Below are 142,088 nucleotides of genomic sequence, written 5' to 3' on the forward strand. Positions count from 1 at the left end.
GTGATTGGTCAGAGCCTGTGCTTCAGGACTGGAAGGCGTGGTCATTCAGAGCAGGTCCCCACATGGCCCCTTTCTTCCCAGCCCATCCCCGAGAAGCTGCCTTGGCAGACCCTCCCTGGGGACCCCCAGAAGTGCTGAGGCTGCTCAGTGGCAGAGGTCCCGGTGACCAGGAGTGGGAGGCTGAGCAGGTTCTGAAGACGTCTCCGCGGCCTCTGGAGCAAGGTCTGTGTAGAGCTGAGGGCTTGTCGGGCCTCCAGCTGTGGCCTCCACCGAGGAGCCCAGCCGTCAGCCAGGGCCAAGGCCAAGGACCTGCCCAAGACGCCCGTAGATGCCCCTGCTCCTGCTTGCTGTGAGGGCACTCCTGGCTGGAGAAAGGAGATGGGGTCCAGGGGCCCACGGGCTAGCTCCCAGGCCTTGTCCTTCCAGCTCTCCCCTGCCCACTCAGGGCCAGCACGGCTGTCCTCATCCCCTCCCCACAACACGGGAGCCATTGTCTTGGGAGGCCAGTGGTCCCACTGTGGAAGTTTCCGGGCCCAGGCCTCTTCCAGCCCTAGCTGCTCTCTGCTCTTACCTGGGAGCCCCTGACTGCCTCTCCCTGGCCAGTGCCCAGGGGGTCCAGCTGATTCCTACAGGTTGGATCCCTGGGGCCCACTGCCATGAAGAGCCACTGCCAAACCTCCAGGTGGCGCGGGAAGCCAGCTGACCCTGGAAGGAGAGAGGTCTTCTGGGCCTGGTCCTGCCTTCCTTCAGCACGTCCTTTCAAATAAACACGCAGACATCAGTCGCCCACATTTTTAGCCAGCCCCCTTCTGGATAGGCTGGCCCAGGCCTGGTGCTCCCTGTCCTTGCAGCTAAGTGCAACTGTACACCCTGGAAAGGGGGCAAGGGCAGCCGGAGAAGGCAGACCGGTCAGGGGGCCGAGACGGGACCAGGAACAATCAACAGCAGGACATCTAGATCACCCCTCCACCCAAAGCAGGCACCCAATCCAGGCGCTCCCAACCCCCAGGCCTGCAGCCCTGAGGCACAGAACCTCCTCGCTGGCTGGAAACTCCACCTGCCCAGCCAAAGACACTGCACCCTAGGAAGAGGGAGACGTGGATAAGGGAGTCCCGCACCCAGGAAGTGCCCTCTGACCCAGTGGGCCAGGCACGCGCTCCCCGCGCCTAGGGGCAACACAGGCCCAGCCTAGGGAGACTCTAGGAGAAGTCCCCACAGCAGCTCCTGAACCAGCAAACCTAAAGGTCCCCCGCAAAGGCTCTGAGAATCAGGTTGTCCCACAAGAGCAGGCCAGGCCCTGCATGCTGAACTGGCCAGGACAACTGCTGCTAACAGGAAACATCAGAGGAGCCTCTGGACACAACAGCTGAACGTGCAGGTGCATCATCCAGGACCATCATCCAGGACCCAGGAGACTCACAACATGAAAGGGAAGGTTCGAGACCCGCACCAGCATCCAGACGAACCGGGTGTCAGAGACACGTGACCAGGATATTAAAGAAGGGTACAAATTGTTCAATGCTATTTTGTTTAGGGAATAATGACAAGAAGACGGGTCTGTGCTTGGTTAGTGGACGGGCAATGTGCTTTCCAATGTCTTTCTCTGTCTGGTTGAAACTGGATGCAGCCCGTGAACCGGGCTTGACCCCGAGGCCATCAGAAGGCACTGAGGAGGAGGAAGACAGGACACAGGGCCTGTTGGGGACACCTCTCTGACTGCTGGAGGAGTGCGCTAGGTGCGGGTTCCCAGGATGGGGAACCCCGTGACTCATTTGGGAGAGAGGGGAGGCTGGACCAGGGCGCGGCAGAGGGGAGAGAAGAGGGGCTCCATTGCTGGGGGCGGGAGGCAGGAAACGGAGCTTAGAGATGGAGGGGGGTCGGGAGGGGAGAGGGTGTTCAAGTTGGGCCTGGACAAGTGGTGACTAAGGGGTCCCTCCCCGAGTGGGAGACTGCGGTGCGGTGTTCAGTGGAGGCGGAGCAAACCTCCAGTGTGAAGAGAACTTCTTCCTGGTGGCTGCAGGGTTCGGGGGCCTGTGGTTTCAGGGGGAGAGTCTGAGCTGGAGCTTAGGAGCCCCATCGGAGCTGGGTTACGAATGAGGTGCAGGTGGCTGAGGCGGGGAGGGGGGGATGCAGACACTTTGCTGACCTGGTGCAAAGTGGAGGGGAAGGTGGAGCCTCAGGCCTGGGCCTGAGGGGAGGCAGGAGGGAGCGGGAGGGGGCGGAGGCACTGCTCCAGGAGACCAGGGGCAAGAGCATGAAGTGGGCCGAGTGTCCAGGGCCAGGAGGACCTCGAGGACCACCTCAAGGAGGCCAGGACCGGAGGAGAGGGCGGCCCGAGCAGGGCTGTGAGGGAGGAGGGAGCTGGGGGGCCGTGGTCTTGAGACCTGAGAGCCTTGAGCATGTGCCCGGAGGGTGTCGCGGCTGGAGCAGGGAGGCCCCTGCCTGGACTTAAGCCGGGAGAGGACAGCTTGGCAAGAGGGAAGGACGGCGTGCTGGGCGAGGGGCCACTGTGGCCGCTGCAGCCTCTGGATCAGCCCAGAGGGAGGGGATGTCACTGTCAAAAGCCGGGTGTTTCCCTGAAAGTCCTGGAGGCCAGCGTGGCCGGTCCTTCCTTTCTGGTCTTCTAAGACCTCACCCTGGGGTTGGGGTCCCTGCGGAGCTGGCTGTGGAGCCTGGTGCACAGACACGCGGACCCCGGCAGGTGGCGCTGTCGCCTCTGGAACGGGCCTGACCCTCCCTGGGCGGCGGGTGGAGCAGGGCAAGCCTGGGACAGCGGGTCATCTCCGGGCTCTCCCTCGGCCATTGCCACCCTGGGCACCACACTGTTTTCCAAGCGCCCGTGCCCCAGATTTACCAATGCTGCCGCTGTCCTCCCTCCCAAGTCCCCGCCACAGGCCTGTGTCAACTGGAGTCAGGCACCCACCTCATTCTGGGCGCCGGAGTCACCCTTCATGCCAAGCCGACCCAGCATTCCCTTCTCATCGCCCGGTCCCTGACTGAGGCCAGTGGTTCCCTGGGGAGGGGGGCGGGGGGGCCATCAGGATATTTGGGCAGGACACAGGGACCCTTGGGATCCCGCAGCTGCTGTGTGTGGGAGAGCCAGTCCTCACATCCGGCCTGGGTTCCAGTCCCGACCACACACCTGGGCCCCCTGGACAGTTCCTCCACTTGTGTCCCCTTAGGTGGCAACATCGCTGGCGGAGCTGGCCGAGGGGTGTCATGGATGTCCCTGGAACCTAGGGGGCTCAGATGGCTGCAGTTACCTGGAGAGACTGTACCAAGCCCTGAAGCCATTGTGCTGGCTGATTTGGGGGTGAGTTGGGCCAGCTGTGTCCCAAACTGAAGAGGAGAGAGTGACCAAGTGTCATCACCACTGCAGAGAAGAGGGAGGAGGGACACAGGGCCCAGCCAGGGAGGTCCCTTATGGCCCCGTGTCCCCAGAGACCCCTGCTGCCACATGCATGCACGTGTGCGTACAGACACAGATGGGCACACGGAGCCCGGCACACAGCCCTCTCCCTCCTTCCCTGGCGGCTGCAGTCTCCACCTCTACTGACAGGGGGCAGCAGCGCGCCTTAGCTCCAAACAGGCCACTGGCCAGCTGCTGCCTGCTGACCCAGCACTCTTGGCTCAGGTGCCGTCATTCCTCGCCCCTGAAGACCGCGGGGCAGAGCCAGGGGAGATGTCCAGGCTACCCTGCCACGCAGGGGCCCTGGCCCTCTGCTCTGTGCCCCACGTCCACCTCAGGACCCAGCCCCTTTGTGATGCTCCCTGGGCAGGTGGGGGCTGCTCCAGGCCGGCCTGTGGCTGCCTGCTGTCCCCTGCCTGGCACAGAGCCTGGCTCGTGCTCTGCACTGTGAAGCCAGTGTCCGTGGGACAGCCATGGGGAGGCGTGTGTCATTTGCCAAAGTGACCAGAGTCCCTCCTCACACAGCTGGACCTGTGCCGTTTCTGGGCTCCTTGGGTCAATGTTAGCCCCACGGCACATGAGGTTCCTGCTCTCCTGGGCTTGAATTTGGTGGGGGAGAGAGGAGTTCCAGAGTGCTTGGGTGGACAGCATCCTTTAGACGAGGTGTCAGAGAAGGGGCCTCCATGCCAAGAGCTGGGAAAGAATGCTGCAGGCAGAGATGACAAGTGCAAAGGCCCTGGGGCAGGATCAGATGACTTGCTCTGCAGGAAGGGAGCCAGGGGAAGGGGTGTGAGGAGGCTGCCAGCTGCGACACCCAGCTCTTGCAGAAGAGCAGGCGGCCACTTGGTCCTCCACCCCATGCCAGGGAGCGAGCACTGTTCCTTTGTTTTGCAGGTGAGAGGCACCACTTCTAAGAAATTGCTTCCCCAAGGCGTCACCTAGCAGAGCCAGACCTGGGGTGGCCGGACCTGAAGCCTCCGCCCCTCCCCCTGGGCCATGGTTCTCATGCTGCCTCCTCCATTCACCCCAAACTCTGCAGGGACCAAACTGGTGCCCACGCCCCAGACAGGCTCCTCTCCACTCTCCCTCTGTCCTTTCTCCTGATGACCACGTCCTCCCTGACCCTTGGTTGTCCCCTCCTCCCAGACTCGCGGGCTCCCCTGCTGCCCAGTCACCCTCACGCCTCACTGTCCAGCAGAGCAAAACCAAGCAGGTCTCCAGGGCCAGCAGTGTCCACGTTTACAGAAGCCATGCCCAGCTGGGCCTGGGGTCTGGAGGGAAGACCCCAGGGCATGGGGACATCCCTCCAAGAAGAGAACGCCCTGTGCCAGGAGGTGGGCTTGTGCCCAGAGCCCAGGTGGGTCAGACCCCAGCCCCACGAGTGCAGGGAGGGTGGCGAAGCCCCCACGTGGTGGCTGGGGCTGAGGGGGTCTCGGGAGGGAGTCGCGTAGGCCTGGGAGGGCCAGGACGATGGAGTGAGGGAGGGAGAGTGACGGCTGCAGGACGGTGCCCACGGCATGGGGACACGCCCGCGTCCAGGGTAGCGTGTGAAGCTCGGCACAGCTGAGAGGCCCCTCGGGCAGGTGAGCAGCTGGTGTCCAGGCGTGGGGCTCTCCCGTCTCCTTGGACACACAGAACCAGTGAGGTCTGACCCAGCGAGGTTGGGGGGCCAGCCGTGTGGCCTTCCAGGCTCCCTGTGTTTGGATCCTGTGACACGTGGCCGTGAAGGTGTGGCGCTCTTTTGCATCTGGGGCTAGGGTGGCCTGTCCCTTACCTGTCACAAACACACACAAACGGGCTTTCTGCCCAGACAGCAGGAGTATGGGTGGGGGCTGGGCAAGGAGGGGCTGGCTGTGCGGGTGAGGCCCGGCCCAAGGGCTCCTGGCACCTGCTGGGCGAGGCCTGGGGAAGCCTTGCCCTCAGGGGGGACGAGTCACAGGGCGGGTCCCAGCCCAGCTGTGCTGCTGACAGGGTCACCTGGAGTCCAGCACCAGGTGGTGTGACCCCACTGCTCCGCTCTGCTAACGCTGGCCTTGCCCAAGGCAGGGGCCGGCCCAGCCGCGTCTCCCCAGGACCCCAGCCAGCTCCCCAGGCTGGAGCAGAGGCTGACCATGTGGGGCCCTGCCTGACCTGGGATTTAATTTTTTAAACTTTAGAGAGAGAGAGAGAGAATTTTTTAATATTTATTTTTTAGTTTTCGGCGGACACAACATCTTTGTCTGTATGTGGTGCTGAGGATCGAACCCGGGCCGCACGCATGCCAGGCGAGCGCTACTGCTTGAGCCACATCCCCAGCCCCTGACTCGGGATTTAAGAAGGAGGGGAACCTGGGGGCACGAGCACCCAGCTCAGACTGTGGCCTCTACACCCATCCTCGACCGCAGGGACCAAGGCTCCGGAAACTGCCGGATCCAGCTACAAGGGAGGTCACAAAGGAGCCCGTGGCGCCTTCTTGCACCAGGAAGCCAGGACGCGTCAGGACCAAGAGGGCCAGTGAGGGGCACATGGGAACCCGCTAGAAGGGGTGTCCTGGGCCAAAGTTGAGCGTCCAAAGGAAGAACTACTGGATACACTGGAGGCCTAAGAAGTCCTGAGCCCGCGGCGGTCATCAAAAACGAAAACGCTGCAGACGAGACTCATGAAGGCAGGCCTGCCCTCATGGAGACCGTTGCTCTAGCTTCTCCATCTAAAACAGGAGCGAGGGAAGGAAGGACGCGCCCCCTCCACCGCTGGAATAGATCGTGCAGAGGACGACATGCCCAGCCCTCCCCTCAGCGTGCCAGACACGGGCACAGAGGCAACACTGGGCTAGAAAAGCGCCGTGTGCAACCCCAAATTTAAGTGATCTGTTCAGTCGGTGGGCAGACTGTGGGGAACTGGCGTTTAGCCTGTGCAAAAGGGACCCCAACAGGGGAGGCGTGACCTTAGCTATGCAGAGGACCCGTTCTTACCCCAAACCCAGGGACTGACCCTGGAATCTGCAAGAATCGCGACCATGAGATGCTACCAGGGATTGAACCCAGGGGCCCTTAACCACTGAGCCACACCCTCAGCCCTTTTTTGTGTGTTACCGAGAGACAGGGTCTCCCTGAATTGCTTAGGGTCTTGGGTCTTGCAAATGCTGAGGCTGGCTTTGAACTCGTGACCCTCCTGCCTCTGTCTCCCAAACCACTGGTTTTGCAGCCGTGCACCACAGTGCCCGGCTGGAGGTGGGTAACTTATAAAGAAGCTCATGATTCTGGTGGCCCAACGGTCCCAGGAGCATGGTGCCAGAGCCCCTAGCTTTGTCCCAACACTGCAGAGAAATGGAAAAGGAACCGGCTGGGCACAGACGGGGCCGAGCACATGGGTGTCCTCTTTAGAACCAACCCCTCCACAAGACCAGCCTTAATCCCTCCCAGGGACGGAGCCCCACGGCCTGTGACCTTCCACTAGGTGCCTCTCGAAGGTCCGCCACCTCAAGTCCACCACACTGGGGTGTGGCCTCGTCCAGCACAGGAACCCTTGGGGGACACTCCAGCCACATCTAAACCACAGAATAATCTAGATTAAAGGTGGCAGAGGAGACAGAGCAAACACTGCCACGCACAGGCCGTAGCCAGATCCTGGCCTGGGGGAACCAGAGTATGAGACATTTAGGGGATAACTAGGCAGAGTGGACATGGAGGGACGTTAAAGTGACATAAAGGGTCTTGTTCACTTTGTTGGCTGTGATGATGTACTGTGGTTAAGTGGGAAATCGTCATTTTTAAAAGAAAATGTCTATAAAATATTTAGAGGGAAGTGCCACAAAGCTGGCAATTCATTTTTAAATAATCTAAGAAAAGTCTCAGGAAGTGACTGTGACGAGATGTTGGCCACTGTTAACTAGAGTGACGGTCCCCGGCGCCCTCCGTGTGTCGCGCTCCTCATGATGAAGGTCGGGACTCTAACAGGCTCCCGCATATGTCCCAGGGCAGGCTCCCGGAGAGGTCACTGCACAGCAGTGGGCGGTCGCCACAGGAGGCCCTGCTACGTGAGGGGCGTGAAACCCACCTGATGGTGCCGGGCAGTGCCCACTGGTGACGGGTCCCACTGTAGTGCTGTGGGGGGGAGGGTGACCCCAAATGGCACACAGAGGGGTTGAGACCTCCAAGCAGCCCGGACACTCTGGAACTTCCGGAAGTTCCTGGAGGGGCTCACGGGCTCTCCCCAAGACCCCCGTCCTATCACCCCTGCTGCCCTGCTGTGGCTGAGCACCGTCCACCGGCCGGGCACCTGGCCAGGCTCAAGCCATCCTCCCACCACACGCCCTTGCAGACCAGTCCCTGCACCTGCCCAGGGCTCTGCTGACCCCTCCTAGTCTCCTGGGGAGGGTTCTCTGTCCCCGGAGGAAGCCGTCCCTGAGGCTGGCGGTTTGCTGGGCAGCAGCAGAGCCCTACCTCTCCTGAGGCTCTGCCGGAGGTGCATCTCCCTTGGCCAGTCCCCGGGGGAGGTGCTGGAGTTGTCTCAGGAAACTGTGGACCACCTGAGGGAGCCCTGGCTGGGGCCCTCCTGGGGGGCCCCTGTCCCCCCAGCCAGTCCTGAAGCTTGATGCAGGACAGTATCGGGGCAGCGCCTGCCCGCAGCGCTGGCTGGACAGGGACTCGTGTGTCAACACACTGGGTTCACAGCGAGCCGCTCGGGGTCGGCCCTTTGGAAGTGCCCGAGTGTGATCCGATCCCCGATCAGGGCAGCGTCTCAGGAGGGAGGCCCTATCCCCAGGGCTGGGCTCCGACGTTAATGACCCGAGCATCCCAGCAGCAGGCCACGGAGGAGGCTGACTTCAGGCTGCTCCTGTGTTCACCACCTGCTGTTGAGTGTCGCAGGGGCTTCTGGCAACGGTGAAGTTCACTGCACATGCTTGCATGGGATGACCTCTCCATGGCCCCCAGCTTTGACACTGGAGAATCCTGGGCCTCTTAGCAGATGGAATGCAGTGAGCTGAGACACCCCACCCAGGCCTGCTTGGCTGCCCCCAGGTGTGGATGCTGCTGTGGGGGTTGGCAGGACCACAAAAGTGACCAGAGCCAGGCACGATGGTAACTGAGTGCAGTGGTGCACACCTGTAATCCCAGTCAGTAGGGAGGCCGGGGCAGGAGGATCACAAATTTGAGGCTAGCCTCAGCAACTTAGACACCCAAGAATTGATGGAGATTCTGGCTCAAAATAAAAATAAATAAATAAAAAGAGGCTGGAGATGTGGCTCAGTGGTGAAGCACCCTGGGTTCAATCCTTGGTACCAAAAAAAAATAGAGGATCTAGGAACAATCCGGGAGGGGAAGAGCAAACAGGTGAGAGGAGCAGCACAGGGTCGGGAGGCTCACTGGAGGGAAAGGCCATGACCCTGAAGCTCCCCCCACCCCACCCTGCCGTCTCCCCACAAAGCTTCAACATAAATTCTCATTGACACATAATGGGGGGCTGGGGCAAGTGGGGGGACTTGGATATGGGAAGGGGGGCAGGGGGCAAAGGGTCAGCATGGACGGTGGAATGAGCGGTCACCATTACCCTGGGTACAGTGACCGCACCAACGGTGTGACTCTACTTCATGCACAACCAGAAAAACGGAAACTTCTGCTCCCTTGGCGCACCCTGAGCCGAAGAGCCTTCTGCTGTCATGTCAGCTGACTGGGACTCATACACCAAAAAGCACTCGGTGGGACTGCTTCTCTCTGGGCCTCAGGTGGTCAGGGCGAGACCCAGGCAGGGCTCAGGGCAAGACCCGGGGCTCCAGACAGCCAGCTGTCCAGGACAGGACAGTGCCGGCTAGGGCAGCGCAAGCCCTAGGCGCGTCCCCACCCAAGCCCAAGTCTGCCCCAGCTCGGCACAGAAGCCCAAAGGGGCTGATACTTCCCCAGGCGGAAGGAAACAGAGATTCTCACCCAACCCGTGCTCCAGGTCCTGCTCCCTCACCACGGCGGAGGCTTTGACTGTGCAGACGTAGGTCTACCCCACAGATTCCCGGGTCTCCCACTGCACCCTTCTATGGGCCCAGGAAGAGTCAGCTCCCAGCCACGTCCCCAGCCACCAGGGAACCAGCATGAAAGGAGGAGTGTGTGGAGAACTGGCTTTTGGCCAACTGCTCCCTGATCTCAGTGTTGGGGGACAGACAGGTGCGAGTGGTGGGAACACGAGGTTAAGGGAATGATTCTACAAAACGGCCCACCTTGCCGACTCCCACTCGCCTTCTTTTCCAAGAAGCCATTTACCTGCAGCCCTGCCTGGCCTACATGGACAGCCTATGTCGCATTCCTCAGCAAACTGCCTGTTACTGCAAGGAAATGTGTAATAATAACCTGGGTAAGAGGGACCCAAGTTCCTGGGAAGGGAGTGACTTTTGTGACTTCCCAGAACAGATTCCAGAAGTTAAGGGAAATTCCTCCTAATCATAAAACCTGTAAGAATGAGTGATTAAGAATCCAGTTAGAACTGGTCAGCATGGGCCAAGGTGACCTAGGGCGGCCAGGGCAGTAAGGACTTGAAAGTGTGATGTCACTCTGCTGTCAATCAAAAGTCAAGATGTAGATCTTGGCGAGACTCTCTGGAAACTTCTCTGGGACCCTCAATGAAGCTGGTGTAGGAGAGGCACATTGTCCCTCTCCTCTCTGAGGGGACCAACTCTCTCCCTTGAGAGTGTCCCCTTTCCTTTTCCCTGTCTCTTCTAAGGAACTCATGCCTGTTACTCTGAGCGACATGTCTGAACTCTTCCTGGCTTGATTGTAGGAGTCGGGGTGGAGGGCTGTCCTAGCGAAGCAGGAGGCCTGGGCAGCCACGCTCATCCGTTCACACCCGCGGGCCTCACCTGACTGGACCCGGGGTGAACACCCAAGCCAATCAGATTCCCCGGTCCAGGAATTTGGAATTGGATGGAGAAGGAGCTGGGGTCCCTGCAAGTGGCTCTTCATGGTGCTGAGCTCTAATGCTCAGAGCAGAGCCTGCAGTGGACGGAGCCCCGGAAGCCAGACGGGTGGCCAAGGGAGAGAAGAGCAGGGCGGAGAGGAGCAGGTGTTGGAAGAGCCCCCCTGTTCTCCACTCTAGGTCCTTCTGGAGACCTGTTGATTTCTGTCCCCGTCCCAGGCGTCCACCTGTCAGCATGTAATAACGCCCAGGCCCGCCTGGCTCTTCCCTTTGGAGTTCCTGGGCTCATTTTCTCTTGTACAAATCACCATCAATGTAGTCGCTCAAAACAACAGACTCATCCTCTCCTATTTCTTGAGCTGAGAAGTCCAAAACCAGCCTCCCAGGGCTGAGGGCAAGGTGTGGGCAGGGCTGGCCCCCTCTGGAGGCTCTTGGGGCCTCCCTCCCCTGCCTCTTCCCGTCTCCGGTGGCCTCCTGCAACCACCACCCCCTGCACTGGGACATGGAGCCCCCCAGGACCCACGGTGCCTGTTGGGAAGCAAATAAGAGCAGCTGCTTGTCGTGGGACCTGTGGACTGTGCAGCAGCATCCCGGCCTGTGCCTGCTGGGCAGCATGAGGGTCTGCACCCGGCCCCACCCCCGACCACACCCCCGCAGCGTGGCAACGAGAAGCTGGTCCAGGATTAAGAACTAGAGGCCAGAGCGGAGGCCACTGCACAGCATGTGCAGAGGAGGATGTGGGAGGTGCTGGGCAGAGGGGGGGTCCTGGGAGCACAGAGGTGGCAGAGAAGCCACTGGACCTCTCTGTGGACTGGGTGCTCAGCACCACCTGGGCTAGTGTGGGCTCCTGCATGAGGGCAGGAGGCAGGGAGGGCAACTGCCCACCTGTGGGGGAATGTCTAGGCCCAGGGGCTCCTCCTGGGAACCATGTGAAATTGGCCTCTGGTCATCCTCAAGGTGACCAACCAGCCCAGAGGAAATCCCTCTGCTGGGCCTCCAAGGTCCACGTGATTGCAGGCAGTGGGCTTTGGGCTGCTTTTCCATCCCACAGCCTGTCCAGGACACAAAGCCACCTGTGCCGGGCCACGGGACCAGGAGGCTGAACACCTCCTCGTTTTCCGCTCCCCGCCCCTACTCTCCCTCTAAGACAGAGCAGCCTCCCACGGCTGTGAGCAGCTGGAGGAGCAGCAGCCTGCGAGGACACCCATCAGGGCTGGAGTTGGCGTGGGAGCGCCTGGGGTCCCTGCATGGGCCGGCAGGGGCTCAGCCCAGCTCAGCACAGCACCCCCAGCACACTCCAGGCTCCACGCTGAGCCCTCTGTGCGTAAGCAGCTTCAGCCAGAGAATAGCCTCTTGGGGATTCCAAGGTGTGAGAGGTCCCCAAGGTCATGCCACTGGTCACTGGCAGAGCTGAGGACAGCAGCCTCACTGTCCTCCAGTGGCTCCCAGCAGGGAAAGTGTCCACACAAGGGCGGCCCACATGGTGGTCTGCAGGCGTCAGCGAGGCTGGCAGTTATCAGCAGCCGGGGGCAGGACTGGACCCTGACCTGAGGGCCCTGGGAGAGCTGGGGGGAGATAAGTGCCCCATCTGCTCTGTCAGATGCGCCCTCCAGGGAGGCAGGGGAAGGGGCTGGAAATAGAACAAATGGGCTGCTCATTTGCATGCAATTTCCCTCTGATTTGCATATTTTTGCCAGAGCTGCTCACTGTGGAATTATAAAATCAAATGCGTAAGTGAATTCATGTACCCTTCCCGGTACACACGATCCTTAGGGTTATTCACGACCCCAGCGCCCACACATGCGCACAGGCACAAGCCCTTTCTCTCCAGAACTCCCAAATAAGTGTGTTCATGCTTTAGGAAAATTCCCCACCACGTCACCGCATTTATTAAGTGAAAATCAGGAAGCAATCACAAGAGAAATCTGGCATTGCGAAAGGGCTCTTACTGGGGACTCTTTTCAACACATTTTAAAACGCAGGAACGTGTTAGGCAGCAGCGGGGGTTGGTGATGTGAAGACACCACAGGAAGCTCAGCCGCAGCTAGTCTGATCCCTGGCGTTATCTGGATGCCAGCCCCTGGCGCTGCCTCCCACGTCCGGCTCCCAGCTCCCAGCTCTGAAGGCTGTGTTCTCTGTCCGCCTGGGCACAGGCCATCCGTTTTAGGAGAAGCCACCCAGATCCTGCCAATTAAATGCAGAGTTGGGTGGGAAAGAGTCTATGCCAAACAAGCCCCTGGGAAAAACTTCTGCCAGGGGCCTGGCACTTAAATGTGTGTGGCCAAGGAGATTAATGTCCGTCCTGTCTGAGCATTTGCCACTGCAGGGACTTCTATAGGAGAATCTGACTTTAAATGGAGTTGAGCTTTGTCTTTCATTAAAATCATGCACATGGGGGCTGGGGTTGTAGCTCAGTGGTTGAGCGCTTGCCCAGCACTCGTGAGGCCCTGGGTTCGATCCTCAGCAGCACATAAAACTGAAATAAAGATATTGTGTCCACCTACAACTAGAAAATAAATATTTAAAAAGAGTCATGCACATGGTATTTCTGCTGCATCTGCAAAGGGAGCCCAGAGCAGAAGCCAAGCCCCAGGCCCCCCATGCCCTGGACTCGCTTGTTACTCTGGGAAAATGTCCTGACCTTCTTGGGCCTCAGTTTCTTCTTCTCAGTTATAAGGCCTGGATCAGATCAGTGATTCTGAACCGGGTGATTCTGTCCCCCAGGGGACATCAAGCACTGTGTGGAGGTAAAGTTGATTGTCACAAGGGTGCTAAGGGTATGCAGTGGGTAGAGGCCGGAGACGCTGCTGAACCTCCTACAGTGCACAGGATGCCTCCACCCAGAGGGGGATCCTGCCAGCCAGCCAGCTATGGCAAGGCTGAGGCACCCTGGAGGCGGCAAACCCTGCCCACTCCAAGCCTATGGCACGGTAGCTGGAAGACCACACCCAACCCTCAATATACAGGACTTGGAGATGGCTCACTGCCAAGTACATTGCTGTCCCTCCCAGGGAAATCCAGGGGCATTCCAATGGGACACCTTCAGAAACCTCCTCCTGCTCTGGACGCTGGAGGAGAGGGAGGAGCTGCTGGCCCGAGCACATGGCAGCGAACACAGGAACCCTGCGGGGCAGAACGTGGCAGCCTGAGCTCCCCAGAGCACCCCGGCCTTCCTCTCTCCTGCTTCCTCTTTAATTCCGTGTCAGCCCCAGCCAGCTGGGTTCCTAGGGGACAGGTCGGTGCCCCGGAAAATACTTTGATGCCCTTTCAGCTGAGGGACGTCCACTGTGTGTTTTAAGACAGAGAAACCCATATTCCTTATTTTCCTCTTAATAAAAGCCCGATTGCCTCTTTCAGCTCTGAAATCAGGACCCAGCCCTGCCCAGGAAATGCCCACAACTCCAGGCCCAGAAACAGCCAGAAACGTGCTCCAGGAGCTGAGCTGCTGCTCTGGAAGGAAATATTGGCCAAATGTTCCCCATTTTTCTCTGGTTTGCATTTCTCTTCAGCTTTCTCTTGTGATTTTCCAAACCACACGGTTCTTGGGAGGCACGCTGAAGTGTTTAAAAATGAAGCAATAAAAATAAATCACTTGTCCTTGGAGGACCGCCGGCTGGCTGCTTGGCGACGTGTCTCAGCTGACTGAAGGCTGACACGGATGCTGACGGCAGGGGACAGGATGCTGACGGCAGGGCCTGGGGGCACATGGAGCCCTGGCCTACGGACACAGCCTCAGAAAAGGCCCTGGTCGCATCCACACAGGCCGCTGGGTGGGGGGGTCAAACCCCACCCTCCCTGGGTTACCTGAGGGCTGGCAGCGAACACCTGGCATCCTTAGCGTCGGCGCTGAGACCTGTCCCTGCGGTATCCAACACTGAGGGTCATCTAATTGTGACAGGAGGTGCCCAGCTGGCCCCAGCCTTTCCAGCTCTTTTTCCGCACCCCTCCCACCCAGACCCAGCATCAGGCCCTAAGCAGTTTCTCAAGGGGGTTCTAAGAGCTGGAAACAGGAGTTGCCGCGCAGTCGCCGAATCTGGGGAACCATTTAGACTAACTAAGAGCTCCACCTCACTCCTCAAGCAAAACCCAACATCAGGCGCACCAGATGTTTACATGTAGAAACGTAAATCCATGAGCCAGGTACAGTGGCTCGGGAGGCTGAAGCAGGAGGATCCTGAGTTCAAGGCCAGCCTCAGCCACAGCAAGATGCTAAGCAACTCATCGAGACCTGCCTCTAAGTAAGACACAAAACAGGGCTGGGATGTGGCTCAGTGGTCGAGGGCCCCTGAGTTCAATCCCTGAGAGCCACCACCCGCCCAAAAAAAAAAGGAAAGAAAGAAAAAAAGAAATTCCGTGGACTTCCAAGACAATGAAGGAGAATTTAACATGGAGACATTTTCCTAACAGATATAAAATCCAGAGGCAGTTAAGGAAAAGATAATCAAGTTGACCTAGTAAAGATTGATTGTCTGCTTGTGGCAGGGGTGAGGCCAAGGCCAAATGGCCAGCGATAGAGAGCTGCTTCCCCTGTCATCCAGAACTCAAGCCAAAATGCCAGTGTCCTCGTGGGGACCCAAGGCCCGGCAGGACCTGGCCACCCTCCCCCTGCACCCCTGCCCCTCTCTGCACTTGTCAGGATGAGCTCGTTTTTGTGGTGGTAACAAATAAGCCCTGAGGTCCCCAGGCCTGGGGAGCACAGAGTCACTCCTCCCCAGGCTGAACCCAGGACAGTCAGGACTTGGCCAGGGAAACAGCCACGTCATGCAGCCACTCACCCACCCAGGCCGCCCCACTTCCTGCCCGATGACCAGCTTGGCTCTACCCTGCCAGGAGGGGAGGCTGAGCATCACACACCAGCCCTTAAGTGCTGCAGCCCCGGAATGGCGCAAATCCCTGTTCCTCAGCTCTCTGGCTGGAGCTGACCACAGTGCTGCCTGAGGGCAGTGGGCTGGGGGCATGGGGTGGGCATGAAGGGGGACTGGCACATTTCTCTGCCGCAGTCCCCTTCAACTTGCTAACTTGCCCTGCTAGGCTGATTTTGCTGCTGTACCTTGAACACTCAGCACGCCTGTCTCATGGCCTTCACATTAGCTCCTCTCTTTCCAGAATGTTCTTCCTAGGAGATCTGCTAGCTGGCTCCTCCTCATGAGGCCCTTCTGGTCATCCTACTGGAGATGCAATCTCTCCTACATCCTCTGCTTCCTCGTTTTCCTCCCAGATCTCTTCCCACGTGGCACCTCTGATGGACAGTACTGCTCAGACCAGGCCGGGGGACCAGATCGGTGCTAGGGATTGAAGCAACGGATCGAGTCGCAGACACTAGCTGTGCAGGTTAAGGCAGAAGGTGCTCAGGGTCAGCACCTGCAGGAGGCAGCTGTGGCATGGGGCTGAGAAGGAGGACCTTGCCAGAAGCTAAGGACTTGTGGGGACACTTGGAACAGCTCTGGGCCTCTGACGAGAGGCAGTCTGGGGTGCTCGATCCCCAGAGGTAACAGGTGGGTAGGTGTGCAGCAGGCTCCAAGTATGGCCTGGAGGAGGAGCTTCTAGGGGCACTGGCTGCTGCAGACACTGTGTGACAAGGCTGGTGCCCATGAAGTTGGCGGCTGAAGCCTAGCCGGCTGCTCCTGCTGGGACCATGCCACCAAGAACAGGAAGCAGCAAGGAAGTCCATTTTATCCTCCTCCCTTCAATCTCCTGCCAGGGCCGACCCTGCAGGGCTATGCTGTGTGCCAGTCGCGTCCCAGGTTCAGCCAAGGGCAGAGGCTGTGCCCAGGGATGGGAGTGTGGTACCCTGGGTTGTCACGGCCTGTCCTTCAGGCCTAGCAGGTGAGCTCCTAGCAGGCAGGGCCTCCTTCCCAACTCAGTGCAGTAACCACTCCTGGACCTGCCAGGCCCAGAGTGGATACTCAGGGAACACTCACACCAACAAGGGAGGTACTGGGTGGCTCCAGAAAGTATCTGCTACCCAGGAAGACCAAGAGGAGGGGCTCAGGTGGAGGGGAGGAGACGGAGAGTGGACTGAGAGCTAGGCCTGGGGGTGCTGCCCAAGGACCTCATGAGCCCGTCCGAGCCACCCTGGAAACCTCTGAGACTCCCCAGGGGAACGAAGCCAGGGCAGGCCAGAGCGCCACCCACAGAGACAGCATGGTGCACAGAGACTGCTCTCCCGGGACCAGAAAAGTAACCGAGGGATCTCCAGGACTGTCCTCGGCCGTTGCCTCTGGGGAGCGGGGCGGGCACTGGTGGCAGATGGGTGGGAGGAGATGGTGATTTCTACTTCATCTCCTCGGTGCCATCTGCAGCTGTCACCAGTGGGTGTGTGTCCCTCAGAGAAGACCAGTTAAAACAGGGTGGGGGGCAGGGGGACTGGAGGAAAAGTGGCTCAAGTTCCTACAGGAGAGGGAGGGACCATCCCCACTAGAGTCTGTGCCCACTCTTGAAGTGGACGGGCACCACCGTGATCTACCCCTGGGCCTGCCTCCCAGCACAGGGCCTCCTGAGACCCTGGAGGCCTAGGAGACTGGACAGCCGCCCTCCACAGCCGCAGAGCCAGCCAACTGCCGACAGAGAAGACTTTAAAACACTGTGTCTGCACGTGCACAGACTTTTCCTTACCATGATTCCTTGAATAATAGAGAACAGCTGTCTACACAGCATTTGCCTTGTATTAGGCATTGTACGTAACCTGCAGGTGATTTAAAGCACGTGAGAGGATATGGGTATGTTTTGTGCAAAGTGACGTTTTATATAAGGGACTTGAGCATGTGTAGATTTTAGTGTCTGCAGGGGGCCCTGGACCAGCCCCCTCAGGATACCAAGGAATGACTCCACCGCCATCATCCGAGGAGCTTGGCACTTTGTTGTAAAGCTAAACGTGCAGCTAACGGCCACGAGGCCTGGCCATTGCCCTCGCCTGCATTCATCCATGAGAAGCGGAGGCTGGTGTTCACCCAGAAACCAGTGCACAAAGGTTCGCAGCAGCTCCTCACGGGAAGCAGCTCCTCACGGGAAGCAGCTCCTCACGGGAAGCAGCTCCTCACGGGAAGCAGCTCCTCACGGGAAGCAGCTCCTCACGGGAAGCAGCTCCTCACGGGAAGCAGCTCCTCACGGGAAGCAGCTCCTCACGGGAAGCAGCTCCTCACGGGAAGCAGCTCCTCACGGGAAGCAGCTCCTCACGGGAAGCAGCTCCTCACGGGAAGCAGCTCCTCACGGGAAGCAGCTCCTCACGGGAAGCAGCTCCTCACGGGAAGCAGCTCCTCACGGGAAGCAGCTCCTCACGGGAAGCAGCTCCTCACGGGAAGCAGCTCCTCACGGGAAGCAGCTCCTCACGGGAAGCAGCTCCTCACGGGAAGCAGCTCCTCACGGGAAGCAGCTCCTCACGGGAAGCAGCTCCTCACGGGAAGCAGCTCCTCACGGGAAGCAGCTCCTCACGGGAAGCAGCTCCTCACGGGAAGCAGCTCCTCACGGGAAGCAGCTCCTCACGGGAAGCAGCTCCTCACGGGAAGCAGCTCCTCACGGGAAGCAGCTCCTCACGGGAAGCAGCTCCTCACGGGAAGCAGCTCCTCACGGGAAGCAGCTCCTCACGGGAAGCAGCTCCTCACGGGAAGCAGCTCCTCACGGGAAGCAGCTCCTCACGGGAAGCAGCTCCTCACGGGAAGCAGCTCCTCACGGGAAGCAGCTCCTCACGGGAAGCAGCTCCTCACGGGAAGCAGCTCCTCACGGGAAGCAGCTCCTCACAGGATGTGAGGATGTGCCCAGCCACCCGACAGGTTTCCAGGGACCATGCAGGGTGAAGACAACCAGCTCCAGGTGGCTGCAGGCTGCATTCCTGGGGTCCTCCAGGCCCAGGGGATCCAGAGGCTGGCTTAGGAAGAGACTCCATAGGCAGGATTAGCCCACACCATCGTGGAGGCCGAGAAGTCCCAAGACCTGCCACCTGTGAGCTGGAGGCCTGGGAGAGCCAGAGGCGGTTCCAATCCCAGCCCAAAGGCCTGAGAACCAGGGGAACAGACGGCGTGAATCCTGGCGAGCCCAAAGGCCCAAGGACCATGAGACCCAATCTCAGAGGACAGAAGCTGGACAGTCTAGTCAGGGAGCTAGAGGACTTGCCCTTCTTCCGCCGTCTGTCCTGTTGGCCCTGGATGGCTGGAGGAGCCTGCCCTCACTGTGGACAGAGCTTCCTGACTCAGCCTACAGATTCAGAAGCCAATCTCTTCAGGGAGCGCCCTCACAGGCATGCCCACAGTACTGCTTCTCCCTCCCTGGGCCCCTCCGTCCAGCCACGCGGGTGTGTACGAGTGAGCAGCGCACACCCTGTGACTCCTTCTATGCAGCGGTTCTGGGTGGCAAATGTTCTGAAAAGGAGAAGAGCGGTCCCAGGGGCTAGGGATGGGGGCAGGGTGGGTGTGGCCATGTGGCACACAGCAAGGCGGGTGGAGGCAATGTTCTGTTGTTGTTGTTGTTGTTGTGACTTATAAACAATAGACATTTATTTCTAACAGTTCTGAAGCCTGGCAAGTCCAAGAGCAAGAGCAAGCGCAAGTAGATCTGAAGTGGGCCACTTTCTGGTTCACAGATGCGGATCTGCTTTCCCAGGGCAGAAGGGGTAAGAAGTTTCTCTCTAGCCTCTTTTGTGAGAGTGCGAATCCCACTCATGACACCTCTGCCCTCTTTTTTAAAGTAAGAATTTTTAAAATTTGTTCTTTATATTATACATGACAGTAGAATAATTTTGACATATTATATATATAAAGTGTCCTGTATTCTGGCCATGGTGGTGGATACTGGACCTGGGCAGGGGACACAGTTCTATGGTCCTGCATGCATGCCCACTGAATGGTTACGAGTAAACTGGCGAATCAGAGCAAGGTTGGCAGAGCACGTTGATGCCAGGCCTGGCAGAGAGAGCTGTAATCTCGTAGAATGTTACCATAGGGGACACTGAGTCAAGGGTACCAGGGATTTCTCTGTATTATTTCTCATGCTGCATATGGATCTACAGTTATCCAATAAAATTTTCAATTAAGCTGGATGTGGTGGTACATGCTACTAGAGAGGCTGAGGCAGGAGGATGGAAAGTTCCAGGCCAGCCTTGGCAACTTAGTGAGATCCTTGCCTAGCACGTGTGATGCCCCGGGTTCAATCCCCAGTACTGCAAAAAAACTAAAATTAAAAAACTTTTAAATTCAACTCAAAATAGGTCCAACAATTCTTTATTCTGCAACCTGATTTCAGTTACTTCATTTTGGTTTTGCTGTTCCAAAAAAAAAAAAAAAAGATGAATAGACCAGCATGACATCATTGGTAAATAAACACACTGGTACTCGCTCCCCACTTTGGCTGGAAACCCTCTGTGGGAAGACTCTGGAGCCCTGGTCTTGGTTGGATCTGGGCCTTGCTGCTCGTCACCACCCCCACGGGAGCACATTGCCATGAAGGTCATCTCTCCAGCCAGCACTACATTGGCTAAGTCCTGTGTTTGCAAAATTGAATTCTGCCACGATGGAGGGACTATCAGCAGGTGTCGCACCCAGATTACAACAGGTCCTGTCCTTGATCATTTTTGCAAAATTCAGGCTTGCTCTATTTTGCTTCCCCAGCCCAAGAGCCTTCTACTCTCTGCACCCTCTGGGGGGTCAGTGGAGAGTGGTGCTCTTACACCAGGCCCGCTGCAAACCCCTCAGACTGCAGCTCCTAGGCCCTCTGCTCCCCACATCCTGGAAGGTTTCTTGAAAAGGTCACAAGCAGGAAGCCAACAGCCTATCTGCTGCTGCCTTGGCGAGTCTCAGCAGAGCCCTGAAGTTGGGCACAGGACCCTAGGGGCCAAGCACCCCCATGCATAGCAGGCATCTGGGCTGCCCCTACAGAAACCCCTGAGGATCAGCAAACCCATTCACCAGCTCGGACCATAACCCATCCGTCCACAGATGGTGACACGGCTCTGCAGCCGGTCAGCTGGTGATGCTCCTGACCATTCTTGCTCCCTGCTCCTGGGTTGCCTGCTTTGCCCTGGCCTTGGGCCTGGATGGCCCGATTTCTTCTGTACACAGGCATTCACCATGTCTATGGCTCTCAGCAGCTCCCTGCCCCCCACCCCTCACTAAGCCCCACCAGGCTGGGCCCCAGGGCTGTCCACCAGTGGCCACGTCTGCACGGCCTTTTGGGTTCCCGGGCTGGTCCTCACGAGGCCCCCACCCTGCTTGCAATGCACCCTGCAGTCCAGGCCTTTCCTCACCCCGAGAGCTCACAGCTTTATCCACTCTTCCCTCTACAGCCACCTCCTCCACAGGTCCCTCGACTGGGGCTCCCACCCTGCTCTCCCACCCTGCTCTCCCTCTGATCTGCAGCCCACCAAGGAAGGGATTCGATCCACTGAAGCCCCACCTGCAGGGCTGAGCTGCCGTGGAGACCTGTCTCATCTTTCACCGTCCTGGCTAGCACCTGCAGCCCCTACACCCTCCCCAGCTCAGGAAAGGCAGGGCGCCATCTCCCAGGGCCAGTGCAGGTGGACCCTTGGTTCCTGCTTAGGTCAGCAGGCAAAGGATTGCTCACTGAATACCAGGAAGGAGAGGGAGCTCCTCTCCCAGGAAGGAGCTCTGGGAGAGGCGGGGGGCGGGGGGCCTGCAGGGGAGAGGGCCCTCCACAGCAGCCTCCCCCCTCCCTGGTGTGCCTCCCCACTCCCTGGTGTGCCTCTCCCTGGGCCAGGAAGTTCTGTCAGATGCACATTCCGCTCCTCCATTCCGCTCCAGGGTAGGGATTGGGCTGTTCTTTCACGATCGATCGATCATATTCCTGGTGCTCAGAGTAGTAGCTCAATAAATACCAACAGAATGAAAAGCAAGGTTTTTGTCTAGAGCCTGAGGGAAGATGAACTCAGAACACGAGGCCCCAGTGTGGGTTGGGATGGGGCTCCAGGGAGGTGGCCCCAGGCCTTCCAGCTGAGGATGCCTTCCCCACCTGGCCTGTCCCCCTGCCAGCTCTGCGGCAGCCCTTCAGGAGTGTCTGGTCTGCTGGGCCCACAGTGGGAAATACTGGTGGTCAGCGGTCCTGGGGCCTCAGTTTGCCCAGCTCTGTAACGGGGCTGGGCTGGGTGAGAGCAGGACGCAGCCAGAGGAGGGCTCTGAGGAGCTTGTGGCTGGCAGTGCTCAGTCAACCTTGCCGCAGCCGGGCCCCGGAGTGCCAGGCTGCATGGAGTGGGAAGGAGCTTTCAGAGCAGAACTGACACTTGGATGAGCCAGTCTCACAATCATCCCGTCTGCACAAAAGCCTGTCTGGGGCACCAAGGCAGAGTCGGGGCCACCACACCACCGAGTCATGTGCAAGAGCCTCAGGGCACAGCAGAGGCAAGGCTGGCAGCCTGATGGGGGCTGGGCAGGCTGAAAAGATGGCAGCAAGGCCCGGGGCCTGACCTCGAGCCGCTGCCCTGCAGCAGACCTTTGCACAAACAAGGCACCTCCAGGAAACAGGCGAGCCCAGGGCCACTGGGACCCTTAGACCCTCACTCCTTAGAGAACACCACCACCTGGCCTGGCTCATCTTGAGGCTGCATATAAAATGGGGCAGCTGAGCATCTAGTGTGCACCTAGGACAGCCCAGGGGAGGTTGTGGGTGCATCCAGCCCAGGGGGAGGCCTGACAGCCTGCCCTTGGCACCCTCTTGCCCTGGCCTTCAGGGCGGCCTGCAAGGGCAGACCCTGCCCATCCATTTTAACCCCGGCAGTCTGGCCTTCCAGGCAGGTTTCTCCCCCAAGCCCGCCTCAGGAAGGGGTCACCAAGGAGAGGCACAAGGGGCTGGGGAGAGCCACGGGGCAACAGGTGGCTAGGACCTGTGTGGCCTGAGCCCATTCCCAGGCACCTCAGAGTGTAGTGACCCCTTTGCCAGCCCCAACTCCAGGACAGAGAATATGGGTGTTCAGGATGGGACTGTGGCCTGATGCCCTGCAGCCACCAGCCCCTTCCAAACACACCATGGTGCCATGTCAAGGGCAAGGCCAACTCGTACAGGTCTTCAGAGGCTCCTCCCATTCAGCCGAGAGCCTTCTAGAAGCAGTCAGTCCTGGTGTCCCTCAATGCTTTGGTTGGGCTGGGGGCTGCATGTCCCAAGAGGGAGCAAGCAGCATGCGGGCTTTGGGATGAGGACTCAGCAGAAGGTAGGAGTCCCCAGGAACCTGAGCTGCTGGCTAGCTGCCCACCCTGATGTCAGGAACCCCCTCCTCTCCTACAGCCTTCCCTGTATACCCACAGTTTCCAAAGGCAGTTTGGGTGCAGACCCTCTATAGGACCACGCAGGCCCTGAGCTCCACGCCCGTCCTGGTGGGCAGAATGGGCACAAATCCAGTGCCACACACCAATGCTCACGCAGGAGAGGCCCGAGGGGCAGGGCCTTCCCTCATGGAGAGGCCCTTCGCCTTGTCTTTCCCCAAGACTGGAGTCTGGGGTGGGTGCGGGGAGGCCTGGTTCGTCTCACACCAGGGGCTCTACAGGCTCCAGGACCACCTGCCACTACAAAGCCAGCCAGCCCCTCCCTCCCCTCTGGGGACAGTTGTGGGGTGCTGGGTCTCCCTTTCCAGCCTTCAGGAGCAGTGCTGCCTCCCCCATTGGGGCTCGGATTCTGTTAAAACCCTTGTTTTAATTTCCTGTAAAATCAGGGGAGGCGAGTCCTGCTGGTGTGAGCGTCTTGTGGGTTGAGGGTACACTGCGTGTGTCCGTTGCACAGTCGTGTAATGCGTTTTCCAAGGAGCTTTGTCGGAAGAAGGGGTCTGGCAAGGCCAAGAGCCCCAGAAAGCACGAGGTCAGATCCTGGTCGAGCCCTCAGGCCAGAGCCTGCCACTTCCTAGGTCTCTGTGCGTCCTTCCTGGGTGGGCCCTAGACAGAGGCGAATCCCCACACAAGGCAGATGTCCCAGCCTGGTGAGGCCTGCCCTCCACAGGGGGTGGTGGGTGACAGTCACAGAAGGCCAGCCTGGGGGAGAGAATAGAGAAGGCGCCGGAAAGCCTGGTGCTGCCCTGCCGGCCCTCTGTCTCCCGCCGCACCCCCTGGCTCCCGATCTGGCGCTCTCACCCCAACCAGCATTCTGCCCGATCATTTCCAGGGCTCCTGAGCTGCAGGACATGTTAAGTCTCATGCCCTGTGGTCATCTCGTGTCCTCTCCTGAAGAGGGAAGAAATGCATGAGCTTTGCCTTGAGGCGCCAAGCCCCCCAGACCCTCTAGCTGGTCTCCCAGCCGGCTTGGCACAGGGGCAGGCATGGTCCTGCTGGTCCAGGGCCCAGGGCTGTGCTCAAGTGCCCTGCAGGGCAGTTGTGCCTTTGCTGTCCTATTTGTGCCCTGTTCTAAGGGGGCAGGTGGGAGAAGCCTCTTCCTCTGGGGAGGGTCAGCCTTTCTGCTTGTCAGGCCCTTGGTGGATGAGGTCCACCCCCATCAGGAGCGTGCTTCACTCCACCTACCAACCAGAGGCTGAACTCACGCAGAGACACCTGCCTTGTCAGCCCTGGGCACCAAAGTGACAGATCCGAGAGCCAACTAGAGGCCACATTCTGGCTCATGGCTTTGGAGGCTGCAGGCCACGATCAGCTGACCCCTCTGCTTTTGGGCCTGTGCCCAGGCCCCATCATGCGGAGGGCCACGGTGCACAACCTCTCTCCTCCTGGCAGGAAGCAAAACAGTGAAGAGAGTGCAGGGCCACTGTGCCCCCAAGGGCACCCCAATGACCTGAAGACCTCCCACGAGGGCCCAGCTCCTCGTGGACCCCAAAGACAAGCCTTCAACACATGGCCTTTGGGGGATATTTTGGATCCAAAACTACGGCACACGGAGAAGCATGTCTGACCAACGCCTGGAAACCCTGTTGCCGAGCCAGGCCAAGGCATGAAACTCGGGGGGATTTCTGCAGGCACGGAAGCCGATGCTCCTCCACGGCCCTGGCCCAGGCAGAGCCCAGGCAGCAAAGCCCCCGTCGTCCCACCGCCAGGGCTTTGGCCAGGTGACATGAGGCCAAGCTGGTGCCAGGGGAGGAGCACCCTGGTAGAGCCAGGTCCCCCTTCCTAGGCCCCTTCTGGACCGTGGCTTGTCTCCCCCACCTGCAGCACAGGGTCCCTCCAATTGTGGTGTAGGCTGGCCGTGGAAGGGGAAGGGGAAGAGCTCAGCAGCCCAGCCGGGTCTCGCTTCCAGCTCTGGGCGCAACGTGCTCTCAGGGGGTGGATGGAGCCAGGGCCTTCTCGGCAGCTGCTCTGTCCCTCAGGGCTGAGCTAGGACTCTCCCTCGCTGCTTCTCCAGAAGAGCCCAGCGCGCTCAGCAACAGCTTTTCCTGTCCTTTGCGTCTCTCATGGACAGCGAGTAGCAGGGGCTAGCATAGGGACCCAGGAAGGGCTCCTGAGAGCTTCCATGTCCCTGTCAGAACTAGGTCCTGGGGACTGGGTCTTAAGCCCAAAGGTAAGGGCAGAGCGGGCAACTGTCCAGCTGCCTGGAGGCCACAAGGTCCCAGGAGCTACGGCAGGAGCCACAGCGGAGCCACGGCAGAGCCACTACAGGAGCCAGGCTGAACTGAGGCAGCCAGAGCCCCAGGGCACGAGCAGGACTAGAGCCGGCTTTGGCCTCTGCTGCCCTCTCTGCCATTCAGTGCCCTGCTTTGCTGTCCCTGCAAGGCCACAGGATGTGGGTGAGACTTGAGCTCCTGCAGATGCAGCCCTAGAACTCGGTGCCTGCACACAGATCACAGCTGTCCCTGTCCCAGGACTTGATCAGAAGAAAACTGGAGTCTCCAGTTAAAGAACCACTGCTGACTTTCCTTCCAGGTGAACTGACCCACATAAAGTCCTGACTAAACACACAAAAAACAACAAATCTTTTTATCCTAAAATAAAGAAACCTCACAAGCCAAAAAGATGCTGCATTAGTTAGGACTGCCACATGCCCCTTGCCACACCACGGCTCAATCCCCAGATGGAAGATGGAACTGCTGTCCCGGCTACTGTCACCTCCTTGTGTTAAAGCTATTATCACCCGAATGTGCTCCTCTAGAAAAGGGCAGTTAGCCTGGTGGTTCCTGGGGCAGCCCAGGAACCCCCAGGAACCTTCCAGTTCAGGGTGGAGACAGAGCTGGCAGCCTCTGCCCAGGGGGTCTTCCACAGAGAGGCCTAGACATGGGAAAGGACGACCCTGAAACCAGAACGTCCATAATGGTCACATCAACACTCCCCTAATGACAACATCATCACTGCAGTATTAGGGGTGGACCCAGGAGGGTTCTACCTCTGAGCTACATCTCCAACTCTTTTAAAAATTTCTATTTTGAGATGGGGTCTGGCTAAGTTGCCGAGATTCCAGTCACTGATATGACAGATGGGTGCCACAAGGCCTGGCCCAATGACAGAATTAATAAAGCTGCTAATATAATCACTAAAAACTTCACAGTGGCTCACGTCTGTGACCCCAGCAGCTCAGGAGGCTGGGGTAGGAGAATCAGGAGTTCAAAGCCAGCCTCAGCAACTTGGTGAGGCCCTGAGCAGTGTAGTGAGACCCTGTCTCTAAATAATATATAAAAAAGGGCTGGGCATGTGGCTCAATGGTTAATGATTGAGTTGGGTTCAATCCCTGGTCCAAAAGAGAAAAAAAAAAAAAAACACTAAAAACGTAACAATGTTTGCCTATGCTCCCTCTACTCTAAAAAGCAGTAGTAGGACATCTGCCGCCCGGCACCCTGTCCTCCTTCCCAGCCTGACACCAGCCCCGTGCACTCATGCAGGCTGTCTGCAGCCTCTTCTCTAGAGCCCCAAGGAAGGCCTACCGAGGACACTCTCACACAACCTGGCAGATGCACCAGGGCTCCTAACTTCAGTACGTTTACTGGACAAAAATCCCTCGGCTCACTCTTCCCTTCTGGCCTAAAGCTCAGTCCTCAAAAAACCTGATCTCCCTCCCGAAATGCCCAAGGGCGAGTCTTTAAAAACATCCAGCAGGCACCATGGTGCACACATGTAAGCCCAGCACTAGGGAGCCAGCAGCAGGAGAATGGCGGGCTCTAAGCCAACCTCGGGAACTTGGGGAGGACCTGACTCCAAAAAAAAAAAAAAAAAAAAAAAAGGCAGGGGCAAGGCCAGGGGTGTGGATCCAGTACCAAAAAAATACTCAGCCTGTCTACGAAAGTATTTCCTGATTTTGGTCCTTCTCGGGTCTCACTCTTCCCGTGTCACCCAGGTTTGATCTTGGCTTATCTTCCATGTGCCACTTTCTAAGTCTTTCCATCTGTTCCTTTCCTCCCGATGGTAAAACCATACTCTGCTGGGTTTCGCTGTCTCACATTTCTAAATTTTTTTTCATTCATGATATTTTATTGTGCCAGCTCATTTCCGAGTTTTTCTAATTCTCATGTGTTTTCTGCATCTCCTGTCATCTCCTTCATGTCAGTTAGTTTACACTTTAAAATTCGAGTCTTAATGCTGGGCCATCACCCATTGGCAGGCGCACGTCCCCCACTGAGGTGTCCTGTGGTGCCTCTTGGCTTCGCCTGGCCTCAGTGTCCAGACCTTTGGATGCTCATTTTCCTGTGAAAATGTTTCCAGCTTTCAGAAGAAGGTGGTCTCTAGCTCAGAGCTCCCTCTTCTGTATCTTTGGTGGGGTCTGAGACACATGTGCACCTGCTCTCAGGGGTCCTGCACCCACCTGGGCTCATCCCCTCCTCTGAATCTATATTCCTCAGCAGGGCACCTTTCTAGGAGGGAGTCCTGGCAGGTCAGCTTAGGGTCCTAAGGGCCCATTCTGCTTCTCCTAGACCTGTCCATAGGGCTCTGCGCTGGTCAGCCATGGGGGTTACAGGAGAGTGGCCAGTCCAGCCTGTCTTGCTGCTCTCAACCCCTGCCTCTGCTCCAACACTGAGAACCTGCGGGTCACATGCATCTTTTTTTTTTTTTTTTAAAGAGAGAGTGAGAGAGAGAGAATTTTTTTTAATATTTATTTTTTAGTTTTTGGCAGACACATCTTTGTTTGTATGTGGTGCTGAGGATAGAACCCGGGCCGCACACATGCCAGGCGAGCGCGCTACCACTTGAGCCACATCCCCAGCCCGGTCACATGCATCTTATGGCTCTTGGTGGTTTGACCTATGCTTGTCTTGGGTCCTGGAGCACCTATCACCTGGCTTTGTCATAAATGATGTCCACTGGATGTCCTTCTTGTTCATATAAGCGTGGCTGTTCTTACGACTTTAAAGCATACAGTTCAGCTTACCCGTGGTTTTAGGTTCTGTAGCCTAGTTGTGTGGCTGCGGGGATGCCACCACCATCTTCCCAGAATCGGGCTTCCCTAGCCCTAACTTCAAAGGCAATGCTGGCTGGTTTGCCACAGTCTAAGGCCAGCCTGTGCTCTTACAGGGATCTGGCACGCCGCGGTTCCGTCCTCCAAGGTGAATGGCGAGGAGCACTATGCAGGACACTACCTTCCAGGGGGCACTTTATGAAGACAGTCAAGGGATGGCTGAGATAACCCCGGCTGGCTTGTTTCCATACCGCTTCTGGCTCTCACCGACTACCAGACCAGCAAGTCAAAGGCCACCGGGAAGCTGGTCTGACTCATCAGCATAGGAACACGCAGAATTCCGTAAAAGCCTTCCATCCCCTTGAAGAAAGCTGGCTATCACCAGCGAGTCGTGTGGGTGCCACTCGGGCTAGGAAATTACCTAGTCCGGCTGCCTGTGGACACACTTGTCATCCAGGCTGAGCCACGTCACCAGGCTGCAGCACATGCCCAGGCTTCCCACCCCACATGATGGCCAGACACCTTGGTGGATCCCCAGGACGAACCCTAGCGAGGAGAAGGAATGACCCCTGGATTCTGGGCCCTAGCAAGCCGGCCATGGTCTTCCCAGCCTGCCCTGTGCTGCACAGGATAACAGCCCACTCCGCAGCCTGGGATCCGCTGTCCCTACAGATCCACTGATGGCAGAGGAGCTGGGATGAGGCAACCCAGCCTTCCGCAGGCCATGCCTGCCTGCTCCATTTCCCGAGGCACCTGCTTCATAAGGAAACACCCCATCAAGCACACCATGACGGCCAAAGAAGAGACACAGCATGACTTCTTCCAGACACGGGATCGCCACCACTGGGTCTCTCTCTCTTCACGTCTCACAGGGGCACTGGCTCAGCTCCATTCTCCCCTGACACAGTCCTGCCAAGGTAAGCATTTCCTTGAACTTCGGAGCACTGGTCCTCTGGCCTTGGAAAGCCTCTCCTTCCCTCGGCTCTGCACCTTCCCTCGGCGCTGCACCTTCCCTCGGCTCTGCAATCTCCAGTGAATTTCACACTCAGGAGGGACTCTGAAGCCAGGTGTGGTGGGGCCAACCTGCAATCCCAGTGACTCGGGAGGCTAAGGCAGGAGGACCGCAGGTTTGGGGCCAGCCTCAGCAACTCAGTAAAGTCCTAAGCCCTGAACAACTCAGTGAGACTGTCTTTTGTCTCAAAGTGAAAAATATAAAGGGCTGGCCTGTGTTCAATCCCCAGTACCAAAAGAGAGAGAGAGAGACACTGAGACTCCTTGACAATAAGAAAGACACTCTTTTCTTAAACAGTTCACATTTATTATTGATAACAATAAAAAAATCTTTTAAAGACTATCAGTATTGTATTACCAAGAGTGAGGTAATATGTTTACAAAACATTTAGGGAATTCTGATATGCAAATAATGAATTTAGGAAAGTGAATTAAGACACTAGTAATAGAAGGGAGAACCAACAGAATCATTGGAGCGTAAAAGGAAGATGACAGCAGCATTTCAAGAGCGGCAGGGCACGAGATGTCAAGAGACGCGCAGCTGCACAGAGAACCCTATGCCCAATCCCTCACAAGACGAGGGGCCCCACGCTCCTGAGGGCCACGGGCACTGTGCAGTCCCATGCTGCTCTCAAGTCTCAGAGACACAGTCAGCCTCTGGGGATAAATGAGTGCCACTTCTGAACCAACTAAAAGGAACGCATCTTCAGCCTGGGGTGGGGCATGGCTGCAAGTCAAATGCTCTAGAAACACCTCTGGGCACGTGTGGACGGGTGAGTGAAGCATTTTCTTGGCAGCTGTCAGCAAAATCGCCATCTGAGACAGAGAGACAGACAGAGACAGGAGAGAGACAGGGAGAGAGAGACAGGAAGAGAGAGAAGAGGGACCATCCTCAGGTCCTTGTAACTGGAGATGGGAAGCTCTGACAGCGCAGATGTGCTGGCCAGCCCTGCCATTCTCTGGGAACCAGGCTTCGGTGTCAGCGAGCTGCCTTACAGGGCAAGGGCAGGCGGGACCCGGGGGGTCCCCGTGTGCCTCAAGGTGCACAGGCACAGGAGCCAGAGGCCTCCTCTGGCCAGGAGCGGGGCAGTCAGTTTCTCCCAGGCTCACCCGACCTACTCATGGGGTGCACACTTGGCCTCCACACAGCTCTCTGGTCACATGGCCGCTCACCCAATGCCCAGGCTGAGTCAGAGCACCGCGATCTAGGGCTGTGAAGGCTGTGTGGCGTGGTGCACATTTTAAAAACCCCTGCCACACAAAACACACATTGCACGTCTTTATCACACAACCAACCCTATGTGACTCCTGGACAGACTCATAAATAACGTGCCTTTCTCATTAAAAACTGGGGGAGGGGGGGAAGAGGGCAAAGCAGGCTTGGTAGTTGGAAATCAAGAAGAAAATGTAAAAAGCAAACCGATCTCATACTCGGATTTGCTCCCGAGGACTCCTTTGCGACTCAAACTGAGCTTCCAGCTGCCCACCTGCACCATCACCCGGCTGCTGCGCGCACCCACAAGCACCTGCACACGCATCCAGTTTCCACTTACAAACGCAAAGGGCTCCTACAGCCCCATGCCCTCCTCAAGTGACCCTGCGGGAACCTGCTGGCAGCTAACACTCACTGCCACAGCTTCCAAACAGCAAATATGGCTGTTTCCAGAACACCCTCTAAAGAATGGCCGGAGCAGAAGTGGCCGAGCACAGCGAGCTGCTAGAGCACGCGGGAGGGGTGGCACTGAGCCCAGAGCACCCTCCCTGCAGTGGGAAGAGCGGCACCCAGAGGGAAAGGGAGAACACCTCCACCCAAGTTCACAGAAAAATTCTACTCTGAAAAATATCGAAAGATTTGAAAAGGAGGAGAGAGAAAGCAATGTTTAATGATGGTGGCATTTTCCCGGAGTTGCGGGCACCCCCGAGAACCCCTCCTGAGCCACCAGCCCCACTCAGGAACAGCAGCAGGTCGGCCCTAGGACTAGGTGCTGCTACAGGCTGCCCGAATCCTCCAGAGGAAAGGACTCGGGGGCTTCCACCGGATCCACCGACCATCTCGACTAACAGGGAGCCACAAGGACCGTGGTGCAGCTTAGGGCAAGCAGCTGGGGGCTTCTGTTCCCTGGGAGAAGGTGGGCTTGGCTCTGAAGACGTCATGGGAAGTCATTCACTAGTGGACAAGGTGGAGCTTGTTGGAAAAATTTTTTGCATCAATATTTGAGACGAAGTCAATCTCTTAACTGGCAATATAAACCATTTTCCTTTCGAGAGAGCCCTTGCGCTCTGGTTTGATTTTGTGCACGCTGTGTATAAAATCTATGGCTATCGAGTTAAGGTCAGGGTCAGAGTTAGACTACCTGTCGACAGTTCTGGGACGGCGTGGCTAGTTTACCATCTGGATGGCTAGAGCTACCTAGAGGGCGAGAGGAGGCTGCTCAACGTCGGTGGGCGGCCGGCACAGCTGGCTGTCGAGGCGCGGCCATCCCCTCCACACAGTGGACACAGGCTTCGCGGCACTACCTGGAAATCATGGAGCTGGAGTGAGACTGGCTGGAGGTGGTGGTGGCGGCGCTCAGCTGGGAAAAGCCACTGTGGCTGGACTCCAGGCTGGTCATCGAGCCTCTGCAGATGCAGGGAGGAGAAGAGGTGTGAGGACCCAGCCACAGGCGCCTGCTGTCCACACTGCTGCGGGGCTTCCCACCCATCCTGCTCTCTGGCCCCTCTATGCCACCCCCGCCCAGTCAGGGGGAATGGGCCATGAGCGTGCAATCCAGGGACAGCTTCCCACGGCCTACACACAGCTGACACAACGCACAGGCAAAGGCTGCGCTGCTGCTCTGATACCCCTCGCCACAACTGTGCAGTCAGAGCCAAGGAAGGGGCCCAGCGCTGCCCGGGAAGCCCAGACCCACCATCCCTGCTGCACACAGTTGGCTCTGGGGCCTCTGCTGAGCACCCTCACCCTCAAGGACACCTGTGTGGGGAGGGAGCCCAGACCTGAAGTCCTCGGAGCCGATCACTTCTGTGTAGTACATCACTTTGCACTTGTGTGAGGACACCTGCAGGGAGGCCAGCACGTCGTCCACCCGGGGCAGGTTGGTGGCCGCACACGCCGGCATGCTGTGGAACTTCCACTGCAGGATGTAGAAGCCTGGCCACCTGGTCACATGAGAGCCCTGGAGCAGCGGGGGAAGCAGGATGAGGAGGACTCCCTGACAAGCCCTGTCCCACAGTGGGGCTGCCGGGTGCTGGGGCGCTGTCTCCCAGCCTCATGGGGACAGCAGTCAGTGGCCATCTGGACAGGACTGGAGACCTGCTATCTGGATCACCGTCAGGAAGGGCTTCGACAACATCCTTCCATCCACGATCAGGCCTGTCCCAAGGCCTCCAACAAGAGCTGGGAAGGCCACAGGAACACCCCTCCCAACTGTCACCTTGCAAAATCACACCTCTACTATGGAAGGCCAGAGGTACCCGGAGGGCTGCCTAGACGGGAAAGCGGCAAGAGGCTGAGCATCTGGATGTAACCAGCCTGGCCACCAGCAAGCGGCTCCCTAAGTTCTGCTCCTCTCTACAGTTCTCCTCTGATGAAGACCAAGGCAACCCCTCAAGTCCCATCCAGCACATGTCATCTGAAGGCCAGCTGTGTGTGCACACTTTCTCCTGCCAGACGGCCCTTCTGTGCAGGGGAGTCCTGGGCTGCCTGCACCCTGCTCGGGTTCCCGCTCAGGGCCCGAGACCCGGGTCTTTCTGGCCCGGCAGCTAGGCTCACCCTGCCCTCCACCAACAGCAGAGCCTGCAGGAGCCACCTGGGCTAGGGCAAAGCAGGGACACCCACTGTCAAGAGGAGGCCCCCATGGAGCGTCACGAACACGTGACTTTACCTGCACACTTTCTCCTTCTTTGCAAATCAGGGGCGACTCCACCATGCTGTAGTCGCGGCCCAGCTGCCAGACCTTGTCTATGAGCTGCACGTTGTTCCCGCCTGGAGAGGTGATGCTGTGGGCCCCTAGGGAGTCCTTCTTGGGGGGCTGCGGAGACCTCTTGGAGTGATAAATATTAAAGACAATGTCGCCTTTGCACACATCAAAATCCCAAGTGATCACAGAAGCAGCATCCACAATCTGAATGAGAATCTGGAAAACAGGAGGGGGAGTGACTCAATCGCACATGTGAAGCCCGCACTTACAAGCCCTGCAGGGGCCTTCCGGCTCAGAGGTGTGAGCCGGGAAGGGGCAGGAGGGACGGGAATGACTGACAGGCAGGGGTGGTGCCTTCACCCAGGACACTCAGCCCTCTAGGACCCGTTCCCTCTCGTTCTTCTTTCCCCAAAGGCTCCTGCTACACATCGTGGAGGTGTGAGCCACTGTGCCTCTGTGACCTGCGTGTACGCTCCAAAGATGCCCAACAGCATCTGCAGACAGCTTTCTGAAAGACAGTCTTCCAACCTAAGACGGGAAGCCTGGGGAACTGGACACAGGGGGCTGGGGCTGCTTTGGGCTGGGGAGCAGCAAGGCCTGGAGAAGAGCAGGGGAGGCCTGGAGGGCACAGGCCACATACAGGAGTGCGGCAACACCAGACAAGCTGGAAGGAAGAGATGAGCTGTGAGGGGTGGGTGTGGCCTTGGGTGCTGAGTGCCATCCAAAACCCGGACTTCAACCTGTAGTGACAGTTCCCCCACAGAGAGAGGTTGGTGTCAGTTTCAAAGACTAGTGGGGGAAGGGGCATGAGAACCCAAAGCAGCTGGGCAGAGCTCTGCGTGGACTGTCCTCTGCGGCTCCCTCTGGAGGCCAGCTGTGCCCCTCAGCACGGCCCCTCTGGAGGCTGAGGAGCAGGCCTGTGGAGCACGCCCTCCTCCCTGCTGCACAGGACACGCCGCTTTGCCCTGGGTGGTCCTGCCTTGGACTTGTGCCTCACTCATTCCCAAAGCAGAGTGCAGGTGTGGTAACAGAGGCCACTTCTAACAAGGACAAGCACAGCGCCATGCACCCTCAGATAGGGATCCATACAAATCATCTCAGGACAGTGTGAGAGGGAGCGCATCAGGCTTCCTCTGCCGTTCAAATCACGGTTACAGCCTCCCTCATCCTCCACCCACCAGGGTCCGTCCGGTCAGCTGCTGGGAAGACATCAGCAACAATGACCAGCAGGTGGCTGAGCAGGGAGCTGCCATGGCAAAAGCAGTAAGGGGTCAGCTCCTGGCCACCACCCTGGGCAGAGACAGCAGTCTGCTTGACCCAGCACCCCTCGTGTGAAGTGCTGCCACCCAGCCAGGACCCAGGACCTTGCCCAGTGGCCCTCACACTCAGGTCACCTGCACTGTTACAAACACGTGGGGGGTTCATGCAGGGACACTCTGGCCTTTGCACCAGTGTGACAGCAAGAAGAGGAAACAGAGGCCGGCTGCTCCCTCCTCACTCCCCTGCACTGACAGAACCGGCAAAGCTCTGAAGAAACTCCACCGAAACCCACTCAAGGGAAGCATGGTCAAGGTGACCACTGAATAGCCAGCTCAGGGGTGAAAGCAGGCTTCCTACAGGACCGACTTGTTCCCCGTGTCCGTGTCAAGGCTCTCCAGCAAAACAGGGCAAGAAACCAGGCCCCCTTCAAGGCTCTGGCCACACAGTGGTCTTCCATCTGAGAGACCCGCTCTTCCACGTGGTCATTTACCAAGACAGACCATCAGGGACCTGAAGACCCAAGAGCAGAAAGACCAGCGGCTCTTCTGATGGGCGCCAGGCAGCGGGCAGCAGGGCTGGGGCAGCCCCTGGGGCGGCCCGGAAGGCGTACCTCGTGAGGGGCTCCTTTGAACACACTTGCAGACTGGTAGATGGTCTCGGTCCAGAGCTTCAGGTCTTCATTTTCCAGCTCCTCCGCAGTCCTATACAGAGATTTGGGGACCAGTCCACCCTCTGGCACTTCACACTGGAAATGTAAACACAGCCATGAGAGCTGTGCCCACAGCCCACAGCCCGAGCCCCTGTCAGCGCCCACTGACCTCCTAAGAATCTAGACAGAGCCCTGGCAAGGCCAAGGCAGGCCGTGCAGCCTGGGAGCTACTGTGGAAAACCACTGCAGTCCTGTGTTCTACTCTGAGTAAACACGAACAAGTTAAAGATGGTTTACCACAGAATTCACGCTAATATGCAGGAGGTACTGGACTCAATTACTAAAGCTGGTTTTTATAGGAATTAAAAGACTTTCTATAGTACTACAAAGGAAACACATTATGTTAATACAGTTTTATTCCCAAGAACTACAGACATTATTTTTACATAAAGTCTTTTTTTTTTTTTTTAAAGAGAGAGAGAGGTAAAGAGAGGTAGAGAGAGAGAATTTTTAATATTTATTTTTTAGTTATCGGCGGGCACAACATCTTTGTTTGTATGTGGTGCTGAGGATCGAACCCAGGCCGCACGCATGCCAGGCGAGCGCATTACCGCTTGAGCCACATCCCCAGCCCTACATAAAGTCTTAACTGGAGCTGGTTATGCAGGTCACTGATAGAGTACCTGCCTAGCACATATGAGGACGCGGTTCAATCCCCAACATAACAGAAAAGAAAAAAACAAAATAATCAAATTTATAGTCAATTACTACCAACAATAAAGCTTCCTGTATAATCAAGGTCAAATGATCAGTCTATACCATCACCCGCTATTAATAAAGGAGAACTTGAATTTGCAAGAAACAGGCAGTGTCCTATTTGACAATGACAGCTGATGAGTCCTTGTACAGCAGCTTCACTTGAGAGTTCATAAAATCCAAGTACTCCCTGACAGCAGCCCAGGGAGGCAACCACACAGAGCAAACGCTCACATCCTTGGCCCCACAGTGCAAAGTGGAACTGTCCCCGCAAGGATGGCACGTTAGAAAACACCAGGTGACCAGTGGTGAGACACCCTCTAGGCCCAGGAGCGCTCCCCTCCAACAACCAGGCTGAGTGGCTGCCCAGGAGGCATGTGGGGTCCCACAAGGCTCAATAAGATGGACATCTCAATAAGATGGACTCTCAGCACTGTGAGTGTATCGGGCATGGACAGGCTACAAAGGCAGGTGCTACTTGCCAAGAGTCTGATACCCGACTCCACCTGTTTTTGTTTTGTTTGGGCACCAGGTACTGAACCCAAGGGTGCTTCAGCATGGTGCCCTTTTTGTTTTTTATTTTAGGCTGGCCTCAAACTTGAGATCCTCCTGCCTCAGCCTCCCGAATCTGGGATTACAGGGGCACACCACTACGCCTGGCTACAAGATGGTTAGCTTTTCATGATGAAAGCAGTTTGTAGGTTCCACAAACCTGACCCCATGGTTTGATCTCAGGGGCACCTGCTAAGTCACATCCTGCAACTTACTTGCTCTTTGCACTGTGGTGTGATGGTGCCTGCAGCTTCCTTAAAATGGAACTGATGAGCTGAGAGCTAAACTCTTGGGTTTCCTAAAGTACTCTAACCATTGAGAAGGATTCCCTCAACAGCTCAATTCCTTAGCTAAAGGAGTCAAACCCAGAGTGTGCACATCTCAAGGGGAAGCTTTAGTGTGAAGGTACCCAGAGATCCTTGCTCTGATGACAGCCTCGATCCCTTGCTCACTTCAGCAGCCACGGAGCCCACAGATCCAATCCCACGGAGTTCCTCCAGCCCCAGCCTTCTTAGGCCTCCCCTGGGCAACTGCAGGCTCCAGGCCTCCAGATTCCTGCTCCTTTGGCTCCTGATTATCCAGCACCTTATTTTCTTAAAACCCCAAACTTACATAAAGGAGAACCACTTCCTTTAATTTTCCACTTTGAAAGTATTATCCTGGGTTACGTAATTGTCAAGGAACTGCTCTTGAAAGCTGATTCAGTGTTGCTTTTTTTTTTTTAATATTAATATTTATTTTTTAGTTTTCGGCGGACACAACATCTTTGTTTGTATGTGGTGCTGAGGATTGAACCCGGGCCCCACGCATGGCAAGCGGGCGCGCTACCGCTTGAGCCACATGCCCAGTCTCAGTGTTGCTTTGACTGCTCTTGTTTTGTTGGTGATGCTGAGGATGAAACCCAGGCTCTTCTGCACGCCAGGCAAGTGCTCCAGCCCTGAGCCACGCTGTCAGCCCTGAGTCCCTGTTTGCTTTTCTGGTACTGGGGATTAATCCCAGGGATACTTAACCACTGAGCTACACCTCCAGACACTTTTTAAAATTTTTATTTTGCTTAGTTTTTTATTTTGAGACAGGGTCTCCCAAAGTTGATGGGGCTGGCTTTGACCTTGTGATCCTCCTGCCTCAACCTCCTGAGCTGCTCAGCTGCTGTGCCCGGCCGAATCAATGCTGTAATAGTATTTTTTAAAAAACTAAAACAGTTACAAGGTCTGATTCACTCACAGCTGTGTTAATAAAGCAAGCTATTCTTACAATGGATTCTAAAAGATTCCCATTAGAATTTCTCATGAAGAAATGTGTTACCAACAATTATCTGAATGGCTCTCCTCAGTTCAACCTCAGGTCAAAGGTGACAGACAAAAATGAAGAAATCCAAACTAAAGATTCTGAAGTCATCTGTGCAAACCAATACCACTCTTCTAACGTCCTCAGTACAAACGTGTGCCTCTTTCCTCATACGTACCATGCACTCCCCACTCAGGAAATCTGGAATGATCTCTCTGTCGATGTAGTCCAGCAGGCCGCCAGGGCCCTGGTAGTCATTTCCTGCGTAAATGAGGAACTTCCTTCTGGTGTTGTCGTCAATGAATGGACTGACCTGTGAGGAACCAGAGGCCAGGCTGTTTGATTTACTGTCTGGTTTTCAAAGAGCAAAAGTCTGACACAGGGCTCTGTCAGGTCCATCTGCACAGCATTAGGACAGTCAGAAACATTTTGCTTTTTCTCCCCTTTAACAACATCTGAGTTTCACTCTGCATCTTACTTTGCTTTTTCCCACCTAGTTGAGACTCCAGGACACAGACATGCAGTGAGAGCACAAATATCTGCCTTCTAGAAGGCTAATGGTCACTGCAAAACATCACACAAACCCACCAGCGTCCAGAGAACAGGGAAGACCCTGGGTGCCCGGAGGATGAGAAGGCGGCCCAGCGTCTCTGGGTAATTGGCCTCCACCACCTCGATGATTCGCAGCAGGGCTTTGACGCCAGGTCTCCACAAGTGGCGCATGTTCAGCCCTTCCAGGTCCACCAGGCAGGTCCAGGAACTGCAGACGGTGCAGAGATGTGTTTTATTCAATAGATAGCATACTTGGCAAACTGGGTCCTATATTCAATGTTTTTCTTTCAATATTATAAAACAGTCATTTATAGTTGTTTCCAAACATACATCAGGTTTTTTTGTTTTGTTTTTCCATTTTTAGGCAACACGGGCATTGGCTACAGGGGTGCTTTACTGCTAAGCTACACCCCCAGCCCTTTAAAATTTTTAAAAATTTAGAGACAGGGCCTCACTGAGTTGCCCAGGTTGGCCTCAAACTTGTAATCCTCCTACCTCAGCCTCCCACATCACTGGGATTACAGGCACACACCACCATGCCTGGCTTATACACCAGTTTTAAGAATTACGGTGTTATGAACTCTATTCACATCTACTTACATAAAACACATAGGCTCAGTGTGGTAGGACCCACCCTGAACTACCAAAGCTATCAATGAATGGCTGACAGCATATAAAAGCCTCTCTCAGACATGCTCAGTGACTAGCAAGCAAGACATAAAGCTCCATCCCGACACCCTGTGCCTCTTCCCAGGGCACACATCTGACACTGTAACCCACACTTGGTGTTTGCACTGGAATAAGCTATTCCACAACAAATGTTCACTGAGTCCAGCGCCTTCTGAGGGGCTGAGAGGCAGCAGTGAACACGCACCCTTGCAAGCCCTGCCCCGGAGAACAGACACTCTGGAGGAGCCACCCCCACCTGTCCACGTGTCCACCTTGGCGTCCCTGCACACTTTCACCACACTTGACAAAGCCTGGCAGCCAGCTCAGGAACACAGGAGAATTGGGGAGAATGGGGGTCGAAACAAACAAGCAAAGGAGCTATGCTCTTGGGCTCCCAAGGACCTCAAGGCCCACTGTCCAGGCCAATCCACGGGGCCTGCGAGGATGCCCTGACAGCCGGGCCTAGGGGGCAAGGAGCACCAAGCCTGCAGCTGTCCCTCTCATTACTTTCTAGTTTTGAAACTCCTTGGAAAACAGTGAACTAGCAGACTTCGGTCCTAAATACCAACTAAAAATATGGAATCCACATTGTCAATAAGCCCAAAGAAGAGCGCACACCTCTCACCCACCTGATGGGCCGGCCGAAGACCTTGGTGTTCTCTTCACAACGCCTCAGGCCCTCTTCGTTTATGGAGAGAACCTGTCACGGAGGGCATGGAGACGGGGCAGGTCAAGACTCGCCCACCGGGCACACCGCAGGGTGCCCACAGAGCATCCTGGCAGTCGTACTGGCTGAGCACGATCTGACAAGGACAACCATCTGGCTCTCAGGAGAGAGCAGATGCCATCCTCTGTGGCGAAGGGAGAGTCATGCCACCGCAGGTTGGGCTCAGGGAGCTGCCACTCTGGGATGGGTCTTCAGGTGAATTGGACAGTAGCAAAGAGGGAGCTGGGCGTGTCCAGTGCGCCGTGCCACAGGAGGTCTCAGAACAGCCCCAGGCAGCCCAGGACAGCCCTTCAAGTTGGGGTGACAAGTGCTCCCTCGGAAGAAGTCCCTCTGTATCTGCACTTGTGCACAGCACATATGACCACGGCCAGGAGAACGGACAGGAACCCACAGAAGGCCAGCAGCAGAGTGTGAAGGGGGGTCTGTCTGCTCTAGACACCCAGCTACTCCGCGGAGGACCCCGCAGTTAAAACATCTGCAGGACGTTTGTGTCCTCCTCTGAGGTCTCTGCATACATCAGGCTCTCCTTTCAGGCTTTGCAAGAGCAAAGCACCCAGGGCAGGGGGTGCGGCATGGGACGCAGGGCAAGGCCAGCAGCAGCCAGGACTTACGTATCGCAGCAGGGCTTCCTCGCCCAGGGCTCGTACCAAGCCCTTGGTGTCCATCTGCCCCAGCCTGAGCACGTAGAGAGGCCGTCCATCTGCAGGGGAGGAAGCAATCAGAGGGTCCCTGTTTGGGGCACAGGACACCCCTGGCACCCCTGGGACCCCTGGGTCCAGGCTGGAGGTGGTGCAGTTGAAGAGCACCCACCAGGAGCAAGGCTGTGGGCTGCACCCCAGCCCCGCAAACAGGACTCCTGGGAAGCAAGAGTGCTCTGGAGAGTTCTGACAGGCCCAAGCTCTCCCCTCTGCCAAGCAGCAGCTGGCTTCAGTGTGGGGACAGGGGTGGGGTTGGCATCCAACATTTCCCCCAAAAGTCACAAAAGAAAAAAACAAATAATGGTGCAGCTTAGCAGAGTCTGGAGATGGTGCTGAAGGGAGGAGGGCCGAGCCCAAGCTCAGCCTGTCCTGCGCAATAGCCATCAGGCTGGGTTGCTTCGCTCGCACACAGGGCTTAGCAAGAGTCCAGAGGAGACTTCCGAATGCCTAGGATTTTTCTACAAATTCAGTTCAAGTTTCCTTTCTCAGAAAAATAAGCCCTTTTTAATTTCATACATTACCAATAAATTAATAAGATTTTTACAAGTCAGTCTTCCCCAATTTCCACTGAAGTCCAAGAAAAATGGGAACATTCTGGACACCAATCAGCACACACTGGCTCTGTCTCCATAACCTACAGATCTAACGGAGGGAGTCTGAGAGGAACCTAACTCATCCCACAACCCTGTCATCGCCAGCCAGCCACACAGGGGAAGATGATCCCAGGGCCAGAGTGTATGCAGCGGCCGGCACCTCTCAGATTGCCGCCCTGTGGTTGAAGGGAGAGCAGCAGGATCGTCCTGCAGGGAGGCAGCGTCTGCCATGGGTCCTCCTGGGGCTGACCTCGCCTTTAGGGAACAGCTGGTTCCACATCTGTTTACTAAGCCAAGAAGTTTTCTGGGACCCCAAATCTTGTAGAAAAGCAAGTTTACAAAAGTTTGTACCAATATTTGTTCAGGTGGTGCTAGAGGACTGAAGCCAGTGTTCTGTCGCTGAGTGGCAGCCACAGCCCTTTCTTTTTTCTTTTCTTTTGCAGCAATCTTGCTAAGTTAGTGAGTCTGGCCTTGAACTTGCAATCCTTCTGCCTCAGTCTGCGGAGCAGCTGGGATCACAGGTGCGTCCCACCACACCTGGGTCCCTCTTGCAACATTTATATGAGACACATCTGTCCATGTCTTACTACAAAACTTTTTAACCTTTTAAGGTTCCAGTCATGTAGTGAAATAAATACAAATGTTTCCAGTTACAACCAATAAAGCTACAGTTACTTTGAAGAAAAACAATTTGGGTGCAGTGGCACACCAGTGACTTGGGAGGTTGAGGCAGGAAGATCACAAGTTTGAGGCTGGCCTCAACAGGTTAGTGAGGGATAAAATAAAAAGGGCTGAAGATGTGGCTCAGTGGAAAAGCCACTGGGTTCAATCCCTAATACTAGTAAATAAATAGCCAATTAGAAAAACAAGACAGACTGGAGTATTATAGTTCTGAAAGGACTTGTTCAGAGATAGAAGAGGAAGCCAGTTCCACAGCAATCCCTGCAGCCCCGCTCCAATGACTATGATTCAATTCTGTCCAACCACCAACCTGCAGCCCAGGAGGAAAGAGCATCGTAAGACAAGGCCAGCACTCCCGCAGGGGCCAGTATGCAAAGGGATGGCCACCCCGACTTTGAGTGTTGTGTCCCTGGTCTACTTGCTCCTGAGAGAAACTGCAGTTCTCTACTATTCTGATATGGAGGCCTGGCTGGGCATGTCACAGCTACTGGAAGGCGTAAGTCATTAAATCCCTTTTATTAGCACAGTGCTGCTGAAGAGACTCTGTCACCAACATTTGAGTTTTGGGGCTTTTTAAAATATTTTTCTTGTAGATGGTCATGATTTCTTTTTATATTTTCTTATTTTTACATGGGGCTGAGAATCAACCCAGTGCCTCACACGTGCGAGGCAGGCACTCCACCACTGAGCCACAGCATGAGCCCAACGTTTGAGTTTTTAATATGTCAAAACAGACTCCACAGAGCTGAGAAAGGAAGTAAAGTCGCTGTCCCAGGGCAACTCCAGGAAGGAGCCAAAGCCACTGCCCTCCCTCAGCTGCCCAGGTGGGACAGGAGTGTGCTGGAGGGTCTCACCAGCTGGCTCACACTGGGGAACGCTTCCAGGTCCCGGGAGAGGAGGACGATGCCTTGCAGGCCCCTGGCTCTCGGCGGAGCTCCCGGATGCCCCATGAGGAGACAAGATGGCAACAGACGGGGAGGCGCAGTGCCACCCACCTTTGTCGTGATGGTGCCATCCTCCTGCGTAGTAATCCTGAAGCACCTGGGGTGGGGTCCAGGTGTCCAGGATGTAGTCCACCTGGTGCTGCTTCCGCCATGTTAAAGACTGACACATAATCTCTCTGGCCTTGTCAATGTTAAAATCCCGAGCGCGTAGGAACCGAAGAATATGCTCATCCTTTGGGATCTAGGAGAAGAAAAGATGCTTTTAGGACTGGTAAGAGTTGCCCAGCCTCAAAATATCAGTTTTTAAAATGACTGGGGTGTGATGCAGTGGTACAACACTACTGGGTCCAACCCCAGGACTGGGGGTCCAGGGGAAGGTTTGTTGTTGCTCAAACTCCATCTCTTCTCAACAGTAACCTGCACCTTCATGCTGTTTAGAAGGAGCTGCTGCTGGGGCAGGGAGCAGCTGTGTGGTACAGCACCACCCAGCGTGTGAGGCCCTGGGTTTGCTCTCCACCACCGGAAAAAAATAAAATTAGCTATTCCCAGAAAAATCTTGGCCTGATGTTTAATTAAAAAAAAAAAAAAAATCAGTATCTGATTTTTCTAGTGATCTTCCTTTCAGTCTGGGCAATGTCAATGCACAATGTCTGAAACACAGGCAACAGTTCCAAGCTATGCAATGGCACACCATTGTGCCCTGTGCACTTCTGCATGGAGATTCTACTAAAAGTTGGAATGAAACCATGCTGGGATTGGCAGTGTGGGGGTGCTACTGACATGCAGGAACCTTCTCAAGACCCTGTCAATCAGCCTGGTCACCCTGAATAAAGAAGAAGGCTGAGTCCAGGATCTGAGTCTCATTTGGACCAGGTCTCTTCCCTCTGTGGTCACCTGCTCACTAATGCAGGTAGCCAGACCATCCAGAGACCATGAAGAGAGTGAGAGCAAGAGTCTGCGTGGTATCCCACCTCGGCATATGATCAAAGCATAGGGTGCAGTGATCTGGCATCATCTTCACTTGGAAAGCAGCACAGGCACATGGAAGCGGTTAAGAATGTGGGAACACACCTATAATCCCAGCACCTCGGGGGGCTGAGGCAGGAGGATCACAAGTTGGAGGCCAGCCTCAGCAATATATGAAGATCCTGCCTCAAAAAATAAAAGGGGGCTGGGGATGTGGCTCAGTGGAAGAGCACCCCTAGGTTGAATATCTTGTATCTAATAAATAAACAGGAATATGGTGCTGAAACCACATGGTCTTGGTTCAAATCTTGGCCCCACTGTTTCCTAGCTTAAGACCTTGAGCAAGCTGCTTAACTTCTCCATGCCTTGGTTTCTGGACCTTTGAAAGAAGGAGATGATGGAACAGCACCCACCTCTAGGCCTGATGGGAAGACTACACGAAGAGCTAAAAGCATGTCTAACACGCAGTCAGCAGACACCAACAGTAGCGGTTTTCCTAATGACTGGTGTTAAAAAGCTCTCAGGGACTGGGGCTGTAGCTCAGTGGCAGAGCGCTTGCCTAGCATGTGTAAGGCACTGGGTTCAATCCTCAGCAGCACTGGGTTCAATCCTCAGCACTACATCAAAATTAATAAATAAAATAAAGGCATTCTATCCATCTACAACTACTAAAAAAAAAAAAAAGCTCTCATGCAACCAGGACTGATAGAATTAGAGACCCGAAAAACTGTGTGCAGGTGCTTGCTTTCTGCACTGGGCCACTAAGTAACCTTTATGCTTTCTACATAAACTTGTTATTAAAACCAAATTTCTCATGGGGCTACAATTTCACATTAAACTTCAGAATTAAAGCTCAAACATTTCTAATCTTGGATAAAACTCTGACCTCCTTCCAAATCTTTTCAAAATTTAAAATGCATGCTACTCTGCCACTTGATGACCGACTGCTTCTGAGCAGACCATCTCAGCAACAGCGCACAGAGCAGCAGCCATGCACACGAGGAAGGGCAGCCCAACCTGCTGCTGGGCACCTGGGCTCCAGCTGGCAACACTCCCGTGGGGATGACCTCTCCAGCTGCAGCAGGACCAGAGATGACGGCCGCACAGCCTGGGGGCCAACACTCACCTTGCCCTTGTGGGTTTCCTGGAGCCACTGGCGAAGCCTGATAAGGCAGCTCTCCTGGAGTGGGGTCAGGTCACCCAGATACCTCTTGATGTAATCGGCATCCAGTTTGTCTGCAATGGGAACCACATGGCACCATTCGCAAAGACGAACTCTGTCCTGAGGCTCTCGTTGCCCAGTGGTGCCAGGTGGGGCTAGAGTCTTGGGGTGAAGGAGACTACAGAGAGGACACATTTAAAGCAACCACCCTGGAGAATTTCAGTGACGTCTTTAAGACACCACAGAACCAGAGGTGAGCCTGCTGACTCAGCTACCTTTCCCTGAGTACCACTGGATCACCTCAGTTCAATTAGCCACAATGCCACTCATGACATCACCATGACTAGAGAAGACATTCAACGACTGGTTTAATTCAAAGTGACAAAGCCCTTCCATGATATAAAATTATGAAATGAAACAACCAAGCAGATCTAAATCTTCGTTAAGGATCCAGCTACCGTGTTCAAGAACACAGTTTCTCCAGATAAGGTACCACTGGACAGATGAGATAGCAAAATAAGTACAACAAAAAAATATTCACAAGGTGAAAAATAAAACATATCCCCAAATCATCCCCACTCCCAGCAAACTGTTGAAAGTCAACAAATGGCACAGTTAGCTGAACAGAATGTATGCAAGGCCGGGTATGGCGGCACTCGCCTGTAATCCCAACAGCGCAAGAGGCTGAGGTAGGAGGATCACAAGGAGCCCTGTGCCCCAAGTTCAAGGCCAGCCTCAGCAACTTAGAGAGGCCTTGTATCTAAAATAAAAAAGGGCTGGGGATGTGGCTCGGTGATAAAGTGCCTGATACAACACAAAACAAAAGTATGAAGAGATACTGATATTTTAATGAACTTTCTGAATGGCAGAACATTCTTATCTTTTCTTATTTTCCTGTGTTTTCTGAACTCTTAACAATGGGCATTACTCTCAGCACATGCCAAGTGGAGCAGTGGCTAAAGCAGTCCCTGAGCCCGTCCACCTGGGCACAGTCTCAGCCCTGGACTGACTACCTGTGCCCCAGGCAGGTCATGTCTCTGCCTCAGTTAATGTAAACACAGGGAGCATCTTCAGCTTCTCCCACCCAGAAGGATCCATAATGGCGTGAGCACCCTCCACTCAGTGCCTGGACGTCCCTGGCACCTGAACGAGTGAGGTGTCCAGCAGTGGGAGTTCTAGGAGAAAGCACTGATGGCTCGTGCTCACCTCAGGCACCTGCAACTAACCTGAAACATCTTTTGGTCCCAATAAGAACATAACCAGAAATAACCTTTTCTGCCCATTAAAAACAAAAACTAAGAAAAAAATCACATCAATGTATCATATAAGCTACAGGACAAGGAAACGAGACCAGAAACAACAAATGGCTTTCCTTCTCCACGTGGTGCTGTGTGTCCTAAGGAAACAGGAACAGGAAGAGCAGTGGAGAGGAAAGGCCCACACGACTCCTAGTCTAGCCGGAAGAATGGAGCCTTCTTCAGACCCACCATCAGGGGTTCCCACCGTGGGCTCAGGGGTCCCTCCAGGGTTGCTGAGGGCCTCTCCATTCAGCCCCTCCTTGAGGGCAGCCTCTGGGACCACAACAGCCGTGGATGCCACCTGACTCTTGCTGGACGAGGACGTCTCTGAAGAGGGCCCGATGGAAGGTGGGGTCCAGCGCGGCACAAAGGTGATGCCCTCTTCTTCAAGCTGACGAAGGTAGTACTCAATGATTTCCTTCCCCTTAGGAGGAGACCAATTAAGGTGAGTGTAGAGTCAATACTTCAATTATTTGTCCCTACCAATTTGTGAGGTAACTACCAAAAACTGAGGGCTGAGATATAGCTTGGAGGTAGCATGCCCAAAACTAATCTAGAACACTGATCTATCAGACACATTGTACTGAACACAATTCTAACACAGTACCCGAAAATACAACAACCTTCGAGAGCCCCCCACCACCCCACACCACAGCTTTAAAACCATGACCCATAGCTCCCAGAGAGTGAGCAGGAGCACCTGAGAAGGTCCAGGGAGTCCTGCCTGGCCACCTGCCAAGAATCTCCTCAACACACAGAACTTTCCATCAGCAGACCCACAAGTGGAACCCAGGGGTGCGGCCACCTCACCCCAACTTCCCATGTTCCCACAATTCCAAGCAGAGAATGTGGTGGCCAGGAGTGACCCGCCTATGCCTCTTTACTCCACCAGCAGCCAGCACCACCAGCCCTGTAGGGCTAAACAGAAGGCCCAGGGCAGGGTGGAAGCACATTTCTACCTCCGAGTGACCCGCTCCCGGCCTTCCAGAGGACTAGCTCGGACACCTCAGGAGACTGCTGCCCTCACTTTCCCATGAAGTCCCAGAGACTCACTTTTTTAATGTTGCTGGTATACTGTTTCATGGCAATTTTTTCCACTGTACTTTCAAAACCAAAGAAAGATTTGATATCTAAACTTGCAGACTGTTCAAAACAGGTCCAGTCTTCGTTCTCAGGGTGAACCTGCAGGTGAAGAGAAGGCCTGCTGTGTGCGGCAGTGAGGCCTGGTCTGCTCCCCTCTGCCAGCGACCAGAAGGAGCAGTTCTCTTACAACAGAGCTACTCCCACGGAAACAGCACAAGGAGGGTTACAGAGGGCTCGACTGCCCAGGGCCACTCGAACTCCAAGACACCAGCGTGGTCTGAGAGGAGCGCTCCGTCCTCCCCTGCCCAGTCCCTCACCTCCCTACACACAGAGCCGCTCTCCCACTAGGAATGAAGGAAAGACCCTTCCGTGTCACTGACAGCCTCATGAGGAGACAGACGGCCACGAGCCTTGGACAGAAAGATGAGGAACTTCCAGCTGCTAGAAGATCAGGGCCATGGGGAAAGCGTGGAGCGGGTTAAGGGGACCGGGGAGGGCTGCAGGCCGCGCTGTCGCTGGTCACTGGGAACAGGGATCTGGGCAAACCTGAAGGAGGGCCGGGGAAGTCCTCGGGAGGCTGGGGAGCAGCAAGCGTGCTGGCAGCCATGTACAAGGACAGAGGGACCCAAGACACGTGACTAAGGGGGAACCGGCCCTCCTAGGCCGTGTGCTCCCAGCTCTAATCTCAAACACACACACCATCTTGCTCTTTAGAATGCATTTCTCAAGTAGCAGAGCATGGCAGTGGAATGACTTGGCTATGACTGCCACCACAGTGCAATCTGCCTGCAGGAAGCCACACCCGCCACTGCTGATCCCCTTCAGAACTGCTAACAGGAAATATATGGCAAAGAACTACCCAAGGACAAAGAGGCACGCCGTTCCAGGGATGGCTGACCACCTTTGGAAGCCGTGCCCCGTGCCTCCCGGCTGGCGGGCTCCGCCCAGGGCTGTGCACTCACGGTGTAGCAGCAGTGCTCGTTAATGATGACCCGATTGGAAAACGTTTCATTATGGGCCTCAATGTGCAGAGTGCGCTCCCGAGAATTGAGAGAGTTTTTCTGGACAAAATAAACATAATCAACTCCTGCAATCTTTAAAAAAGAAATAAAGAGAAAAGGGTTTATTATTAACACCACTGTGACAGAAGCTGGAAACATAAATTCTCTATCTCTGGGACCAACGCGTTCCGGCAGGCCTGGGCAGTTACCTTCTTCAACAGCCGGGGTGCGTCTATGTCCAGCTTGCAGCGCCTTTCAATGACATGAATGGCCCCGTCTTCGCTCTTGAATTCATTCACAGTGTCACTGTCCACAAACATGGGAATCAGCGGACATGTAGGGAACCTCCTTTCATAGGCCTATGGATAAAAACAAACCAAAAAAAAAGAGAGAGGAAGTGAATGAAGTCCCAACCTCAGTCTCTCCTTGCCCGAAAGGGAAGGAGTGCTCAACCTCAGCACGTGCCCACAGGAGGCGCCACAGCTGGGCTGGTCACCTGCAGCTTTCACTAACCTGGAAAAGACTTCCCCATTCACAACAGCTACCAAAATTCTAGCAAATATACTTTGGAGCCTCAGGCAAGATTATTTTACAACTTACATGGAAAAGCGAAGGAACTAGAGTAAATGCTTAGTAAGCTAAAATGATTACTGAAAATGAATGAACTGGAGGGACTCCTGCCCTGGGTCTTTAGGCTTACATGTAGCTATGGTTACACATCAGTTACATAGTATTGATGGACAGACACACAGCTCCATGGGACAGAACCCAGAACTAGACTCAAACAAATATACCCAAATGATGTTTCCCTTTTTCTTTTTCTCTTTTTGGTGCTGGGGATGGAACCCACGGCCCTGTGCATGCTAATCATGCACAAAACCTTGACTTAAACCTTGACCTAAACCTCACATCTTATGTACAAATTAACCCAAAATAGGACTGCTCATCTAGCATGCTGAAAGCCCTGGTTATGATCCCAGCACTGCAAAAACAGAAGACAAATGAACAGAAACCAAGATGAACCACAGACTTAAGCAAAACATAAAACTATGCACCCAAAATCAATCTGTAAAAGGAAAAATTTACTTCATCAAAACCAAAGACTTTTGCTTTCCTACAGTGCCTGTCAAGAGGAAGACAAAACAAGTCACAGACAGAAACTACTCACAGACCATGTTCTCTGGGAAAGAGAACACACAGAACACACAGAACCCAACTAACGCAGTGAGCTGCACAGCAACGCGCACGGTCAGCACCGCTCACCCGAGAATGGCCAGGGCAACCTGCAAGGTCCTGCTCAGAGGCAGGCAGGGGGTTAAGATGGTAATTTTTAAAAACTCAACAGTTAGAAAATAAGCCACAGACATCTCACCAAAGAGCACACATACAGGTAACGAGACGGTCAATTGAGCAATGAGCTATCACAGAAACTCATACTGAAGCCACAGGAGGTCTCGCCACAGATCTACCAGAATGACAAAACACAGCCCACCATGTGCTGGTAAGATGTGGAGAGACAGCCCCCAGACACTGCCGGCAAGAATGAAAAATGGTGTCACCAGGAAACAGCTGGGTACTTTCTTAGCACCAAACAGGCAGCTGCCACACAGCCAGGGCCAGCACCACCCTCCTGGGCATCTGTCCCAGAGGAATAAAGGCCACGTGCACAGACCCTCCAGACAGCTGGACTCCCAACAACCCAACCTACAATCAACCCAGGGTCCTCCACCGAGTGAATACTGGGCAACCTACAACCACAGCCCACTGCTGGCCATGGAAAGGGCTGAGCCACTGTCCACGCAATGACCTGGATGATCCCCAGGAAACTACGCTGGGCAAGGACAGTTCCAACAGTTCCATGCTGTGGTCCCATTCACTAACACTCCTGGAAAGACAAAATTAAAGAGACCGCGAACAGACTTTCAGTTGCCAGGGTTCAGAAGAGATGTAGGTGTGGCTGCAGGACGCCAGCACCCTGACCACAATGCTGTATTCCTATATTCCCAAGTGTCACCACAGGGGACATGGGTGAAGACTGGGCAGGATTCTTCCATGTTATTTTTTGTGACAATATACTATTAATATACCGTGATCCACAAGTACCTCAAAATAAAATGTAAGACTTGCTACATAATTTGGGACGACATTTGGAAAATGTACTGAAGCAGCAGATTTAGTTTATGCCGCAGCAATCTACAAAGATCCCTGAGCTAGAGACACTGCTGGAAGCACAGCTAACCCAGGTGTCCCAGCCCAGGTACATGGCACAGATGCCACAGGATGCAGGGCCGCCATAGGTGGCCCAGGATCTCCTCTGCTGTCCCCACCCACAAAGGAGGAAAAGCAGGGTAATGATGGTGCCCAGGTGACAGATGCCATTCCTCTGTGGGACTGGACTAAAAATGGGAGGAAAGGTTCTGTGACTTCCCATCTTAAATTCATCACAACCCAACCAAACTTTAGGAAGACATCTATGGAGTGAGTTCATGAGAAAATGGCACAAATGGCTTGATTCTACCTCTGACAGGTGCAAGCAGTCCAAAGCTCTGTCCAGCAAGGAGCCATGGCCTTCCGTGCACGAGCTCCTGCTCACCCACAACAGGCCTGCTCACCTGAGCAGCAAGCAAAATGCAGACCACGGCACTGTCACGAGGCTCCAGAGGGCATGGGGGAGCACAGGAACTCCCAGGAGCCCCCACTGCAGTTCCTTGCAGAGTCACCCTCACTTCCAGATGAGTCCCACTTATGTGACCAAGTAACTGGCTTATAAGGTCCACCAGACTAGGCAGCAGAGGGGAGCCAGGGAGGCAGCTGACACCAAGAACTCGGGGGCGCAAGGCAGGAGTGTCCTGAAGATGCACAGGTTCCACTGAGGTGGAAGGAGGGGAGAACAGAACTCGGCGGACAGAGGTTGGTGGGCGAAGCAGCAGCTCAGGCCTCGAGCCCCCAGAGCTGTCACATCAGCAATGACAGCATGTCCAAGAAAGAGAACACAGAAGCACAAAGAAGCTCCGGGCAGGCAGGGACCACACCCCAAAGACAGGAGGGAAAGACGGGGTCACCAACAGGGACACTGACACACAAGGCCTCCTGGTCCTCTCCTCCTCTTCAGGGGACAGGGAGGAAGAAAGACTGGAGTGATAAGAGTCACAGCGGGACAGCCTGGAAGGGAGGCAAGACCCACGTGGGTGACTGAGCGCACGTGCCTGTTGGATGTCCTTCCTTTCAGAGTGGAAAACACGCTCTTCATGTTAATGCCCTGACCTCCTCCTCCACTCAACAACATCTCCTCAGCTCCACCAGGGCCAGGACCCTGATAAAGTGTCAGGCTCGTGCCTCTTTCCATAAACACCTGAGAGGCGTCTCACTGCTGATCACACCTTGGATAAGCCTCAGGAGGCCCTGGGAATGTGTGAGCATTAAGTACTGAACAAATGAGCAATTCTGGTAAGAAAACCTGAAATCACTGACTTCATTTGTTCCATAAAACACTGAAAACCACCTAAACCGATTTTTAAATTATACACTTAAAATCAAAAACAAAAACCCCTAACTTTGTACATTACAGCACTACAACACCAAGAATTTAAGTGCACAAGTCTTCAAACAAAAAAAGGTACTCACTCTCTCTCAGTAGAGGACCTGAATTAGAAGATTTTCTAAACACCCCCAGTATATCTAAGTTCTTGAAATGGAGTCAAATGAGACATTGCCCCACAGGGCCAAGCTGGAACTTAAAAAACCCTCCCCTCCCTATGGCACCGTGGCCTCCAGGCTCCCACTGGCAGAGACAGCTGTCCCCTAGGGATGAACCAGACAAGGTTCAAGGCCTGCACCTCCCGCCTCTCTCTAGAGCTGCCTCAGGGTAGACAGTACCTTCCCTTCTCCAAGTCCCAGCACTCTGCCACCAAATGCCTTCCTTGCTGGCCACAGGCAAAGACCAAGTCCCACTTTTCTTTTGGACCTGAGAAAGAAAACACCTCAAAGTCCTTTGTTCAATATTTTTGAATCGTGGAATAAAAATGTTAGCTAAGTAGCCTAAGGAGTCTCACTCTCCCTGGCCCGTGTTTAGAGATATCTAAGGCCAATGGATTCTACATAATGTGAGCCAAGAAAACCTAGCTTCCTAGAGGATTATGGGAAAGCAAAGCTGACAAAAGTCGATATAACTTTAGTCTCTGGAATTTTTCAAACTCCAACCCCTAGTTTTCACCTACCTTTACAAAGTATATAAGAAACTCCTGAGGGAAAAAAAAACCAGAAGCAGTCTAGTTTTATTTAAAAAATGACATCCTAAGCCAGTCATGGTGGCACATAATTGTAATCCTAGCGGAAGCTGAGGCGGGAGGATTGGGAGGATCGAAAGCTCAAGGCTAGCCTCAGTGACTTAGTGAGGCCTTAAGAAACTTAGCAAGACCCTGTGTCAAAAGGGGTGGGGGGGACTGCAGGGCACGGTGACACAAGCCTGTAATCCCAGCGCTCTGGAGGCTGAGGCAGGAGGATCATGAGTTCAAAGCCAGCCTCAGCAAAAGTAAGGCACTAAGCTACTCCTAGTGAGGGCTGGGGATATGGCTCAGTGGTCAGGTGCCCCCGAGTTCAATCCCCAGTTCCAAAACTACAACACCACCACCACCATGTCCCAGCTCTGTCCACTGGAAAGGCCTGAAAGCAATGCCCTCAGTAGCATTGAGCTAACCTGGCATCCAGATCTTAATTTGTAAATACATTCCCCACTGAGAAGGAACCTATGCTTTTGGAGAAGTGGTAGGATTACGAGTCTGGAGCAAGGACAAGGCTAGGTGACTGTGAAGCACTTCCCATCCAAGAGGAATAACTGGCAGGACTATGTACGTCTGAAGGACACGGGAACTAGCCTGCAGGGGTTTCACCCTCCAACTCTGGGTTAATGTGAGCACCAGAAAGAAAAAAGATGGCAGGGCAGTATAAACCATGGAGTGCAACTAAGAAAAATGGTCAGGGTAGAAAATTTTACAGAAAAAAGTGTTATCTAATAAATACAGAGGAATGTTGTGATCGGGAAATCATCAATGCTTGGTGTAGGTAATCCCAGTGACTCAGGAGGCTAAAGCAGGAGGATCACAAGTTCAGGGCCAGCCTCTGCAACTTAGTGAGGCCCTAAGCAACCTAGTAAGACCCTGTCACAAAATAAAAAAATAAAAAATAAAATGGGCTGGAGATGTAGTTCAGTGGTAGAGCATCCCTGGGTTGATCACCAGTACCACAAAACAGACAGAAAACAAATTTTACTCTATCAATGTTAAATTCCTTAGGTGGGATATTGATCATTCTTATATGGGAAAATAGCTATTCTTATATGATACACACTTTACTACTTTGGAGTAAAGTGCTGGGCTGGAACTGTGGCTCAGTGGGAGAGTGCTTACCTCACGTGTGTGAGGCACTGGGCTCGAGTCTCAGCACTGCATATAAGTATATGAATAAGATCCATCAACAACTAAAAAAAAATATTAAAAGAAAAAAAAGAGTAAAGTGTCAGGATATACACAACTTGCTTTCAAATATTTACCAAAAAATCTAGGAGTGGGTGTGGCTGTGGGGGTAGGGGGTGGACAATCCTTAGCTTTAAGGGAAAAAGTTCACACGTGAAACAAAAGGTGTGCCAGGCCCAGTGGCACATCTCCTGTAATCCCAGCACACCGGAGGCTGAGGCAGGATTGAAAGCCCAGGAGCCTCAGCAACTTAGCGAGGTCCTAGGTAACTTGGTGAGTCCCTTTTTCAAAATAAAAAATAAAACTTGGTGTTAAAGTGTCCCGGGTTCAATCCCCAGTGTCCCCCACAAGAAGAAATAATAGGGCTGGGGTTGTGGTCAGTGGTAGAACGCTTGCCTAGCACATGTGAGGCCCTGGGTTCGATCCTCAGCACCACATTAAAAAAATTTTAAAAATAAAGGTATTGTGTACAACTAAAAAATAAATATTAAAAAAATAAATAAATAAAAAATAAAAAATAAATATTAAAAAAAAGAAATAATAAATGCTTTTATTACACATAAAGTCAGATATACACAGACTGGTACAAACCAGGAAACCAGCATACCGCTCTTGCTGTCTTTTGCAGCCGACTGATTTAAAAATGTCCGTGAATGTTGGTATGCCCAAAGCTCTGTCCAGGTGTGCAGGGCAACAGGCGCTGCTCTCCCTTGGCACCCTGCCCTCTTCCAGCCCCAGGCTCAGCAGAAGCAAGATGAAGCAGAACCAGCCCTCTGGGTTTTCACAGGAAGTCCCCCTACTTTTAACACCCTGTTTGGACCCAAGAGCCACACCAGCAGGCCTTCAATTTGGATCCGTACCCGGGAGAACCCACTATCAACTGTCACCAGGGTCGAGTCACTGTGTCAGATGAGCAGAAGCAATTCCCAAACTTCGACTTATTCTTCACAAACTCTCTGCCATCCCCTCACACCACCCAGCACTTCCCAAACACAGTCAAGAAAGGCTGAACAAAACAACCTCCCAGAAATAATTTCCTCAGAGAGGAAGAACTGTCCCTTGATAGCTCCCTTTTAAAGAAATACTTTTTTAAGAGAAGACTACTATAATCATTTTCTCACTCTCTTTGTTTAACAGAGCAATTGTTTCAATAATAAAAACAAAACTAAGACCTTATCAACTTGGCCCAGAGGAAAGCTGCCTTCTGGGTAACCGCTACCTCCCACTTTCCCACACCCACTCTTTCCCTTTCAAAGGATTTCTGAACCTGCAATTTGGAAGCTTGGCAACAGTACTTTCAGCTTTTAACCAACCTCTGAATGCAATCTTGACATATTAAAAGGTAGAACTGGGCTAAAGAAAAGCATATTTTAGTGAAGGTATTTCAACTTGAGAATTAATGAGCTGATTGGTGCTTTCTCCAAGAAATTCCATTTAAAGAACCTACCTTCAAGCTGGATTCTCTTCATACCCAATTTGTCAACAAACCAAGAGCTCTGCATTCTGCAGAACAAGTGGGGTGTTCTATGGCCCTAGGTGTGACCAGCAGACTCAGTTATAAACAGGTCTGGCTTCACCTGGAAAGAATCAGCAGGTGAAAATGTCACCTTTCGTCTCTCTCAGAAGCTACCAGCGCGCAAAGAAGCAACCGTGGCCAAGTCCCTCGCGGCTCTGTCCCGTGGTTCACTATCAACAGCAGCTACATACAGAAGGCGGCACGCACAGGCTGACGCTGGGGACCCCGGGGCTTCCAGAGAGACTAACAAGGGCAGACTAGGGACCCTGCCCGGCCTCAGTGGAGAGGGGACATGAAAACCTGTAACTGCACACAAGAGCAGAAAAGAGGACTGAGGGCGGGGCCACCAAAGCTGGTGGGGAACCACTTCAGGCTGGGCTAGCGACAGCTGGGAGAAGTGACCCAAGGAAGGAGGAGCACCAGCGAAACTCCAGAGGCCTTTCCGCCCCACTGCAAGACGCCCCCTAGTCAGCAGGAGGCTGGAGGCAGAGGGCGCAGGGAGCAGCTCGAGCACATGAACAGCCAGGTCAAGGCTAGACAGCAGGCGGCCACTCTCCAGGACCCATCTGGCCACTGCACAGCCCTCTGTGGGCCTTGTGGCCCACTCCTGTTTTCTCAGCAGGTCACTAGGAGAAACTTCTGTTCAGTCCACTGGTAACTGAGGTGTCCAGCTCCAATGCTGTTAGGGAAGCATGTGTTTATGAGGCATTAACAGAAACTCAAATTCACAAAAACTTGGCCCCTTTTAAAGAGAGCCCTCATCCAGTTAGTTATGGCACACTTCAATTAGGCACCCAACCGCCTGGGAACAGCCCCATTGCAGAAGCAGCTCCTGGCGCTCCGCTCCACCAGTAACAAGCAGCACCACAGTGCTACCAGCAGTGCTGCGTCCAGACCAGGCCTCAGTGCGACAACAGCAAGTCCTGACCAAGTCCTAACGGCATTGGGGAATACCCCCTGGGAAGACGGGACCAGAAAACACGGGCTCTGCTCTGAAACAAAACAGTCTGTGAATCTCTGGCAGACCCCAAGGCCACCCTCCAGGATCAAACGCATCTCAAGGTTAAATCCTGAACTGCACTGGGGAAGACTCCAGGATGCCGACACTGTAAGACAGCCTGGAAAAGCCCAAAGCTCAACCACCAGGGTGAGGAGGGCTCAGGAAAGGGCATCAAGGGCCTCCTGGGGGGCCAAGGCACCCCACAACGAGGCAGGACTCTGCGGGAGGTGCTGAGTATGGCAGGACGGAGACAAGTGCCGCAGAAAGCAGGCCCTGGGCCCAGCTACAGAACAGAGGGAAGGGGCTGCTCTCGGCCGGTGCCACGTGCTCGCCCAACACCCACTCTGTTGGCCACAGTGGCACAAACTGGCTATGTTTACTTTTTCTTTTTAATTTGTTGTTTTATTAGATTATTGCCTAGTTGCCCAGAATGGCCTCAAATTCACAATCCTCCTGCCTCAGCCTCCCTCATTGCAGGCCTGAGCCACTGTGCCCAGCTCTATGCTTATTTTTCTTTTTAATATTTATTTTTTAGTTTTGGGTGGACACAATATTTTATTTCTGGGTGATGCTGAGGAGCACACCCAGTGCCTCATGCATGCCAGGTGATGCTCTACCCCTGAGCCCCAATGCCGCCCTCCATGCTTACTTTCCACAGTGGTCAAGGGAAGGAAGGGGGGGTGGTGGCGACAGCAGGAGCTCTGCACACAGCCCACTGTGCTCCAGGAGGCCTGGCGTCTGTTTTGTAGCCCTGGGGATGGAACCTGGGGCCTTGAGCCTCACCCCCACCCACTCTGATTCTAAACATGATCAATTTTTGTCAGAGGACAAGAGAAAGAACTTCTAAATTTCTTCCAAAATCTACGTTTTCACCTTAGGAAACAGCACGCTGACTCAAGGTGTCTGTCCCACCAGGGTGTATGGCCTGCACCAAGGCAAATGCTCTAGCCTGAGCAGAACACCACCCTCCCCACCTCCCTGACAGACCTTCATGTGACCTTCCTAGCAGGCAACAGTGGCACAGTCCCAAGGGACCTGGGAAAACACCCACAAAATGAACAAACTTCACATGCAGAAAGTTTTCATTCCACAGAGAAGTCATGAATCCAATTTTTGGTTATATTTTAAAATCGTGTCAAGACAAAACAACAAGAACAGCAACCCACCCACCCACCCCACCCCACCCCCCCAAAAAAAAAAAACCAGAACCACCCTCCACACAGGAGGACAGTTTTCCTGGCTCCTGAGACATTCAGGTGAGTGGTGCCAAACCAGGCTCCTCTGCTCAGCCTCACAGTGCGCTCCCAGCTGGGACCACAGTCGGATGGAAACCCTGATGCAAAATGACCAACAAGGGTCTCCTGCTACAGGACCAAATCCACAGCCCTGGACATTTTGGGATTTTCTACCAGACATTTCCACCCTGGGGGTCCTAGAAACAAGTACTAGCACATGACTCCCTCCTCCACGAGCTACCCCAGCACGGGAGCAGCGGCGTAGGCGCAGGAGCAGCAGGCAAGCCCTGGAGGACTGGGACACCGCCCACAGGCACAGTCTGACAGCTCCCAGCTCCCCACAAACTCCCAAAAGACAGTGGACCTGTGCTTTCATGCTGCACATGACAGTCATGTGACCTGTCCTTCCTGGTTCACAGGAGAGAGCTAAGAATCAGTAATGTCAAGTGTCCATAAAGAAGTGTTGTTTTGCATTGACCAAAATACCTCACAAGAACAACTTGGAGGAAGGAAGGTTTATCTGGGACTTGGGTTCGGGGGCCTCAGTCCACGGCAGGCCACTCCACTGCTCCGGGCCTGATGTGAGGGGAGGGGCAGCAGAGGAAAGCTGCTCAGCTCATGGCGGAGTCAGGAAGCAGGGAGAGGGGAAGGGCCCAGGGCAGATGCTCCCTTGCAGGTGACTCGCCTTCCCCAGCCACACCCCAGCTGCCCAGTTACCACCAGCCAGTCCATTCAAACTAGGGTGGACCAACTAGGCTGCAGCCTCACAGTCCATTCACTCCCCTCTGAGGACTCCTGTGGGGACAGGAGCTTTAGGGGACACCTCAGATCCAACCCTAACAAGTATCATGGCTTCTGAGTAACTGAACCCCTTACCATAAACACAAAATGAGCATGAAAATAAAATTATGCTCAAAAGAAAAACAACCACATAATCTACTAAAAGATCAGCATGCTTCCACTGGGCTTAAGCAAGACTGCCACTCAGAACTGGCCTCAGATGTGAGGCAGAAGAGGAGGATGGTTCCAGGTGATTCCTGATTAAGAACACACACTGTATTCTCTCTCTCCTTGCTGACCCAAATTTACCAACCATGCAGCGTAAACCTTGGTTTAACAAGATCTTCTAGAATATTTTATGTTTTAAAATTTTTGAATATTTTATCGTTTTTATGAGTTTTTTTATTTTGTTTTGTTTTTTAATCTTGAATTACCTGTAAAGAATTCTTCTTCAAGAGTTTCCAGGAAAGATCTTCAGAAAACTTTTGTTAACACTAACAGACTGACAGTTACTGAGCTTCCAAATAAAATTCAAGTACGCTTGTTAACTATAAATCCTCCATTTTAAGTTAGAAATATAAGGCCCATGTCTGGCCAGCGTCTTATTTCTGAACAATCTCAGGACTGACCTCCTCACCACAGCCTAGGGCTCTGTTGCACTAATCTTTCTCTCACCCTGAGGACACTATCAAGACCCTTCTGGTTGGTACGTCCAGGCACACCCTGCCTCAGAGGGTTCACAGCACCCCTGGTGTCAAAGCAGCTGTCTGACATGCCACAAAGCCAAAGTAAAGACATTTATTAAGATATCTGGTCCAAACAATTTGTAAAGCATCTGACTCTTAATAACAGCGAATCTGAGAGGGGGAGATACATTAAGCTAAAGGGAAAAAATGATTTCCTTCAATTCTTGAATTCAATCCACCCTACTATTGATGAGAAAGTGAGCTGACGGAGAATGACATGGAGCACCTGCCACTGCTGCCGGACAGGAGCAGGCACCACACACAGGAAGAGTGAGCCCAGACTGGACTTAACCAATAGTGGCTCATCAATTGTAACTAACACACCGCAAAATGTTGACAATGGGAAACCGTCGGGGGAAGTCGGGGAACTACACTATCTGATCACTTTCCTATGAACCTAAAACTGCTCTGAAAAATAAAATGAAGACTATTTAAAAAGACTATGAAAAAAAAAAAAAAAGGGCATCATGAACTACCTCAGCCAGAGTAAAAACCAATCAACTGTCCATGTGTAAAGAAAAGAGAAATACAAACTTCTTTGAGACATTCTCTCAGGTTCTAAGAAAAACTCAGTGAAATCCATAACATAATTTATTCCACAAACACTCCCTCCCTCCACACAGCAGGCAGGAGCAGGCTGAAGGGCAAGCAGGACAGACCCCACCGTCGAATCGCCCGGCCACCTAAGGGACAAGTGGGGAGCAGGCCCCAGCCCCTGCGGCTCCACCCAGGGCCACTGTGCGCACAGCACACAGCAAAGATGAAGTGCTGAGCAGGCGTGGTCTTTCTATAAAGTGAGTGTCTACCCATTTTAAAATGAGAAAACAGGCTGAGGCGGCTGCTCTGGACGGGCAGCGGGCATTTCAGGGCACAGGCTCTCAGCCGGAGAGAAGCCCCTGCTGCGCACCCCAGGCCCACACACGGCAGGTTCCAGCCCGCAGCGCTGTCAGGTGTTCAACAGGCCCCGACACAGAATAAAGATAAGACTCGATAAATGTGGCCACCGTCCCATGCTGCACACCAGCTGCTGAGCAGGAAATACAGACCAAGTGCAGCTAGTCCAACATCCAGGAACCGGCTGGGCGCCCCACAGAATAAGCCAGAGCCTTTCCAACACAAACAGATTAAAACACTAAATAAGCTTCTCCTCTGGCATTTTATCTTTTTACTATGCTTTGAAAATGCACCACATAAAATCCATGTATTCATCAAACTAAAATAATTATCTCCCCCAAGACCCTAAAAGTATAAGATGTAAATCTCATGAGGCTTTGTTGGAAACCAGTTAAGTTTATAATTAGCCAACTATAAAAAACAAATCTAGGTATAAATAACAGTACACAGGTCTCTCTTCTGTTAAAGAAGAGAAAAGGCCATAAAGATAGGAAAATTATCATACTTCAATCTAGACACTAAGACCAAAATATTCCCGTTATAGTTGAGCACAGGAAATGCATGGAGAGCGTGAGTCACCTGACTAATTAAGTACACTACATTCAGTTGCTGGAGGCAGAAAAGATGGCCCTGAACACATGACTCAAGCTGGGAAGAGAATCTTCATAAAATAAGTGAGGGGGAGCACGGAACCTGCTGCTCTATGCAGAGGTGTCCACCCAGGTGGCCCTGAATCAGGCCTCATGGGATGGCATTGTAGCAGGATGGCATCAACACCTTCCACAGTCTAGGGGAGGAGAAGGAACTCAGGTAGGGAACCAACGGTGAAGCGCCACAGTGGCCTGAATAAATGTCCACATGAGCCTGCTGTTCCCACAGTCCCAGGAGAGTCACCCACTGTTCTCAGGACAAAAGCTTTCTGGGGCAATCTTGCACAGGTCCAGACCAGAGACACCATGCCAGCACCACGGCCTCACGCGACTTATGTGCTACTTCTGCTCCCAGAAACTCCATCCACTCCCTCTCCACACCAACACAATTATCATGTCCACCACCCAGCTGGCCTCTCCCAGCACTGCATTTCAAGAAGACAAACTGGTGAGGCTGCACAGCACAAAGAAGGGCCAGAAAATCCAGCGGCATGACCTGTAGGGCAGAGCCGCTTGCTCAAGAGAAGAGAGACCTTTAACTGCCCAGCAGAGAGCCAGGTCAGGCCAGCAGAGCCAAAGGAGCAGGTCAGGGAAAGGAAAGGGAAGGGTCTTTTTTTTTTTTTTTTTTTTTTTTTAAGAGAGAAATTTAATATTTATTTTTTAGTTTTTGGCAGACACAACATCTTTGTATGTGGTGCTGAGGATCGAACCCGGGCCGCACGCATTCCAGGCGAGCACGCTACCGCTTGAGCCACATCCCCAGCCCCAAGGGAAGGGTCTTTTAAAGCCAAGACTGCAGTGTGGCTCCCTGGGCAATCAGGAAAGCCAGGTGTCTGGAGCTGCATGTGGCCTGCTCCGGCTCTGCCCATGCCACCTCAGGAATGGCGCTGCAGCAAGCAGCTTAAGCCTCAGTCTCCTCATTTGTAAAGTGAGGTAAAAGAAGAGAAGAGCCTACCCACAGAGCAAGCATGAGCAGTGGTGAGCTACTGGCCGTGAGCACCCAGCATGCCAGCTGTCATCCTTAGGCCCTGGCAGGCCTCCGTAGAGGGTGGGCCAGTGGGGGTCTCAGGCTGGCTCTAGGCCAGGCAACGTCACCTCCTCATGCAGCCCTTGGAAACAGCTCCGTGCCCGCTCCAGGGCTAGCACGTGTCAATCCTGCAGAAAACGAGTCCCAGAAGGCAGCCACCCCAATGCCACATGGCCCTCCTGTCTCCTTGGTACCTGACCAACATTCTCAAACTACACTGCTTCACAAGTTTCAAGTTTTAATGTTAAAAAATGTATTTAAGGATCTTAACATCACTTACAAAGCATTCTAAAATGGCCTTCATGGAAAAGAAACGTGATCGTAAGAATCCACTGATGTACAGACTTTTAAAATCATCTTTCCCACTATATGGCAACAGCAGTCAAAACGTACATGTGTGATAATTTCCACAGATCTAAGTTACACCCAGCAGAGGCTGAAAACACTGTCATCACTACTGTCCTCTGCTTCCCCGGCCAGCATCACCTCAATTAGAACTAGTATCCGAGGACTACCTCTCCTGATCCCCTGCACAGAAGGATACCTGTCCATGTTAAAATATTTGAGCCAACAAACTACTCATGTCAAACACAGGCAGGACAATTCAAGAACACCCCCCAACCTCAGCCTCTATGATTTCAATGGTCAGGTTTTGAACAGAACCCAATTTTAGGAGACTGGGCTGACTTGGATTCACGAAAGTAAAGCAAAACCCCTGTGACTCAGAGCCACCACTTAAAGAAGCAATCCATAAACCCCTTTTAAAAGAGAAGAGTTTCCCTGAACCCTTGAAAATAATCAGTGTTGACTGGTTATTTTTAATATAACCTGTGATTCCAGCTCAGGAGGCTAAGGCAGGAAGGTCACTTGAGTCCAAGAATATAGGGCCAGTCAGGCAACAGAAGCAGACCTCCTCTCAGAAGAATACAAACAAACTGAAGAGACCCCTTGTGTGATAACAAAATGCAAACTAACACCACACATTTAAAGGGGAAGAATCCAGAGACTGAAGACAAACTTACTCTCACAGCAACAAGGGGCTGACCCACTGCCCCCACAGTCTCTCCATTTAAATCCTGGCTTTGGCTATACTTGACTCAGACACATCATATGCATTTTAATTTCATCTCTATTTTTTGTACTTGCTTTCAATCATTAAAACAGCATTATCTGTGCCCACAAAATATACAAGCAAATCACTATCTGCTCATGCTCAGTCATAAACACTGATGTTCTTCTAGAGGATCTCAACATATTTATGCTGTGTTTTCACTATCAAAAGTAAGGGGGCCAGGGTTGTGGCTCAGTGGTAGAGCACTCACTTAAGCATGCGTGAAGCACTGGGTTCGATCCCCGGCACCACGTAAAAATATAAACAAATAAAATAAAGGTATTGAGTCCATCTACACTAAAAGAAAAATATATTTTTAAAAAGTACATTAAGAACTGAGACTGTGGCTCAGTGGTAGAGCACTTGATTGGCACGTGTGAGGCACTGGGTTCAATCCTCAGCACACATAGAAATAAATAAATCCATCTACAACTAAAAAAAATTTTTTTAATGTTTTTAAAAAGTATATTAACCAATCCCTGTTAGAGGATTAAAGGATACTAGTTAGAAAAAAAGAGTTGTACACATCTTTAAAAAGATTTTTAAATTTAAAATACCTTGTCTCTGTCAATAAATCTCAAATGTCAAATGCATCACATGCCACAATGACTTAAGTCTTGGGCAAACAAGACTGTCCACAGTGTTATGAAAGGCTTTACTTCTGTTTTTAATGTGTTTAACTTGTATTTAAAGCAATCACATGATGCTAAATGGGTCCAATGGAATCTAAAATATGTCATGACTCAAAAACCATTCCTAATCCATAAAATTTTTGGTCTAATAAAGAATGAACTGAGATATATAAATATATCTCTGACAACAAAACAGCAGTTTTGCACATTCCTTCAAATCAAGATGGACTTGGCAGAGTTCTATTTTACTTTTCAGAGTGTAAAAGATAAATTTGTGGACTTGAGAAAAGCATTTGGTGTTCCGGGGAACTGCAGCTGTCAGCTTTTAAAGATGCCATGTGTTTGCCCACATAAAAGAATGCAATGAGCTATGGAAATATTATCTGGTTCATGAACCAGAATAAATGCTCATGGAGTCAGCAAGCCGATAGAGGAGTTAGTTTAATACATCGGGAAAATATCTGTCCTGTAGTTTTTATTAAATGACTATTTTACAAGTTGCACATCAGAGATCTTGAAACACTAACAATTTAAATCCTATTCAGGAGAACAAAGAAGAGGGTGGGGTGTGGCTCAGTGGTAGAGCACTTGCCTAGCACTGCAAAACCCTGGGTTCTATCCCAAGGGGGGGGGGGGAGTGGAGTGGAAGGAGAGAGAGAAAGAAAGGCAGGCAGGCAGGCAGAGGGAAGAAATCAGGAGGACTTGGTCATTCAACAACAGGCAGGGTCATCTGTTTTTTTCTGCCACTGGCTTCCTGTACTGGGGGAGCCCAGCCTCTTGGTGTGTGGGGGACCATTCAAAGTCATCCTGCTTTTGGATGCTGTCTTTTCTCTGTTAAGAAACTAAGAACAATGGCAATCACAAGATGTAAACTAAGGCTATATTTGAACAGATGGAACAGAATACACTATTGAGACCTCAACTTTCATTTTGTCTTTTGAGACGAACTCTGGTTACAATGCCCAAACTGTTCTTAAACTCCTGGGCACAAATTATCCTTGCACCTCAGTCTCCTAAGCAGCTGGGAACACCACCACACCTGGCTCAATTCAGTGGTTTAACTCCTGAAGCAACTTGCCTTTTGGATCTGGAAACTATCAGATACCAAAAAAAAAAAAAATTATTGCATATAGTAATTTTTTGGTAACATTACAGAAAAAAACTAGCCTTTAAAAATGTGCAGTACATGGGGCTGGGGTGCACATGCGAGACTCTGAGTTCAATCCTCAGCACCACATAAAAATAAATAAAATAAAGGTATTTGTGTCCAACCACAACTAAAAAATAAATACTTTAAAAAAAAATGTACAGGGCTGAGGCTGTAGCTCAGTGGTAAAGTGCTTACCTTGCATGTGTGAGGCACTGGGCTCAATCCTCAGCACCACATTTAAAAAAAAAGTGAAGATCCTGAGTGATCATCTACAACTACATAAATATTTAAAAAAAAATGTACAGTACATAGTTGGAGATGCAGCTCAGTGGTAGAGCACTTACCTAGCATACATGAGACCCTGGTTTCAATTCCTAGCACTCCCGCTCAAAAAAAAAAAAAAAAGCGTATAGTACAGACAATAGCCAAAAGGTGGAAGCAACCTAGGTGTCTACATTGAAGGAATGGATTAATAAAATGTGATTGAGACAAGCATGGAATGTCGTTCAGCCTTGAAAAGGAAGGAGATTCTGACGCCACAGGGATGAGCCTTAAGGGCACAAAGGTCAAATATTGTCTGATTTCACTTATATGAGGTCCCCAGAGTAGTCAAATTCATAAACAAAAGTAATGGGGGTTCCCAGAAGCCTGCAGGGGGCGGGAGTATTAGTGCTCAATGTAATGAGGACACAGCTTCAATCCAGGGAGATGGAAAAGCTCAGAGACGGCAGGGCTGATGTATGCACAACATCATGTATGTATTTTTTACACACTTGAAAATGAGGCAGAAGGGCTGGGCAGTTGCAGTTCAGTGGCACAATGCTTGTCCAACATGCCCTGGAGTTGATCCCAGCACCACACATCTAATAAGGTTAAAAAGAAATGTTACGTGCATTTTATCACAATAAAAAACTTTTTAGGCTTTTTTTTTTAGTGCTAGGGAAGAAACCCAGGGCCCTATGCACACCAGGCAAATGCTGTGCTAAGCTACAACCCCTAGCCTCACAATATTTAATGTACAGTACAAATCTACTCTACAGGTAAGTTAGCAAATAAAGTCATACAAATGATTAAGACAAGTTCAAGGGCACATGTTGATCAATAAAACTTGGGTGTCACTAAATAAACTTAAGAAGAGCAGTCTGGAGAGACCCATGGAGCAAGGCAACGGGTCTCCTCCTAGGATATGTTAAGTCCTCTGCAGGAAAGCATAATGTACTGAGAAGTTTTTCAATCAAAAGCTATAACCGAAACCAACCTCCTTTCTTCCCATTATCCTGTTTACTGCAAAATCAAATTAAGGATCTAACCTGAGCAGACGTCAGAATGTAAGAACTCCCAGTGGTGGGGGGCTCGGTTGGGGCTCAGTGGTAGAGTACTTGCCTAGCACATGTGAGGAACTGGGTCTGATCCTCAGCACTACATAAAAATAAATAAAAAGGATTGTACTCTATATGTGTAATATGAATTTTAATGTATTCCACTGTCATATACAAATAAAAAGATTAATAATAAATTAATAAAAAGGGCTGGAGATATAGCTCAGTTAATAGAGCACTTGCCTCGCATGCACAAAGCCCTGGGTTCAATACCCAGCACCACAGAAATAAATAAACAAACAAACAAACAAATAAAGGTATTGTGTCCATCTACAACTAAAAATATTTTTTTAAAAAGAACTCCCAGGGGGCTAGTGAAACCTCAGACTGCTGGGCCCACTCCAGAAATTCTGACCTGGTAAAGAATCAGAATTTAGAATGGTTAGAACTCACATTCTAAACCAACTATGTGTTAAGAATACTTAAGTCAGGATGAAGATACAGCTCTACAGTAGAGGCTGCATGGCATAAGGCCCTGGTTGCATCCCCAGCAAGGGAGGGAGGGAAAACGGGGGGTGCGGAAGGCAAGCAAGCAAAAGTATAAATGAAGACAATAGGTGTTTAGGAAACGCACTTTCTAAATATTTGTAGCATAAATCCTACAACTCCCCAACAACCACTTAAACCAAATTACTTCTTTATATATATATATATATATATATATATATATATATATATATATATATATACACACACACACACACACACACACACACACACACATACATACATATATATACATACCTATTAACCTTTGGTTTTTAATAAATACACAGGTGTTAAATTAGGAAAAAGAAACACATTTTTTTTCTTAAAAGAGAGAGAGAGAGAATGAACTTTTTAATATTTATTTTTTAGTTTTCAGCGGACACAACATCCTTGTTTGTATGCGGTGCTGAGGATCGAACCCGGGCTGCACGCATGCCAGGCAAGCACGCTACCGCTTGAGCCACATCCCCAGCCCCAGGAAACACATTTTACGATTAGGACTATCTAAAGTCAGAGAATAATAATTAAGGGGAAAAAAAAAAAAAAAGAATTACTTAACCAACCTCCTCAGGTTTAAACCTGGAAAAATCCTGAAAAGAAAATTTAAAAGAAAAGTTAATTCTTTACTCTGATAGAATGGTAATTCTATCAGAGTAAAGAATTTTACTTAAAATGAATTTTAGGTTCTGCAGGAGAATCACAGAAATAGTGCCTCTGCACGCTCTGTGTTTACACTATGGGACAAGTCACCTGACAAACACAAGTGATACACACGAGGACACATTTTTCAGGTGACTAGAGAAATTGTAAGTTTTAGTTCACAGAATATAAATTCTATTTTACTCACAAAAAAATACCATTCACATCAGAATCTTTTGAAACACGATCTAAATAGTACATACATCCAACCAAAAGAATAGGTTCCAACATGACCTTTTGTTAAAACTGTCCTAACCAGAAGTAAAAGTAATATAGGAAGCTTAAGCTTAAGCATAAGTTCCAAGACTCACTTATTCTTTAGACTAATCTATTTGAGAGTTTAGTACTTGCTCAGGATCAAAAGCAAGATGGTTTGGTCTGTGTGTGTGCACGGGTGGTATCTGTGTTCTTGCACAGGTGAATTCTGTTTCAGGTGTACTAAATCTGCCCTGCAAGAGTCAAACAGATTTCTAGCCAGCCAAGAGTCTGGGGGAACCTGAGAGGCACCCAGGCTACAGGTAAAGCCTTGAGATCTTTGGTTTATCAAGTGACAGCTGAAGCCACAGGTTTAGATAAAGCTGCCCAGAAGAAAAACCAGGTGAGAAAGCTGGACAACTATTTCTAAAACAGCATCAACTACTAAATACAGTATCCATATGGCCAAGCAGCACAAAATATACAAGTAGGTGTCCCAGACAGCCCAAATAGATAAAAAGGAAGAGTGAGTCTATACCCAAGAAGGCAAGAAAGTGGGACAGAAAAAGAAAAGCCAGAAAGATCTAAAGGGGAGAGCCAGGAACCCAAGAGGAAGAGAGCTAGGCACACAGCTATCTCATCAAATATGCAAGGCATTACAAACGAAATCAGCAATAACTCAAGTCCTCTAGCACAAAAGCAGGGCAGTACAGATCTATGAGATGCACAGACTGATTTCCTTTCCTTCTTTCTGAGACATGATCTCACTATGCTGTTAAGGCTTGGCCTTGAACTCCTGGGTTCAAGCAATCCTCCTGCCTCAGCCTCCCAAGTAGAAAAATAGGCACATGCCACCATACCTGGCTTAAGAGTTTTCTTTAAAAAAAAAAAAAAAAAGCTAGTACTCCTAATATCAAATTGCATCTTTCAAGAGGATTATGACGCAATATATGCTTTCTATTAGGACTTTTAAAACAATTCCACTAGAAATACAAGAAACTGTTAATACAGGTTAAAAATCAAGAAAGATGGGTGGATGATAACAGCACAAGGGGACCCGTGGGACCACTACAGCAGCCACTCCACTCATTAGACAGAGCCACACTCCAGCCCTACAGGACACAGAAGGCTACTTATTCCTCTCGGTGACATATGGCCCAAGTCAGTGGGTTAAAGACAGTATAAGTAGAATGACCCTCATTTAATTTGGGAAAAGATATTTTGCACCTTATTTGCAACTCAAAATTACCTAGAATCATCATTGGAATGAGAGGGTTGTGAGCAGCCGGTCGTAACCACTAGTGTCCGTCTCTCGGCTTGTGTTAGAACAGCTGCTGGAAGGTGGCTGGACTGACTGCACCTAGGCCTGGCCTTCTCTGCCTGTCAGCACTATGAACAGTTAAATCAGCCAAAGGCTAAGGTAAAGGCACAGGACAAAATGACCCAGTTTCTCTACCAAACCAGTTGCATGAACGGGAACAAAGGGGGAAGGGAAGTGGTAGGGAGCACAGAGACTTAAGAAACATGCTGACAGAACGTGAGCAGTTTACTCAAATCAGGAGTCAAACATTTACAGACTTTTTTAGACAATCGAGAAAATCTGAATAAGGACATGGTATTAGATGATATCAGGGAATTCTTTGTATTTTCATCAGGTATAATGATGATGCGATGGTTATGTTTTAAAAAGAAAAGTCTTCAATGATAGAATGCATGCTGAAATATTTCTCAATGAATTCAGATATCCAAAATCTGCTTCAAGTACACCAGAAAATAAGGAGAGGAGAACAGATGGACAATCATAGCAGTCCAGGGCACTGGTCGTGTGATTCCCCTTGTGCATGCTTGAAATTTTTCATAAAACAAATTTCTAAGTTTTTGTGAAATTTTTTCACCTATTTTTTGGTTTTTTGTTTTGTTTAACAAAAACAAGGAAAGATGGGCTGGGGCTGTAGCTCACTTGGAGAGTACTTGCCTCACACATGTGAGGTACTGGGTTCAGTCCTTATCACCACATTAAAATAAATAAAGAGGGGCTGGGGTAGCGGCTCAGTCTGGAGTGTTCACCTAGCACGTTCGAGGCCCTGGGTTCGATCCTCAGCACCACATAAAACAATAAAATAAAAATGCTGTGTCCAACTACAACTAAAAAATAAATATCTTAAAATAAATAAATATTGTGTCCATCTACACCAAAAAAAAATATTAAAAAAAAAAAACAACAATGAGAGGGGCAAGGAGCTATATCTGATCCTGTCGCATTTCTTCTTGAAATACTCCCTACTGCACCACAACTACCCCTGTTCGCCGGCACCATGAAAATAACCTGGAGCTCAGTGGTTCCAGGAGAGTGGGCATGGAGAAAGGGAAGGCCCGGCGTGCCTCAAGACAGCAGGGGATGGGAGCAGACGCTCACTGTCCACTTCTAACACCAAATAAATCTGACTGATGACACCCCTGCCCTCACCAGATACAACAGAACTCACATTCAAAACCTTTACAGATGAGAAGTGCACAATCCTCCACTGAACACTGGCGGGAACCCAAGTTCACCTCAGAGAAACTGGAACACTTTCTTCCACCCAGACTTGAGCAAAGCTGGGTTTTACTAAGTCAGCCTTCTCCAAAGAGTAGCGTGCTAATTCACTGGATTCAAAATGAACTCTAGCTGGGTGTCAACGGACAAGCCTGTAACCAGCTACTGGGGAGGCTGAGGAAGGCCAGTCAGGCAAATTAACAAGATCAGGTTTTAAAAATAAAATTAAAAGGGCTGGGGGTGTAGCTCAGTGAAGGCACATCCCTAGGTTCAACCCCCAGTACCACCAAAAAAAAAAAAATCTCTAGCAGGGCACCAACCCATCACCCCAGCTACTCAGAAGGATCATGATTCCAGGCCAGCCTGGGTAATACTGTTCACCTCTCCCAGACCACAAGAAGGCAGGTTGGACAGACGCTGGTGGCTGGGAGAGAAAGGGACAGAGAGAGACCCGTGTGACCTGAAGGCACAACTAACACAGTGTGCCTGTGAGGGTACACTGAGGAGAAAAGGGTTTGGGGAGAAAAGCAGCACTGCCAAAAAAGAGGGAATTGAGATGGGGAGGGAGAGAGAGAAGGGGAGGGGCGAGGCGGCCTGGGCAACAGGGAAGGCCCAGGCGGACAGGGATAGCAGAGAAGAGTGCCAAGACACACAGGAGCTGACACACAGGAGCTAGCGGAGCCCCTTTTGTCACGGAGCCCCTTTTGTCACGTCCCAGAGCCCTGGGTGGAAAACAGATCCACCCAATGTGGCCCCTCAGGCCTGCTCTCCTCCCACTTGATGCAGCCAGGGGGCCCTAGCCTGGGGAGGGGCTGCACTTGAAAAGGCCTCATTAGGCAGTTCACAGGAGACCTCCAACCCAAGCACATCAGCCTGCTGCTTCCCCTTCCAAGCTCCTACCTGTAGGGCATATCCTGTGCCCAGGGAGATGCCACATCCTTGCAGGCACACTCAGCTGGGGCATCTGCACAGATCATTTTTCCTTCCCCGTGCCAGGCAGAGTAGCCCTGGGAAATGTGTTTGGGTGACACTAGATTTGAGGCCATCTTCATGGACAAGACCTTTCATAAGATGTTTCCAGATACACATTACTAGGGGGCAGGGAAAAGCACAGTGTGATAAAAAGAACACTAAACTCAAGAATCAGATCTCTGCCACTGACTGCAGTTGCACTGTGGCGTCTCGGATTCCTCCCCCAGAGCTGGAGGGGCAGCGCTATCTCGGCTCCAGTGTCCATTTCTGGGCTAACATCTATCAAAGTACTTCAAAAAGCTGCAAATGCCTACTAGGAACCTCCTCCTCACCACACTTTAATTCCAATGTGTTAAGGGAGGGCTGGGAACAGACATGGCTCAGTGGTAGAGTGCTGGCCTGGCCCATGCAAGGTTCAATCCCCAGCATTGCAAAAAAAAAAAAAGTTAATGAGACCATTAATGTGATTTTTTTCAATGCTGCTGACCCCAAAACAACGATAAGTCTTCATTAAATTGACTGAAATGCAATGGACATGTCTTGCCCCACTGGTTACCTATCTGCAATAGGAACTTTCCACCTGAATCATTTTCTATCAATGAATCCTAAGCTACAATTCAACTCTCGGTTAAAGCAAACCAACGCATGCTCAAGTTGGGCAAGTTTGTTTTCTCCCAATCCTTCTCTCCATGGGGACACATATAAATTAGGACCCCTAATAAAATCACCTATTGCTGAATTCCACCCCACTTCCTCACTCCTCGGACTCTGCTGTGCACTGTGATTTTTGAAGCACGGTCTTTTTTGAGGTTCTCACAAATATTTCACTGAGAGCTACAGTGCTGTCCCCACCTTGACTGCAGTCCTTCTTCCTCACCCGAAATGCTTCCTCTTATCACAGTTGTTTTTCCTCAATGAGAAAAAAAAAGCGAAATGAGTGAATACTGAGGACGTTAAGCCACATAACTAGTCAGAAAAGGGGCAAGTGCACCAAAAATCCTAATGACTTAACGAATATCCTGGTTTTGGAAGGAGAAAAGCAATATATATTTTTTAACAACTCAAAAGGAAATTAACAACTACCCAAAACAAAAGCAATTTATAAAGGCTTAATTTTTAAGAAATTCAAATTTGATTTTTGAATTCTTCTGTAAATTCATGCATGAAATTTGCAAAGCAAACTTCACAATTTTGAAAATAATAAACTAAGGGAAATAAGGAAGTTTGAAAATTAGACAAAATGCCTCTTTATTAAACCTAGTGTTTGGAGAAAAGATCAGCAGAACGCTTTTTAAATCACACTTCAGGCTCCAAAAAACAACACGCCCTGTCCACAGCCCCTCCCTTGTGGGGCAGACATGCGGCTTCATTCCTCAAGGCCTTTCGGTCCCTACTATCCCCACACCTCCTCCCCCCACCCCACCAGCTCAGGAACTGGCCAGGGTCAGGCATCCCACCCAAGGCTGACACTAGGCGAGCTGGCCAACCGCTTGTAGTTCAGGTCCAGGGGGAGAAGTGGACCAGATCAAGTTTCTTTCAAAAATGTGAACTAGGAAATGTGACAAGAACTGGTCACTTAGAAACTAAAAGAACACAACAAGAAATGCCACAAAGTTGAACTGGAGCCAGAGGGTTTTGGCCAACTGGGAAAGCACTGAGCTGAAGCCACAGGGGAGGGCAAAGAGTGAGCAAGAAGCCAGTGGTGGGGAGACAAAAGGTTCTGGCAGATAGAGCGAGGTGGGGTCCCATGGGGTGAAGTTCCAGGGACAACTGCTCCTAGGCCCTAGAGCTGCCAAGAGCCCCCTCCACCACCAGGCTCCAGCCTGTCCCAGCTGGAAACCCTCAATGTCTGTGAGATTCCTACAGCCCACAAGTGTGGCTGCTAACAGAACTCCCTTTCAGGCTGGCTGGAGCGGCCTCTGCTCCACACAGCCAAAGCCAAACCAGCAAGAGAGACTCGGACGGACAGCAAAGCCTCTCAGACACGTCCTGTCATTCACCAGATACTAGGCAGCACCACTCAGATATATTTAAGGGAAATACAGAACTGTTTTTCAGAAACAGCCATACACACAGAAGTCTCACACCTGACAGAGGGAACACAAGGAACTTGTTGGGGTAGCAGATGCAAATACTCTGTCTTAACAGAGGTGGAGGTGACTCTTCTTCCTTTTTTTCTTTTTTGTGGTTGTGTGGGGGATTGAACCCAGGGCCTTGTGCATGCGAGGCAAGCACCCTACCAACTGAGCTATATCCCCAGCCCATCTTCTTAAAACTGACCAGGACGGAGGCTGTAGTGCAGTGGCAGAGCGCTTGCCTAGCATGTGTGAGGCACTGGATTTGATTCTCAGCACCACATAAAAATAAACAAATAAAATAAAGGGATGCTTTCAATCTAAAAAAAAAAAAAAGAATGAGCAAACTGGGGCTCGGTTGTAGCTCAGTGGCAGAGCGCTTGCCTAGCATGTGTGAGGCACCAGGTTTGATCCTCAGCACCTCATAAAAATAAACAAAATCAAGGTATTGTGTCCATCTACAACCCAAAAAAATTAAAAAAAAAAAAAACTGATCAAACTATGTGGCTAACATGTAGCCATCTGCTATATGTAAGTTATACCTCAATAAAACACCCACAAAACTTCCCCTTAATCCCTTAGACTGGAGTTTTTCTTTCTACTTTGGGGGTAGGGGTGCTAACTGGCAATAGAACTCAGGACCTTGCGAATAACAGGCAGGAGCCATGTCACTGGAGCAAATCCCCAGCCCAGTCACCTTCAGTGTTAGAAGTCAGGGTACTGGAGCACTTTGAGAAGGTGGGGGGGACCCAAAGGAGCCAAGTGCAACTTCTAACAGGGCTGCTATGTTCCGCTCACTGACCCTGGTATCAGAACCCTGGTGTGTTCAGTGTGACACTTCCTTAGGGATGCATGTGCATGACAGTGACAGCCTTTTCCTGGAGCTATCACATGTTCCTGATATATTATATCATACCCTTATAATAACACAAAAGAGAAGGCAAGGAGTATTACTACACAGTAACCTAAGAGTACCTGGAACAGTTTTTCTGTCCAGTCAAATGTTTATTTTTAGCCAAATTTTCAGGCAAACAACAACAAGAAAATGAGACTTCAGTTATCTCATTTGTGGAATCTGACTCACAGATCTGCTGTCAGGTGGGAAGCCCAGGCAGCAGAGTAGCCGAGGCAGGCCCCCTTCCAGTGCTCCTCGGGGACTACCTGCAGTCACCCACAACCAGAGCTCGCTCCCACAGGCAAGAACCCAGACACCACGTCCCTCTGCTACTTTAACCAAAAAGGAAAAACAGAACAAAATTCACAGGAAGTGTTTAGTCAGAATCCCACTTCTGCATTTTTAAAGGGGGAATTAACGCGAATTCACACATGATCCTGAGGGGTGTTTTTATAAAACAAATGTGCAGATTTTCAGAGGCTTATGTTTTAAAAACATATTACACACAATACAGTTCATGAGCATGTAAACAGACTAAGTGAAGCAATGGGGACAAACAATGCACGTTAAGTTTAGAGAGCATCAGATTCTAAGACTTAAAAAATAAGAAGCCAAAGAGTAAATGGAAATGTACAGTACTTACAGCCATAATTAATTCAAAGGGGTGTTTATATACCCTCACTGGTGACTGGTATTTTTGCACCATGATTGTAGTACAATAGCAATCCTCTCACACCTGCAAAACATACCCATATGTGATAAACCACCACTATACAGAAAAAATAAATCTGCATCAACACATCATCCCACATTCTAAGGCTAAAAAGGGACCACAATAAGTCATACTTCTATGCACACATAAATCGAAAGATACTGAAATACACAATGGCAGGGGAGGTAGTGAGACAATAAAAAAGGCAAAGTACGCCCAAGGGAACAAGGGAACCACACTGGTCTGGGGGTGGAGGCCTCCATTGCCCTCATCTGTGTAGCTGGGCCCTGCACTGGGTTCCATGATCTAGTCATTCCTAGGAAGAAAATGCTAGGATTCAATTAGTCCAATTATTTTCTTTTGAACAACTTCAACTGAAAGCCAAATAAAAATGTTCATCATCGGGCTGGGGCTCAGTGGCAGAGCGTTTGCCTTGCACATGTGAGGCACTGGGTTCGATCTTCAGCACCATGTAAAACCAAATAAGCAAAATAAAGATATTGTGTCCATGTATAACTAGGAAAAATTTTTTTAAAAAATGGTTAACGTCTTACTCAACTCCGGGGAAAACACAAAAAAGCAGGGGAAAAATACTATGTATCTCAAATCATGGAGTACCCCTCAAAATGCTGGTTCCCAAACAGCACTTTCCTCATGTCCTGTCTTCTGTGTATACTACAATTTCAGAGATCAGTCTTCAAGCAACAGGGAGGCTGAGCACTGGGTTCTAGGGGCTCCCTGAACACTCCAGCCTGGAAGAGCTGTGATGGCTCTGAGGCTTCCAGCCCTGCTCAAGCTTCACCCACACACCAAGGAACCCCCTCCAGCACAAAATCATTCTGGTGCCAGCCTCCCTGGAGGTTTCTGAAAACACACCTGGGACTCTACTCACCTAACTAAAAGTGGGAAGAGAAAAGTGAGGAGGAAAAAATAAATCAAATAAGCCTACCTGTCCTGCTGAGGATAATCATTAAGAATGTTATGTTGAATATGGTGAGAGGATATTCAAAAGTGCATAGCTGAATAGCCTCAAGGATCCCAAAGTCTAGCTGTAAAAAAAGACATTATGAGGATTTTATTTCAGAAAACTGCTCTCTATATTACTGCATTTCTACCATGTTTACATTACTTTAAACAGGCCTGGAACTTCCTCTGGTATGTTTATTTGGCATATCTCTCAGAGGAGCAGGTTACGCTGGAAAACAAGCCATCTGACAGTCGGAAAACTGCGAGGGAATAATTCTGGGTGACCTCCAGCAAGCCATTTGCCCTCCCTAATTCCATCTCTATAAAACCAGGTTTGGGAAAGATGATCTTGAAACACTCACAGCTCTAAAATCATGATAACCGGAGCCAAACTCTGAGTTCTCCAAACTCGACTCCGAGTCTGCGTTCATCTGGATCCTGGAGCTGACGCGTCCCGGGCGCTGGGACCACGTTCTATTCACTTTGCAAACCGTACAGTGCCGGTGCACGGCGGGGCTCTAATAAGCTTTTAAATTTTTAACTGGGAAAATTAATTTTACGGTATCTCCCAGACAGAGGAGGACGTCTGCCGGGGGAGGACGGGTGGGGAGAGGATGCAAGACACGTTGGTGCTCGCTGAGGAAACCGTCCGCCCGTCCGCGGGGACCCGGCCTGGCGGAGCCCGGGGTGACTCCAGCGGAGGACCCGCCAACTCGCCGCTTCCCTGAACCCGCCGGCCGCCAGCTCGGATGCGCGGCGCGGGGTCCGGGACCGGGCTGCCTCTATTGCATGACAATCGGCGTGGCCGGGCCGGACCAGCGCCGCGGACTCCGGGGCCGGCAGGAGCGCGGCCGCAGCTCGGCTCCCGCAGGACGGGCTCGGGGAGGGGTCCGGGCTGCGCTCCGGCGCGGGCTCGGAGCGGCGGGCGGGAGGCGGCCGGAGCGTCCCGGGGCCGCCCGGGGGCGCGCTCGGAGCCCGCCGCGGGGACGCGCACCTACCTCTTGTCAGAAAAGCCGAGCCCGGGGCGCGGGGCGGCGGGAGGAGCTCATGCCGGCGGCTCCGCGGTGCCGTCGCAGTTCCACTGCTGGGCGGCTGCCGCTCGACCGCCGGTTCCGGGGAGGGGGTTGGGCGGGAGCTGCGAGGGGCGCGGCGAGGGCTCGAGCGGTTGTTACGGCGACGGCGAGGGCGGGGCCGGGTGCCGAAAGCGGCGCGCCTGCGCGGACGCGGCAGGGGCGGGGGCGGGGCGGGGGCGGGCGGCGGTTGCTAGGGAGGGGGTGGGGTGACAACCCCGGCCGGGCCCGAACTGCGCAGGCGCACGCTCAGGGCCTGCGAGCGTGGGAGGAGCTCGGGAAGACGTCTATCCTGACGCACGGCGGGTCTCGCCAGAAGCCCTGTGGCCCCACCTAATTTGCTTCTCGGGGCGGGACAGGGAGAGGGGCGGGGCTCCGCCTCTAGCCGGCTGCGTGGCGTGGGGCCCGAGGGGCTTCGTGCGGCTCGGGGAGCTCCGCGGAGCGGTGGCGGGCCGTCTGTGAGCCGTGAGAATAGGCCGGCCCTCCCGCATTGCTGCTCCCCGGGCTGGCGCCTGCCTCCGGCGCTCCTCCTGGTCTTCCTCATTTTTTGACTGGCCAGAGCAGGAGGCACCCGACAGTGCCCTGACCACATTCTGGCCGGTAATGGACCAGAGGCCAACACCAGGCCCGGGGAGGGGTTGGGTGGAACCCAGGAGCAGCGTACGACTCTAGTGGCAGGCCGTGGGATGGAGCTAAGACAAGCGACGAGCGTCCTCAGTGGGCTGCTGGGTAGGGCTCGCGTGGCAGCAAGAGCACAGCCGCCCCGGCTCAGGTTCCAAAACTGAGGTGCAACACACTGAGATAAGCAGGGGTCCTTAAAAGGAGCTAATGACTACAAAGGGATGCCTGGAACGTCCACCCACATAGAAAAGTGGCTTTATAAGCACCATACAATTTCTCCATCAATGTCACTGTTGTTCCGATCACATTAGTCACCTGGGTGGCTGCATTTGAGGCTGCCTTTGCTCGGAACAGTTTTGGAATTTCCGTCAGGGCCTGTTTACCAGCTACACAAGTAAATCATTCATTACGTGATCACACCTTATTTTTCAGCTCATACCATCATTTTTCTGCTCAATCACCCACGTTACTTGCTAGATTCAGTCTGAATGGATTTTGCTTGTGTGTAGAAATGACATCCAACGATCAAAAGATGCTTTGAAAGAAGCAGCTCACTAGCGATGTAGTTCAGTGATAGAGTGCTTGCCTGGCATGTGGTGAGGCCCTGGTTTAGATCCCAGCACTGCAAAGGCAGAAAAAGAAAAAGAAAAACATTGCTGAAAAAGACTGCTCAGGTACAATAAGTCTCCTGGTTACAGTACACAGCAGCATCTATTGAAACGATCTTACCAAAATGCCAACCTGGTCTGCTGAACCTCTAGATGTAATAATCAATTTATAAGAACTAGAGAACAGAAAAACATGCTAAATGACACCATGAGAAATGATCCTATTAGTTAGCTGTCACTGTAACAAAATAGCTGAAAAAATCAACTTAAGAAGAAAAGTTTATTTCAGTTCAGGATATCAGAGTTTCAGTCCATGGTCAGTTGGCTCTGTTATTTTGGGGACTGCAACAAGGCAGAATATCAAAATCCATTGGAGCATGTGGTGGAGCAGAGTTGCTCATCTCAAAGTGACCAGGAAGCAAAAAAGAGAAGAAAGGGTTAGGGTCCCTATATACCCTCCAAAGGCACAGCCCCAGTCACCTGACTTCCTTCCACTAAGTGCCACCTCTTAAAGGTTCTGCCACCTTCTGAATTGCCAGAAGTTGGTGACCAGGCCTTTAGCCCATGAGCCCTTGAAGGGAGGGGGGACATTCGAGATCCAAACTATTGCAAATCCAATAAGTGGAGACCTTGGGAATTCAAAGCAGACATCCATCATCAATAAATTATTTTTTTCAATTTCTTTTTCAGTTGTTGATGGACCTTTATTTTATTCTTTTATCTGTATGTGTTGCTGAGAATTAAACCCAGTGTGTCACACATGCGAGGCCAAGTGCTCTACCACTGAGCCACAACCCCAGCCCCCTTCATCAATAAATTCTAAAGAATAAGTGAGGAGAAAGTCCAATCTGTATATTAAAAAATATTGGGGAGGACCGAATCCAGGGCCTCGCATGTGCCAGGTGAACGCTCTGCCACTGAGCCACAGCCCCAGACCACAAAGGGGTTTTAAACAAAAAGATAGTCTGTCAACCACCAGGATCCAAATCAAGATGTAATTACAAAAGTCGTTTTAAAATCTCAAGCCCTAGTGGTATTATTAAGATAGATGAACAAATTCCTGAGGTAAATAAGTTGAAGGAAACAATGCTTGCTTAGATGTATACTTTATGGTATTATGTTTGTGTTGGGGCAGCTGGGAACAGAGCCCAGGGACTGGAACCTACATGCTAAGTAGGTACACTGAGCTACACTCCTGGCCCACTTGATTGTTTTAAAACTGGTTTTATCAGGCTCATATCTAAATGTACAAGAAATTCCACAGATCAACACGCCCCAGAGTTAAGCAAAGAGATCTAGTCCTGTGCTTTTCACACGTGGGCAGTGCTCTTACATGGTGTCCGCGGTGTGAATCATAAAGATGTCCATGATATGGAGGAGGCAGGGGGACGTGTGCTAGCAGCCACCAGGGACCAAGAACCCAAAGTAAGTGTCCTGATGAGATAGAAGTTTAGGTCCCTCTCATGTGAATGAAGTCCAGGGCTGTTAAGTGGCCCCAGGATCACTATCAATTGCCACCTCCCCTACAAACCACAGAGTAACCGGATGATGGAGCAAAGCTAGGTCCTGTAACTGGCTGCAATAGGGAGGGGGACCACCTCAGCATCCCCTGGGGACACCCTTGGTGTGAAGGGTGGTGGACTCAGGCCATGTCTGCAGGCGTGGGGGGCTTGGCCTGGGTCTCCGAGGCAGATCTCTCAGTGCTGGATCTAACAGGATGGGCTGAGTTGGATATACTGTTTAGGCCTGGTGGACACACCGCATCTTGAAAATAGGAGTCTTGAAGAATAAACTTTAGTTGTTTGATAAGTGAGTTGTTTACCCAGGAGAATAATCTGTTCTGCTGAGGTGGGGTTATTTGCAAGATGAGCAATCTTTTTTTAGAATAAATTCTTTCTCATAAATTTCCTGATGCAAACATTGAAGCTAGTTATTGGTTTACAGTCAAATCTTCCTGAACAATAATTTTTAGGAATCAAATAGTAAGTTGTGTTGACTCGGGAGGTCTTGGATCTCAGTCCTGATAGTTAAGCAATGTGGGGACATAGGTTCCTCCGTCTCCCAGCTTAGCCTTTACTACTCAGTGTGGTCCTCCTTCAGATAGCCCGCAGGAGAAAAGAGTGAGGATCAAACCTCTTCACGGCGCAAGTGCTGCATGCACACCCACCCTTTACATCCCATTGGCCAGAACTTGGTCACATGGGCACACCTATTTGCAAGAAAGGCTGAGAAATGGAACCTGTTTTATATACCCAGCTAAGTGATGAGTTCCATTACCAAGAAAAAAGCAGAGGATGGCCTCTGGTGGCAGCAGGCTCTCTTATCAAGGGTATAGTCAAACTATTAAAGTGCAGGGTGGAGGCTGGGACACAGCTCAGTGGCACTGTGCGTGCCTAGCATATGTGAGACCCTGGGTTCAACCCCAGGAACACACACACCCACGGTGCAGTGTGCATGTGTGTGTTTGAAATTTTTCAATATAGAAGGAGGGACAGATGTGCCATCATCAGTGCTGTAAATGAGAACTGCAGAAACCATCAAGGGCCAGTGCCTGGGAGCTGAGGAAGGCCTCAGAGAGGAGAAACAATGGAATAGGGATCTACCCGAGGACAAAATGAAGTCACGGTGGGTGCGCAGTATCCCCAGGAGTGTGTGTGCACATGCGCTCACAGGTGCAGAGAAAATCAAGGGCAAAATTCTCAAGAACTCCAAGTAATAAGAGTTGGGGCTGGGTGCAGTGTTACATGCATTAATCCCAGCAATTTGAGAGACTGAGGCAGGAGAATCTCAAGTTCAAGGCCAGCCTTAGTAATTTAACAAGACCCCATCTCAAAATAAAAAATGAGAAGGACTGAGGATGTGAATCAGTGGTAAAGTACCCCTGGGTCCAGTCCCCAGGATCTAAACATACTAATGATAATAAAAAAAAAAAGATCTGGGGCATGGTCAAGAACCATGAAAAGACGCTGATGAGCAGTTGGAGAGGTGGAAGGAGAACAGGAGAGACTGGTGACATCCTGGTCACCAAGAGAAAGCTTAAAGCTGTGTGGAGTCAACAGAGCTAAAGGCCAAAGATACTGAACAGAATAGGAAAGAAGAGATCCCAGGCTTTGGTGGTCAGAGGGTCACAGGTGTCTCAGTGGACACAAATTTACCAGGTTTCAGGGACAGAAGACAGACTTCAGAGGAAAGAATGGAGCAGGAAGTGAGTGGGAAACTCAAGCCAATGTTACACCACACAGTATCTTTATGAAAGAAGGACAAAGGGGGGCGGAGGAAGAGAAGAAACCGAAGGATTGTTCGCAGGTGTTGCCTGGGTGGCACTGCACCTTTCTCTATTCCCTGGCTAATAGTGTCACCTGGGGGCTGAAAGGCAGTGAAAGTCCCTCCACCTAACCTATGTATGACATCCGGCCCTGGCGGTGGACGGGCTGCGTCTTTGGTAGAGACTGAGCACTGTGCTCCTGTCCCTGGGGCACTCCTCCCCTCTCCTCTCTCTAAAGTCCTATTCCCAAACACCCAGCGTGCCCCTAGCCCCGTGAGCATTTCTATTGGTCGACTTCTTTTCTGTCTGTGGCCACCTCTCACCTGGCAGGAGGAAGTCTTGATGGATGTGACATAAAGTTCCCACCTGTCGGGGCCTGTGGGATGGAGCCAAGCCCTTCTTCCGAGCCCTGGCATCCACAGCAGGCACTGGCTCCTTCCAACTGCTCAGCTGCTCAGCTCCTCAGGAACCTGAGTCTGAGGCTGTCATGGCCTTTGGTCCCTCTGGCTGACAGATGCAAGATCAACAGCCTGCTCACACCTGCATGGGCACCATCGTCAGTGGGCAGGAAGCATTGTGGCAGATGGCACCTTCCCCAATGGGACAAACCAGGGGGGGACCTACTACAGGCTCCTCCATCACGTCTTCTCCATCACTCATCACAGTGCTAGGAGACACATCAAGGAAAGCCTGAACTGGGGGCCCAAGAGGCCTGGGGTAGAGGTCAGGCAAGGCTCCGCTGCAGGAAGACTGAGGAGGCGAGTCCTAACCAGGAGTTTAGTCTCCAGGGCTCACCCTCTTCACCACCGGGCTAAAGAAGAGATGAGCCTCAGCCATGATGCTGAGAGCCAAGGCCAACTAGATGTGGAGACATGCTGAGAGGCCCAGGCATGGCCTGGTGGCCCTGGTGGCCCTATACACGCTGGCATTTGTTTCCAGGCACGTCCAAACCCACTTCTGAAAGTGACCACTTTGCCACTTGGAGCTAAGAGTTAAGACAGACTTGCAGAGTCTCCTGAGAGGGCCAGCTGGCAAGGCTTCGTGCCTGGAAAAGTACAGGAAATGTAGGTTGCCCTACAGGCACAATTTCTTAATTGAGCCCTGGCATCAATCCAGTGGCCTTGAGCTAATACACTGCATCATTCCCAGGCTGGGAAAACTTCCGGCCAAGAAGTCAGACCTGCAAAAGTTATCACCAGCCTCATCTGTTTCTAAAACCCTCATTTCAGCTGGGAAGGGCAAAGTTCCTGGAACTTGACTCTTTTCTCTGCCCAGTCTTCCCTCTTTCAGGGCACTCTCCACACAGCTGGCAGAATTTTCTTTCAAAAACACAAATGAACTCACTCCCTTGCTCAAAATGACATTGACTACAGGCTGAAATTTAAGCTTTAAAGACTGCAATTCAAGGTCTCTCTAAATCTTGTCCTGCTGTTGCCTGTGCAGGATGGTCTGACTCTCATCTCCATGCAGCAAGCGTTGGCACAGCACCCTCATCGACTCAGACACCCCTGAAGCACCTCAGTCTCGAAGACACACCTGTACAGGCAGATTTTCCTTGAAGGTGCTCGGCCTGTGCTGGAGCACAGACAGACAGTTGAGACCAGCCTGCCACGTTGTACAAGGCCACTCTTGCTCCTCCCTGCAGCCTCCTCCAATGCCCCTGCCTGAAGGTCTGCGTGTGAGAGAAGTGGCTCTGTCTCCTCCGTGGACCTGAGACCATGGCCACCTGTTTTCTCCTGCTTTTCATAGCCCCTGGCATCCTCCTGACCCTGTTAAGAATCAGCTGGTTTGAACTGAACAAGCCTTCAGTTAGGCCTTTGATCTGAGTGGACACTCCATCCTTACATCACCATGCAAGGACATGAGCCTGGGGCAGTGGCTGGGCTTAGGCCCAGGGTTTCTGCAGTGGGAAGGACAGCTTGCATTTGATGACATTTGAGCTGACAAAGGATGTCACGAGGAGCTTCCGGCTCAGAACGCAGTCAACTGCCATGTTGCCTCTGGCTTGCTTATTTTGCCCGCTGCAGTCTTCACTCCGGCCTCCAAGACCTCTGTGTGGCCCTTTCTTTCATGTGCCACATCAGTGGGGTTGCAAGTCTAGCTCCAGGCCCAGGGCTGCGCTGCTGTTGGTCACACAGCTGGAACTGGGCTGGACTTGCTGCTTCTAATTGTCCTGGAGGAAAGAATGAAGCTCTCAAAGGGATCCCCCAGGGGGGACTGGGGAAGGACTAAAAAGCAGACCATCCAAAATCCATTTAGGTAAGGATTTTCCCAAGGCCAGCTTCAGTTCTGTGGTCAGGGACTGGAGGGCACAAGACACACAGGAAAGGGTCATCAGAGCCAAAGTTACACTCTTGACTTGGTAAAGAGAGCACCATTCCGGCCCCAGGTCCTCCCACAGCTTCAGTTCCATTTTTATTTGGGTGCATCCCACAACCCGCAGTCCTACAGCTCTGCCCCGAAGGTTCCTACACGGTGTGACTCCTGGCTGAGACCCTCGCCTGCTCACTTGGCACCTGCGTGAAGCTCCGTTTCACCCCCTGCAGCATGGCAGCGGCTGTGTGCTGATGCTACAGCGGCTCTAGCCCAGGGCTTTTCTCCCCCAAAGGGAAAAAACATTTAATTGGATGTTGATGGGATTTGGTGTCAGAAAACATATCTCTCTAGGTTGTTAAGCTCGGATAAGAAAATGTTGATGAAAACACTTTGTAAATACTGCCCACAGCCAAGCATCCTACAGCTCTGCCTCCAGAAGGTTTTGGACACATAGATTATTATTACCACCTGCCCACCAATGTAGCTGGTTGCCAGCATCATCCTCTATTTTCGGATAAATCTTTTCCCATCTTAAATTTTCCCCAGACAGAAAAATAATATGAAAATTGTGTAACAGACCCAAAGGAAAACATGATTAAAAGGCTAATCCCCACACGTATGGCTTTTTGATACAGACAAGCTGAAAAAAATACAGGGGTCTTTCTTGGTAAATCACCTTCTATTAATTGTGAGCCGCATGGACTCCAAGGGGCTGGGGGCACACAAAGAGACCATCATCATGTCCAGCTGAACAAACTCAGTCAACTTTAAAATGCCGAACTGTGAATGTGTAACTCACCCTAAGAGGCCTGTGCGTGCCCACTCTGCCTCCCTGGGGCCTCCTGGTCAGGTACTGTGCTAACACCAGCTTGTGACCTCAGGTTCCCGTAGGACATTAGCCATAGGACATTAGCTGGAGGCTCCGCCACACCTCAGAAATATATAACCACAATGACGCAAAACCAAGAGCCCGTGAGAGCTCCCCCCAGACCCTGGGATTGCAGGGGACGGCCCTCAACCTCACACAGCAGGGACAGGAGCCTTCACCCCACAAGGCTCGGAGGCATCCACATTGCGGCAGTTCTCTGCAGACAGGGGGCTTGAGGGAGCAGAATGCATTCTCTCACCAGGGGAAGCCAAGCCAGTTCCCTCCGGAGCTCCTGGGAGGAGAAGCCCAGCGCTTCCTTAACCCCAGGCACTCCTTGGCTTGTGGCCACATCACTCCAGGCTGTCTTCTGCTTTCTCCCTGGGTGAAACCTCTCCTTTCTCTTAAGGCCACAGGCCAGGGCTGGATTCAGGACCCACCCTAAACCCACTATGATCTCATTTCAAGATCCTTAGCTTATATGTGCAGGGGCAATATCCAATTTAGGCACCTTCACAGGTCAGGGTGTAGGAGTTGGACACATCTTTTGGGAGTCTGCATTCAATCTTCTAAGAAAAGGAACGCCACGGGCTGGGCTGGGGCTGGGGCTCAGCGGTAGAGCGCTCGCCTAGCGCGTGTAAGGCCCTGGGTTCCAACCTCAGCACCACATATAAATAAATAAATAAATAAAATAAAGGTCTTGTGTCCATCTACAACTACAAATTTAAAAAAAAAAAAGGAAAAAAAGGAACTCGGGAAGGAGGGGACCTGCTGGGCTTGGCTCTCTGTGCTGGCCCCAGGCTCCTGCAGGAGCCCAGTGAGGAAGGGCCCCCCCCCTCCCCAGGGAAATGAAGAGGAGCCAAGAACAAAGACACTGTTGTCCCCAGCAGGCCAGCCTCTGTTCAAAGGCTCCCTGCACCTGAAGAGGAGCTTGGGTCTCAAGTCACGGACCCACTTGGGCCACAGAGGCTCTGAGGAAACCAGCCTCTTAGCAGTGCAGGGGGAGTCCCCGAGACACTGACACACGGGGACAGAAGACACAGGGAGGCCTGGTTGTTCCATCCCTAGGTCATTCAGAACTTGGAGTCAGTGGACAGGTCCTCTCTTCCCCAAGTGACATCTAATGAAGCACCCAATTTAATGTAGTCACAGAATACCAGCTCCCTCCAAGAGCGAAAAGCTCCTTCTGCTGGGAGCCACTGTGTCAGGCCCAGCGCACTGTCCTCCCAACGGCCCACTTCACACCTGGGACACAGAGACACAGAGAGGGTAGCGACCCTCAGGACACAGGACCCGGGCCTACCACTTGGACGCCAGCACCCCCAGGGGTACTTCAAGAGCACTCACGCCTTTCTATCTCAGTTTTCCTGCTTTATGTTCCTCCTGCTGGCTCCCCAGTCTCAAGGTCGGTTCCTGTCCTGGTGTCCCAGTGGGAAGCCCATCCCCCATTGGTATACCAGGCATGTGGCAGGACCAGGTGGCATGCAGCTCAACCAGGCCTGGAGGAAGTGTCAGTACCCATGTATCCTCGCACGCTCTGGTGAGCAGGTGAATCAACAAGATTCCCATATGGTCCCTGTGCAGCAGCCTAAGTGGCCTGACTCATGAATTCTTTAAATAGCAAGTGGCAATAACCTGCATGACTCCCATTGTCTCCCATCCGCTCTGTCCTGGTGTTGACAACAAAGCTCCCTGGTGTCCGCAACAGGGGAGAGAAGGGGAGTCTAGGGAGTAAGTTCAAGTTGTAGAATACCGAATGAAATTCAAGGTGCCCTTAACTTGGTGAAAACAATAAGTTTTTTTCTCTCTTCCTTCCTCCCCTCTCTGCCTCTTTCTTTTCTTTCTCTTCTTTAAATTAATTTTTTTATGTCCCAGCACCAAAGGCTGCCAGGTCAATCTGGATCTCAATAAAAAGTAAAGCTTGGTTGGGTGCAATGTGATACCTGTAATCCCAGAGACCCGGGAGGATCACAAACTTGAGGCCAGCCTCAGCAGTTTAGCAAGGCCCTCAGCAACTGAGCGAGACACTGTCTCAAAATAAAAAAAATAAAAAGGGCTGGGGATATGGCTTGGTGGTTAAGGGTCCCTGGGTGCAATCCCGAGTAGCAGAAAAGGAAAAAAAAAAAAAAAAGGGAATCATTGAATCCGCCATCTTGATTTCTCTCAGCTTTGAACAGTTGAACAACTGTGCGACAAGCTGGAAGGACAGACGGGTCTCTGCCTCTGCAGCTGGCTCCCGCCTGCCAAAAGGACGTGGAAGAGCTCCACGGGCTCCTCCAAACCCACGCTGGGAAGCCCTGCTGCCTCCAGGGGCCGCAGCTCCTCCACTCTCTCACTTCAGTAGAGGCTTCAACACTGAGTGGCTTCCAAGGTCATCTCATCACCTTGGCCCTGAGAGGGCACACTGGGGAGCCTCGAGGCTCTGAGCACAAGGATCTGGCTCTGCTTCCCTGGCTCACCATGAAGGGCTGTGTGGCCTTGGGCAGGGCTCTTCATCATTCTGAGCCTGTTTCCTCATCTGTAAAGTGGGAATGACGTGCCTCCGTGGCCAGGGTCAGAGGTAGTGCACACGCACGGCCTCAGTAAGTGGTGGCCATTATCCAGGATATTTGCCAACCTCCCTCCTCTCTTTCTGGACTCTTCTACCACTTCCTGCACTTCCTGCACCTCCATTTATGCCCCCTGCTGCCCTGGCCCTGCCTGTTTGAGCAGGGGGTTCCCAGCTGCAGACAGCAGGACCCACTCCCGTGAACTCAAGCTGAAAGGGGTTGTGAAGCGAGGCCGAGCTCATAAGATTGGGGAAGCCAAGGTACAGAGGGTAGGCAGGATCCAGGGACAACCAGCTGCAGGGAGCAGCCCCGTCGGGTTGCTGCTGCCGCAGGTCCTGAGCAGGACCAAGCTGCCTGTGCCAGAACCCAGACCTAGAAAGGATGCCCTGTTCCTTATCTCCTCCACGTGTGCCAGGAACACGGGATCAGTTGACTCCAAGTCACACATCTGAACCCCCAAGGCTTCGTATTTCCACAGGTAAGGGGATACTCACAATCAGAACGTGGAGGGAAGATTCAAGAACTCTGGGGCAGGGACTGAGGAGACAGCTCAGGGGTAGAGCATTGCCCAATGCCACCATCCTATGGGGGAAAAAAAATAAAAAGAACAATACCCTGGTGCAGCCTAAGGTCACGGACGCCTGCCTAGGATCAGACAGCCGACAGGGTCCAGGTGAAGCCCCGCTGAGCAGAGGTGGGAACGGCAGGGTGCTGGCTGTGGCCTTCCCCTTCCGTGTTTTAAGTTTGCCCAGCCTCGTCTTCCATGGATGACCTCCAGGCAGGGGAGTGAATGGGCTGAGGTCGAGCTCAGTGCAGAGCTTCTCCTAAGGGTGAGTCCAGGGGGAGGGTCAGTCCCAAGTCAGACTCTGAAGTTGCTCTAAGCAGCTGTCTCTCTGCTGCCATGGGATCAGAATGTGCCTGCAAAGGGTCTATGCTTTCTGATTGTCACCCACTTTGCAAGGGTGGGTGGAGCCTGCAAGCACAGGTTGGTTTATGTAACCCAGGGATGATGTATGGGACACAAGCACCTTCTGGGGCGTAAGGGCCTTTGGAGTCAAGCCAGACTGCGCCCTTCTGATGGATGAAGACATTATCAATTATCTGCAATTATGCTGGAGGTGATATTTTGCATTCGCACAGTATAAATTATCTCATCAAATACACACTCTTCTCTCCTGTGGGTAGATCAAAGAAAGGTTGCTTCTCATCCTGCTCCACCACGGCCAGCTGATCTCTCCCGCTCTCTCCCGGGGACACCAGCTTCTTCCTCGTCTTCCTCTGGCTATCCTCCTCCTTCAGTTCAGTGCTGTAGGCCTGCACCCACCACCCTAAGGATAGGAGGCCCGAGGGTCTGCTAGGCTGCTTTCCCTCCTGGTCACTGTGTGCAGAGCTGTCTCTCTGATGTTAAGCTGGTCCTTAGACCCTGCTCAGGAAGTCAGTGGAGCCAGAGCTGCCTTCTATGAGGATGGTGGATGATTACTGGAAGGGACTGGTTATCTGGTTGCCATTTTGACCCTCTGCACAATGAGCCAGGCCGGCTGACAGGCCAGCACACCCAGGGCAGCTCAGCACGCAGCAGCTTGGAGTGCACGTGCACGGGAGCAGGGGCACCGGAAGCAGGCGTGATTCTAACCTTGACCGGGGGAAAGCATGCGCTTCTTCGACTGGGCCAAGGCCCTCCTCCTGCCAAGTGGCATTCCTGCCCCAGCAGCTGGAATTACTCTGTACTGTTGCTACCTGGGGACTTGGTGGTGCCAGGATGTATTACATAACAGAAAAGTGTCCCTTGTCACTGGGAATGTGGGTGGCGCAGGGGACTATCCTAGGTTGGGTGGAGATTAGAGGCCTCATTAATGAGTCACATTCCTTCCCTTCTCCATTCCTTATAATTAGGGTGACACATCCCAGATGGCCTGGGATGGTCTCATTTATGCCTATTGACTGTTAATAATGTCCCTTTTCACTCCACAGGGACTTGGTTGGGTGCAAATTCTAAGCTGATTTACAATCCCTGAGGAGGGGAGGGAGAGAGATCCAGGGAGCTGTGGACCCCACTGAGACCACCTGAGTCAGAGGACTTTAGGATGAGGAAGGAGCAGGGGACAGTGGCATTTCCAAACCCTTCTCAGGAGCAGCTGCCGCGCTCCCCCTTAATAGACCCCCCCTCTGCTGAGACACTGGTGTGATCAGCAGAAGCCAGGGACCTGTGGACCTGCTCAGTGCCCAGATTGGAAAAACCAAATGACTCCCGCCCTCCAGTGGCTCTGAAGCTGACCCAGTGGAATGCAGCTTTGTTGCTGACCTCTGAGCCTTTGGTGTCAGGCCCTGGGTTCAAGGGAACTTCAGGGCCAGCCCCAGGAGGACTGGAGAGCGCCAGGCCGTCCTGTTCTTAGGCTGCCACGCTGGGTCCTGCCAAGGCCCACTGTAAGAGGCCAAGTCACTCCACACAGATTCTCCCCTAAGGGGAAGGAATGAAGAGGAAGGCCTGGGGGGTCATCCCAAAGACCTAAAAGTCCCCCAACTTTTTCCCAATTCCATGGTAGCCACAGACTTTCTTATCTTCAGCCCTCCCTGGTCGGGGTCTCTTCCTGCAGGAGCTGGCCAGGGCCCGTGGGGGCTGGGTTTTCTTGAGCAATTCTCTGGTGACAGGCAGCTCCAGGGGGAAGTCTCCTCTCAGCCTTGGTCTGGGCAGTTGCTTTACAGCGCGTCAGCTCTGGCTAACTCTGTGGAGCACATCATCAACTTTACACGGTCAAAACACTCCTCAGCCGTGAGAATGGCTTATTAGGGCTTCAAAAAATACCCGTCTCGGGTGAAGACGTCGGTGGGGCTTCTGCATGTACCCAGAGGGGCCTCTCCCCGCCGAGGACCTGGGCAGCCTTCACTTCGGAGAGGAGGGAAAAGGAACCGCAGGTCCACTCCGCGCACACACACGGGGTCACCAGTCCCAGAAAGGATGCCTCAGGCTCGATTTTGGGGTGGGGTGTTGGTGGACTCCCCAAGGTCCCCAAGGTCCCCAAGGTCCCCCGCCCAAAGCCCCAGCCCCCACTGGCATCTACTGCAGGGGGTGGTGCTGATGCGGAGTCTCCTGCAGGATGCAGAGTGTCCCACGAGGCACATCCTGGGAGACAGGGAAGGAAGTTGCAGGAAGCCTATGAAATTCCAAGACTGTGTGAACATCCTGTTACTGATAAAAACGTCCCTTCATGGGGCTGGAGGGGGCACGGCCAGGGGTAGAGCCCTTGTCCAGCCAGCACCAGGCTGTTCCCAGGTTCAATTCCCAGCACCACAAAAAGAAAGAAAAGTCCCTTCAAATTCTAAACCAAAAGGCCTGTTTTTAGCAAATTTAGTCCTCAGGCTTGTGAAGCGCAGTACGAAATCGATGATGACAAGATGCAGTCTCAGTGTACCCTGCCCCACAACCCTGTGCTGCCACCCATTCAGACACACACACACACACACACACACACACACACACACACACACACACACACCGTCTGCTTTTAGCCTCTCCACCTGGAGGTCTTTCCTCCCAAGCTCCACCCTCCAGAGCCTCAGGCCTCCTTCAGGGATCAGCTCCTCCCTGCACCACCCAGACCCAAGGGTCCTGCCACGTGTGGCTCCTAACAGTGAAGCAGCCTTCCTAAAGTTCTGCCTCAGGGGACATGCAGGGGACGTCTCCCAGCCCAAGGACCACCCACCCCTCCCCCAAATGCTCAAGAGATGTGATGTTTTCTTTTTTCTCTCTCTTTTTTTTTTTTTTTTTTTTGTGGTGCTGGGGATGGAATCCGCGGCTTTGCATGCTAGGCAAGCAGTCCACCGCTGAGCTAGGTCCCCAGTGCTGGTTTTTATAAGTTTAACAATATGAAAGTCAACTTCTTCATTCCTTCCTCTTTTCTTTACCACACAATGAACTGACTTCCAAACAGCCTTGACAAGGAGTATTTTAAATCTGAGTGTTCTCACTTCATCCTGCCAAGTGCTCCGAGGTCCTTGGAAAACACCGCCCACCACCTCTCAGGGCTGATTTTGTCCCTTTCCATTTAGGAAACGGTGATTTGTTTCCTATGTTTTGAAAGCAAGAGAACACGCTGCTTTGGTTCCAACAACTCCCAGGGTCACCAGGGCTGAAAAGCTCCCTTTCCTTTTCTTCTTTTTCTCTCTCTTTCTTTAGTGGTGCTGGGGGTTGAAGATGCCCCTTGTCTTTGAAAAGGGCAGCATCAGTGAAGGGTGGCAGACACCCAGGATGTCAGAGTGGGGGTGTTGGTGGCAGACACCCCGACTCCGACACAGCGAGAATGAGGGTCCCCAGAAGAACCTCGAGTCCTTGACGAAGCTCTCTTGCACAGATTCATTGCCAAAGGCAAACCAAGAGCCCGGTCCCAGCTGGGGCTTCACTGCCTGAAGTTTGTGAAGTCAACCCACATCTGCATCCGAAGGCTGATCTGCAACCTGCCGCAGGTGGCAGGAGGGAGCAGGAAGGATTGAATGACCGAAGGCAAAACAAGAACGCAGCTCTGCAGTCAGGAACTGAGAGGGGCCTGTGGCTGTGCACCTGGGGCCCGGCCGTGGGGGCAGACGCTGTGTTGGAAGGCTGTGCTTGGACAGAAGGGACAGGCAGCCACCTGGCCTTGTGATATCCAGGTAGCCACACCATGAAGTTGCATAAAAGACCTCGCTTCAGGCGAAAGCTGCAGGCTGGCAGAGGGCGTGCCCTTTGCTGATTTTATTTGCACCTGCATTTAGCAACCAGAGCGCCTCCAGGGACGGGGAGGCGGGTGCCTGAGGAGTATTTTAGGCCCCGTGAGTGGGAGAAGAAGAGCCTGTGCTCTCAGCACCATCAGAAGCAACCCCGCACACAGGAGGGGGGAGTAACAACTACTGTGTCGTGTTTACGCCCAACGCCCTCCACAGAGGCTCTGCTGATCTGACAACCTTGCCTCAGGGGTCCCTGGGCGAGGCAGAATCTGTTGCGGCAGATGTGTTCTGGGAGGCTTTTGGCCTGTGACCAGAAAGTATCCAGGAAGGGAGGCCGCACTGGGAAGGCCCAGCCCGAGGCTCTGCCACCACAGGGACGAGTCCTGGGAAAGGTGGCCTTCTTTGCTGGTACAAAGGGACTTTTAGATAACAGTGGCAAATTGCCCCTACTCCGCTTCCAAGGTAGAATTCATTTGTTTCACAGATTTTTAAACCATCTACAGTAAAACGTTCTTTGATTTTCAAAACTTTGACTGTAAACTTTGAAGCAGAGAAACCTGTTTTATGCATTAGAAGATGGTCCTGCCTTCCTGGAAAGAGCAGTTGGCCAAGGGCAGGGACAGCAGTTGAGGCTCTGCTCAAGGCTAAGGGGGTTTTCGGTTTTTATTTGTTTTTATTTTTCTGCAGTGCTGGGGATGGCATCAGGGCCTCGAGTAGGCCAGGCAAGTGCTCCACCACCGAGCCGCCCCCCGGGCACCCAAAGGGCGTTTTAAACATTCAGTATTTTTAGGTTCACTATTAGCTGCTCAGGGCTGCCCTGGGAGGTGGTGAGCACACTATACAGATGCCATGAATTCAGATAACTGAGATTTAACTTATCCCAAAAAGCAGTGTATGCATTTCCAGGAAAACTTCTGAAAATACAGTTAGCAAAGAGGGATAGAGGAAAACGCTCCCACTTAGAAACGATCATTCCTAACTTCTTATTGTGTACCTGTCTGTCTGCAAAATAGCGACTCTGTCCAAGGACGAAAACAACAACTGGGTTCCCAGAGCTCAACCCTCCTTGATTTGCAGTTCTAGAATCTGGCAGCACTTCATTCCTTAAAACACAACAAACACCCTGCCGGCGGAGCAGAGGAGTTGGGTTCCTAAGCAGAGAAAGGCTGAGCACAGAGGGAAGAACAGAAGGCGGACAGGGGCTGGGGATGGGGCTGGTGGGACGGGTGGGCGCCTGTCCAGCATGCACACAGCTCCGGGTTCGTGCTGGGGACTGCAAAAAGAGTAAAAGTCCGGGGGGTGGGAGGGTTGTTCATTTCAAGGTTACTTTCCTGGTAAGACAGAAAGAATGAGACAGAACAATAGAAAAATAACCCGATGGGTTAATGTCAGGATACTTCAGGTTACTTTTTCTTAGGATTAAATCAGGATGTGAGGGTTGGAACAGGGTTTTCTGGTTTTGTTTGTTTGTTTGTTTTTTGGTACTGGGGATTGAACTCAGGGACACTTGACCACTGAGCCATATCCCCAGCCCTATTTTGTATTTTACTTACAGATAGGGTCTCACTAAATTGCTTAGTGACTTGCTATTGCTGAGACTGGCTTTGAACTCAGGATCCTCCTGTCTCAGCCTCCAGAGGTGCTGGGATTACAGGCATTCACCACCGCCCCACGGGGAAACAGGATTTTTAATGCCATGCAGATGGGCCTGTTAGGGAAATGTAGTTCTCTCTCATTCCCCTGATTCTCAGGTCAGATACCACTTAGTTTGGGCCTGGTGTGGTGCTGCACACCTGTAATCCAGGCCTTGGGGAGGCTGAGGTAGAGGATCCTAGGTCTGAGGCCAGGCACAGCAACTTAGTGAGACCCTTTCTCAAAATACAAAATAAAAAGGACCAGGGTTGTAGCTCAGGGGTAAAGTGTCCCTGGGTTCAATCTCCACTGCCAAAAACAAAAACAAAACCAGAACTTGGTTTTGGTTTGGTGAGGTGGCACTTCAGCACGGGTGATTCATTTGGATTCTTAGTCTGGTCTGTGAGCCCAGTGCGGGAGCTTAGTCCTACACAGTGGCCTCCTGTGATTTTTATTGGATACCTCACAAAGAGGTACTGGAAGCCAACGATGGGTGGCATTGAGGTTGCTTGTCACATGGCTTCAGAGAGGGAGGGAAGTGTGCCAGCTTCTCCCGGTCCCTGCTGTGCCTTGGTTTTGGCTTACTGAGACTCAAGTCGGATTTGACCTCCAGAACGGGATGACAACACATGTGTGCTGTTTTAGTTGTTGAGTTTGTGGTAATTTGCTACGGCAGCCATAGGAACGAAGATGGTACCATCCAGGTCTTTTTCTTTTTTTTTTCTTTTTGGTACCAGGGATTGAACTCAGGGGCACTCGACCACTGAGCCACTTCCCCAGCCCCATTTTGTATTTTACTTAGAGACAGGTCTCACTGAGTTGCTTAGCACCTTGCTTTTGCTGAGGCTGGCTTTGAGCTCATGATCCTCCTGCCTCAGCCTCCTGAGCTGCTGAGATTACAGGCGTGCACCACCAGCTCAGCCAGGTCTTTTTCTGCTGGGTTTCTGTTTGCAACTAAAAGGCTCAGGGGTCACTCCAGGTAAACTGGGCTAACTGGGCTGCGCAAAATAACCGCACAAGAGACACAAATACCTTTTTCTTTGGGGCCACTGTGAGGGCTCCTCTGACCTTAAGGGTTAGCAGGAAGAGAAACGCAAGAGCACACTGACCCCTTTTATTGAGGAGAAACTATTCAAATGAGGCAAGGGGTCAGGTTTCAGGGGGCTGAGTCTATCTTCATGATGTCCACTGTCAGCAGGTTGACTGACACCTGGGTAGGCCACACCCAAGGGCACAGTAAGAGAAGGGGACACACACAAGGCACTTCCATGGAAGATTCTATCCTAAACAGGGCAAGGGATTATATTACAAAGGAACAGGTGAGCGTAGCTCCACCCATGGGGCTGTAGGAAGGCACACCCATGCACAAAGACACAGTCACTCCTAAAAGAGTGGGACAGTCTAGCAGCATGGGTGCCTGACGCCACATCACCCAGCAGGGGAGCTAACTCAGTCACTGGGAGGTTGGTCTCCCACATTTTTCTTTGTATATGTATTTTCAACTCAAAAGCCCAGAACCATATGTACATAATATTTTTGAATAAACTTTCATGGGAGGATGGCATACAAATAGAAAAGTACAAACCTGAGGCTGGGGTGTGGCTTAGTTGGTGGAGTCCTCCTCTAGCACTGGGTGGGGAGGGGCACAAATCTCCTGGGTACAGCTACAGCATCCCAGATAAGAGACCCGAGTGGCCACACCCACACTCAAGGACTGGAGGTGGCACACTCCTGTAATCCCAGTGGCTCTGGAGGCTGAGGCAGGAGGACTGGAAGTTCAAAGCCAGCCTCAGCAACTTTGTGAGAGGCTAAGCAACTTAGCAAGACTCAGCCTCAGAATAAAATATTAAAAAAATGGGCTAGGGATGCAGCTCAGAGGTTGAGCTCTCCTGGGTTCTACTTCTAGTACCAAAAAAAAAAAAAAGAACTCGAGCATCTCCTGGCCCGGCCCCCGGGAAGCCCCTCGTGCAGGCCAAGCAGATACTCTACCGCTGAGCTGCACCCTGGGTTCCTTCATCGTGACTTCTAAAGTCATGGTCCACCTGGCTTTCCTGTTCTTCAACTTTGTAAATGAAATCACACAAAACCTGTGCATACGTTTTGTAACTTACATGGAGTGAAGAGTGCAGATTTGGGGTGTTTCTACCCAGGCACACGCCTGATTAACAGCCCTGGGATGGACATGGGGAGTGTGTCCAAAAGCTCCCTGTTCTCTTCCCTAACCATGACCCCCCTCCCCAAATCACCACTTTCCTGACCTCAGCTCAGGGACTAAGTGAATATCCGAGATGCGTCAGGCTCTTTCCTTCACAGTGGTGGGTCGGCCAGTAAAACCCTGCTGGCTGCTCCACCACCCACATCGGGGTGAGTGCCCGTTCCCCAGCGACTGACTTCCTAACTGATTGCTTGGAAGGAGGCTCTCTGCAGCCCCCGAGGGCTCACGCCCTGTGCAGGGAAGCCCCTCAGCACCGGCCCTTCCTCTCCCCGCAACCTGGAGACCAGACCGGGAACCTACTTCCTCCCCAGAGCCTGGTCAACCCGTCTAATTACCCTGGTGGAAGTCCCTACTCAGGGCTTGGAGTTCTGAGACAGGAACTCTTGTGTGTTCCTTGGAAGACAAAGAATGTTCCTGAATGAAAACCAAGTCCACAAGGACCCGCCTCTGTTCTGAGTAACACGGCAACCGTGAAAAGCAGAGCAGTTGGCTGCAGTTGGTTCCCACTATTGTGTTGTTTGAAAAAAAAACAGGATCAGGAAGCCTGGGGGACCCAAAGGATTCCAAGAAAAATGTTTGCGTGTCTACACAATGTGAGGAGCTAGGGCACCACTTTTCAAATCCAGGCCCAGGGAGAGGAGGGTGGCACCTCATGAATTTGGTTAGCGCCACCGGCTGCCAGTCTGCAAGGGGTGATGGGGTGGGGGTCTCTGATGCTGGAAGTCAGTCGACACCAAGAACTTGTGGACGCTGTCAGAACGTGGGGGACTGTGGCTACTGCCAAGGCCAGACATAGACATGCAAGGCAGAGAAAACCACCCTGCAGAGGTTGGCGTCTGTCCGTCTGTCCGCTCCTTCAGAGGCGGCAGCTAGAACCCCCTGCACTACTGGTCTAAACAGGATCAAGAGGAACGATCATTCAGAACAGGGAAGTGGCAGTCATCTTACAAAAACGAGATCCCATCCCGGCCTGCGCCTCTTACTGGCCAAGCCAGCCTCCCACCTTGTCCCAGCCCTGGAACGAGGGCTTCCCCTGCAGGACTCCGCTGTCCTGGGCAGCGGGGTCTCGCCAGGGGCTGAGCTCCCCATCGCCAGGAGATCCTGCTGAGTGGACTTGGCTGTCCCTAGTACTCACGCAGAGGGCTGCTGCAGAGCGCTCGTCTGCACGTGTGTCTGTATCTGGTAGGGTGCGTGGTACAGGCGGCAGCAAACAGTGACACAAATGGCAACCCCACACTGTCACATTGGAGACGGCAGAATGCAACCAGCAGACAGAGCCCCTTTCTCAAGGCACTGTTAGGTGTTGAGGATGGCGCTGGTGAGCTCCCAGGGAAGCCTGAAAACCTTAGGCCCCCGGGTAAGACGAGCCCTGGCTGCCGTCAGAAAGTGGGGGACGGCACGTCAGTCAAGGCTGAGGATGGCCCAGGACCCCGGGGTGGAGGTCATGCCCACTAGCTTCTGACCTGGTCTACAGATTTCCTTCCTGCTCTTAGACTTTCTCCGTCTTCCTCTCTCCTGCGTCTTTGTCAACTGGGCAAACACAGAATGGAAAGACGCATAGTATTTTGTACTTAAACCACCTCTAATATTTGGACATTGTTAGTTTGTTTGGAACCACATGAATGAGGGCTGTTGGTTTTGAGTGGTGAGAATCAGGTGCCGCTCAGCTCAACCCCAGAGCTCACCAGCTGGGTGACCTTGGCAAGTGCCCAACCTGCACCCTGGTCCAGGTATAGAGATGAGCAGCTGAGCGCAGTGGCGCCCACCTATAACCCCAGTCACTCGGGAGGCCGAGGCAGGAGGACTGCAAGTTCCAGGCCAGCCTCAGCAATTTAGCAAGGCCCTAAGCAACTTAGTGAGATCCTGTCTCAAAACAAAAAAATAAAAAGGGCTGGGGGTGTGGCTCAGCGGTAGAGCACCCCTGTGTTCAATCCTCAATACAGATAAAAAAATGGGAGTAAGTGGAACACGCCTGTAACCCCAGTGCCAGGGGAGGCTGAGGCAGGAGGACTGCAGAGCTGGCCTGGGTGCAGCAGTCCTTCTGGGTGTGTGGCTCTGTCCCCTCCCTCTGGGGCGGCAGTCGATGAGTTACTAAGATTCTTCATTCCTGTCCCAGAATCTGATGTCATCAAGACTTTATTGATGGGAAGCTTTTCTCCAGCGTGTGAGCGATTCCTTGGGGTAAACCACGTGCCTCGGGAACCTGTACTCCTCGGGTGATGCCCACATTACTGCTCTTGTGCCCAGAGGGCCAACGCTGGTGGCCACACACAGGTGCTCCCTCACCAGGAGATGGAGGTGTGTGGGCTTGAGGGCTGGAGGCCGAGGCCTATTTCTCTCCTGACTCTGAAGGGGATCAAGTAAGGTCAACTTCCCCTTCTATGGGGACAGGGAAGTAGAGGATGACTGTCTGGGTTCAGAGCAAAATGAGGCTCTTTTTAAAGGCTAGGGGTGTAGCTCATGGTGAAGCCAGTGTTCAGAATGTGCAAGGCCTGGCTTTCCTCCCGAGCAAAGCAAAACAAAAGGACAGCATCGCCAGAACAAGGGTGGTGGTGGTTGTTTTTCATTCTGTTCTGAATTCCCCTTATCTCTTGAAAGGCAGAACTTCCCTGAAGAATCCAAAGTCAGCCTTACAACAGGGAAAGATTGACTCCTGTTACCCATCACTGAACTCAGCAGGATAAGAAGTCACTTCAACTGCTGGGTGCAGTGGCACACACCTGTAATCCCAGCAGCTTTGGAGGCTGAGGCATGAGGATCACAAGTTTGAGGCCAGCCTCATCAACTTAGCAAAACCCTGTCTCAAAATAAATAAGAGCTCCCTGGTTAAGCACCACTGGATTCAATCTCTAGTACCAAAAGAGAGACAAACAGGGGCTGGGGATATGGCTCAAGTGGTAGCGCGCTCGCCTGGCATGCGTGCGGCCCGGGTTCGATCCTCAGCACCACATACAATCAAAGATGTTGTGTCCGCCGAAAACTAAAAAATAAATATTAAAAAATTCTCTCTCTCTCACTCTTTAAAAAAAAAAAAAAAGAGAGAGACAAACAGACATTGTCACAACATCACACAAGACCAACACCTCTCCTGTATTCTCCCTCCCATCCCAAATTCTAACCATTTCTTTGAGTCAGGTTTATCTGTGAATTCCTATGTATTTGAATTTTTTAAAGTGGGTCTTTTCTGTTAATTATCTGTCTTTCATCAGTGTAATCCACAGATCCCCAATTATCAAACTTACGTGTGTAGAGGAAATGTTCTTCATCCCTGCCAAAGGAACCAGCATCCTTTCCGAATAACCTTTAATCCTCTGGGGTTGAATATGGAAGGATGGGGAATATTCTATGATGAAAAGGGTGATCTATGGTGTTGTGGACTGAACCCTGGGCACCACACACACAGCAACAGCTCTTCCGCCGAGCTACACCCCAGCCAGTCAACGCTATCTCCTTGGACCTCTGCTCAGCCAGGTACAATGAGTGCCCAAGGTCACCGGCCAGTGTTTGCTGTCTCATTCATACTCACACACACAGGGCACACTCCTGGGCACCCGGGACACGAGGCTGAGCAGGATGGCCTGCAGTGGATTTTCTAGTTGAAGGGGAGACCAAAAAAAAAAAATTAAAGAAACACACAAAGAAGATCACTTGGGATAAGGCCCCTTCCCTGATGGTCACGGGACTCTCAGGGGATCAGAGGTGTCTCCAAGGAAGGTCCCAGAGAGAAGGGGGAGCTCAAGTCAAGACCAGCGGGGTTCCTGGCTGAAGTGATGGAGAAGAGTCCCAGGCATGCCAGCCAAAGGGGGAGACAGGTCTGTTTAGGGAAGCAGCTGCACGTTCAAGGGAGAGACAGCAGCTGAGGTGCTGAGGTGCTGAGGGTGTGCGGGGGCTGCACTAGAGGAGGAGCTGCAGACCTGGCTTACTCATCACCTCCTGTCTCAAAGGCATGGGTTGAGGGCAGGGTCAGGGCCTGTCACTCAGGAGCTGCGACTGTTCCAGGGTGTAGGGCACTTCCTTTGGGACTCAGTCCCTTTCCCTTTATCCCCAAATTCCTCTCACAGGACCAAGTGAGGACAGGGTTCCTGCTGTTACATGAAATTCATAGGAGGCCACCCATCTGCCTGAACTCCTGCACTAGGTCCCACGGGACCACTCACTCTGAGTGTGGGCCACCATTGTTTACCTGGCCTTCACAGAAACCAAGAGAGAGTCTATCCAGTGCCCAGACAGGCCAGTGTAGCCAGCACGATAAGGAAGTCCCCTGCTGTGACCAGCTCCAGCCTGGCCAGACTGGTCTGCCCCTGATCTTTCCTTCCCTGGCCTCCTGCTATCTACAAGTACCCGCAGCCCACAGTGGCCCCTCAGAGTCCTCTGAACCTCTTCTGGTTCCAAGGTTGCCTGACCCATGAATCCTCCTTTGCTCAGATAAATCTTTAAAACTGATTTTTATCCCAAGTTTTTATCTCCGCTTTAGGCGGGGGCAAGAGGGAAGCCCTGGCTGGTGGTGTCTGAGCCGAGCTGAATCTCAAAGAGGATGTGGGACAGCAGTAGAGGCCACGTGGCAGGCCAGAAGAGGGGCCCATGACCCAGTCCAGATCTGTGTGCTGATGTTGAGGCCTTAGGCCCCGTGACCCCAACAAAGCAGGGCCTTTTTGCTGCCCAATGTTGGAAAACAAGCCCAGGGCCTGGGGTATGGCCAGGTACAGTGCTTGAACAGCTGGGCTTCACCCCTAGTGCCACTGGGGCGGGGAATCCAGGGTAGGGACCTTACTGGGAAGGACTATCGATTATTGCAAGGGAAGTGGGGGAAGTGCTACGGCGATGGGGTCACCCAGGAGGAAGCGCTCACAGGAGGGGTGAAAGGCCTGGAGACGGGGGAGTGCAGGAGGGGGCAGGTGGGGCAGATCCAGCAGCTCTAGCCCAGGGCTCATCGGTGAGGGGCTCTGGGAAGGAGCTGTGTGCTGCTCACGTTAGGGTGGGCTGAGCTCAGGCCTGCAGCAAGGAGACAAATGTGGCACAGGAAGGAGACGAAGGTGACTGGGTGACCGGAAGTTCCATGGACAGGAACCTAGCGTTACCACTGTCGACCAGTGACAGTCCTTGCTTCCCCAATGTTGAAGAATAACACCAGAGAAGCACGCCGAGGCAAGGTCAGAGTGGAAATTAGAAGTTTATTAAAGGACAGCAGAAAAGACTTCTCCTGGAGGAAGAAGGGGACCCAAGAGATGGAATCCGTGGAAGGGCTGTTGTCTCTCCATTTTATAGTTCCTTCAGTGATGGAATGTAGGTGGGAAGGCCCAAAGAAGTAATCTCATTAACATTTCTTTGGGATGGGCTCTGGGCCTTGGGCTTTTCCTGGACTTCATTAACATTCCAAGAGTTGTTCTGCTTTTCCTGGAATTCATTCTCAACATGGCCACAATTTTGGATCTTACTCGATATTAGACCCGATTTACCTAACTACACTGACTACCTAATGTTACGTAGGTGGCAGCGACTTGGTGGCAACTTAGTGGCAACTTAGAACAAAGCAGCCCCTGCCGGAAAAGAACATCAATCAGATGCCGGTGGAAACGCCTGTCAATCAGCCAGATCTCCTGACTAACGCCTGTCAATCAACAGGACCCCCTGGCCAATCCTGGAGTTCAGCCAACTCCCCTGACCAACTCCAAGCGGGCAAGAGACCCTAGAAACACCTTTTCCTGTCCCAAGCCCTTCCCTTCCTGCTGTAAGCCCCATTAAAGTCCAGTCCAGTCGAGCTTCCATGCGGTTTCTCCTCAGACCCTTCCCTTGTCCCCTCTGAGGGTCTGATCGAGTTCCACCCGGGAGTGATATCTCAATAAAGCCTGTTCGGCGGCCCTTTTAAATCTGCCTCCTTTGGCCGCTGCCTGCCCCGCCTGATCTGACACCTAACTTTAAATCTGGCTTCACTAGTGTCCGTTGATCACTGGGGACCACCGTTCCACCAATCACATAGGAGACTAATGGGATCTGGAGGGTCACAAGCTAATAAGTAGGTGCAGCATCTGTGACCTTCTCTAAGTCAAGCCACCCAAAGTGTACCTGAAGCCCACGGAGGGAGGGTGCAGTGTGATTCTCAACCATCTCCCCCTTCAGGGGCTGCGGGGCAGGTAAGGTCCACTGGGACCAGGGCCCCTTTTTGTTCAAGAGGAAGTCGAGCAACTCAGAGGAAGCCTGAGTCTCCTGAGGAGGAGAAGCCCGGCAAGCTGGGCACAGCCGCAGCCCGAGCCACTCCAGCACAGTCGCAAGAGGGGCTCGGTTCTCGGCCACCCTGGGAGTCCTCGAGGCCTCAGGGACCCAGGCTGCTAAATGAAGGACAGAGCCCACCAGTTATATTTTGAATTTCAGCTATTTTTTAGTATACAAATGTCTCATGCAATATTTAAGACTTAGACTACAAAAATTATTGTTCATTTGAAATTCAAATTGAACTGCATGTCCTGTACTTGTATCTGCTAAATCTGACAACCCTGCATTGATCTCCAAGTTACCCTAAAAACACTTTTTTTAGGCTTTTCTTTCCCGAATGCCCTCTTTTCACCGGAGCTGCTCCCAGCCTACTTCTCTTCAGAACCACAGGCCCCCAGCTCCTACCCTTGGCCCTCTGGACCCCCTGGAGCCTCCTCCAGGGGAAAGGTGTGTGGGGGGTCAAACATGGGGCCGAGCTAAAGCTTCTAGGATGAAGATGTTAGGAACATCATTGAGCTGTTGCTTTTTTGTGCTGCGGGAGGTGGAACCCGGGCCTCACACAAGCCAGGCGAGTGCTCTACCCCTGAGCCACAGCCGCGTGCCTCCTTGGTAGGCATTGTCATCTTTTATCATCTGCAGGGTAGAGTGGAGCTTCCTAGCACAGAAGGTGAACATGAAGCCCACCTCGCCAATGAGGAAGTAGGGACTGGGGTGAGGTGACCTAGGGTTCCTCTCCCAGGCCTGCAGCAAAACTGAGGTTCGAACTTGAATGTCTGAGTCCACCATAATTTGGTAAAAATGCAGCTCATATGCACGGGTGCTGCCCATGCCACTCCCAAGGGTGGTCAGAGTGACATGACGTTTGTCAAGTCCCCCCACCTTTCCTGGCAAAGTCGCTGCTTGCGTGAGCTCCATGACAACTGGCCTCCTTCCTACCAGGATATAATTAGACACATCTAATCTATAATCTTGTTTGTGTCAGAATTGTCACGCCAGGGACAAAATTGTCCTTCCCATGAGAGGCCATGTCCGGCCTTCCAGGTAGTCACGTTCCGTCCGGCAGGCCAGGCAGGGCAGTGATTGGGAGATTCAGATGTCCTCAGCTTGTGGTCTCCAAGAAAACCAGTGTGAAGAGTGGTAGAAACCAGCTGCCTCCGAGTCTCCGTGCTCCAGGCAGGACTTCACCCTGGCTCTAGGGATCCTGTCGTGTGAGGGCAAACTGATCAAAGCTTAAAGCTGAGGCTGAGGTTGTGGCTCAGAGGTAGTGGAGCTTCCTAGCAGGTGTGAGGCACCGGGTTTGACCCTCAGCACCATGTGTAAAAAAATAAAAAAGCCTCGGGTAAAACAAACAAAACCTTAAATGTCAGACTCTCCCCCTTAAACAAAAGAGATCCCCCCACCCAGCCCCCATTCCCTCTTCTTCCAGAACTTCCTACTCACACACACACTCTCACACACACACACACGTACATTTTTTCAGTGACTGAACAAGCTCTCTCCCAGGCTCATGGCTCACCACTGTTTCCTACAGGATCTCAGATCCACCTCTCGGAACACTTACCTTTCCTGGGAGATGGGCCCAACTTCAGCTGTCACCTGACCACTTGCTCTAAGCCACCCAGCCCCGTCACCAGGCGATTTCCTTCCACCTCTGAGAGCCCCTTAGTGGGCTGCCCTGATGCTGCGGGTTTATGTGTATTCTGAGATAAACTGTTTTCCTTCCCTTTGACCTTTCTGGAGAGGCTTTCTAGGCGGGGAGGAGACTTTAATCACATTCCCCACATGGCACCGGATCTATTCAGCCATCAGCAAGGTGTCCGATGCTCATCATTGCATCTTGCTGCACCTGTGTCAACGAGAGGTCTCTGGGTTTCCACCTTGCACAGTGCACAGCCCAGACAATCAAACTACAGGGAATCATGCCCTCTGTGGCCCTGGCTAGGAAACCCTTCCCGCTGGTATTCAGGAAATACCAGCGAGTCCATCAACATGACCAGTGGCCAGGATGGTGCATGGCCTACACCCAAGGAGTCCCAATGCCCCTGATGACAGGGCTGCCCTCATTGAGCTGCCTGGAGCAGTGAGAAATGCAGATGCTCAGGCCAAGGTGCCCAGGAGACTCTTGCCCAGCAGACCAACAACGCAGTGAAATAGGCCTTCTGAACAGAGACGTAGTAACAAGACAGTGATTTTGTCTGGTTGAAATGAGGGACAATGAGATTGGTCTAAGCCAGGCTTGTAACAGGGCCCTTCCTACTAATCTAATTCATAACTTCCTTCTGGGAAGAGACTGGCGGGGTCCTTAAGTTTCCAGGGAAGCCAGTGATCCAGCCAGCTGGCTGTCGGGCTCTTAGCTGGCCGTTCTTTGTGTATTTTGCCTGATAAGTCAGCCTTTTTGATTTCCTATAGAATATCCTCACTTAAAAATAAACTTCTGAATTGGTCCATTCAAGATGGTAACAAAACTCGTATTTTGGTTCTGGGGATGAAACCCAGGGCCTTGCACATGCTGGGCAAGCACTCTACCACCGAGCTACACCCCCAGGCCTTCCGTTTTTTATTCTGAGACAATGTCTTGCTCCGTTGCCCAGGCTGGCCTTGAACTTGCGATCTTCCTGCCTCGGCCTCCAGAGCAGCTGGGATCACAGGTGCTGACTGCCTGGCGGCAGCAAGACTTTAACACAAGCTCATGATTAAATTGGCTGGAGAGTCTCTTTTCATGCCTCTAAGAAAAAACTGGGATGGAAGATTACCTAATGTGACTGACCTGGTACAGAGCCACGCTGAGGCCACCGGGAGGAACCCAGCTGGAGGAGAAACAAAACAGAAAGCGGAGGGAGAACGAGAGAAGCAGGGAAGGCACTCCACTCCACCGGAGGCAGGGTGAGGGCTGCAGCCCCAGTGTAGACTGCAACAGGAAGCTGCCATAGGATGGTGGCCTTGGGGGGTGGGGGGGAAGGGTGCTTGGGGACAGCTCAGTCCAAACCCATAAGAAAGGAAGTGGACTAAAATGAGTCCAGAAGAGCCCTATGTGCCCTTTACTCAGAACAATAGAATAAAAGCCAGCCAGGCTGGGGAGCGAAGCCTTATCTCTTTAACCTCTTCTTCAGGATTTTTAACACAGACGGTGAGGTGAGTACATCAGGCAAAGGTGGATTTGTGGCTTCACCCACGACCGACCTGGTATCAGGTGACAACCAAGTTTGCCAGCAGCCAGAGACCTCTCCCAGGTGGGCACAGCCCTGCACAGCCGTCAGTGGACGCTGCCCTGGAGCCCACACCTTGGTTTGGCTAAAGGAGGCTCTGCTGTGGAAGAGCCAGGAGTCTTATTTTAATTCAACACAACAACCTAAACATTTCGGAGCTGGCGGCTGCAGCTCGCGGCCTTGCGTAACCATTACATAACTGCCCACAGCTGACGGTCTGCAGACGGCGACCTTCCAACGACTTACACGGGTCTACTGTAATTACATTTGCAATAATAGAACTAGTTTTCTGCTGTAGCTGCATAATTGATCCGGAAAAAAAAAACCTAGAACAAATAATTGTTTTATGTGAACCATGAAAAGCCCAAACAGGCTTCCACTTGTGAGGATTACAGAAGGTGCTTTTTGTAGTCCTGTTAGCAATTTAAACAATTTAAAGGGAAGAAACAAATCTACTCTTTGTTGAAAAACCGAGTCCACACAGGGTTGCTACCCCCCAGGAGCCGGAGCAGAGGTGGAAACACGGGGCCAAGGCAACATGACGAAACGTGTCTGTCCTGCAAAACCACCCCTAGTGCATTACTAGCACTTCTCGTGTGAAGCCCTGTCCCCGGGCTTCACAGCCATGGTGAAGGGACACTGTCTTTTTGTGGAGGTGGACTATCCTGGGAGCTGTCACCTGTTATGTCCACAGGACTCTTCCCAGTCACTCATCTCCTGGGCCCAGTGAGCTCCTACAATTGCCCCAAGAGAGATGGTGCTCCCCATGCTTGGATCTGGGGTCCCTCAGTGGGCAAGCCTGTTAGCACAGGAACAGGAGATACTTCCAACTGACTCCTTTACTGGGGGAGGATGGCCCCTCCAGGATGGGAGCAGAGGGAAGTCTGCACTCCTGATGCTCCTCAAAGACCTCAAGCCCCCCTTCCTGCCCACAAGGCCCTGAAGACCAGCGAGACGCCCTGGGGAAACTTCTGGTCTCCTGTTCAAGACCCACTGACCTACAATCCCCTCTGCCTGGGGTGCTCTTCCTGCCACCTCATGAACTACTCTGACCTTAGGACCTTGCTAAAGGTCATCTCCCCAGACATGTCCCAGCCGCCTTGTCTCACCACAAGCCTGACTCCGACCTGGCCTAGAGGCTCTTTTTTTCTCCACATATTCTGATTTAGGTCCTATCTTCCTGTGCTGGGATAGACGCTCCCTGAGGGTGGAGAGTTGGATCTGCTCACTGCACCCTAACACAGCCAGCAGCAAGTGCTCAATGACACCTTTGTTAATCCATCAGAAAGCCCTAACCAGCCCAGAGGGCACCCAGTACTCAGCCACATCTCTAGAAGGGTCAGTCTTTCCCTCAGGTCACAGCCCTCTCCTGGTGGACCAGCAGTCTACACCACCGCAGCTTTGTGCAAATCCGCTCAGTATCTACCTTTCAAATGCCAGCAACGCTCTCTCCTGAGATCCTGGCAAATCCTTAACACGGTGTCTGGGGCTTCATCTACTGGCATGTGCAGTGCTGGATTCCTCACCCAAGACACTTTCCCTGTGGGTAACCCACCAATTGGCACTAGGAGTGGTTTTGCAGGGACAGACACCTAGAGCGTGCTCTTGTCCCACATGCCTGAGCAGAGTGCAGCTGCTCCAGGGCATTACGAGAACTGTGTATAACTGGGGCTAACTATGGATTCCTAAGCAAGAGCTCCACCCTGCAGATGAATCTTCCACATAACTTCCCGATGAAGAAAAAGTCTTGGCTTTAAAAAAACCCCAAATCAAAAACCAAAAAACCCAACCTGTGTACTTGGCTTCAAAAGGGCAGTCTGTATAGGACGTGCACCCCCTAGTGGACAGAGAGGAGTTCACAATCCTGACCAGAACTGTTTCCGTTCAGGTTTTATTCTTTTCTGATATAAGCCCTGTATGTCCCACAGTAATCTTTAAGATCTGAAAAATACTTTTTTCTTTTTAAGACTGGGTAATAAACCCAGGTGCACTTTTTCAATTTTGAGACAGGGTCTTGCTAAATCGCTGAGGCTGGCCTCGAACCTTCCACCCTCCTACCTCAGGATCCCAAGTCGCTGGGATTACAGGCATGCCGCCACTGCACCCAACTCAGGACTCCTGCCCACTTCAGTTCTCTTATGTAACCCAGAACAGTCACACTCAGGCCCCTCCAGGACACAGTGCTGCCCATTTTAAACATGCATCTGTTCTCTGGGGTAAACTGGTCCTCAGCTGTGCCTAGCCAGCAGGAGCTAAAGATGGGTGAGGCCCTTCAAGGCTTGGGGTGTCTCGCGCCTCCTCCAGGAGTCTGGGCCTCCCTCCCACCACCGCCAGGGTGCCCAGCACGCCAGGTCACAGGAGCCCTTGACTATGAGAAAACTAATGAAGACTACTATCACGCTGGATGGTCGCAGAGAAAGGCAGGAAGCTCAAGGTGAAGTCATCTTGGGGTGGCACCTCAGCTGAGAGACCAGGACAGGGAGGCTCACTAGCCGGCTACCTTGGGTCAGTCACTCCCCTCGTCCTTCTTCTCTCTTGGCACTTTGTACCCTAGGAAGTCTCAGCCCTACCAGAGGACTCAGGAGCTTGTGTCACCTGGAGAAAGCGCAGGCAGTCCCAGCGATTCCCCAGGGTCAGCCGTGGCCTGTGAAAGCTGCACTGCCAGAGGCCCAGGCCCAGTGCCCCCAGGTAAAGGGCCAAGCCCACTGCTCCAGGGAGTCGCAAGCAGACCTCACGTTCTGAGGACAGTGAGGCCTGCCCAGGGCCACTGAGGGACCAACACTCTGCACACAGGGAAACACCCCCCAGCAGAGTGAGTCTCTAACTGGCCATCAAGATGGTCCATCCACACATACCAACACAGAGCCGCTGTGTCCAGCATGTATCACATCTCAAAACACAACTCAGGCACCTGGAGACCTCAGCTTCCTGCCTTGGTGGCAATGTGGGCACTTTCCTGCTGCCACAGCACCCATCAAGGCCCCAGGCCTTTCCTAACTGAGGCCGAGGGTCTCCCAGCTGAAAGCAGGAAGAAGACCACAGGCAAGAACATGCCTCATCCTTAGGGCAGGCCCAGGGTCCCACCCAGACCCAGATCTGCCATGGGAGAACCCCCTGGGGAGTCTTTGTCACCATCAGGGTTCCCACTTAAGTAACCAACGTAGACAAGTGACTTGCTGAGGTCACCCAGCAGCTGGTGTGGAGCTGGGATCTGAAGTCCTGTGTGGGAATGTGGATGCTTCTACCTCAGTGCCAAGGCCCTTTGTGGTCACCCAAACTAAGTGCTGCTGTGCTTGGGAACTGTCCATGTGGGCCTGCCTCTCCTGGGCAGCCACAGGTCCTTCAGGTTACCAGTCAGCTGCCATGAATCCACCAAAGGTTTACCTCATGGTATTGAAATTCTACTTCTGGGGCTGGGGATGTGGCTCAAGCGGTAGCGCGCTCGCCTGGAATGCGTGCGGCCGGGGTTCGATCCTCAGCACCACATACAAACAAAGATGTTGTGTCCGCCAAGAACTGAAAAATAAATATTAAAATTCTCTCTCTCTCTCTTAAAAAAAAAGAAAAAAAAAAACATTAAAAAAAAAAAAAAAAAGAAATTCTATTTCTGGCCTTGGGGGAGACCAGCTGGGACAGATCCTCCAGCTGAGGTGGAAAAGACAGGAGCAGGTGAGGGACCATGAAATCAACAGGTCAACAAGCATGTCCAGAAAAAGGAATGCAAGCAGGGGGACAAGCAGGTACCTTGCACCTAACAGTGCAAGGTCAGAGGTCCAATACAAACCACCTTCACTGCTGTGATGGCCCACCATGGGAACAGCCCAAGTGGCCAGGTATCTGCACTACATGCAAAACCAGAAACATGCAGCCAGAACACGGGCTGGCAGAGATGCATCGTTCACATAGCAGACAACCAAGCATTTCCCCCATCCCTATGACAATGTTCCTCGGATGAGTGTGACTGGGGACAGGAGTGGAGAGGAATGAAGTTGTAGGGACAGGGGAGGCAGCACAGAGGGTGCAGGACCACAGCACTGCCACTGCCCTTAAGCCCTAGATGTCAGGAGCACCAGCCAACACACCAAGCTCCAGGGACACTGACCAGCAAGGGAGCTGCTCGTCCCTACAGAAGGCTGGCAGTGCCCTAGGTGACATCCAGGTCCTGGAGAGTGAGCTAAAGAGGCCCACGCAGGGTAGAAGGTACCTGAGGAACAAGGGGCAGCAGCCATGATGCGGCACACTGTGACCAGGTTTGAGAGGATCACCGAGATGCTGACCTACCCAGGTGCGCAGGAGCCACCCTTCCCACAGATGCCAGGGACTGTGGTTGTCTCCCTACATGCATCGTCACTTCTCAACAGTTTGTGTTCCTGCAGGATGAAGTGTCCCCAACACCCACCCATGTATCCCAAGGACTTGTGCCGGTGACGAGCGTAAGTCACTCTCTGGAACAGCTGGAAACAGCACGCCAAGTGCGTACCCCAGCCGCAAGGAAACCACAAGAGGGTGAAGAGACATCCTAGGGTTGCACTTGGTTTATTTGGATGCATGTGGAGCCATCTCGTCTCCAGCAGGTCTTCACCACACACGTGGGTCAGAATGGAACCGAACCAACCTGGAGGCCCTAACCCACAAGAGCCCATGCCAGCACAGAACCTGCAGGACCGCCGTCAGGAGCACCAGCCAACACACCAAGCTCCAGGGATGCTGACCTGCAAGGAAGGACACCTCATCATTCCTGTTCTACTTCACTAAGTCTGAGCACTGAAAACTGTTGCACCACGAAGTGCTCTCGACACTGGCAGTCCACCTCCACCCGATGCCACGCAGAAGATGCCCAGGGGTTCTGCCCTGTGAAGACCCTGCTTCCACCCCCCCCCCCCGCCAGGGCTTCAGGCACTGGCCGCCCCAGCACTGGTCACATACCACCAAAGCGATCATAGTGACGTCCTGCCCCATCTCCCTCCAGGCTTTAACTGTTGCTTTCATTCCTCAGAAACCTGCTGGTCACAAAGCCACAATCAGCCTGAATCTGCCAGGCAAAGTCCCCACCACACATTCCCACTTCACTTTCCTTCCCCTCCATGACCATGCATCTCCCAAGCCCAGCCCACGCACCGCGGCTCCCCATGTCCCCTCGAGCCCTCTCTCGGTTCCTGCCTTTGTTATGTTGCCTCAGCTAAAAACAGCCTTGGCCTCCTTAGGGTCCCACACGGATGGGTCCCTTTAAAAGCACTCCCTCCTGTTGTCCCACGCACTTACTGATGTCTACCCTCAACCCAGGGCTTGTGCATGCTGAGCAGGTGCTACTCCACTGAGCTGTGCGCCCGGCCAGGACCACGCTTTTCTTTATGTCCTGTCCAAGGCATGGGACACAATGCCCTTGCCGAAAATGTCACCTCACAATCTGTGCTGACAACAAAGCAGGCAGCCAGGGGAAGGAAAATCCCACGAACAGTTACTGCCTGGAGCTGGATGCAGTCTCTGATTCTAGCTAGGAGGGGACAGGGTGCAGGAGACGTAAGAACATCTGTGTGCCCTGAGCCTCAATAAGGGGTCACTGCTCCCAGCCAAAGTGGGCTAGAGCTACCCTATCCAACATGGAGGCCATCAGGTAGGTACACTGTACCAGTCCCTCAGTCACACCAGCCATACAGCAAATGCTTAATCAGTCTGTAGCTAGTGGCCACTCTAGATAGCCTAAAGAATGTCCATCATTGTAGCAAGTCCTGTTTAACAGCACTGTTCTGGATCCAGTGATCTTTTGAAATCAGAGATCTATGCACACCTTTCTTTTGTTTGAAACACGTAACAGTATCCCAGTATTTCTAGAACAAAGACCTGAAAGACCCACCGATTCCCTGTCCAAGAAAGACGCACGAGGCACTGGCTGCAAACGCAAGAGGTTTATTCAGACACAGACGCCTGTGGGTGCTCAGCAAAACCTCAGCCGGAGCTTTGGTGAACTGGCACACCGGGCTTTGGGGTACAGGTCTTTTATAGGATAATGGGGCAGGTTTCGCGCGCGCGGTAAGCAACAGGTTTCTTATTGGTTATTTTGAACCCAGCATATAGATTAGCTAAAGGGCAAAGTTGTTCTTCACTTTATGTTATCAGTTCCTATTTGCCTAAGAATGCCCTGGGACCTGTTTTTTTTTTTTTTTGTTCTTTTTCCAACCATCCTGTCCTTTCACAATAGACTACCCTTAACTGATTAACAGATAGACCTCTCCGGTGTTTAGTGGGTTAGCAACACGCCCTGATGGTTTCACAATGGGGCCTGGGGTTTCTGGGCTGGGGTCTTTCATTCCCCCCTTTGTCTGGAAACTTGGGAACCAATCATGGTTCCCTCAGTTGGGGGCCTATTTAGGCAGACTCTACATCTTGGTAAACAGTAATCCTCAGGGGACAGTCTTTAACTTTCCAGACTTACTTAAAATTGGCCTCCTAGACTCAACCTGACTCGATTTACCTATCTACACTGCCTTTCCATTTTTGGCTTTGTTTCCCCCTAATTTTAGAAACTTGTGTGGAGAAGGGGCGATGACTCGTTCTGGCTGCTTCAGAGCTGAAAAGGGGTGTCGAACATGAGGGGGGCTTGAAGACGTGGGGGGCGACTTGGGGGACGTGAGTTCCCATTTAGAAGTCAGTTCCATTTGAGATCTGGTTGGGGAAAAACAGGTTGTCATCTGGGGATGGGTGTTTCTATGAGAGAAACAAAAACCATGAGGACTGAATAAGTGTTGCAGCAGCTGGAACATGTCACTGTACAGAAGTTCCCTCACCAGGCTTTAACATCCTCAGTTACCAGGACTGTAAACATAACATTTAACTTTTAGGGTTACAGATGTCCTTTCCCTTAAGACACAGTTTAATAATTTAATGTCATCTGATCTTGCAAAATCCTTTTACTAGTTTGACCTCTGTGTCTAATAGAGAAATCTTTAATTCTGTTACTCAGGGCTGGATAACCATACTAGCAAACACCATGCCTACCTGTGTAGGTTAGAAATAAAGGCCTTGAACTAAAAACTACTCTGGCAGTTCCTTTTGATAGTTATCAGGCATTCCTGTCTGAGAATCTCTTTTGAAGCCTCCAGTTTACTTATTTATGGAAGTTACATTTAACTATTATTTTATTTAAAAATGCCCAGGAATAGCTGTGTTTTGGCTTTGACTGTCTTTGCTAAGTGTTTAAGATGAAGCAAGTCAAACTGACTTTTGTTTCTATCTATTGTTAACAGTCAGCTGAGTTTCCTTGGGAGTCCTCGGGAACTTTACAGCAGCTTTTCAGATCTGCTAGTGCCATTTGCGCTAGGATGGGTCCAGGCCTTGCTTGACCATGTGGCTTCCCTCGGAAGCATCAGGGGTGTCTCCCTTTTCTGATGACCCTCCTCTTCACAGCAAATGCACTGATTGGCTTTCTGTACTCCACTGGTCTCATTAATCTCCCTGTTCAGGAGGTTATGTGGCCTAGAGTTGCAGAGCCCTTAGGAAAAGTCCCCTATCCCCTGACTCAGACTGACTCAGAGGGCAAGAGCCAAATTTTTAATTTTAAAACTTAATCTTAAACATCCAGCAAATAAGTTTTAACAGCCTTATATTAAGAGCACTGGGCTTTAATGTCTATCTCTCTATCCTGTAGGTGATAACTCCTTATCTTACATTAACCCAGGTTGTGAGTTCTTAAATCAGTACCTCTGCAAAACATTAACAGGCAATCTTTAAGCCATTTTGAAAACTACAAGATAAAATTATCAAGAGTAAAAACATATTTAGTTCATGTAATAGCTACCTTGAATTTTGGTGGAGTTATACATTATATCCCCTGTTTGAGATCCTAGTAATCTTGACAAAAAACAACTTTTGGGCACAACTTTAAATGTACTGAAATCTAGCCTACTTCTTTCATAGTCACTTTCACATGCAGTGAGATGGGACACAGAGCCTTATCTCAAGTAAGGTGGGGCTCTTCATAGATCTTAAATACTATAGTTCTGAAACTGATCTTTGCTTTTTAAACATTATTTTACAAAGCCTACATAAATTGTTGTGAACTTGAGCAAACACAACATAATATCACATCTAAAACATGAATTAAAGAAAGGTTGAAAACTTTTAACCTTTTGTAGAAAAGTAGTAAAGTACTTTTGTGTTTTACAATAAAACCTTTACACAGATTAAGCCCTCATTAACTTAAAAATACACTTGTTGTATCTCAGTGTAAAAAGGTAACATAGAACTGTACATCTTATTGATAACAAGTCCAGTTATAGAACACAAATGATTTAATTATATCTTCAACATGTCTTTCTTTTAAGCCTAAAATTACCATATAACTTTAGAACACCAGCTTGATATAATGCTCTTTCTAAGGCTTCTACCTAACAGACTTGTATACCTGGAAGATGTGAACATATTAATAGCACCAATTACATTGATGTTTATATTAACCAAGTTTAGCTTTTAAAGAGATAACATAGCACAATTCTCTAAAACAATAGCACTTGTTTAACCAGCTGTTTAATTTCTTTAAGATTACTTGCTCAAAAACTTATACTTGTAAGCAACTTACACAGACCTTCTTTATATCATTTACTTAAACTCTTTTAATTACTTAATCATATAGACTCTTATCCAGAAACACATTTTCCCTCTATGAAATCCATACCTAGAACCTTCTAGTTTCTCTTTTTTTATCTGTTAACCTCCTTCTGTTCACATTTTGAAACAATACTTGTAAATTTTGAATTTAATCAGATTATTTTATAGACATAAACATTTTGTTAGGTTTTGTTTTTGAACACCTAGAAAAACTTATAATAAGCTTAATTTTAAAGACATCTTTACTCTCATCTGTTTACCTAATTTAAATTGAGCCATTTGAATCACGTGAATCAAAGATATTTGGATCCATTTTTAAAATTTTTCATGAGCGCTCCTCATCTGTCAATTGGCATATCACTGCATGATATATGAACATACATACACACATACAGACATACTGACATACAACACGTAACACAGTGTAACACAACACAATAGTAAAGGCCTTGTTGCTTTCTCAGGTGATATCTCATTGCAATGTTTAAAAAACTCCATAGTTGATCAAAAATAGAACTTATCAGAAAAACATTAACTTGTCTATAGGATCAAAATCATGAGCTCAAAAAAAAAAAAAAAAAAAAATACAGAATCTAAGAAAAAAAGCAAAAGTCCTAGAAAAAATTGACCGGCCTGTAATTAGTAAATGCCATACAATTTACTCTCTGGTTTAATCTAGTTTGAGTTCCCATAAAAAGACACTTTTACTTTTTTTTTTTTTTTTTTTCCTTGGGCCTCAGATCTGTCTCCTACTGAGTGCTCCAGGCTTCTTCTATTTGCATATCAGCTTAAGTCCTGGCTGAGGTCTGGGAAAACTGGAATTCTGAGCACAAACCTCATGCCTAAGGCATTTTAACCATAAGTCACAATTTCCAGGTTTGGATGTTGAAAATTATGATACAAGTTTAAGATGCAATTTATAAAATTTCATACCTTTTACATTTTCCTACACTAGAAAAACTTGCTCACACAAAACTGAAAATAGGATCTCTACCATCAGAAGAAATTTATTTAGGATCATTAAGTCACTTTCTTTGTTCTGAAGTTCCTAAAGTAGTATTAAGTTTCATTAAATCACCTGGAGAAAATCTTAAAAGAGAACTACACACTACCATGTATATCCAAAATTAAGCTTTTAAAAAAATTTCCAAGACTGTTGCTATTCAATGTTATTTCAATAAGCCAGACCAACGTCCCAATCCAACATTTTTTTTTTTCCTGAATCTTATACACTAAGGAGAACAGATACCAAATCATAATTTACTATCCTTGCCCAAATTAATGCACTGGTACACCTAGTGAAATCTTTTCAGGCTACCCAGTTCAAAATTGATAAAAAAATAACACTGAATGATTGGGAGTTACTTGCCAACTTGGAAGTAGAGTTCTTTTAATTTTCTATCCTAAGTATCTAATTTCTCTGGCATGAATTATCTGAAATCAAACTAAACAATTACCTAACCCTAACTTTTTACTGCAAGATTGTGCAATGCTTCAAACTCATTTAGATACCAGATGTTACAATGAAACATCCTCTTTTAGACACATTTAGCCTAGATTATCCCCAAGAAACAATCAGACAACTAGATAAGAAAATATCTCTCCAGGTTTTGAACTTCCATTTAATTATGACTCCTATCAGTGGCACCATAGATTTCCCCACGAGTGGACCAGATGCTTTCACATAGGGGCAACTATTGGTGTAAAATTAAGGGCCTCAGTGTGACTGACTTTACTGCATTCAGGTGGAGTAATCCTTGCAGTGCAGGGAAAGAATGAGGAAATTCCCCAGAGCGAAGATGGCTCTGGCAGCTGCTGAGAAATCCTCAGTTTCCCCTTTACTTACAGGATTAACTTCTTTGGATAGACCCAATCCCAGGCAATCTGGCATATCTCCTAACTTTTCCAGTAGAGTCAGTTTTTATCTGCCTTAGGTCTTGAAGGGGGAAGAGGGAATGTACTTTGATTGGCTCAAGTTTTTTTTCTTGACTCTTTTTCTCATGGCAAAACTGTAGACTAAAGGAGCCGCCTAAGTGTTAAGGGATATCTACTGGTTGTAAGGTAGCAGATTACCGGAAGAGTTGATTCTAAAAATGCCTCTCTAGCAGCTTAAAGAACACAGCTCATTTTAAACACTGGGGTGGTAAAACAGACTATTGAAAGTTACCTATGCACCTTAGGGAACCTGGGCAGATTTTGCTAATTATCCCGTGCCTTTCTTAGTCCTGCAACCTGATTTTCTAACATTTCTGACCTGCGAAGGAAGGGGAGCATCCAGGAGGAATGGATGCGAGGTTGTGGGAGTGTTGCGTAGCCCATACGGAGGCAAATGTGATTGGGGCTTTCCCTCAGTGCCATTCATCTACCGATCACCCTAGATACCCCTTAGGGCTGTCGGGAGGGGGCTCAAGAGAAAGGAACCTTAAGAATCGTCTGAGAGTAGCCCAGACCAGAATTCCGCAGTTGTTCCAAACTCCTTCCTCCACCTCCACGCATCTGAGGCAGATCGGGATTCGGGACACTGTGTACTCACGCCAATTGCTCTCCGGGCCCAGACAGAAAAGTTGGAAGCGGCTTTGGCAGAACCCAACATGCCTGCTCTGTATTGAACAGGTGATTAAGAGCTGCCTAGGCCGAGAAACCTCTCACCCGAGTCTTGAAGAGTGGCGGCTGCACTAGTTGCGTTTAAGTAGCCGTCGGGTGCCCACCTTACCCTCCAGAGAGAAAGAGAGAGAAAGATGCACCTCAAACAGACATGGGGTGCGTGCACTTACCTCGGTGTAGAATCTCAGTCTGGGACAGAATTTATGACTGAAAGTTCGGCTCCCATTCCCAAAGCCAATTAATGCCAATTTAATAATGAGGACAGGGTTTTGAGAAAAGTTAAAGCGAGATATCAAAGTTTTTAGATCCCCAGCAGGCATTTCTTAACCGCAGTGGGTGCACGCAAGCCAACTACAGGAAGAAAAGAAAACACTGCTTCCCTAATCTCGCTTACAATTTAGGTTAAAATTTAGCTAAAGTTATCTCCACACCTCTAAGGCAGATTGAAATTTGGGACTCTGCATCGGTCCAAAGTAAAACAATGCCATCACACTAAACAGAGACATAAAAAGACACACAGAGACACACAAAGACATAGATTCCCTTTTCAGATTGTCAAAAAAAATGAAAGTGGGTGTTGGCCCCAAGCCAACTGGGGCCTTCCCTTCAGATTGGGGGAGCATCCCCCTCAGATTGGGTCTGACAACGCCAGATTGGGAGATTAGTTCTCTTGCCAGGGTTTAGGGCTGGGGACAGACAGGACAATAGAAACACATAACACAAAATTCGCAACGCGGCCACAAAATTCGCAGCACGTCGTGGATTGCTACCCAGAAACTAAAGGCTCAGATGGATCCGTCAGCTACAAAATACTTTACCAAATACTTCACAAAATACTTTACTACAGGCAATCCACTCAGAACCCTGGGACGTCTCCCAGGGTGGCAGGAATCCCTGGGACGTCTCCCAGGGTGGCAGGAGAGAAGTCCGAGTTCGTCAACTCCTTCTCAAGCTGCCCAGAAAACAGAGCGATTACGCGCAATCATACGGACGCCGCGCACAGACAGATAACGACCAAAGACTGCAAACATAGAACAAAAGAGACACAAAATGACACGAGCTGGCCAGCTTACCTCCCAGTGGTTGCCGGGTGTTCCTCGGGCAGGGATCCGGACGGGGTTACAGGAGTTCTCCTGGCTGGCTCGCCAAATGAAAGACCCACCGATTCCCTGTCCAAGAAAGACGCACGAGGCACTGGCTGCAAACGCAAGAGGTTTATTCAGACACAGACGCCTGTGGGTGCTCAGCAAAACCTCAGCCGGAGCTTTGGTGAACTGGCACACCGGGCTTTGGGGTACAGGTCTTTTATAGGATAATGGGGCAGGTTTCGCGCGCGCGGTAAGCAACAGGTTTCTTATTGGTTATTTTGAACCCAGCATATAGATTAGCTAAAGGGCAAAGTTGTTCTTCACTTTATGTTATCAGTTCCTATTTGCCTAAGAATGCCCTGGGACCTGTTTTTTTTTTTTTTTGTTCTTTTTCCAACCATCCTGTCCTTTCACAATAGACTACCCTTAACTGATTAACAGATAGACCTCTCCGGTGTTTAGTGGGTTAGCAACACGCCCTGATGGTTTCACAATGGGGCCTGGGGTTTCTGGGCTGGGGTCTTTCAGACCAAGACCCTCACCAAGCCACAAAGCCCTGTGTAGCCTGGTTCTTCTGCACCTTTTTGGCTTTGCATGCTTTCTGAGCTAGGATGGTTTTCTTCCAGTTCCTCCTCCCTAGGCCACTGGGCCTTTGCACACACTATTACCTGGCTTTCTGAGCAAACGCCTACTTATCCAGAGTCCAGCTCAAGTCTCATCCTTGGAAAAGCTTTCCAGACTCCATCAGGCTCCCTGAGATATACTGTGCTTCCCTTCAGAACATTCACCTCTGCTTAAATTAACCACCTCTTTTTTTTCTGCCCTAGTACTGGAGAACGAATCCAGGGATGCCCCACCACTGAGCTACATGCAGTCTTTTTTTGTTCTTTGAGGCAGGATCTTCCCAAATTGCCCAGGCTGGCCGTGAGCTTCCAATCCTCCGGTCTCAACCTCCCAGTAACGGGGACTATGCGTGTGTGCCTCGGTGCCCCGGGAATGGCACCCTCCTAAGTGTGGTAATTTAACTTTATCTCCCCAGCTGGCCGGAAACTCCCCGGGAAAAGCCTTGGCTGTTTTACCTGTGTATCCCCAACACTTCCCATGGCGCCTGGTCCAATACCACTAAGTTCTTCCGCCTGTTTGCAGTATCATACATGACCACCAAGCGGCTGCCAGAGTGCTCACACCTGTTACTGCAAATTCCGACCCGGGAGGGCTCCCCGGGACTTACTCTAGGTCAGGGTGGGGCTGCCTGGTACGGGCTGCACAGGCCACTGGGCAGGTGCGACAACACAGGCGCCGTTCCCCGGACCACGGCCCTGCGGACGCTGTCCCCCCGCTGGGCATACCTGGTCACCCAAAGGGGGGTCACTTTCTGGAGGGAGGAGTCGCTGCACGCCTTCACCCCACCGCCGGGGCCTGGAAGTCCCTCACTTTCCGCGGAAACCCTGCGAAGAGAGCAAAGCAGCGGGGTTTAAGAGGACAGTCGCGCGCAGCACACCCACCGCGGCCGCCTTCGCCGCCCCGGGACCACTTCCGGGGGCATCGTCCAGACCCCGGCGGCTCGGCGGCTCCGTTCCGCGGGAAGGCGTGGGTGGCTGGGGCCCCGCGAGGAAGGCCTAGGGTCTCAGGGACCCCGGGCTGGTGGCAGAGGATGCCGCGGCCAGTAGGAGGCGACAGCCGGACTCCCCTGACCGGACGCTGCACGTGGCTTTACTCGCTTCCCCACCCCGTTGGGCGGAAGCAGTTCTGCAGACGCACTTCCGGCAGGAAGTGAGGATTTTACCATCGAGACAGCAGCTAGAGGGTCGCCCTCGATTTTGAATTTGGGTCCTCCAAGGCAATCTTAAAGGGGCCGTGGCGCGAGATACGGTTAAAGGGGATGAGAGCCTTGGCTGGGGGGAAGGGCCCCGGTAGCAGGGAAGCAGAAGGGACCGCTGTTTCCTAACATCCTGCAAGGGTCTGGAGCCTTGCGTGCAGTGGCCCTCCTCTCCTCTTGCAATCATCTTTTTTTTTTTTTTTTTTTTTTTTAAACAGATGAGAAATCTGGGGCTCCAGAGAAACCAAGTTACTTTCCCAAGCGCAGCCAGCTGGGAAGTGGCAGAGTCGGGTACAAACCCAAGCCGTTCTGCTCCAAATGCAAAGCTCTTTTCATCACCCCAGGTGAAAGGAAGGCATGGGAGGAGAGGGGCTACAGGAAGACGAAGGCCGCCTTTGCCTAGGACGTCCGCAGCAAAGGTCGTTCTACCAAAAGATGAGCACGTGATCAGTGCCAGGCAGTTCAGGGTCCAGGGAAGACTGCTGGATCTGGGAAAATGACAGAACCTGGGGGACAGAGATCACAACCCTCCTTGGCTTGAGCCCTCACCAGCCTCTGCCCCAGCACCAGGAGTCACAAGCCAACAGTCTGGCTTGGCTTAGGGGAGGGGCTTGTTTTATGCCTGAGACAGGGACTGTCTCTGTTAGCCACAGGCTCCACCACTCCCTGTTGTGCACCCACTGTTTTCTACTTGTACAGTATCTCTGTACATGTGAGCCATTTGACTTTGTGACTTGGGGAGCCTGGACTAAAACCCCCAGGCTGTTAAGTGGCATTAAAGCCCTTTTGACAGTGCCAGGCTTCCATCATCCCAGCGTCTCCCCAGGGTGTGAAATTCCTCAGAGAACTTGATGGTCCAGCCTGGGGCCATGTGACCTCTGTGGCTGAAGGCCTGGTACAGTAGAAACTTAACCAACATGCTCGGACTGGAATCACGTTTACCCAAAAGTTAGATAAAGCAAGGAGTTAAAAATAATAACAGATGTCATATACTTTTTTTTTTTTTTTTTTTTTTTTTTTTGTGGAGCTGGAGATTGAACTGAGAAAATTCATCAGGATTATTATGACCTCCCCTCTGTAGATTGTCCTGCACAAAGATGAGTCAACAATTAAATTTTCAGCTCAACTTAGGTTTTCAGTGTTGGGATGGGGACAATGATTCTGTTTTGTTTTACCCTATTTCACGAGTTTACTAATTGAGTCATGTGATTACAGAATGAGAATCAACTGGCACAAACAGGTTTGGGAACAGCGCTAGTGACTCTCTGCTGGCATTGGGCTCACGTGGTTGGAGAAGCTGGGGTCCTCTTAGAGAAGAGTCCCCAACTTGAGCCTTCCTTGAACCCCAGATTCCAACCAGTGAGCTGGTTGGAAGGAATGAGGCCTTCATCCAGCAGGAGAGAGAGCTTTGCTAGACTATTTGGTTTTTGTGTTTTTGAGACGAGGTCTCTCTGTTGCCCAGGCTGGCCTTGAACTCCTGGGCTCAGGTGATCCTCCCGCCTCAGCCTCTTGAGTGCCTGGAACTACTGTTTTTGCCCTTGGAGCTGGAGCGGGATGGCCCCTAGTAGCTGGGTGAAGCTTCCAGGAGCAGGAAAGCAGTCCTGGGCCGGTGAAGACAGGCGGCTGTTCCCTGTCCCCACCTGTGACCCCTGGTGGTGGCTCCTGGAGACGCTAAACACAGCGGTCAGAAGCTTCGGCTCCCTCCCTGAGACCTCTGAGCAGAGGCCAAAGGATTGCTCCTCCTCCTCCTTTCCCATTTCTGCTTCATTAGGAAAAATCGAAACCCAGCAAATCACATTTCACCCCAGAGAGTTAATAACCCGTGGAGAGGCTCAGAGAGGGAATTCACGGGCCTTTCCCGGCCCAGCAGGGTGGAGACAACCAGCAGCCTGCCTTGGCCCTCCTGCAGCGCCCCCACGTGGTGCCTGAGGCCGTCCAGAGCCCCATCCTGAGCCCCATCCCATCTGCTCGGTTCTTCTGACTGCCCATGTCACTGTCTCTGTCCCCACTTTGACACCTCTCTGACTGCCCCTGCCTCCAGACACCCCATGGCTCCTCTCAGCAGAGGCCCGGCCTTGCAGGGCGCCCGGGTGGCAGGTGCCGCCCTCCCTGACCCTCGATGCCGGCTCTCTGCTGTGCTTACCGCCCAGGTCCTGCTCCACCTGAGCTCTCCAATGCCAGGTGGTCAGTCCCAAGCATCCACTGAGGGACTCACACGCGGAGGGACCGTGGAGGGTGTCCGCCTGGTGTGTCTGCAGCGGGGTGGGGCGCAGGGTTTATTTAAGAGTCTGGGGAGTTGCGCAGGGAGCAGGGCCGGTTCCTGTGTGGTTGACAAGGCGTTGGTCTGTTTCCACCCGTGACCTAAGCGAGGTTCACCTGGGCTCAAGCCTGCAGCCGGGACAGGCCCAGGCCGGGAGGCGGAAGCCCTCTGTGTCTCCATCAGGACACAGTCACAGAGCTGGGGAACCGGGTCCCTGCATGGACCGTCCCTGTGGCCAAGGAGGGGAGAGTGGCTGTGGGAGGTGACGGTGTTTGTGGGGCCGGAGGGCAAGGGCCAGGCAGCAGCTGGAGTCTGGACGCATGTCCCAAATGCCTTCTTTTCAAAGGGTCACCTCTGAGCACCGGGCACATCTACACCTGGAACAGGAACTTGTCAGCCCCGGTGCCATCAGCGGGACTAAAGGACAATTGGTCTGATTACATGTGGGAACGGGGACGCCTCTGGCGCCAGTCATGAAGGAGGGAGAAGGGGGAGCCCCCAGAGCGGCCAGCCGAGTGGCCGTTCTGCTCCTCCTCACGAGGCCTCTCTACCCCTGTGAGTTGAGCAGCTCAGGGAGCCCAGGAGGGCTCGGCAAAGCCCTGTCACCCCGAGTGGCTCTGAGTGTCCTCCCTCATCAGGGGCTGAAAGGCCTGAACACACCCAGGTCCAGCGGGGGCCAGCAAGCCCTGAATTCCGACACTCTGAAGGGAGGATGGAGGGCCTGGCCTCAGGGTCACTGCTTTCCCGAACTCTGCCTCATTTTCTCCTCAAAGCCACCTTGGGAATTAGCTGTTGGTGTGCGTGTCTGCCACAGGCTCAGAAAGGCCAGGTGACTTACCTGAGGTCACCTGAGAACAAGGAACAGGTGACGGTTTTAAGCATCCAGCGCCCTGACTGCCCAGAGTCTGCTGGACTCAGTGATGTCCTCAACACGTCACCACAGAGGCCAAACTCCAGATCAGCCGTAGCTCCCTGTCCCGATCCCCATCCCTCCACCCCTCCTCAATTCTCTCCTCCTTGGGGCCCATCAACTTGCTCAGGGTTTTGGCTGCCTGAGAAGGGGACAGCTCCAGTAATGACCAGTTCGCATGCACCCAAACCGTTTCCGAGGCCGCTCTTCTGGAGCCCTGGATTATAAAAGACACTGAAGCCAGACACCACCCAGGGAAGTTCTGATTTTATGGGTCTGGGGTGTGGCTCAGGAATCAGGGTGTTTGGAAGCACTCTGGCCATCCAGGTACAGGATTAGAGGCACCCGGGAAGGTCTGCAGCTATGAACAGCCAAACAGTCCCCATCAGGAGAAGTTGTCCAAGACTGGTGAATGGGCAAGAGAGACGGGGCAGGCTTGCAGTGGAGGGCAGGGTTTCAGGGGCTGCCTGTTTAGAAGGGTTTGTACCTTTGATCAAAGTCTATTGATGAGGCTCTTTGTGGCTCAGGCAGGGGAGGAGCTAAACTGTAGCTGGGGGCTGATTCTAGTGCATGACACTGCGGATGGGTCTCTCCCCACAGAGACACAACAGGCTTCCTTTTTCTTTTTTTAACTGGGTCTCTTGAAGTTGCCCAGGCTGGCCTCAAACTTGCCTAAGCCTCCTGAGTAGCTAAGATCACTGGTCTGGGCCTCTGCATCCAGCTTACAGTGGTTTCTGTCCTCTAGAAAAGGTGAATTTAATACTTTTATTTATAATTTTTTAGTTGTAAATGGACACAATACCTTTATTTATTTATTTTTACGTGGTGCTGAGGATCAAACCCAGGGCTTCACACGTGCTAGACAAGTGCTGTACCACTGAGCTATAACCCAGTCCCTAGAAAAGGTGACTTTAAATGCAACACTTGATTGCCCTGTGGGACACTGACCAGATTTACTTTATTAACAATTTTGTTCTAGCATCCTTTCTTTTCTTTCTTTTTTTTTTTAATATTGCTCAAGGGAAAGGATGATATAAAACTACATATCTGTGTATATATATATATATATATATATATATATATATATATATATATATCATAATCACAAATAAAAAACAAAGTTTATATTTAAAAAAACTGCAAAGAAATATACCAAAATAGCATAAGTGGCCATGCCTAAGGTTAGAATTATAAAATATTTTAAAATACATTTTAATGTACCTTTTCTTATTTTCTAAATAAAATCTGACGCTGGATTTGATCCCCAACATACACACATGAAGACTATATGAGGGATGGAATGTCCCAGCCTTCTTTCCACCAGGCGACCAGCACACTGGTTTCATTAAAGAGGTTCATGGCCTAAAAGTTAGCTAGTGAGATCAAAATAAAACACACAGACTCAATTACCTTTTTCTATGACCAGGTCCAAGACGGCTCTCACCTCTCTGGCTCACACCTCGAACCACCCGGCAGGGCAGCAAGGCTTACTCAGGGCCAGCAGGAGAGAGAGAGAGAGAGCACGCCAGGGAGTGGCCTTTTATTGGGGAACAAGAAATTCAGGGGAGAATTCCATCCAATGAAGGCCGAGGGGGGCAGCATTCCAAGGTCAGGGTCAGTGATTGGCCTCAGGGTCAGTGGTCATTCATACACCCACACGGACAGGCTCTCGCACCTGGAGAGGGTGGGGAAAGCTCCGACACAGTTTAGCCAGAGCGCCTCACACCCAATCCGGGAGGTGTCCAGTCACGTGCGAGAATGGCTTCCCACACTTCTTGATCGCCTGTGCCTACGGCTGACTCCGACATCCCCTTTCAGCTGGTCTCAGCATCTTCTTGGCTTCCTCATCAGGTCACAAGATGCATAAAGTCATGTGCACATACTCATTTTGTATCTGGGAGTCATGCTTTCAGTTTTTGAGGATGATCCGTTGGCCCCACCGAGGGAGAGCCGGGGGCTCCTCCCTGCTCCCTCAGCACCGCTGGCCGTACCTGCCCCCTCCCATGGCCCTGGGCGTCCTTCCCTGCTGCATTGGACCCTCTGGTCAGGTCTTATGATGTTTGCACCCCTGTACCCAGGGCAGGGCCTGGTAAAGAGAAGGCTCTCAGTAAAGGTTCCGGGAGGGTCTCTGGAGTCAGCTCAATGCCATCAGCACTGATTTGCTAAAAGACCCACTCAGGCAGGTTAAGGATTTAGAGTCTCTTAGAGCAATCGGGATTCAGGATTCGTGCACCAGGCAGGACCAAGCTGCACACAGCCCAGGGCTCCCGGGGTACACAGAGGACAGGGGACTTTTATACAGGAAGCCGTTTGATTGGTTACAGTGAACAGCAGCCCTGTGGTTTGGTGGGTGAAGTCTGGTTAGAGGTTGTTGGTAGTTCCCTGTTGGTAAATGAAGTCTCCTTTTATCCCTAAGTGGCTTTGTTAGCAGCCCAGGGCTCTGGAGCCACCTCTGTGTTAATGACCCCAAGTACCTGTGCACCGAGGCTCCTGTCCCCTCCCGCGTGGCTCTTCTCCCTTCCCTCCTGTTACTCTTCCCTTTCCTTCTGAGAATGTTAACCGTGACTTCTGGAACTTTCTTCCTGCAGGGAACTGGCTCCGCTGCATTTCCAGTTTCTTCCCGGAGTCCTCTCTTTTGTCCTTAGGGACACTTGGTGGTGAGAACAGTAACGGTCTCAGAGGGTCTGTGCCTTGTTAGGGTGGACTAGAGACCAAGGCCTGTCCATGGGTAGAACCCTCCCAAAGAATGTCACCCATGCCTGGGTCTAAGGGCCTGTGACCTCCAGTGCCAACACCCAGCTGCTACCCTGGGCAGCTGTTCCCGACATGTCCACTATTCATCATCTCCAGAGCCTCGCCATTATTCTTGGTCTTTTGCTTTTCCTTATGAATTTTGTCACCACCTTGTCGGGTTTCATGAAAAACTCTGTTGGAGCTTTGATTGAAATTGCATTGAGTTTTCTGCATTAGTTTGGGGAAAAGTGACAATATTTGATGTTGAGTCTTCCCCCTCATGCATGAATATGAGGAATCTATTTACATCCTTCAGAAAGCCGTTTCTTCCTCTCTCTGGGTGTGGCGTATCATCTGTGGATTGTGTGGTAAATATTTTGTCTCGTTATTTTTAATTCGATCCTATTTTGTAAAGTTTCCATTTGCTCTGTGAGTTATTGTTGCACATGGAGCAGATACTTCTTGACTTACAACGGGATGACACCCTCATAACCCACCCTAGGTTGAAAATAGTCCAAAATGCGCTTCATGCAGCTGGCCTGGTGCTGTCCCAAGTTAGCAACTCAGGGCACCAGGGAGCACACGCGCCTGCCCTGGGGAGTGGACCAAGGGCTGTGCTCTCTGCTCCCGCCCAGCATCGGTGCCTTTTTTTTTTGATACCAGGGACTGAACTCAGGGGCACTCGACCACTGAGCCACGTCCCCATGCCTATTTTGTATTTTATTTAGAGACAGGGTCTCACTGAGTTGCTTAACACCTCGCCTTTGCTGAGGGTAAGTTTGAACTCACGATCCTCCTGTCTCAGCCTCCCAAGCTGCTGGGATTACAGGTGTGCACCACCGCTCCTGGCCCAGCATCAGTGTCTTGCAATCAGAAAAGATCTAAATTCAAAATTTGAAGTAGGGTTTCTAAAAAACACACATTGCCTTTGCATCATTGTAAAGTCAAAAAATTATCAAGGGGGCTGGGCACAGTGGTGCACCCCTGTAATCCCAGTGGTTTGGGAGGCTCAGGCAGGAGGATCATGAGTTCAAAGCCAGCCTCAGCAACTTAGCAAGGCCCTAAGCAACTCAGTAAGACTCTATCTTCAAATAAAATACAAAAAAACTGCTGGGGATGTGGCTCAGTGGTTGAGTGTCCCAAAGTTCCATCCCCAGTACTAAAAAAAAAACAAACAACAACAACAAAGAAACATCATTTGTTGGGGACATCTGTATTTTGTATATTAGCTCCATTAATTATTGTTAGTATGGAGGTATTTTTTTTTTTTTGCAATATGGTGGAGTGAACGTACGGATGCGTGCACTCACTCGCTTGTGCGCTCTCTCTCTCTCTCTCTCTCTCTCTCTCTCTCTCAACCCCCAGGCTTTTAAAATTTTTATAACATTTCTAAAAGTTGTGGAGGCTGCCCTCATTGTGATTCTCTTGTCTTCACCTCCCAAGTGGCTGGGATTTCAGGGCTGTGCCATGCTGCCTGGCCACAGACCTTTTTATTTTTGTTTTGAGACAGGGTCTCTCTTAGTTACCCAGACTGGCTTTGAACCTGTGATGCTCCTGCCTCAGCCTCCGGAATGACTGGGATCACAGGTGTGCACTTCATGTCTGGGCTCTTCTTACTTCTAACACTCTGTGGAGTCTCCGGAATTCCTATGTAGGTGAGCGTATTATCTTCAGATGACTGCTTCGCCTCTTCAGATTCATACATCTCGTGTCTTTCTGGTCTTACTGTATTAGTCGGTGGTTCAGTAAAATGTTGAAAAGAAACGGTTTCCTTGTCTCACTTAGGATTTTAATGCCACCTTTTCAAAATTTTCACCACTGAGTAGATTTAGTGAAGGTTTCATGAATCCTGTTGACTGGGTAAGAAAGTTCCTGTCTAACTCTAGCCTATTCTCTGCATCTTTATTTATTTTTCGTGGTGCTGCGGGTTGGCCCTCCACCTCCTACTGTAACAGGGAGGTAGATTCCCCAGCCCAGGAGGATTTAGGTCAAGGAGACTGTGAGTTTCCTTAAATGTTGTTGTCTGTCACTACGGCAATATCTCCTTGGAGAACAACTTGAAAGAGGGAAGAGTTATTTTGGCTCATGGTCCCAGAGGTTGCAGTCTGTGGGTGACCGGCTCCCTGTTCCTGGGCTGTGGGGAGGAAGGGCAGGAAGAGGAAGGCTGTCGACTCCTGGTGGCCGGGCAGTAGAGAGGAGAAGGCTGGGGAGGGGAAGCGGTCCCCAGTGCCACACCCCCAAGGACCCGCCCCTCCAACTAGCCCCACCTCCTCAGGTCTCCCCACCCTCAATATCGCCATCACAGTAAGAACCCAGTGGTGGACTGACCCCCTGATGAGTCAGAACAGAACCCTCACCTGCCAGTCACCTCCCAGAGTCCCCCCCCCCCCCAACAGTGCTGCCCGGGGACCACGCCTTCAGCACAGGAGGTTTGGGGAACGTTCTGGCCCAAACTGAAGGAGTCCTAGAGCAGTTCTGTAATCAGAATATCACCAAGACATGGCAGGATGCATCATTCTTGCATTCCTGGGATGGAACGGGATGAATCTGGTTTCTCTCTGCTGAGCTATTCCCCAGGTGTGAGGCGTCTCCCTTCAGAAGTAAGCGGGGCTCTGCTGCTCCTCGCTCGCCCTGGCCCTGTCCGACTTCAGGTTGGATGGGGAGCCTTGTCCTCTCCCTCTCCTCCTTATTTTCTGAAACACATTTTTTAGTTATGGATTATCTGTTCCTGGGTATTTGGGGAGGTAGGGAAACTTATGAATTGATTCAATTTTTTAGCACTAATTGTTTTATTCAGGTTTTTTGTCTTTAAAATATGGTGATAAGTATTCCTTTAGCAAATTATTCATTTTATCTGAATTTTCAAATGCATTAACGTAATTTTTTTTTTAAAGAGAGAGTGAGAGAGGAGAGAGAGAGAGAGAGAGAGAGAGAGAAATTTTTGATATTTATTTTTTAGTTATCGGCGGACACAACATCTTTTGTTTGTATGTGGTGCTGAGAATCAAACTCGGGCCGCACACATGCCAGGCGAGCGCGCTACCACTTGAGCCACATCCCCAGCCCGCATTAATGTAATGTTGTTCCTAGTATTTACATGTCATTTCAGAATCCCCCCTAGATCCAGAGTCACGCTTCCTCCTCATTCCTGGTCGTTTTTAACTTCTTGGGTGTTTTAGTTGGTTACAGCTTTTCTTTTTTTAAACGGGCTTTGGCTTTGGTTTGGATCTTAAATGTCCCCCAAGGGCTGCTGCCTCGTGGGCTTGGCCACCATCTCATGACACTATTGGGAGGGGGAGGGAAGTTCCAGGGGGTGCAGGCCACTGGGGGGGTGCCCTTGAGAGGATGTGGGACCCCAGCCCCTGGCTTTGCCTACAGGTCCATTGGCATGAGGAGTCCACAGTGACCAGTAGTAGGTGTAGTTTCAAGTTCAGTAGAACTCTTACGCTGTCCCCGGAGGAACAGTTGGAACCTCCCCTGCCCCCAGCAACTGAGGCCTGGAGTCTAGCAGAGCCTGTTTGCAGAGTTGGCAAGAGGGGCTACTCTTACTTCCTGGGCAGTGGCCTCTAATGTCTGCACACAGGGCCCTGCGCATGGACCATCAGCGTATGCGCAGCATCCTAGGGTCCTAGAGGATACGCACCCGAGTGCAAGACACCACCCTTACCAGGCACCTTGGAAGAGCCCCTAGTGGGCCCCTGGACTGTCCTCTGAGCTCAGGAGTTTCTGGACATTGGAGTAAGTGGTGAGACCACTGGGTCTCGCGGCCATGTGCATATATCACACCTCCTTTGTGTCTGGAAGTTGGAGATGAGATCAGCTGGGGCGTGGGGGAACTTTCTGGGTGAAGGGAGGCTGGATACACAGTGCGTGTGTGTCTGGAAACTCTGTAACGGAGCACTTAAGATCTGGGCCTGCCATTGCAAGTAGATTCTAACCTTCAAAAAAAATGTGAATAAATACAGAGCTGTAGCTAATGATGGGCATGCTGAATTATTTAGGAGAAGCATACTGATGAGAGTCATTCGCTTTGAAATGCTTCAAAAACAAGATGCAGGGAGGGCGCCGGGGGCTCGACTGGGGCTGGTGCCCGCCTCCGCCAGGTCCCATCCGTAGGCAAGTCAGGGCTGTGGGGAACTCATAATCAGGAAGGTTTTGAATCTCAATAAAAAAAATGTATCAAAATTAACCAAGTTACGACCCTTTGGAGATCAAGTGTTTTAGCCTATTCCTTTGGAATCTGTCAATTGAATGAAAACTGAACCCGGTTTTCGTCTGGCTCTCCTGCTTAGAGGCTGTCATGTCTTAGGAGGTCACAAACCTTTCCATCTCGGCCTCCGTTTCCCCATGGGGAGGGTGGACACAGCTATGCCTGCCTCACAGGAAGGTTGAATGGAACCCTGTCCGTAGACATTGGTGCCTGGCGCAAATACGTTCTCAACCAATGGGAGTTTTATCCTTCCATCTAAGTAAACAAAGACATTTTCCCAGAACAAAAAATTTGAATTTCTCTGGAGCATCATTCAGAAGGACACTATGCGCAGGGGCTTGAAGCCACAAGACGTGTCACCAAATGTGATACTGCTGACGTGGCTCTTCCAAGACGGATTCCTAGCTTCCTGGAGTTTCAGTGGACCGTGAGAGGACCTCTCTCCAGCCCTCCTCCTAAGATGACGACACGTCAGCGCCACTCTATTATCCGCTTTCTTTCTTTTCTTCTCTGTGTCTTCTTTAAGCACAGCAGCTCCCAGTGAGGAGTGTGTCTTATGACTCCTTCCTCCCTCTTCCTTGGCAAGCATCCAATTTCATGATGGCAGGGAGAGCCAGCGCGGGGGGCCCAGGAGCCGTGGGAGCCTGGGAATCACCATCCCCCTCTCCCTGCTTCTTGCACCCCTATCAGTCAGCACAAGGGACACATCCTGGCTCCAACGTCCGCGAAGCCTGCTGTTACCTGGCTGCGGGGCTCTGTGTCTGTGTCTTCCTGTGTGAGTGGAAAACCAGCAGAGGGGGATGGCCACATCCCTCCATTTCTCGGGCTCATTTGCCAGGGCCTCCGGACTCGGGCCACCTCCTCAGAGCTGACAGAGCAGCCTCCGAGAGAGCCACGGGGGACTGAAAGGATGATCTCTGGAATTTTTCAACTTCCCGTCCCTCTCTGCATTCCAGCATCAACAGTGACACTGCAGAAGAATATGCTGCCCTTGCTGCGGTGTCCCAGGGCCTCTGGCCGTCTGGGCTTTGATGATGGTTGCTGGCTTTGTGGGTTACCCGGAGATGGTGACCGGGAACAGCCCTGGTGGGGAGATGACGGGAGGGCTTTCTGCCTCCTCCTTCCCATTCTTTTCTTCGTGCACCCGAGAGCCTGCTCAGGAAGACGCAGCGGAGCACACAGACTCCCGAGGCCCACAGCCCTGTTCATACCCTGGATCCCCAACGGCAGCCAATGAGATCCTTGCTTCCAACCCTTGGCTCCCTCCCGGTATCAGAAAGATAGATTCTTGGCCTTCGACATGTGACTGCAGAGTGGGCAGAGCACGTGGGAGGCCGGAGGAGGTGACTCTGAGCTGGCCTCAGTGGGTCCCTGCTTCTGCTCACCTCCTTTGCCTTTCCACCAGAAGATACCGGTGGAAGCCACGGTCCCAGAAGGATCAAGGTGGAGCCGGCGGACCCCCCTGCAGCCTGGAGATGCCACCCCAGGAAACTGCCACGAGAGGAGCGGACCCTGTGGAGGCTGGCAGACTTCTGTAAAGGCCAGGAGTCCCTCTCACACCCCTCCCTCAGATACTGCCCACGACACATGAGCCTGTATCCAGTGGAGCTTTCTTCACCGAATCGGAACTTGAACTTCCCATGTCAGTTTGCCCGGGCTGCACAGTATCCCTCTTTTCATGTTTGTGTCTGATTAAAGCCAGGGCCTTGCTCATGCCAAGCCTGCACTCTTCCACTGAGTACACCCCAGCCCTGAATTAGCCCTCCTTAGATTTTTTTAAAACACTTTTTTTATATATTTAAAAACATATCAACCTTGTGTTGAGGATAAAGCTCCACCGTAGAGTGCTTACCTAGCATGTGCCAGGCCCCGGTTAGAGTCCCAGCACTGCCAAAAAAATTTGAATAAATGATGATGATAATAATAATAAAGGAAAACATAAAGAATTCTTAGCTCGTGGTTTGCCCAGCCTTGCTCAGGTTCATGAAATTTCTTTGTTATAAAACAAACAGGTGCCTGGAGCCTTCTGATTGCGCAATCTTGGATAGACCACTTTATTGCTTCTAAATCTCGACTTTCTCGTCATAAGGAGGAGACAAATAGAATTCTTCTCACAGAATAAACTAAATAAAATATAGGAAATGTCTTGTTTCGTATGTTGTGATTTTATTCAATGGTATTCTAGCAGAAGGAGGTGGGGGAGTTCTGCTCCCGAACCCAAGCCAGCAGAGGCAGTGTCCCCCGACACTTGGCCACATGCACACGGGGGGCTCCCAGTCCACAGCTCTTAGAGACTGGGGTGCCTGCAAGCAGGGGCCCTGGGCAGCTTCTTCCTAGCCAGTGCCTGGGGCTGCAGCATGCGGCTCCTCTGTCCTGTTGTCAGGACAGCCTTTTGGGGGGCAGGACAGTGGGGGCAGTCGGGGATGGCTGGGCAAGTAGTGACCATGGAGCAACTGCCCAGGAAAAGAGGGAGGGGGGACTCCGCCTCAGGCAGTGCAGGAGCCCTTGCAGACCCCTGTGGCTGGCGTGAATAATCATGGAGTGGATGGCAGCCAGGACTCATGGGCTGGCCGGGCTGCCCGAGGTGAGAGACACTGTTGGGGTTTGCATGTCCACCCCTCCAAAACTCACGTTGAAACTTAATTGCCGTGGTAGCAGAGTCCCAAGGAGGACCTTTAAGAGGTCACTAAGCTATGAGGCTCCCGCTCCTGAACAGATTAAAGGTATTATGGTGGAGGGGGTCATCATAAAAGGGCGAGTTGGGCCTCTCCGTCTCTGGTGCGCCCACTTCCCTCCGTGCGATGACACAGTGAGAAGACTCCCACCAGATGCCAGCTGCCCTGGAGCGTGGACTTGCCAGCCCCAGGACTGAGGGTCAGGGCCACTGTTCATTATGAAGTGCTCCGTCTCGGCTGTTGTGTTTCAGCAGCGACAATGGACACAGGCAGACACCTGGCCCAGGGAGAGCATTCAGGGCTTGGACCCGTGGCAGGGCTTGAAGGGAAGCCTGGGCATCTCTCTCGAAGGTGTCCGAAGTCATGGAGGTGTCCAGCGTGGGTCTGGGCGTCACCCCAGGAAACACAGGGGAGATGGACCCACCTGAGGCCAACTGGAGAGCTGCTTCCGGGGCAGGCGCGACCAGACCTCGGCAGGAGGGACCCCAGCCCTCGAATCCTGCACTGGCCCTGGAAATGGGACCCCCGAGGGGTTTGAATTGGACGTGAGTCCTGAAGGGTTTCTAGTAACTGGAAATGATCAAAGGAAACAAGGGGCCTGCCGGAGCCGTGGCCGGAGCCGGAAAGTGGGATTTGACAGCACAGCTGGAGGCACTGATTAGACAGAACGAGAGCCATCAAGGCTGCGGCAGGCCAGCCAACCACTGATGGTGTCCTCGTCCTCTCCCTGTCCCCCTGGCTGCCCTGCCAGGGGGGAAATGTCGGAAGGTGGTTTCACCTCTTTTGCGGGAGGAAGGAAGACAGAGTAATGGCCACTGTGAGGCCATGCTCAGGCCCAGCATGCGCTGTCCGCTCCTGGGGCAGCTTGAAGTTAGAGGTCACAGCAGAGGCCCTGCCTCCAGGGCAGTTCTACTTCAGGTCCCTCGGGTCTCAGTCATGACCTGCAGGGGTCTGAGACCACGAGGAGACGGCTGGCGGGAGCTCAGAGCATCATCCAGCTCCTCCCCACAGCAGCAGACGCGTGGGTTGGTCATCTGGTGAAGAGGGATTGCTGGGGCTCACGGTTTGGAGGGTCTGTTCTGTGCTGGGTGTCCCAGTGGCCCTTGGGCCTGCAGTGAGGCAGCACCCCAGGGGGAACACATGGCCAGGGATCAAGAGGGAGAGCAGGGAGGGGCCAGGTTGCCCCCGTCCCCTTCAAGGACATGACCCAGTGACCTCCAGGCCTCCTGCTAGCTCCACCACCTCCAGTGGCCCTGCCTGGGGCCAAGCCACATGGACCGATGGGGAAGAAGTAAGATCCAGATGCAGCGGCCCAGTGTCCTTCTGTCCTCTCTCGGTGCTGTCCCAACCTGCCAGCCCTTTGTCTTCCCTTTCCTCTGCTCCTGTTGGACTTATCTGGTGGACAGGGGATGCTATTCTGGCTTTCAGCACATTGTGGGGGTCACTGCTTTGTGATCAGCTGATAAGCTTCTCAAGGGCAAGGGTCACGTCTGGAATCCCAGAACTAGACCTGAACTGATGCTCATCACGTGAACCAAGATCCCCTTTATTTCCATCTCCAAGCCTTTTGGATTAGTGAAGGGCCCAGTTTCTAGACTCTGGGGAAAATGTTTCTCCTAGTGTCCACCCGCTTCCGTCCTTTCAGGCAGAGTCAGGAATGTGGACCCCATTCTATCAAGGTCAATGCCCGAAATGTCAAGAAAAAGCTCAATTTTGTTTTTCATTTTCTTCTTTCTTTTGTGCAAACGATACTTTTTGTCTTGTAGAAAACTATCTTGATCTTGAAATCAAGACTTATCTGGCCAGGTGGGTTGGAACATGCCTGTAATCCCAGCAACTCAGGAGACTGAGGCAGGAGGATAACAAATTTGAGGCCAGCCTAAGCAACTTAGCAGGAGCCTGTCTCAAAATTGAGAGAGAGAGAACAGGAGATGTGGCTCAGTGGTTAAGTACCCCTGGGTTCAATCCCTGGTACCAAAAGCAAAGCAAAACAAACAAACAAACAAACAAACAGGTACCTGTAGCACTACTTATGCTCAGTATAGAAGAAAGCACTGATTTGATTAGATGGCCCAGCTGACCTTACGTTACCAACTCCCATTACTCTCCTGGCTGGAGTTTTGCAATAGCCGTAGGGTCTTTTCTGTTCCTAATCTGCTCCAACTGTTCTCCACACTGGAAAACAGCCAGCACTGTCAGCCAGGGGTTGGGATGAGGAGCAGCGAATGGACTTCAGGGACATTCAGTTTGCAGATTCACTTTTGTGTGTGTGTCCAGTTTTCCCCGAAGCACATATTCATAGAGTGTCTATGTTCTTCACCAGAAAGTGAACTTTTTACTGTTAATAATGCACATGACTTCAACAAGGGGGCCACGTCCAGAGAGACTTTCCCAGGAAGTGGGATTGGGGACTGGGGCACACATTCTACCTGTGGATGAGTTCATTTCCACATCTACTATAACATTCATATTAATTTCAGGACACGGAGATATGGGTCTGTTGGAAACAAGGAACTTTGAATACTAAGAATGTTCACTGTAAATTATAATATGAAAGTGCAAAATAAGAAATAAGAAAGGAGAAAGTGACATTTATTTAGAGGGAGGAATGAATGGAATTGGTAACGGATGGGCTTTGGGTGTGGACCGGGTGCGAGGTGGGGAGGGTGGGCTGCCCAGGCCTGTCCTGTACCCCTCAGAGCCCTGCTCTTCTCAAGCATCTGTATCCTCCAGGCCTGAGGCAGGACAGGGAGAGGGGACAGAGGGAGGGGACCTCTGTCAGAGTGCTCTGCCATTCCAGGGTTCAGTCTCAGCTCTGTAAATTGGCTCCCTGGTGAGTCCTTGGAGGGTGCCAAGAGTCCGCTCAGGGCGATGATCCGGGTGGGCCTGGGGTGGAAATGTTGGAGGAGGGAGCCGGGGGTGGGGAGTGGAACCTCAGCTGGGTCTTACAGAAGTTAGGGGGAGGGAAGCCAGCCAGGTAGAGGCGGGCAGAGAAACCACTGGGGCAAGCCAGCCAGGAGCCTGGGGAGCGGGCAGGGCGAGTCTGAATGGGCTAGCGAAGCTGAGAGGCCCAGGAGGGGCCTGGAGAGCTGGTGGCCCATATGCTGTGGGGAAGGGGCCCGGAGAAGGACAGGCCCGCTTCCTGCTGTCTTTAGAGAAAGCAGGGTTACAGCCCTTGTCCACCCTGGGTCTCACTTAAAGAACTGACTCAGGGTGGTCAGGGTCTCAGCAAGCCCCGGCCAGCAATTGGTGCAGGTGCCCAGGCCTGAGCCGATCAGGGCAGGACGTGTCCTGGAGACCGTGGCTCAGGAGTGAGCCTGTGGCCCGCGATGGAGTCTGGGCAGTTGGCTCCCTAGGGGAAGGGAAGGGCCTACCCCAGCAGGCCCTGTCTGGGTCCTTTGTTGGGTCCTCTCCTGACCCTTGGCCCTGCTGAGGGGGCATGTGTAAGGATGGCCTTAGCTTAAGCAACTCCATTTTAAAATAAAACCTGCAGTCCCGCCAGGCACAGCCAACAGAGCCCTCCAATATGCCAATCAGACATAGCCCGATAAAACCAGCCACTTTCCACAACCCTGATAAGAGTCAGGGTGAAGTCACATGTCATTTGTCACAACCCTGATAAGAGTCAGAAGTGTGATATCAGGGCGGAAATCACCAAACCGTATGTCCTGACCCTAGAATGCAAGACGTCACCGAGAAACCTGGTAACGGCTCATAGGGATTGCAAGGGCGAGTAGAAACCCCGAAATTGAGCATAAATAGTGGAGCAAACGAACACACCCAGCCAGCCGACACAACGCCCACATGCCGGAGAGCCCGAGGAGGACCTGACACCCCAACTCTTCTCGTTGTTGGCCCGCTCCTCTGCATCGTCCCCACTGCTCTCAAGCTCTACGGCCACATCTGGACCCTGGTGAGAACAGCAACTTCTCCTTAGGACCCTCTCCTCATCTGGCCGTCAGCTGCACCCCAGGAGAAGCCTGCCTCCATTGCTTCCTGACCTGATCACTGTGGCCCGAGTGACCACGCATCTGCTGGACTTCCGGCCTAAGGCTTGAGACTTTTGATCTGGCACTTGAGCTGGCATGCAGAGGGAATGTCTGTCACGAGTCTGTCATGATTAAGTGTGTTTGCAGTGCACAGAATTAACTTAGAATTGCTTGCTCTGAATTGATTCTGTCTATTGCAGTGCCCAGCATTAAGGATTGTCACTTTTTGATTAAGAACCTGTCGAATGAAATTATATTGAGTGATCTGAGTGAAGAAAGCATTGAAAAGGGAAGAAGAGGGTGGACATTCTTCATCTCTCCCCTCGGCTGCAGATGTCGCACTTCTTCGCGTTGTGACAGCATGTGACTTGGTTTTAGAGCTATCCTAATGGACTAGGAATGCCAGAGAAAATACAGAGAGCCCAATTCAGTGTGTGTGTGTGTGTGTGTGTGTGTGTGTGTGTAGGATCATGGGGTACGTACTTGAGACATCGCAAAAAAACAGGACCCGACCCCCTTAACATTAGGGGAGTAGAATCTCCCAGCAGGAAATGACCCGAGCTAGCTCTCAGTTTTATAGGATCAACAGACATGCCAGGACATTAGGAGTTAAAAAGTGTACCAGTCTCCAGGGCCATAAAATCCAGATAGCACTCTTGGAGGGGGAGGCTGGACAGTCAGCTCAGCCTTCTGGGACTCTGTGGTCAGCGGAGGCACCAAGAAGCCAGAGCCAGCCAGACACTGTTGGCAGGTGCTGTCTCCATTCTTTATCCAGCAGAAACCGCTCCCCCAAGTCAAGCCGTCGTCTGGGTTTGAATTCTTTCTGGTCCTGTTTTTGTCTCCACTGACTCTGTCTGGACGCTAGGACCTGGAATCTGGTAACCTATCACCTATTTTTCATTGTTTGTCAAAAATTTAAATCAACCATGTGTCCTTCACTTATTCACTTTTGCCAAATGGGGATGTCCTGTATCAGAGGACCAGGTGAGTGAGAGGCTGGTGCCTGAGGGGGCGGATGGGCTCACAGGGAACCCCAGAGCTGGAGGGCTAGGGTGACCCTTAGGAACCCAGTCGTCCAGACCAGACCCCCTCCACGAGCCCCGCTTAAAGCTCAGGAGTTACGATACAACCCCTAATTGATGGAGTCAGGCCCCAACAGCCTGCTTGAAATGCAAATTAGGTTGTAGAGAATAAAGACATATTCTTATATTCCCAATGGATTTATATCCATCACAGTAGAAAGCTTTCTCTGCTTCTCGAATCTAAGAATATCTATCTGGGTGTTCTCTCGGTGCTGCAGGTGGGGACTGGCGGGGCTCCTGTGGAAGGGATTTGCAGCGATCCAGGTGGGACCAGGCAAGCCCAGGGAGAAGGGCCTGCAGGGGGCTGCTTGGCTGGGACTGAGCGTGTGGGACAGGGACTCTACAGTGAGGGTGCAGTTCAGGGCTGCGGGGAAGACCCTGCAGGGAAGACAGGAACCTGCAGGAAGAGTGACCTGCCCTGAGGGCTGCTGCCTGCAGAGTTGTCTCTCTCAAAACACACCTGAGTGTGACCTTAATGGAAATAAGTTCTTTGCGGATGTGGTCAAGCTAAGATGAGGTCATCCTGGAGTCGCAGGCCCTTATCCACGAGACACGGCGGTCCTCTTGAGACAGGGTGGTCCTGATGCATTTGCTCACATGGCCCCTGGGCCAGGTCCACAGGTACCTCTCCACCGCCCGCCGCCCTGCAGGTCAGACCACCCCGGGCTGCCTGCCTTGGTAAGGCCTGGCACGGCCACTCACCAAACCACGCCTGAAATCTGCTTTGTTCTGTTTGGGGGTAGACATGCAGGAGGACAGAGAGGGCTTCCCCGGCCTCCAATTCTGTGTCAAAGGCTTCAGAGGAAAGGAAGGTGACAAGTCAGAGCCACAGGGCCAGCTTGGCAGGGGCAGAGGTCATGACAGCATGGATGGCAGGGGGTGGGTGGGAGGTGGTGTGCCCTCCGGCAACCCCAGCTACTGGGAGGCTGGGGCAGAGGCTGCACGTTTGAGGCCAGCCTCCGCAACTTGACAAGGCCCCGTGTCAACATGAAAAATTAAAAACGGGGGGAGGTAGGTTAGTGGTAAGGTGCCCCTGGGTTCAGTCTCCGGTATCCCAACCCCGCCCCCCACCCCCAAAAAGAAGGAAAGATCAATGCAGCACTGAGGTGGTCAGCGATGCCTGGGATGGGGAGGTGGCGGGCGCTGTATGCAGCAGCTTGGGGACAGAGCGCACCTGGGACTGCAGCTGCTCCCAGCCCCTCAGCACCTTGCTCCTGGGAGGTGGGAGGGTGGGCAGACGGCTCCTTCCCCCCACACCTGCCTGTCCCACCTGCTTCCTGCTGAGCCACGCGGGTTTGACTCCACAGCAGGTTTGCAAAGCAGCCTTAGCAGCTTGTACCGGAGCTACGCGCTGGGTTGGAAAGGGACGTGTCTGTCCCCACCACCGCCACTGGCCGTGGGGTGGCCGTGGGCAGGCCATGTGGCTCTCCAGGCCACGGGCAGTGGAGGAACGTCCTTCCCCTGCGCTTCCCGCAGCTGGGGAGAGGCAGAGGAAATGAGCAGCAGGAGAAGCTTTTTTTTCCTTCCAAAATCTGGAGCCAGGCTTCCGATGAGGATGCCGGTCTTGGAGGCTGTGATAAGACAGGGGAGAGACTCGCTCTAGACTGTTTATCTGTGTCGCCTGCTTATCTTTTGTGTCCCTGTCAACTGGAGACAGTGTTTTCTGCTGATTGGGAAAGCCCAGGATGTAGAACAAAGGCTGTCTGAGACGGCTCTCTGAGAACATTAGTGGTCTTACTCGGGCGTCTAACTGTGTGGCCTCCACGCATACAGTCGTCTTCCCACGAGGAGGGAGTGCTGCGTCTGGCCTGCTTGGCTGGTGGCTCGTCTTTTGTGAAGCCTGACACGCATTTTCCAACCCGCTTGGCCTTTTGGGGGCTGTGCACTTAACGTGACTGGAACATCTTGCAGGTCAGCATTTCCTGATCATGGGGGGCTGGCTGCACAGGGAGGAGGCGCGGCCCACCCACCTGTCTGACAGGCAGCTCTGCCCCTTCCTGTGACTTGTGTTATGTCCCCTGCCCCCAGCTTGAAGTCCTAATCCCCGCGACCTGTGAATTGAGACCTTATTTGGAAATAGGGTCTCTGCAGAGGTGACCAAGTTAGGATCGCTGTGGACCCTTATCCAGTGACCGGCATCCTTATCTGCAGGGAAGTGTGGACACTGAGTCACACCACATGGGGAGACGATTGAAGAGCCACAGGGAGAAGACAGCCCTCCCCCAGCCAAGGAGAGAGGCCTGCAGCCCAGCCTCCTCACGCCCCTGCCCACACCGGGATCGTGCACTTCGGGCCTCCAGAACTTTCAGAGAATATGTTTCCCCTGGTTAAGCCCCAGGTTTGTGGTACTTTGTTTTGGCTGCCACGGGAAACTAGAACAGTTGTTGAAAAATTCTGTGTGGCCTGGAGGGTGCAGCAGCCTCCTCCATCTCCCCTGCGGCTGAGCAGGGTTGAAATGGGGTTAGCTCTACAGCCCTCGAGTCCCTTAGCAGCCTCACCCCCTGACTCAGGAGGCTTAGGCAAGTTTGAGGCCAGCCTGGGCAACTTCAAGAGACCCAGTTAAAAAAAGAAAAAGGAAGCCTGTTGTGTCTCTGTGGGGAGAGACCCATCCGCAGTGTCATGCACCAGAATCAGCCCCCTGGCTACAGTTTAGCTCCTCCCCTGCCTGAGCCACAAAGAGCCTCATCAATAGACTGTCAAAGGACAAACCCTTCTAAACAGGCAGCCCCTGAAACCCTGCCCTCCACTGCAAGCCTGCCCCGTCTCTCTTGCCCATTCACCAGTCTTGGACAACTTCTCCTGATGGGGACTGTTTGGCTGTTCACAGCTGCAGACCTTCCCGGGTGCCTCTAATCCTGTACCTGGATGGCCCAGAGTGCTTCCAAACATCCTGATGCACCAGCCCGATCAGGTGCGGGTAAGACCTGCCTCTCTCTTGGCGCTGCTCATGAGCACCAGGCCCTCTGCGCCGGGCCCCGACTCTGTCCATCCAGCGTCTGCCCGGCCACCACATCCCGACTGCCTGGCCTAGAATTCCTGCCTGGGGAAAAATCTTCTTAACATGCTCTTTACAGTCTGCTGGACCCAAGAAAGCCTGGTTTTGTAGAAAATTCCTTAACACTGAGAGCAAAAAAGACACTGGTCCCTCAGAGGTCTGCATGAGGGCATCATCCAGGGCGTCCGCTGCCCACGGGGACATTCCCTCAGCTGAAGGGCTCCAACTCTTTGTGCTGACCTTGAAACAGACCTTAGGCAGTGCCTCATGGGCAGCCAGGGGCGGACGGCTGTACAGGCCAGGCTTGGCCAGAGCCATGGACTGAGCCTGGGCCCGAGCCTGGGGCACTTCGTGGGGAAGGGACCCTCTATAGCCTTTCCCAGGTGGGGACTGGCGGGCCTCCTGTGGAAGGGATTTGCAGCGATCCAGGTGGGACCAGGCAAGCCCAGGGAGAAGGGCCTGCAGGGGGCTGCTCGGCTGGGACTGAGCTTGAGGGACAGGGACTCTACAGTGAGGGTGCAGGTCAGGGCTGCGGGGAAGACCCTGCAGGGAAGACAGGAAGCTGCAGAGGAGTGACCTGCCCTGAGGGCTGCTGCCTGCGGAGTTGTCTCTCTCAAAACACACCTGAGTGTGACCTTAATGGAAATAAGTTCTGTGCGGATGTGGTCAAGCTAAGATGAGGTCATCCTGGAGTCGCAGGCCCTTATTCAAAGTCGCTGGTATCCCCATAAGAAGAGACAGACACACAGGGACATGTGTGAGAAGACGGGCAGAGGTGGGTGAGGTGACTGTGGGACAAGGACACCAAGTCTGGACTGGCGAAGGCATGGCTCACGCTCCTCACAGCCTCCAGGAGGAGACAGCCCAGCCCACCTTGATTTTGGGGTTCTGGCCTCCAGAACTGGGAGAGGATGAGTACGTTCTGTGGTGTGAGCCACCCTGCCATGGTCACTTGTGGCAGCCCAGGAGATGGACCTAAGGAGCCTACCACACGCCAGCCTTTGCACTTATTTTCTTTAGGCCTTGAAGGCAGCCTGCGGTGGTCACCGTTTTCTGAGCGCTTGCAGGGTCAGGACCCAAGCCCTGGCCACCCAGCTCCCCAGTGGGTCAGCCCAGGGCCAGACCCCTCTCCACCAGCCAGGAATTGGGACTGATCCCTTTGGATGGGCCTCTGGGCTTCTCGTCATTGCAGACCACCCTGAGTTGCCTCCTCCCGGGCTCTGGACCCTTCTCAAGCTGGGAGCTACCAGCTGTCATCTCTGCCAGGCTGACAGTTCGTCAAAGGACGGGGGCCTATTTTACTGATCTTGGTGGCCCTGGCCATTTTGAAGGAGTGTGTGCAGGACTGGTTTGCTCAACTCTCCGGCTCACAAGGCGTCCTTTCCGCGGGACTGGGCCGCAGGCCGCACCCTTTCCCAGCATGTGTCTGACCCAGAAGCCCCGCTGTGGGTCTGGAACCAGACCAGCGCCACCGCCCTGCGGGAGAGCCCGCTGGTCCTTAGCCACGCCCAGGCCCAGAGTCGCCCTCTAGGTTCGGGTGGCCGCTGGGGCGCCTGCCACCATCCCGCCGAGGAGGCAGCCTCTGCAGCAGGACCCCAGCCCGGTCCTCGAGCTCTGCAGACCCCACCTTCGGGCCCTGCTCTGTGGAGCCCGAGCCTTCTCCCAAACACCCCCACCTCCGGGGGACGGGTCGAAGGCTCTGGGAGATCGGTCCCTTCCATGGGGGAGACCCCTTCCAGACCCCCAGAGCTCCCACCGCCGTGGCTCTTCCCGCCGGGGCCTTGCGCCGCTAGATGGCAGCAGAGACTGGGGCTGGCCGGGCCCGACCCCAGGGCGGCGCAGTCCTGGTGGGAGGGACCCCAGGGCCCCGCGGGCCACCGAGGTGGTGTGGGCCCTGGCGGGGAGGGAGGCCACCAAGCCCAGCTGTGCTGGGGAGGTTGCCGGCAGGGAAACCCCAAGGTCAGGGTGCAGGCAGGGTGGGGGAGCCCTGGCTGAGCTGTGAAAGCTGAATTTAGAAAGAGGAAGCAGAGTGGCAGAGATCGGTGGTTAAGCATGCCCAGGCCTGGGTGCCACCCCAGTGCAGAAAGAAAGAAAAAAGAAAGAAAGGAACCAAGGAAGAGTTTCACAGGGGAGTCCACCAGGGCTCCCAGAGCAGGTGGCCCCCCAGAGCCCAGGCCTTCTTCCCGGGGCACCTGCCAACAGCTGCTGGGCCAGAGGGTGCCCACCAGGTGAGAAGTCACAGCAGCACCCCAGAGTGGCTCCCTGGGTGGGGATGAGGTCACCTGCCTTCCAGGTGCAGCTTTCTTCCCTGCACGGGGTGCTGCTCTCCATTGTGGAGGGAGGGAGGACGCAAGGAGGGAGGACGGGAAAGAGCCAAGGTGCCCTGGTCACTTGAGCTTGGTGTCCTTTGACTAGACAGGTCCCTTCTGGGTTCTTTAGTTGGTCTAGAGTTTTTGAAATGTCGGGAGAAGCCTTTTTGTCATTTGTTTGCCTGACCGTGTTCGGCTTTCCTGAGCCCAGATCACAACCATCCTGTAAGACGCCGCAGGGGCTCCTGGGACCTGGTGTCCACACAACAAGAAGCCAGAAGGAGCCAGATGTGGTAGCCACGCCTGTCAACCCAGTCACTCGGGAGACTGAGGCAGGAGGATCGCAGGTTCAAAGCCAGCCTAGGCAACTCAGAAAGATCCTGTCTCTCAAAATAAATTTTAAAAATGGGCTGCGGATATAGCTCCGTGCTAGAGCATTTGCCTAACATGCATGAAGCCCTGGCTTCAATCCTCAGCACCCAGGGGAGAGGAGCAACCAAAGAGGAAGGTTAGTGAAGACTAACTATAAATATATAAATACTATAAATAAGTACTATAATAATAGTCACCATTTATGAAGTGCATGTGAAGGGCCAAGCATTTGTGTGTATTACCTAATTTAGTTCTATAACTTTCTGAAAAAGAAACAGGTTCAAAGAGGCCCAGAGACTTACATGTTGCCACAAACCAGTCATGGAGTTGGCCAGGTGCAATGGCGCATGCCTGTAATTCAGGTGGATCAGGAGGCTGAAGCAGGAGGATTGTGAGTTCAAAGCTAACCTCAGTAATTTAGCAAGGCCCTGAGCAACTCAGCAAGACCCTCTCTTTAAATAAAGTATAAAAAAAAGGGCTGGGAATGTGGCTCAGTGGCTGAGTGCCCCTGAGTTCAATCATCAGTATCAAAAAAAAAAAAAAGAGGCCTGGTCTTGTCCATGGCTCCTGGGAGGGACCTCTCAGTCCTTGGAAGTTCCTGACCGCTAAGTGTCTTTGTTTCCCCAGGGCCTTGGGCCACCCCAGATAGTCTACACTTTGGTGTGACCTTTGTCAGGGGCCCTGGGTCACAGGGTATCAGCCTGAACTCTGG

General features: G+C 52.0%; 1 protein-coding gene, 1 long non-coding RNA gene and 1 other non-coding gene across 6 annotated transcripts; all 3 read right to left on the reverse strand.

The window, feature by feature from the left end:
* Positions 1 to 28,831: 28,831 nt before the first annotated feature.
* Positions 28,832 to 75,650, reverse strand: Sec14l1 (SEC14 like lipid binding 1). 2 transcript variants are annotated; one of them, XM_076871774.2, is made up of 17 exons: positions 75,470 to 75,650; positions 74,455 to 74,554; positions 73,437 to 73,529; positions 47,551 to 47,700; positions 47,303 to 47,401; positions 46,311 to 46,439; positions 45,447 to 45,681; positions 43,924 to 44,033; positions 41,883 to 42,072; positions 39,527 to 39,615; positions 38,818 to 38,888; positions 37,556 to 37,727; positions 37,146 to 37,280; positions 34,334 to 34,468; positions 32,428 to 32,679; positions 31,541 to 31,719; positions 28,832 to 31,165 (listed from the first exon to the last, which is right to left on the reverse strand). In XM_076871774.2, exons 3-17 carry the CDS (start codon positions 73,497 to 73,499, stop codon positions 31,060 to 31,062), a joined length of 2,115 nt encoding a protein of 704 aa, XP_076727889.1. In that variant the 5' UTR covers positions 73,500 to 73,529; positions 74,455 to 74,554; positions 75,470 to 75,650; the 3' UTR covers positions 28,832 to 31,059. The 2 variants fall into 2 exon arrangements, with proteins under 2 accessions (XP_076727889.1, XP_076727888.1); XM_076871773.2 differs by having other exon boundaries at positions 47,303 to 47,434.
* Positions 75,651 to 108,246: 32,596 nt separating this feature from the next.
* On the reverse strand, positions 108,247 to 117,766 carry LOC143409853 (uncharacterized). 3 transcript variants are annotated; one of them, XR_013092685.2, is made up of 4 exons: positions 117,578 to 117,766; positions 117,372 to 117,470; positions 108,653 to 108,726; positions 108,247 to 108,438 (listed from the first exon to the last, which is right to left on the reverse strand). It is a non-coding gene; the product is annotated as an uncharacterized LOC143409853 (long non-coding RNA). The 3 variants fall into 3 exon arrangements; XR_013092686.2 differs by having other exon boundaries at positions 108,653 to 108,729; XR_013155634.1 differs by lacking the exons at positions 108,247 to 108,438; positions 108,653 to 108,726 and adding exons at positions 109,651 to 110,431; positions 116,008 to 116,132.
* Positions 117,157 to 117,337, reverse strand: LOC143411091 (small Cajal body-specific RNA 16). Its single transcript, XR_013092807.1, has one exon.
* Positions 117,767 to 142,088: the final 24,322 nt, after the last annotated feature.

The sequence above is a fragment of the Callospermophilus lateralis genome, chromosome 11, assembly GCF_048772815.1.
Source record: "Callospermophilus lateralis isolate mCalLat2 chromosome 11, mCalLat2.hap1, whole genome shotgun sequence".
Taxonomy (NCBI): Eukaryota; Metazoa; Chordata; class Mammalia; order Rodentia; family Sciuridae; genus Callospermophilus; species Callospermophilus lateralis.

Bases quoted from the DNA above. Each gene is read 5' to 3' on its own strand.
- Sec14l1 (XM_076871773.2), bottom strand. From the start codon at position 73,499: ATGGTGCAAAAATACCAGTCACCAGTGAGGGTATATAAACACCCCTTT. The intron at 47,701-73,436 runs GTAAGTACTGTA...TTTTATCCATAG, and splicing joins CCTTTGAATTAATTATGGCT to GCCTATGAAAGGAGGTTCCC. The intron at 42,073-43,923 runs GTGAGTGTTGGC...TTCTTCTCCTAG, and splicing joins AGGAAACCCACAAGGGCAAG to ATCCCAAAGGATGAGCATAT.